Here is a 144,179-nt window from a genome sequence, read left to right on the forward strand (position 1 = left end):
CTATTCTATTGATACATTTGTTAACCTAAAATATTTGGATAGGGAGTCAACCGTTAGCACTGAGAAGCAAAAATTGTCACCAGTCACTGGGTTGTGACAACATTTTATTTGCTCTTTCTCGTTCTTTCCCTTTTGGTGATATCAGTTCTGTGATCACTCCTTTGCCCAATTCCCATGTGAAGCGTTACCATGGCATTTGTTTTCATTCTCCTGTGTTAATCATCAGCTTACTTGGCTGAGCTTAGAGACCAGTTTTTAATGGGATCACATGCGCTGCACACCCCAGGGAAGAGACGAGCGACTTCATTAGCAAGACTTCAGGTTTATTCGGTGCTGGTGTGGAGAGACTGTGACATCATCAACTCTAAATATTATTAGACACAATGTTGGGATAAAAATAATCTTTAACAACCAGTTTTATGGATTTGCTGCTGAATAAGATGACACAATAATTAGTGGAGTTGCGAAACATGAAGAAGGCTGTCAAAGAGTATAACAGATTATAGATCAGTTACAGATATATGCTGATAAATGGCAGACTGTCACACTAAATTCTCTTATAAGCCACACACACACACACAGACACACACAAGGATATGTATTATTGTTGAAGGGGTGTTTTTTGCACAGAGAATCTGGAATGTGCTGCTGAGAAGATGGTGGAGGTAAATACTCTCATAACCTTTAACAAGCATCTAAACTAGCACTGGACTCACAAACAGCGGAGAAGGCTAAGGACCAGATGTGGATAAATTGGATTAGTATTGGCAAATACAAAGGTTGCCAATGACTTGGAACATAAAAACATGGAACTAACAGTACAACACAGGAACAGGTCCTTTGGCCCACTATGTCTGTCGAACATGATGCCAAGTTATGCTCATTCCTTCTGCCTGTGCACAATCCATATCCCTCCCTTCCCTGCATATTCATCTGCCCATCTAAAAGCCTCTTAAATGTCACTATCATATCTGCTTCCACCACCACTCAGCACATTCCAGGCACCTACCATTCTTTGTGTAAAAAAGTTACCCACACATAATATTCCAAACTTGGCCTAACTAAAAGCCGGGATATAGCTTCCTGTCTCTTATCCTCAATTCCCCCACTGATGAAGGCAGGCATACCACATGCCTTCTTTATCACTTGATCTACTTGTCTTGCTACTTTCAGGGAGTTATAGACTTGGACCCCAAGATCACTCTGTACATAGAAACATAGAAAGTAGGTGCAGGAGTTGGCCATTCAGCCCTTCGAGCCAGCACCGCCATTCAATATGATCATGGCTGATCATTCAAAATCAGTACCCCGTTCCTACTTATTCCCTATATCCCTTGATTCCATTAGCCCTAAGAGCTAAATCTAACTCTCTCTTGAAAACATCCAGTGAATTGGCCTCCACTACCTTCTGTGGCAGAGAATTCTATGGATTCACAACTCTCTGGAGAAAAACGTTTTTCCTCATCTCAATCCTAAAAGGATTACCCCTTATTCTTAAATTGTGACCTCTGGTTCTAGGCTGCCCCAACATGGGGAACATTTTTTCCTGTGTCAGCACTGTCAGCACTGTCCTGGAATTAACTGTATGTTTTCCCATTTACCTTGGACCTCCCAATATGCAACACGTCATATTTGCCCAGATTAAACTCTATCTGCCATTTCTCTGCCCATATCTATAACTGATCTATATCCCGCTATATTCTTTGACAACCTTCTTCATTGTTTGTAACTCCACCAATTTGTTTGCAAGCTTTCTACATTTTAGTATAAATTATTTATATTTGTATCATAATCAACAGTGTTCCCAGTGTTTGAGATTGATGTTTTGTTAGAGCTATGGTTGTGCAAACTGACAACAGTACTCTCAATAATAAAAAGAGGAAATATTAGAAATACCCAGCAGGTCAGAGAGCACCTAAGAAGATATAAATTGATATTGCACTCCTAATTGAACTAAATGCAGCTGGGATGTAAAGCTGGCAATATATATTCATCATCATCGTTGAAAACATTAGCGACGCAGTGGTGCTGGTTTCCAATGGGAACGGTGACAGACGCACCACACATCTCTGTCCTCCAGTTCCTGCGGACTTCCGCCGTTGGAAGTATAAATGTGATCATCAAAAAAAAAAAAAAAAAAAGAGTAGAATTAGGCCATTCAGACCGTCCAATTCTGCCATTCAATCATGGCTGATCTCTGCCTCCTAATTCCATTTGCCTGCCTTCTCCCCATAATACTTGACACCCGTTCTAATGAAATAATTTGTCTCTCTATCTGCCTTAAAAATATCCACTGGCTAGGCCTCCACAGCTCTCTGTGGAAATGAGTTCCACAGATTAACTACCTGACTAAAGAAGTTCCTCCTCACCTCCTTTCTAAAAGAGTGCCCTTTAATTCTGGGGCTATGACCTCTGGTCCTAGACTCTCCATCCAGTGGAAACATCATTTCCACATCCACTCTATCTATTCCTTTCATTATTCTATAAGTTTCAATGAGGTGCCCCCTCAAACTTCTAAACTCCAGCGAGCACAGGCCCAGTGCGGTCAAATGCTATCAACGTTCATACCATTGGGTTGTAAGCTGCCTACGCTAAATATAAAAGCAGGAGGATGTCACTTGATCCTCAAACCTGTTTAATAAGATCGTGGCTGATTGTGCTACACTTTATATTCTGACGCTGGAAGAATTATGCTGCCTTGGGATTGACATTTCCCTAAGCTTCAGTTTATACCCATTCTGTTGAGATTGACAGGATACTTACAGTTTATTTTAATATGGTTAGAAAAACCTAGTTGCAATTTTGGGTCCAATGTTGCAATATTGCTTGGAGGACAACATTCGGGCACGCACACCTCAGGCAAAAAAACTGTTAGCAGCGATGATTGGAACACAGCACCTCTGGAGACGTGACGGGCCGTGGGAGGAGTCTGTGCGTGCATGGGAGTAGGAAGGGAAACAGCCAGGGAGAGAACGCAGGTGGAAGCCTCCCAGGTGAACGAACAGCAGCCTCGCAAATAGGTTCATCTCTGGACGTCAGCGTGAGCAGCCCAAGCAACGGGGAAAAGAAGCGCAAGAGGGTAGGGGCAAGGCAGCGTGACCCCACTCAACAACTTGGACAGCCTGAGAGAAGTGTGGAAAGTCTCACAATATTGCGGTCCATGTGATGGATAGGATATTAGCCGTGGCCTTGGCTCTGTTCGTCACTGCAGCTCTGGGGCAGGAGGCTGAATTTTACAGCTGTAAGTAGATCCAACCTCATTTCTATTAATTTATAACAATGCAAAATCTCACCGTTCAAATACTTTTGACCGAACGCTAATTTCTTTCTTTAACTTTAGTTGTCACACCATGTGCAATGCTCATGGTTAAAGGTAGAGTGTGTGGATGGAACTGAAGCACTGTAGGAGGTTAAAGATGCATGCGGTTTATTGCAGCTAATAGATCGTTTACAGCAAGTGGGGGGGGGGTTTAGAACGCCAACGTGATCGCTGGCATTAAGTTCGGAGGGGGTTCACACTGGCCAGCTGAGGATTGGAGTGTTTGGAGACATAAACCTCCCACTAGGTCTCGCTGAACTGTCGTTAGGTAATACAGAAGTGATCGCCAGCCATTTTGCACAGGTGTGTGTCGATGTTAGCCTTGGGCAGGGAAAGTACCAGCCCCACAGTGGAAGAATAACCTACAGCGTCTACTCCTAATTTCCCCAGTGGATTCGGAAAACCTATCTTACCTGAGAGCTTCAGAATATTATGGTTCGATTTCCAATTTGGTATTGGCAAGGATTTTCTGTTAATAAGCAGCAAACATTTGCTGACATCACATGGAAGTGCTTGTGCAGGAAGGAACTGCAGATGCCGGTTTAAACCAAAGATAGACACAAAATGCTGGAATAACTCAGCGGGACAGGCAGCATCTCTGGAGAGAAGGAATAGGTGACGTTTCGGGTCGAGACCCTTCTACAGACTGCCTGTCCAAAGACGCAGTCTGAAGAAGGGTCTCGACCTGTAAAGTCACCCATTCTTTTTCTCCAGAGATGCTGCCTGTTCCGCTGAGCTTCTCCAGCTTTTTGAAGTGGTTGTGATCTACCAATGCGCAATTCAAGTCACGGATTCATTTGGTATTTAATTTTGAGATGTTTATGTCCATGTATTCAGGACAAATAATGGCCTTCACATCCATTCAACTACAGCCCGGTCCCTGAAGATTCAGTTCACTGTATCAATTTCCTTTCTACACCTCTGAGAAGCAGCGGTGTTGGGGAATGAGACAACTGCAATCATTATATTGCCCTTTCGAAATTCTCAGAGACAATGAGTGGAATCTCAGGAGAATCCAACCCCATTTTCTGATATGGGACGGCTAATTCTTTTCTCTCAAAAAAGTTGGCGGTAAATTTAGGTTAGAATGAATCTGATCACCTCTTCTTGTAAAATATATAATGGCTCCATTTCACTTATTGGTTATAAGAAAACACAACTGCATTTCATGAAATGGTGTTGGTATGAAGCTGTGATTCTGACTTTAGACATTTAGAGATGCAGCGTGGAAACAGGCCCTTCGGCTCATCGAATCCACGCCATCCAGCGAAGATCCGATACACTAGCACTATCCTACACACTAGGTACAATTCACAATTTTATTGAAGCCAATTAACCTACAAACCTATACATCTTTGGAATGTGGGAGGAAACCAGAGCACCCGGAGAAAACCCATGCGGGTAGCACCCGTGGTCAGGTAGTACCCGTGGTCAGAATCGAACCAGGGTCTCTGACACTGTGATGCAGCAACTCGACCTCTGCGCCACTGTGATATAACTATATTTGTATGTATGCAATAAATATGATATCCATAAAGAGTTTTTTCACTTTATCTCAGTATATATGTGCGCATAAAGTAATATCAACACCATATATGTGTAATGTAGCAGCATCCATATATTTTGTATGTTCAAAGATATTTTGAAAGATGTTACAATAGCACAGCATACATCATATATGGTTATATATGGTTATATATGGTTATATATGGTTATATGGTTTATATGTGCAATTTATGAGAATGTATTTCCAGAGTTCAACAGCGTTATATGTTACTGCACTTTTAATCTGGAGGACTGAATGAGAACTATTGGTACAGAGAACTTCAAATCCCATCATGTCAACTGGAGAACTTAAATCTAGTCACTTATTAAAATAAACCAGTACATTATAAAGGCTGGTATGGTGTCCACAAGACTAACGGATTGCCATAGAAAGTCAACTGGTTCAATGTTTATACAAATCTACCGCCCACCCCCAGTATATCTGTTATGTGATTCCACACCCATTTAAAAAAAAGTTAGGCACAAAATGCTGGAGTACCTCAGGGGGACAGATGGCATCTCTAGCTAGAAGGAATGGGTGATGTTTCGGGTTGAGACTCTTCTTGACTTGTAATGGACTTCTGAAATGGCCTAGTCAGCAGTTTAGTTCAAAATGACCAGTGACAGACATGTTGCCAGTGAGCCCCACAAGGAACAATTGTATACAGCGTGGACGTTTTTCTTATCTAGAATACTGATCATTTTAAAAGTCAGTGGAAAGTTATATTGACATGCTTTCCAGGGTGTATTCCTCCAGGGAACAGTCCCTTTGAAGCACTTTGATCTATTGAATGTGAAGGTTCATGTAGAGGGGCATGGGGACATGGGGAACCACATCCTAGTACTTTTGCCACAATATACTTTTTTTTAGTTTTGTTTAGAAAATACAGGGCAGAAACAGGCCCTTTGGCCCGTCGAGTCCGTGCCGACCAGCGATCCCCGCACATTAACACTACCCTACACACGATAGGGACCATTTACATTTACACCAAGTATACAAACCTGTGCCAATTAACCTACAAACCTGTACATCTTTGGAGTGTGGGAGGAAACCAACGATCTCAGAGAAAACCCACACGGTCACGGGGAGAAGGTATAAACTCCATAAAGACAGCACCTGTAGTCGGGATCGAACCTCCGTCTCTGGCGCTGCAAGCGCTGTGAGGCAGCAACTTTACCGCTGCACCACCGTGCACTCAATGCCTATCGTGGGGTCGATTCTTCATTGGAGAAACCAAGAGCATTTTGCTTTTTTTTAGGTCAGGTGAGCACCAGCTTGATTTGTCTTAAAAGCAGTTTTATTAAAATAAAAACAGATAGAAATTCACCTTTATGCATTAATACATTCCGTTTCAAACTTGCCATTTCTAAAAGGTGGGCTCCATTCACCCAGATCGATCGAAAGGCTTCTGTCTTTTTTATTTCTCTTCTATTCTCTTCCAGACAATGGAGTTTCTCAATCCTCGTACAACGTGTGCCCGTACTCTGTAAAGCGCAATGTCACAAAGACTGTGACCTACATCAAATCATTCATCACGCGTGAATCATGCGGAGGTTGGAACCCAGGAAAAATGTGCCCAAAGCAGATCTTTAAAACACTCTATCGTAGCACCATCGTGGAATCAACTGAAACTCAGTTTGGCTGTTGCAAGGGATTTCAGCAACATGGTCATTACTGTGTACTACGTAAGTACAGAAGAACTAAACAAGGGCTTGCCTATCTATGCAACGTATAGTCTCGTTACATAATGTAAAATGGTGTTTCTCATGGACCTTGATGCCAGTTTACAGAGATAACGTAAGCTCCTAAATTCACAAGTTCTAGGAGCTGAATTAGGCCATTCGGCCCATCAAGTTTACTGCGCCATTCATTAATGGTTGATCTATCTTTCCCTCTCAACCCTCATCCTCCTGCCTCTGCCCCATAACCCCTGACACCCTTACTAATCAAGAATCTGTCAATTTCCACCTTAAAAATATCCATTGACTTGGCCTCCACAATGAATTCCACAGATTCACCACCCTATTTTTATGTGTGACATCTATAAGGATCCTATCCAATCTTCCAGACTAGCCTACCATGCAAAACTATCAGATGTGTGAGACATGATATCCCACGCACAAAGCCTATGCTGACAATCCCTAAATCAGTCCATTGACGTCAGGTTCACCAGGCTGTTGGTCCGTGGCTTGTCCATGTTGCCCTTCTTAAACCGCAGTGCAACATTAACCACCCTCCAGTCTTCTAGAACTTCATCCGTGGTTAAAGATGATGCAAATATCTCTGTCAAAGGCTCCACAATTTGCACTTCCTCCAACCTCATCTACTGTATCCGTTGTTCAAGATGTGTACATCGGCGAGACCAAACATAGACTGGGCGATTGTTTAGCTGAACACCTTCGCTCAGTCCCCCTGGACCTACCTGATCTCCCGGTTGCCAAACACTTTAATTCGCCTTCCCATTCCCACACTGACCTTTTTGTCCTAGGCCTCCTCCATTGTCAGAGTGAGGCTAAACGCAAATTGGAGGAACGGCATCTCATATTCCGCTTGGGCAGCTTACAATCCAGTGGTATGATTATTGATTTCTCTAACTTCAAGTGACCCTTGCATTCCCTCTCTCTCCATCCTTCCCCCACTCAAGTCATACCAGCTTCACATTCTCACCAAGCAAACAGCTAATAATGGCTTGTTTCCTTTAACAGCATTGCTTTTTTGCATATCTTTTATTCATATGTTCTATATCTCTCTACATCACCATCCATACCTCTCATTTCCCTTTCCTCCGACTCTAGTCTGACGAGGGGTCTCGACTCGAAACACCACCCATTCCTTCTCTCCAGGGATGCTGCCCCTCTTGATGAGTTACTCCAGCATTTTGTGTCTATCTACAATTTCCTCGTCAGCTTCTCACAAAGTCTGAAGATGCATTTGGTCAGGCACTGGGGATTTATCCACCCCAAGCACTTAAAAAAATGTTAACACCTTCTCTTTGGTAATTCATATTTCTGTCTAAGACATCACAGCACTTAAGATTCAGATTCAGATTCAGATTCAAATTCAACTTTATTGTCATTGTGCAGTGTACAGAGACAACGCTTGCTTTGGACAGGCTCAATGGAGGGGAGTGAGGAACCGGTGAAGCGTTGGGCAATTTTCACCACCCTCTGCAGTGCAATTTTCACCACCCTCTGCGGGACGTCCCGCAGCCCCGACGTCGGACTTACAACACCCCGGCGAGGCAACTGCGGAGGGCTTGGGGAGGCCCTGACCACGGGGAACAGTGGAGGAAGAGACTGACTTTGGTGCCTCCCCACACAGTGGGAAACTCTGATTCTGCTGTGTGGGGATGTTTTATGTTAAATTCTATCGTGTGTTGTGTCCTTTATTTTTATTGTATGGCTGTATGGGAATTTCATTTCACTGTGCCATCTGGCACATGTGATGAATAACTGTATCTTGTATCTTGAATCTGAGGAGACAGAAGCCTCAATTTCTTAGCTTGCAAGATCTTTTTGTCAGTAAAAAATAGATAAGAAATATTCAGTTAATAACTCTCAGATCACAGATTTGCTGCCTGGAGTCCTCTCACCTCTTGGAGTATGTTCTTCCTCACAGGACGCTCCTCAGGTGAGGAGGATCACTCACCTCCCTTGGTCCAATGAGGTCCAATGATCTCTTCTGCCGCAAAGTACTGATCTCTTTGGGCAGGGTGACAATGTGGGTGGCTTCACATTTCTACACTACATTCTGTTCTAATGCAACACCTGTTATTATATATCCAGTGTGACTTAGCTTTATATTACCTATTCAATACTTTTCCCAATTTGAAATCTACTCCCTACACATTTAAGAATGGTATTATTAGTTATTATTAGAATTGTATAAATCTATGTGTTAGATTCTTCAGTGCTATGATGTGACATAGAACCCTTTAAAATATAGCTGTACAGATGATTATCTTCTAATCTATTGCTATTAGATGGTAGAACCCCATGTATTTGAAATATATATATTTTGCTGAATATTATATTTAAGGCATTAATTTATTTGAAATAAATGGTTTTAATAGTCTTATGGCTGAGTGGATGTCAGAATTTTAAGAACAATTACTGACATGAGGGGTACAAGATGGTGCTTAAAATGGTGCCGATTCATGTGCATGGACTGAGTGTGGTCCACTACCTTATGCCCCTGTCCCACTTAGGAAACCTGAACGGAAACCGCTGGAGATTTTGCGCCCCATCCAAGGTTTCCGTGAGGTTCCCGGAGGTTTTTGTCAGTCTTCCTACCTGCTTCCACTACCTGCAACCTCTGGCAACCATCTGCAACCTCCGGGAACCGCACGGAAACCTTGGGTGGGGCGCAAAGTCTCCAGAGGTTTCCGTTCAGGTTTCCTAAGTGGGACAGGGGCATTACACTCTTATACCTAGTATTATTGTGCCTGATGTGTACCAGGATTGTCACTGAACTGTATGGCAGAAAAGAATTCCACTGTATTTTGAAGAAAGTATACTGTTTCATCTCAGTGTTAAGGACATTGGAGGTCAATGATTACTGCTTGTTTCATTTTCCAGCTCTGAATGAGACCGAGGTGTTTGCTTTACATCCGGGAACATGTCCCACCAAAGGGAATGCGATGGGGAGCCACACTTGTAGATGGGACACTGACTGTCCAGGACTGCAGAAGTGTTGTATAATCAACGGGGAATCAGTGTGCACCCCACCAGTTCCAGCAGGTACAATATAATACTGATTGATGCCTTCTCTCGCTCTTTCTGCTATCTCTCCATTTTATCCCATGTTGCCCAAGGGATATTTTCCCAAATTATCTTCATTAATTTCTCCCGAGTTGTCCTGGATTCCTGTGATAATTCAGGGGTGTCAATTAGCAGGCCATGTGAAACCAGTAAAAGTATTTAGTGCAATTAACAAATGGGCCATTGGAAAGATGAGAGGAAATTGGTCTACAGTAACTTGTGACTTGCAATTATTTTCAATGGTATCTGCCAAAGGGAATTGGGTAAAAGTTGTAAATTTAGTTTAGTTTAGATTAGAGATACAGTGTGGAAATGGGCCCTTCGGCCCATCGAGTTTGCGCCGACCAGCGATCCCCGTACACTAGCACTATACCTACACATTAGGAACAATATACAATTTTTACCAAAGTCAAATTAACCCTACAAACCTGTGTGTCTTTGGAGTGCGGGAGCACCCGGGGAAAACCCACGCGGTCACAGGGAGAACCTACAAATTCCGTACAGACAGCACCCATAGTCATGATCGAACCCGGGTCTCTGGCAGCAAACCTACTGCTGTGTCGCCGTGCCGCCCCTAAAGGAAAATAAAGGGTGTGTGGAACAGTGTTGACAAGAAGTCAATAAATGCCTGCTGGCCTGAATGTGTTACTTGTGTAGTCTAATATATCTTAGTTACTGCACCTTGAAGTAAAGTAGTGGTGGTGGAGGCAGCTATGATAGTGGCATTTGAGAAGCTTTAGGATAGGAAGGTGGAAGTGCAGGGAACAGGGGGATTATGGATTATATACAGGCAGATGAGATCCATTTAACCTGGCATTGTGTTTGGCACAAACATTGTGGGCTGAAGGGCCTGTTACTGTGCTGTACTTCTCTATGTTAAGTGGGGCTATACAGATTACCAGGGTTACGAAAATAAGATAATGAGCACGTCTTCAATTTGAATGAAATACCAAAGGCAATAATCTATTGGAATATATAATAACTACCCAATTATGCTGCCTGGATCTTGTTCTCTGAATAGAAAATGTTTGGGAGACAGAGGATTCATGAAAACACTCCCCTTTTAATTATTGTAGGAAGGAACTGCAGATGCTGGTTTAAACTGAAGATAGACACAAAATGCTGGAGTAACTCAGCGGGACAGGCAGCATCTCTGGATAGAAGGAATGGGTGACGTTTCGGGTCGAGACCCTTCCTCAGTCTAAAGAAGGGTCTCGACCTGAAACGTCAATAATTTCTTCCATCCAGAGATGTTGCCTGTCCTGCTGAGTTACTCAGCATTTTGTGTCTATGCGCTTTTAATTATATATGCTCAGCTCTGAGCCAATTGTTTCGACTTATGTTGGGTGCATCTCATCTGCAGCGTCTTCCTCCACTTTGCATCACAAGACTGTTCAACCAGACAACTGCACCAATTAATCACAAAGGTCAACAACTCTGCTAATTAACAGAAATCAGACACAGTCTCAGTGGAATCTGCCTTGTGACTTTGTCACTCAATCGTCAGTGGGGACCGAGAATGTGGTAAACACAACAAAGATGCATATTATACCCAAGGAGAAAGGCACCTACTATATTTAAATATATTTGGAATTTTTAAGGCAGAGATAGATAGGTTCTTGATTAGTTGGGGTGTCAGAGGTTATGGGGAGAAGGCAGGAGAATGGGATTTGGAGGGAGAGATAGATCAGCCATGATTGATTGGCAGAGTAGACTTGATGGGCCAAATGGTCTAATTCTGCTCCTATCACTTATGACCTTATATTTTCATTTTAAACTCTCTTGGTCCCATGGACTAATGATGCTTCTTCTTCTTCTTGCATATGGCGTGCACAGCCTAAAGTTGTAGGACAACTTGTTCTATTTGATCTTATTTGATTCTGAAATTCATGGCTGCTTTAACTGAGATTTTTCACTTGGTTTAGCTTAGTTTATTTTAGTTTAGAGATACAGCGTGGAAACGGGCCCTTTGGCCCACCGAGTCTGCACCGACCAGCGATCCCTGCACATTATATCTCCTACATTGCATCTCCTCCATTACCACCCCCGGCAGCACATTCAAAGCACTAACCACCCTCTGTGTAAAAAACATTTTCACACAAAGGGTGGTGGGTGTATGGAACGAGCTGCTAGAGGAGATAGTTGAGGCAAGTACTATCATAACATTTAAGAAACATTTAGACAGGTACATGGATAGGACAGGTTTAGAGGGATGTGTGCCAAATGCAGGCAAGTGGGACTAGTGTAGATGGGACATGTTGGCCGGTGTGGGCAAGTTTGGCTGAAGGACCTGTTGCCACGCTGTAATCGCTCTATGATTCTAAATGTAAAACTATTTCACAAACACAAAGGTCTTATTTTGCAGACTTCCACTGCTGAATTGATCCAATGGCAAATTGCACAGGACTAATCTACTCAATGAAACTGATGAGATGTTGTAACACGTGCAATAATACTGGGCACGTTCAGATTTATTTTCCCAGATGTTTTACTGAAACTTTGTTAGGGTTTGAATGAATTAACAGACACAATCAAAACATGCAAATTTGTGGAATAATATTCTACAGCATAATTCTTATAGAAAATACCATCATATGAAAGCAGAAAAGAAATCTAAGCAACATATAAACAAAGAATTAAACATCAGAATATTGGGTGGCACAGCAATAGAGTTGCTGCCTCACAGCGCCAGAGATCCAGGTTCGATCCTTACTATGGGTGCTGTCTGTGTGGAGTTTGTACGTTCTTCCTTTGACCGTATGGGTTTTCTCCGGGTGCTCTGGCTTCCGCCCACACTCCAAAGACGAACAGGTTTGTTGGTTAATTGGCTTCTGTAAATTGTCCCTTGCGTGCAGGGCAGAACTAGTGAATGGGCGATTGTTGGTTGGCGTGGACTCGGTAGGCCGAATGGGGCCTGTTTCCAAGCTGTATCACGTCAAAACTAAACTAAACTAATGTTTAAGAAGTAGTTTCATTCATGCAGCAAACATCCTTTATCAGAACATTACTGATTCGTTGACTGAGTGTGTGTGTGCGCAAGTTATGTTCATTAAAGATATTTTTTGGTTCGTCTTGTTACAGTGAATGAAGGGTACTTCAATTTGTTGATTGGAGTGAAGCATGAGCTTGAACAGACCGAATTGGATTTGATGAATCATCTGAGATTTTTGCATTCGGTGGTACGTTTATTAATTGCTATTTTACGTCTTTTAAATGGTCCTTCTTCATTCCTGATCTCAATTCTTTCCCTCACTTGCCGCAAAGACCAACACTTTAGTCCATGACACCTTGGTATTTGGATCATGCCTATCAAAAGAAAATTGAGCTATTGGCCCTGATTTTGTGGTGGTAATGATAGTAAAACTATCAACACTGAGACATTTCCAGAGTACAATCAACAATGAAAATCAAGAAACTCCTGTCAGCAATTACTTAATTTTCTACAGTGTTGAAGGCTTTGTTCACAGAAATCCTTTTAAGATCATTGAGATAATGTGATCTTCATCTTGATGTGCATACATTGTAAAATCCCTTGAAAATAAGTTGAATTCAATTACTTTAAACTTAGCACTGTTAGATATTAGCAGTGTATTGAGCTGTGATAACTGTTAAATAACCTTGCTAACCTTGGAAGTAATGTTATGTATGTATTTGACTTCCCTGATAGCAATTATCCTCATTACACCATCTTTAAATCATGAAAACATATTTTTAAATTTTGTTTTTGAAAAGTTATCCATTTCTGTTTCAATTTTTATCTTACCCAATGCTGTTTAAAATTGGAGCTTTCTACTTTCTAGTTTGAAATGTGTGATGCCTCCTCAAAGTGACTGGCTGCTTTCCCTGCTCAATGACATCATCAGGGAGTGCCCTGTGAGAGGTAGTGAGGCTTTATCAACAACTAGGCCTTAAGTGGAGTACCAATACACACCTGTCCCAAGAATACCCCATCAAGACCTGTGAAGCTATTTTTTCATTTTTTATAGAAATTTAAAAACTATTAAGATTGCTGGAATTATAAATTATGTATCAGTATGACATTTGAAAATTAAATAAATTCAAAGAAACTAAAAGTCATGAGAACACTAAGAAATAATTAAAATAGGTAAAAATAGGTAATATGTGAAAAAACTCCAAATCAAGGTCTCGGCAGTGGACCTGAACGGGAACACTATGGTTGTTACCAACTTCATAAGGAAATATGCGGAGAAATGCATTTCCACCAAGACCATCCTTGTGTTCCCTAACCAGAAGCCTTGGGTGAACCAGAAGGTTCAACATCTACTAAGGACCAGATTCCAGACATTCAGGTCAGGCAATACAGGATCAAATAGGAGGTCCAGGTATGACCTTAATAAGGTTATCAGAAAAGCAAAGAAGCACTTTCATTCCAAACTGGAGGATGAGAAGGATGTTCAGCAGTTGTGGCAGCGTTTTCACACCAAGTTCCAAGTCCAAGTTCACATCACTTCCAAGTCGCAGCTAGTGCATCAGTGTGGCATCACTCCTGGACCAGCTCGATCAGTTTGAAAGTGAAACATCAATGCACCTTCCAAGATGAACCCTCAGAAAGTGTCCATCCTCAATAGTGCATGAGCCGTTGTTCTTAAAACATGCGTGGACAAACAAGCAGGAATTTTGTGGACCTCGTCAATCTCTCAGCACTAAGATCCAGGATTCTCACCTGCTTAAAAGGACCCTGGTGCCCATGGATAGTAAGGTGACATGTCTGAATAAATACCGACAGGTGGCACTAATGTCCGTGGTGATGAAAGGCCTTGAGGGATTGTTTATGATGAATATCAACCCCTGCCTTAATGAGCCATGACAATACCACCATAATAGATCGACAGTAGATACAATCTTGCTGACTCTCCATTCTGCACTGGACCATTTGGACAGAAAAAACACATATTTCATGCTATTGACGACAGGCCACATTTCAGATCAGGACCCGTTTTCAGATTGAGTTGCTGCAGCATTTTGTTTTGCTCAAGATCCCAGCATCTGCAGTTTCTCGTGTTATTATCACTTGCCCAGATTTTCCGCACCCCACCACATTTCACCAGCTTTCTCTCTACCTTATCTATGTGGAAAGTGTTGCAAATTCTCTACTACTTCCTTCCAAATCCATATGTAGATCAGCCCATAAGGCCTGTAAGTAATTATCTTACATGTGTGGGTTTGAATGCTAAAGGCACCATTCAATCCATGTGATGCATTGCCTGAATTAATAATTTTTCATTCAAGATGACAGAGATAGTGCGTACATTGACTGCAAAGTGGTCACAATGCAGCTGTTCTAGTTTGTGGCTTGTTGCTGACACATCTGCCATTCATTACAGGTGATCGGAGCTCTGCATTCATTGAACTGCTCCATCTATCACCTCCATACCCAACGAGATGGAGAGAACAAAACTGTTTCAAAGCTTTTGCTTGGCACAAGACCACCAACGACACTGGGGACTATATCTACTGAGCTCCAGAAGGTTTTGATAAACATTGATGAAATTTGTCACTTGGAAACCAAAGGTAAATTTCAGCATATTTCACATTCATATACAAAGTAAACCCTTGTTTTAATGAACCTGTTTATAACAGATTTCAGTTCTAATGGACGGACCTAGCGAAGGTATAAAATTAGGTTATTTTCGTGTTTAAGAGCAAATTAAAATGTCTCAATTTGTTTTCTGCTATTTTTCCCCCCTCCATCTTGGGGATGCATTCAGTAGGAAAAGGCAATCTTCCATATGGATGATTTATGTGCAAGCAGATAAGAGTTGGTCTTGGCATAATGTTTGGCACAGACATTGTGGATCAAAGGGCCTGTTCTGATGCTGTACTGTTCTATTAAAAAAATACACAAGCCCATCTATTCCTCTCAAGATTGTATCTTCTTATCGAGTCCACACACAAAATTAGAAGTTGTTCAGCCGGAGCTGAACACACTTATCGGCCTCTGCACAATGGTGTCTGTCTTGCGCTTCTTGTGCTTCTTGTGCGTGGTGGTGGAAAGATTGGTGGAAACAGGGCCGCGACGTGAACGCTCTTTCCTTGACCCCATGCTTGCATAAAATCATGAGAGGAATAGATTGGGTAGATGCACAGAATCTCTTGCCCAGTCGGGGAATCGAGGACCAGAGGACATAGATTCAAGGTGAAGGGGAAAAGATTTAATCAGAATCTGAGGGGTAATGTTTTTCACACAAAGGGTGGTGGGTGTATGGAACAAGCTGCCAGAGGAGGTAATTGAGGCAGGGACTATCCCAACATTTAAGTAGCAGTTAGACAGGTACATGGATAGGACAAGTTTGGAGGGACATGGACCAAGCACGGGCAGGTGGAACTAGTGTAGCTGGGACATGTTGGCCCGTCTGGGCAAGTTGGGCCAAAGGGCCTGTTGCCACACTGTATCACTCTATGACCCAGCCTTTTTGTCCATGAAGTCACACATGCAAGAGACAACCCAGAGACCCCATTTGAAACCATGTGGTTGATTCAAATTGGAGGAAGGGTTGGGTAGCACTTCAGGGAGGCCACAATTGGCTAGGTTCTCATTCCGTGATTGCATAAGGAATGTTGCCAGAAGTAAGCCTTACTTCTTAAGTGATCTGTGTAAGATCATTAATTTAAGTCAGATCTACCTTATTCACTTCAGTCCCAAGTCTCCATAAATCCCCAAATTCTTAAATATTTATAAATCTCAACCTTGGATGACTGATCAGCCACAGTCCTCCAGGTAGGGGATTTTTTAAGATTCAGATCTCAATGAGTAAAAAAGTTTCCACCTCCCTGTGTTAAAGGGCCAACCCCTTATCGTAAAATTATTGGAAGGAAGGTGCCCACTCCGCCCTCTCCACAGCCATTGAAAGTTAATTGATTAGGTTCTGGGGTGATTCTTTGGACTTCCTTCTGCTCACTGAGACCTGGCAACAACCCAATGTCTTCTCCTCCCTCAATCAAACATCCCCACCTGGATTTAATTACATTTCCAAGCCCCGCCCCTCCCGCCATGGAGGTGGCCTTGCTGTTATTTTTAACCAGAATTTTCGTATCACTGAACTCACCTTCCCCCCAGTAGCATCATTTGAATTCCTCGCCTTCAAAGCCCTTTCCTCCATGACAGTCATCCTCATTTACCGGCCACCTAAACCAAACCCCTCCTTCCTATCTGACTTCACTGAACTCCTCACACTTGCCTCATCGCTCTCCTCACATCTGCTGCTACTTGGTGACTTAAATATTCACATGGACTCCCCCACCTGCAAGCTTGCATCTGAATTCGCCTTTTTACTGGACAACTTCTCTCTCACTCAGCACGTCACCTTTCCCACCCATGACAAAGGTCACATCCTTGACCTGGTCTGCTCCACAAATCAACCGGTACTCGACCTCCATCCTTGCCTCTTCCCCCTCTCTGATCATAAGCTTATACGGTTCACCATCCTTTCTCCGACACCTCGCCCCCGCTTCCTCCGAGAAATCACCTTCCGTAATCTAAAATCCATTGATCCCCAACATCTCTCTGACCTGCTCTCCACCACTCTCCCCCTGGACTCAACCCCCATCTCACCTGATGATCTCACAAACCATCTCAACTCCACCTTGTCTACCTCCCTCAACACTCTGGCCCCCCTCAAAACAAGAACCGTAACTTTCAACACATCTTCACCCTGGTACACACCTGCACTTCGTAAACTGAAACAGACTGGTCGCCAACTCGAACGACTTATAAAGAAATCATCTCTCACAGTCCACCTTGAAGCTTACAAACTCCACCTCACTGACTACAAAGATGCTCTTATTGCTGCAAAATCTGCCTACCTCTCCTCCATATTCACCGATCCCTGCCTAAACCACAGAACCCTCTTCTCCACAGTGGCCAACCTCCTCAAGCCTCGAGCCAACACTCTCCCTACCTCTACTCCGGATCTCTGCAACTCATTCCTCCACTTTTTCGCTGATAAAATCAGCACCATCTATCAATCTTTATCCCCTGTACCCGACTCCCCAGCATCTACTCCACCACCTACCAAGGCCCCTCCTTTCAACACCTCCACTGACCTCCTTACCCCTCCTCCACACTGCTTCCTCTCCCAGTTTGACCTGGTCACCCCTATTGAAATCTCCAAACTCATCAGCTCTTCCAAACCCACTACCTGCTCCCTCGACCCTCTCCCCACTCCCCTGTTGAAGTCCTGCCTCCCCGTTCTCTGCCCCTACCTCACTAATCTCTTCAACTCCTCATTGTCCCAAGGAATTGTCCCCTCCGCTTTCAAAACTGCTGCCGTTACACCAATCTTAAAGAAACCTGGTCTTGATCCCTCCTCTCTCATTAACTACCGCCCAACCTCAAACCTCCCCTTTCTTTCAAAAACCCTGGAGCGTATCGTTGCGTCGCAACTTCATTCCCACCTCCTTGCGTATAACCTACTTGAACCCCTCCAATCTGGCTTTCGCCCCCTCCATAGCACAGAAACTGCTCCCCTCAAAGTCCTCAACGACCTCCTCACCTCTGCTGACACTGGTTCCCTCAACATCCTCATCCTCCTCGACCTGAGCGCAGCCTTCGATACAGTGAACCATAACATCCTGCTCACCAGACTCAAAGACCTCGGCATTGAAGGCTCTGCACTCAGCTGGCTCCGTTCCTACCTTTCCAACAGATCCCACTTCATCTCCCTCCACAACCACACCTCTGCTACAGCCGCAGTCACTCAAGGCGTTCCCCAAGGCTCCGTACTCGGCCCCCTCCTCTTCATCATCTACATCCTCCCCCTTGGTCAGATACTCCGCCACTTCAATCTGGACTTCCACTGTTACGCTGATGACACCCAGATTCACCTTGGCACCAAATCCCCCCACAACCCCCCCCCCCTCTCCCATATCAACTCCTGTTTGTCAGCTATAAAAACCTGGATGCAATAAAATTTCCTCAAACTCAACAGCGATAAGACAGAATTCCTCCTCATAGTCTTCAAAGCCACACTCAGCAAAATCAATAACCCCACTCTCACCATCGACGGCACCACTGTCTCCCCATTCCCCAGGCCCGCAACCTTGGCGTGATCTTTGATTCCACCCTCTCCCTTGAGCCTCACATCCGCCATGTCATTAAAACCTCCTTCTTTCATCTCCGCAACATCGCCAAACTCAGACCCTCTCTCACACCGCCTGCTGCTGAAAGACTCATCCATGCCTTCATCTCCTCCCGACTGGACTATTGCAACTCACTTCTCCTTGGCATCAGCTCCACCTACATCAACCGACTCCAACTGGTCCAGAACGCAGCCGCCCGACTCATCACCCACACCAAATCCTGGCATCACATCACTCCAGTCCTCAAAAAACTTCACTGGCTTCCCATCTCCCACCGGATCACCTACAAAATCCTGGTCCTCACCTACAAAGCCCTCCACCATCTGGCCCCCCCATATCTCACTGACCTCCTCTCCCCCTACCAACCCTCACGGTCCCTCAGATCCACATCAGCCGGTCTCCTCTCCATCCACAAGTCCAACCTCCGCAGTTTTGGGGACAGAGCCTTCTCCAGGGCAGCTCCCAGGCTCTGGAACTCCCTCCCCCAACTGATCCGCAATTCCGTGTCCCTCACCATCTTCCAGTCCCGCCTCAAGACCCATCTCTTCACCTCTGCCTATCCTTAGCCCCACGTCCCCGTCCCTTTTCATCTGTGCATTAATTGCCTCATACTGTGTTTTGTATTGAATTCTGTCTTTACTTTCTGTACTAGTCATGTCTCTACTATTTATTTCATTCCCCTTACATGTTTTTCCTCTACATGCTCAATTTTTGTAAGGTGTCCTTGAGACGCCCATAAATAAATTTATTATTATTCTTCCACCTGCGGTCCAGATTCATCTGAATGGTTGTTATAAAGGCCAGTTAGCAGCTGAAGAATCTTATATCTTCACAGCTTCCGGGACAAAGGTTTGATCCTGTCGTTGGAGTCAGGATCGAATTCAAGTCTCTGGCGCTGTAAGGCAGCAACTCTTTTTGTGCCACTGCTGCCTGCAAGCAATCAATGCCCCTGAATGAGCAAGCTGACTGGCAGAGGAAATCTTGGTCTATTACAGTAGACATCTCCATGGTTAGGTTTTCACAATGGAATAAGTATTCCAGTTGGAATAATCTGAAGAAGGGTCTCAACCCAAAACATCACCCATTCCTTCTCTCCAGATATGCTGCCAACTAATGTTGTCGTGTTAGCGGCGGCACCTAACGGCAGCGGTTCGACTACAGTCGTCTGTCTTTTTTTATTTTTGTCTTGTTAAATGTATGTCTTGAGTTAGTTTTTATTTATTTTTTAGCTGTGTATATGTGGGGGGTGGTGGGGGGGCTGTGGGGGAAACCGTTTTAAATCTCTTCCCTGTGCGGGGACCCGACTATTCCCTGTCGGGTCTCGGATGTCGTTGGGCCTAACATCGTGGAGCCGGCGGCGACCTCCGGCCGGGGCTAACCTGAGGGCTCCAGTTGCAGAGCCTGCGGAACTGACATCGCGGAGCTGGCCAACTTCGGAGCGGGAAGAGCTGTGGTGGCGTGCGGCTGCGACCCGACTTTGGGAGTTCGGAGGCACCGGCCGCAGACCCGGTGGACGGGAACATCGGGAGCTCCAAGTCTCTGGTGGGAGACCGCTTTTCCACGCTCCGCAACGGCGACTTCTCCCGCTGGAATCGCGGGTTTAAGGACATGGAGCCGGGGCCTAACATCGCCCGGCGTGGCTTAAACAGCCTCAGGACTTACCATCGCCCGCCGGGGGCTTTAACATCGGAGCCCCAGTTCACCTCGACACTGCAGTTGGACTGCTGGACCACGGGAGAAGGAACAAAGGGAAGAGATAAAGACTTTGCCTTCCATCACAGTGAGGAGATGTTGGAGACTCACTGTGATGGATGTTTATGTAAACTGTGTTAAGTGTGGGTCTTGGATTGTTTTGTAATGTAAAAAAAAAAACTGTAGAAATGATATTTCGTTCAAACCTAGGTTTGAATGACAATAAATTGCATTCTATTCTATTCTTCTGTCCCGCTAAATTACTCCAGCTCTTTGTGTCTATCTTCGATTTAAACCAGCATCTGAAGTTGCTTCCTGCACATACTCAGTTGTAATTATGACATTAAACTATCTCTCTTAAATGTTGGTCTTCCATGCAGTAATTTCTTGCATTGGTTTGATGTAACCCCTCTGCAGACATCAATGAGTGTGAGCATGAGGAGCTAAACTCCTGTTCGCTGAGAGCGACCTGCTCCAACACGGACGGGTCTCACATGTGCAAATGTCAGAATGGCTTCACCGACAAAGATCCTTCTAGACGAGGCAGAGACTGTCGAGGTAATGGTAACCCCCCGGATAATTCTGGAGTGAAAATGTTCTTCATTTGTGTCTAACCAAGGACGGATTGTGTGTGCTGGGGATATAATTTTTATTTTTTTGAGTTATGAGTTGGCAAACCGGCAATGTGAGTGTTTACTGCACATCCCTTACTGACTGGAGAATGGAGGCATGGTGGCACAGTGGTAGAGTTGCCGCCTAACAGCACCAGAGACCCAGGTTCAATCCTGCTTATGGGTGCTGTCTGTATGTATGTCTGTCTGTTCTCCCTGTGACCGCATGCGTTTTCTCCCGGTGCTCCGGTTTCCCTCCCACACTCCAAATACGTGCAGGTTTGTAGGCTAATTGGCTTCTGTAAATTGTTCCCTGGTGCATAGGATAGTACCCTGGTGCGTAGGTCTGTTTCCACGCTGTATTTCTATACTAAACTAAACTAAAAAGGGGATGACAGGCTGCCTTTGTGAACCGCTACAATCTGTGAGGTGAAGGCACACCACTCTGCCACACTGACATTGAAGGAATGGGAATATATTTAAAAGTCAGTCTACTTTTAAATATAGAGGAGCTAGTGCTATTTTCATACACCTTCACCTCATGTTCTCCCAGACGGTACAAACCGTGGGTTTGAAGGTGTGCTGAAGAAACCTGAATGATTGCAGTGGATAATCATGATGGTCTGAATGGTCTTATTCTATGCTAAAGCTTAATTGGTTAGTTTTGTTCAAAGATACGGCACGGAAACAGGCTCACCGACCAGCGATCTCCGCACATTAACACTACCCTAAACACTAGGAACAATTTACAATCTTTACCGAAGCCAATTAACAAACCTGCACGTCATTGGAGTGTGGGAGGAAACGGAGCACCCGGGGAAATCCCACGCAGGTCACAGGGAGAACATGCAAACTCCGTACAGACATCGTCAATTGTCAGAATTGCACCCGGGTCTCTGCCGCTGTAAAACTGCAAGTCTACCGTTGCGCCACCGTGAGTTTTGTGGATGGTACATGCTTTAGCAATTTAATACTGATGAAGTCAGGAGGCATTTTTGCGCTTCCATCAAAGATGGCTTTGAGCTTCTTGAGTGGTGGTGGAGCTGTTCAAATCCATTGTTGGAGTTTCCCCTTGATGATGGTGGAAACGCTTGGGCCAGCCTAGAGATGAGTTGCTCATCCCTGGAAACCCAACTTCCAATCTGGCATTGTAGACATAATCTCTTGTGGCCGGTCCAATTATACGTCTGGTCAATGTTGATATTGGTAATTTGGTGGCGGCAATGCCATTGATGTCAACATAGTGCACTGTATGTTTCTGTGGTGAAGAGTCTTACATGCTGATTATCCAGATACATTATAAAGGATCCTTTACTATAATTTAAGAAAAGGATTTGAGGCTCCATGGATGGCAGAAGATAGAGAAATGAAATCAAATAGCAAACTTGAGGCTTGCTATCAAATATAAAGTTAATGGACATATATCCTGCATTAGGGTCTGAATGGTAGAGAATCTGCAAGATGAAAATATTGGGTCTTATCCTTGGAAGCTACATATTGATATTGGTCTTGTGTACCGATATGCAGTGGAAAACATTGTTTGCGTGCTATCCAATCAAAGCATTTTATACATGAGTACTATCAAGCCATGTGCAAATACAATAGGCAGTGCAATGCAAAAAATACCAGGTTGCAGAATATAGTGTTACAGCATTATAGTACTACAGTTACAGAGAAAGTACAGAATTAAAAAGTGCAAGGACCACAATGAGATAGGTTGGCAGATTGGGAATACACCCTAGTTTATGGGTGGACCATTCTGTAGTCTGATTAATGTGGGGAGGAAGCTGTCCTGAATCTGGTGGTGCATGCTTTCAAGCTTTTGTATCTTATGCCCAAAGGGTGAAGAGGAAATGACCCTTGAATGATGGTGAAAATGCCCTTGATTGCTCTAATTGAAGCAGCATTACTTGTAGATGAAGTCAATGGTGGGGAGGTTATTTTGTGTGATGGACTTGGCTCCATCCACAACTGCAATTTCTTACAGTCTTGGGCAGAGCCTATGTTGCATCTATGGATGTTGGTGAAAATCATTGGAGGCATTTTTGGAGTAGCTTTAACGTGGTTGGACCAAGTCAAATCGTTGATGATATTTGCAACTAGAAACTTGAAGTTCTCGACCTTCTCTACTTTGGCACCATTGACGCTGACTGGGTTTTGCAATCAGGAATGAAATTATACCAGAATGGAGAAGTGTTGAGATCTCAGAGGGAGATGTAAGGCTGGAGGAGTTTAGAGTGGTGAGAGTTTATTGTTTGATTAGGGAGTTGGGGTGGGGTGGCAATTGATAAGCAGAATGGGAATTATAAAATTAATTGGTTGCTGGATGTTCTTAGTGCACTTTAGGAAGTGGGTTTTAATCTATTTCAGATTCATGGAAGTTAGAAATGGTTGGTGAGCTGAGAAAACATTGAGGTAACAAAGCAAGACAAGACACAAAGTGTTGGAGTAACTCAGCTGCTCAGGCAGCATCCTTGAAGGACATGGATAGGTGATGTTTTTGGGACAGGACCCTTCTTCAGATTGTGCCAAGCCATTGATTCAGCAGCAGCAGATGAATGGAAGTGGCAGCAAGAATGAGTGAAGCATTGTCAATGGGATCAAGTGGGCTTTATTGGAGGAAAGGAAGTATGTTTGAAAGTTCATGTTCGTAAGGTTTAGGAGCAGGATCAGGCCATTCAGCTCATCAAGTCTACTCCACCATTCAATCATGGCTGATCTATCTTTCTCTCGCAACCCCATTCTCCTGCCTTCGCGCCATGTCCCCTGACCCCCTTACTAAACAGGAATCCATCAATCTGCGCCTTAAAAATATCCACTAACTTGGTCTCCACAGCCGTCTGTGGCAATGGATATAACAGATTCACCACCCTCTGACCAAAGAAATGCCTTCTCATCTCCTTTTTAAAGGCACATCCTATTATTCTGATGTTGGGCAAGTTCTTCACTGGCTTAAGTAACACTTCTCCCTGTTTTGCACTGGAACCTTGTCCTGGATGCTCTGAGGTTGCAAGCCACTGACGCAGAGCTGAGCTGAGTTAAACGGATCCTTGGTCTATACGTTTTCCATTCGGTTGTGGAGTTCCTGCTAAATTTCTAATGATTTGTCGGGTGCTTTGCTTTCACACTTCACCGACAAATTAAAAAAATCGAATTTATTGCAAAACCATGTTTATTTTACAGAAGTGGCCACGGCGATTGAGACCATGTCAAGCGCCCCAGTGCCGAGCGTCATGGATCCAGAAAGATCACCACCCAACACCCCATCAACTGAATCGCCCTTGTGTTGTATGTATCTCTGTTTCCAAGGCTTTTCCAACCAATGTTTAAAACAAAGCATGTTCTCAATTCTGAGGCTCTTTTGCCTGCTGGAAGTCTGGGTTGGTGTGTATACTGCATAGAAAGTCCATTGCTCCAGATTTTCTTGCAGTATTTTGCACCATAACCCACTAAGCCACACTTTATCAAGTAATTCTGTTTCTCTATTGCCGCTTATCTAGAATGTCACTCAGAGTTCAACTGGCCGACATGCTTTTGTTTCATTTAGATAAGAGATACACCATGGAAACAGGCCCTTCGGCCCACTGACTTCGTGCTGACCAGCGATCCCTGCACACTAATGCCCCTGTCCCACTCCACTTAGGAAACCTGAATGGAAACCTCTGGAGACTTTGCGCCCACCCAAGGTTTCCGTGCGGTTCCCGGAGGTTCCCAGAGGTTTTTGTCAGTCTCTCTACCTGCTTCCACTACCTGCAAACTCCGGCAACCACCTGCAACCTTGGGTGGGGTGCAAAGTCTCCAGAGGTTTCCGTTCAGGTTTCCTAAGTGGGACAGGGGCATAACACTATCCTACACACACCAGGAAAAATTTACAATTTTACTAAGCCGATCAGTCTACAACCCAGTACATCTTTGGAGTGTGGGAGGAATCCGGAGCACCCAGAGAAAAGCCACGCAGATCACAGGGAGAATGTACAAACTCCCTACAGACAGCACCCATAGTTAGGATCGAACCCGGGTCTCTGGCGCTGTAAGACAGCAACTTTTCTGCTGCGCCACCGTGCTGCCCTGGTTGATAAAACCAACCTACTTTATCTTTCCTGTAGTATCAGAAGTAGTTTCTGATTTGTAGATTGGTGATCTATAAGCAAATGTTACTGAATACGTTTCTCAGCTACCATTGCTATTGGCGTCTGGCTCATTGAATTCCCCATGGAGTCACAGCCATGAATACAGGTTCCTGAGCTCACTGAGTCCACACTGACCACCAAACATCCATTTTTACACCAATCCTTTAATTACCAAGGAAACCTATGTGATCACAGGGAGAACTTGCAATCTCCATCCAGACATTACAGATAGTGCCGGAGGTCTGGATTGAACCGGGGCCATTGGAGCTGTGAGGCTTGAGCTCTACTTGCTGGGCCCTTTGCTACCCGTTCCTGTTATAAAATTACTGACAGTTATTGATTCATGATTACCTCCGTGAACTGTTCCGCACAGTTCATACAACAACTTCCGCATTCTTGGGTGGCCCAGCGGTAGAGTTGCAGCCTTACAGCACCAGAGACCCGGGTTCGATCCTGACTACAGGTGCTGTCTGTACGGAGTTTGTACGTTCTCCCCGTGACCTGCATGGGTTTTCTCTGGCATCTCCAGTTTCCCCCCACCCTCCAAAGACGTACAGGTTTGTAGGCTAATTGGCTTAGTAAAATTGTAATTTGTCCCTAGTGTGTAGGATAGTGCTAGTGTGCGGGGATCGCTGGTCGGCGTGGACTCGGTGGCAGAATGGCCTGTTTCCGCGCTGTACCTCTAAACTAAACTAAACAAAAAATTGCTGACAGGTACTGATTTATTCAATGACTGTAGTCAATTGTCTGTAAGTAAGAATGCTACTCTTGAATCTGAAGAAGGATCTTGACCTGAAACGTCACCTATTCCTTCTCTCCATAGGTGCTACCTCACCCGCTGAGTTCCTCCAGCATTTTTGTCTACCACCAATGTAAATTCCTTTCCTGACAGTACTGATTTGCAGAAGTAGGATCTTTTCCTGGACGTGTCAGTACTGGCGAGCTTCTAGTTCTCAGACCTGGAGTAACTACCGGTGAAATACTGACCCAACTACTTCGGCTGGCCTGATGCCAGTTTATGTCCTGCCCCATATGATACAAAGCTGGTGCTGGGTGAACTACACACTACAATCAATACATTTGAAACAAAATACCCCGAGGTCTTGTTCAGACTTCCCGGAGTCTTCAACCAAACCAACATCAAGAATGTGCTACCCAAATACTATCAGCATGTTTCCTGTCCCAACAGAGGTTCAAGCACCCTTGATCTTTGCTACACAATCATCAAAGATGCCTGTCGCTCCAGCTCCCAGAGTGTATTTTAGGAAATTGTCCTAAAAATCTCGCCCCTTCTATAATCTATATAACCTACCTTTGTGGTCATTAAATGTCTCCTTGGTTGACCTGGCCAAACCATGTTAGGCTATAATCTTGGAAAAAATCTTATGACATTTTGCTAAACTAAAGTCACCACATAAGCAGTGTAGGAAGGAACTGCAGATGCTGGTTTACACCGAGGATAGACACAAAATGCTGGAGTAACTCAGTGGGTCAGGCAGCATCTCTAGAGAAAAGGAAAAGGTGACATTTCAGGTCGAGGCATATCTGAAGAAAGATCTTGACCCAAAATGTCACCTATTCCTTTTCTCCAGAGATGCTGCCTGACCCAATGAGTTACTCCAGCATTTTGTGTTTATCTCCACTACATAAACATAAACGCTGGAGCGATGAAAACCTACAAAGGTTAATACTTCTGTTAATTTTATAAAGTTTATAGAGGTTTGTGTTGACTGCTCCTGATTAACCCCTCTACATTTATGTGCTTAATAATTGTTCCATGTACTATTTACTCATATAGTTCAGCAGTTTTGAGATAGGGCAAAGTATTGTACTGATCAGCACTGTTATAATGCATGCTTAAGGTGAATGGTGACAGAGATGTCTTCTTGTTGTGCTAACCCAACATGTTTTTTCACAGCTCCTCTTCCAGTTACGAACGTGATGATTGTCAATGTCACCAGCATCAGTTTCCAGGTCTCTTGGACACGAGATATGAGCAAGGATCAAACAGTCACAGTGCAGGTGCTGAAAGGGGATATCATGGTGAATGAAATGAAGACTCAGGAGATGAACTGGACAGTCATGGGTTTGGAGCCCGCAGTCCTGTACACTGTGGAAGTCCATTGGCAATCTTGTGGAAACTACTTTACCAAAGAGCTAAAAGTAAAAACAGGTAAAAGCACTGCCTGAGGGAACACTGATAGGCTTAGTCGTCACAATACCATGCCCATTGTCACCTCTCTTAGTTGCAAAGGATGGACTCTTGACTCTGGTTCATGCATAGTTCCAGGGGTCATTTGGGCGACACGATGGCGCAGCGGCAGAGTTGCTGCCTTACAGCGCCGGAGACCCAAGTTCGATCCTGACTACGGGTGTTGTCTGGGCGGAGTTTGCACGTTCTCCCCATGACCTGCTTGGGTTTTCTCCGAGATCTTCGGTTTCCTCCCAAACTCCAAAGATGTACATGTTTGTAGGGTAATTGGCTTGGTATAATTGTAAATTGTCCCTAGTTTGTGTAGGATAGTGTTAATGTGTGGGCATCGCCTGTTGGTGTGGACTTGGTGGGCCAAGGGGCCTGTTTCTCTAAATGAAATAGTCGTCTGATGCTTCAACTAAAAAGTTAATGGTTAATAATGTAACAAGCAGTCCATTTCATTGTGGAGATTATCCGCAGTGGACCGTTCTTATCTTCATTGGATGCCTTCATACATGCTTTTTAAAAAAATGATTTGATTGAATTAACTGAGGGTACCACGGATGGATGATCAGAGCAGTGTTAAATATTCATACAGTATGGAACCAGGCCCTTCAACCCAACTTACCTATGCTGACCAAGATGCCTCATCTACACCAGTCCCACCTGTGTGCAATTGGTCCATGTCCCTCATGTGCCTGTCTAAATGCTCTTAACTTCTTAATAAAAACTTTCTAATCTTAACATTGCGACAGTACCTGCCTCAACTACCTCCTCCAGCAGCTCGTTCCTTACACCCACCACAAAAAAAGTTACCGTTTGATGGTCATGCTTACATCGTCGGCTGATGTAATGTAGAACGGTGGGTGACACAGTGTGGCTCATTGGCTGATGGAGCGGAACTAACGCACTGACACAATGCGGTCCATTGGTTAACAACTCATAAGGTCATAAGGTCAGAAGTGATAGGAGCAGAATTAGGCCATTCGGCCCATCAAGTCTACTCCGCCATTCAATCATGGCTGATCTATCTCTCCCTCCTAACCCCATTCTCCTGCCTTCTCCCCATAACCCCTAACACCAGTACTAATCAAGAATCTATCCATCTCTGCCTTAAAAATATCCATTGACTTGGCCTCCACTGAATTCCACAGATTCACCACCCTCTGACTAAAGAAATTCTTCCTCATCTCCTGCTTTCTCCCCATAACCCCTGACTCCGTGCATCACATTGGGTGACTAGAGGTGTCACTAAACACTCCAGTTAATATCAGGCACTTTTTAATCCAAGTACATCAACTGGAACTTTTCACAACTGTCTTAACTGAGGTAAACAGGCTCGACCGAGACAAGATGAAATGCAGAAAACCCAAGTGCCAAGGTGGTCGTGATGAACTGTATTCAACTATAGATGAGAAAATGCCAGTATTTGCACTGAATGGTTGTACACTTTCTCAATGCTTTGCAGCTGCTCTCTTGTTGAACGGGCGGGTGAGGATCCAGAACTACAATTTCACGGAAACTCTCGGCAACACCAGCAGCGGCCAATTTAGGCAATTCCTGCAACTCTGGCATCAAGAGGTGAGAAAGCTCGACAAATTGAGCAAGGAGCTGGTTCATTTCAACTTTCATCTCAGGGAAAATGTATTTGTAAACCACTCTAGTCTGAAGGGGATAAAAACCTTCCTATGGTAATGATACTTTGGAAATTGAATCTGAGCGCCTTTTGTATTTAGTGAGGTACGTACGAGAGTGAAACGGTTAGGTGGTATTGGAATTGTAACCTAGATATTCCATTACAAAATGGATGCAGAGGCTTTGGAGAGGATGCACAAGAGGCTTACCAGAATGTTGCCTAGATTAGGGGGTATTAGCTAAAATGAGAAGTTGGACAAACTAGGATTGTTGTCTCTGGAACGCTGGAGGTGGTAGGGAGACCTGATAAAAGCATATACAATTATGAGAAGCATAGATAGGGTAGATAGTCAGTACCTTTTTCCCCAGGGTGAAAATGTCAAAGAGTAGGGGACGTAGCTTTAAGGTAAGAGGGGCAAACTTTAAAGGAGATGTGCGGGGCAATTTTTTACACATAGCGTGGTAGGTACCTGCAACTTGCTACTAGGGATGTTGGTAGAGGCAGATTAGATGCTGGTGATAGACACAAAATGCTGGAGTAAGTCAGCGGGACAGGCAGCATCTCTAGAGAGAAGGAATGGGTGATGTTTCGGGCGAGACTCTTCTTCAGGCTGATGTCAGGGGAGATACATAAACAAGGAAATGTAAGGTGTGAAAACAAGACAAGGGGGATGTAGATCAAGGAAAATGTAGAATAGATAATTGTTAGCTGGGATAAGGTAATAACTAGAGCCAGGATTTTGCCGTAAATGCCATGTGCCTTTTCATGCCTTTTTTGATGATTTCAGGAAGATAATGCCTTTTTCATGATTGAGTTCCTAAATCAGCTTTTTTTTTTGCCATTTTATCGTAACTTACAAGAAAATTTACAGTACCAGGTGAAACCCGGCTGCAAGTGGGTGATAAGTGGTGATTGGAGAGGGGTGCGTGGGAAAGGGTCCAGTCTTTGCAGGCTGGAGTCATGCTGTGAGTAGGTGTGAAGTGTTGGTTGGGGATGGGATAGAGGGTTAGGTTTCTGTTTATCGAACCTGCAGCTCAGGTCATTGGTCAGCTGATGATTGCCCAAGGAGCGGGGGGGTTTTCCTCTTGTAGCTTGTGATTTCTTGCAAGCCCTTCCACACTGAAGAAGAGTCATTTGCTGAGAACTTGCTCCTCAACTTCTCAGAGTACCTTTCCTTGGCAGCTCTGATTCCTCTTCTCAGCTTGTACTTGGCCTGCCTGTATAGGTCTGCATCCCGCTCCTGTAGGATCTACCCCTGCAAGCATTAAAATGCCTAAAGTCAAGTCAACGCCTTGTAAAAACCTGAACGATTTTGTGAGAGTGTATGGGAGTGATATATTCTCTACAGACAACTGTGTGCAGTTTTGCAAAGCATGTGATAAAGCAGTGAAGCATGAGAAGACATATTTCATCTCCCAGCATGTACAGACAGTTAAACACAAGTCGGCGGCAGAGAAGCCGAAGGTAGGAAATACGCAAGCTTGTCTCCTCACAACATTTACTGCTGGCTCCAATCACAAATCTGTGTTTTCGATTGATCTGTGCAAAACATTCATTGATGCTGGAATTCCACTGTGGTAAAGCAAAAACAAATCTCTCAGAGGTTTTTTAGGGAAATACACAAAGGAACCTATACCAAGCGAGTCATCATTACAGAAAAATTATGTTGACAGCAACTTCAACATTGTTGTGCAGAAAATTAGAGATGAAGTTACATGTATCAAAATATGGATCTCAATAGACGAGACAACCAATGCTGAGGGGAGATATGGTGCCAATGTGGTCAGAAAACAGTTCATCCAGGGAAATAAAGTCACATCCACAACTGCCACAGTCACCCATGGTGTTCCTCAGGGATCGGTGCTGGGGCCACTGCTTTTTATCATCTATATTCAACCTCTTGGCAATATTCTCCGTCATTTTGGAATCAATTTTCACTGTTACGCCGATGATACACAACTTTACCTCTCCACAAAACCAAACACCTCCATTCCCCTAACTGCCCTCACCACCTGTCTTCAAGCTATCAGCAACTGGATGTCACTCAACCTTCTAAAACTTAATGGAAATAAAACAGAAATCATGCTAATTGGCTCAAAGTCCACACTCTCCAAAACCCACCCGTTCACCATTTCAGTTGATGGCTCACCCATACCCACCTCCTCCCATGTCAAAAGTCTCGCCGTCATTCTGGACAGTACACTTTCCTTTGGCCCCCACATCAGCAATATCACACGCTCTGCATACTTTCATCTCCGCAACATCTCCAGACTCCGCCAATTGTCCTTGGGTGTCCTTGGGTGTCCAGAAAGGCGCCAGCAAATAAAATGCATTATTATTATTATTATTATTATCGTAAACTGGAGGCAGGTCAACCATCAAAGGAGTATTTCTTGACATTGGAAGTATTGGAGAAGTCAAATAGCACAATTATTGCTCAGTTGTTTACATCTTCACTTGCTGTACTTTGTACTTAAAGTTCCTGGCGATGTAGGTGAAGACAGACAAGGAAAATGTGAGAGGGGGATTTTAGCTAACAAAGATCTTGAAGAAGTACAAAACATAGCTACATTTCTCAAAGGTAGTTGTAATGCACAAGATATCAACATGAATGTAGAATTTGTAGCTTGTTTCAGGAATGCACCAGTGACCTCAGCTGGGGTAGAAATAAGTTTTTCACAACTGAAGCATAGTCTATCTGACAGACGGCATAGTTTAACACCAGATAATTTGAAAAAAATGCTAGTAGTTATGTGCAACCAGGTAATAATGTAGTATACCTTTATAATTATCATTTTAACCATGTTTTGGTGGTGGAAATACATGCCTTTTTATGCCTTTTTTGTCAAAAAATCCTTTTTCATAATTTTATTATGCCTTTTTGCCTGCCTATTTCAGAGATTTTTAGCGCCTAAACATCCTGGCTCTAGTAATAACAAAGCAAACAGAGATAAAATGTGATAACAGAGATAACAGAGATAAACAGAGATAAACGGAGACAGTCGGACTGGTCGGAGAACTGGGAATGGGGAGGGATGGAGAGAGAGGGAAAGCAAGGGTTACTTCAAGTTAGAGGTCAATGATACTGATGTTTTTGGAGGTCTTTAGATGGGCACATGGATGAGGAGGAATATGGATCATGTGCAGGCAGATGAGAATGTACAGTATTATAATGACATCATGTTCGGCACTGGCATTGTGGGCCAAAGGATGTGTCCCTGTGCTGCACTTTTCTATGTTCTAGGTTTTTTTGAGTTAAACCCCACTAAAATGTTTCCTATTTTTCAGAATTTTCCCACGATCTTCAGGAATTGGAAGTAATTCTTCTGATACTTTCCTTTTGTCGTGGACGAATAATGCTGAGAGCATTAATACTGTCATGTACTCTGTTTCTTTTTATTAAACAATTCTATTTGGTTATTTAGGTAGACAAAAATGCTGGAGAAACTCAGGGGTTGAGGCAGCATCTATGGAGCGAAGGAAATGGCAACGTTTTGGGTCGAAACCCTTCTTCAGACATTGGTTATTTACCTGTGAAGTTAACAAAGGGTTTTTGATTATATGTGACTCTCGACCCATTAATGTGTGGTTGTGTGGGTATTTTTAAGGCTCAGATTGATAGATTCTTGATTAGTTCAAGTTCAAGTTCAAGTGAGTTTATTGTCATGTGTCCCTGTATAGGACAATGAAATTTTTGCTTTGCTTAAGCACACAGAAAATAGTAGGCATTTACTACAAAACAGATAAAAATGTGTCCATATACCATGATATAAATATATACACACACGAATAAATAAACTGATAGTGCAAATAACAGAAAGTGGTTGGTAATAATCAGAGTTTTGTCCGAGCCAGGTTTAATAGCCTGATGGCTGAGGGGAAGTAACTATTCCTGAACCTGGTTGTTGCAGTCTTCAGGCTCCTGTACCTTCTACCTGAAGGTAGCAGGGAGATGAGTGTGTGGCCAGGATGATGTGGGTCTTTGATGATACTGCCAGCCTTTTTGAGGCAGCGACTGCGATAAATCCCCTCGATGGAAGGAGTTATGGGGAGAAGGCAGGAGAATAGGGTTAGAAGGGAGAGATAGATCAGCCATGATTGATTGGCGGAGCAGACTTGATGGGCCAAATGGCCTAACTCTGCTCCCATAACTTATGAACTTACAAACCTATGACTTTTAACAGTCCACACAGTTTAGGGAGGTATTAGACATGAAAATCTACATCTTACGAATAAATATATAAAGACAAATATAATTTGGGTTTGTTTTAGGGATGTGGGTGACACTAAAAAAATAATTATTTATTTTCAATTTCTTGTAGTGATCAAAGTCCTGTGAAAATTCCCTCCCCTGAACTATAAAAGGGAACACATTGGAATTGCACAAAACTCTCTATGGCTTTATTTAAGAGGGAGTGCTATATTTAAGAGGGAGTTAGATGTGGCCCTTGTGGCTAAAGGGACCAGGGGGTATGGAGAGAAGGCAGGTACAGGATACTGAGTTGGATGATCAGCCATGATCATATTGAATGGCGGTGCAGGCTCGAAGGGCCGAATGGCCTACTCCTGCACCTATTTTCTATGTTTCTATGTTTCTATGTTTAATGATTCCTTTTGGTGGTGTTCTGCAAAGCACCTGATTGATCAAATCCACAGAACAGAAAATAGTACATTGAACACTACACCCCATTAGCAGGCCCTTCGGCCCGCTATGTCTGTGCTGAATATGATGTCAAGATAAACTAATCTCATCTGCCTGGACACGATCCATATTGCTCCATGCCCTCTATATCCATGTGCCTACCTAAAAACCTCTTAAATGCCATTATCATATCTGAGTCCATCACCATCCCTTGCAGTATTTGGAAGTTTGAGTTACCATGACTATTTTGTTTTCTTTTCCAAACTTTTCCACTGGACTTGAAATAACACACAGAAAAATCCTACAATTACACACAATGAACTGGTTATGACTAACCATAAGAGATTTTATAACTTTCTCTTTTCAGATTGAAAGATCTCTTCCACCAACAATTCACCGATGGCACCAAAATGGGAAAATCCTTGTCCGCATTAAATCTCTCAGTGCCGGGAGCATTTTGGTGGATTTAGAACTTGTTTTCCACCCAGAAATTGAGTTTGATATCTGGAATGCATCCTCTGCTTTGATCTCCTCCCTTTACAACAGCTCTGTGTTTGAATTCCACCACAACAGTACCTCAATTTCAGGTAAGTGAAGTCCTGAGATGATTGAACTTGGAGCCTATGTTCTCAGAGGGTAGAATGGCCTTTTGTTCATGTTCATAAGTTAAGCCCATTCTCCTGTCTTATCCCCATAACCCCTGCCACCCAGTAATCAAGAATCTGTCAATTATACAAAATAGGTGCAGGAGGAGGCCATTCGGCCCTTCGAACCTGCACCGCCATTCATTGTGATCATGGCTGATTGTCCCCAATCAATAACCTGTGCCTGCCTTCTTCCCATATCTCTTGACTCCACTAGCCCCTAGAGCTCTATCTAACTCTCTCTTAAATCCATTCAGTGATTTGGCCCCCACTGCCCTCTGTGGCAATGAAATTCCACAAATTTACAACTCTCTGGGTGAAATAGTTTTTTCTGAACTCAGTCTTAAATGGCCTCCCCTTTATTCTAAGACTGTGGCCCCTGGTTCTGGACTCGCCCAACATTGGGAACATTTTTCCTGCATCTAGCTTGTCCAGTCCTTTTATAATTTTATATGTTTCTATAAGATCCCCCCTCTTCTAAACTCCAGTGAATACAAGCTAGTCTTTTCAATCTTTCCTCATATGACAGTCCCGCCATCCCAGGGATCAATCTCGTGAACCTACGCTGCACTGCCTCAATCACAAGGATGTCCTTCCTCAAATTAGGAGACCAAAACTGTACGCAATACTCCAGATGTGGTTTTAGCAGAGCCCAGACAACTGCAGAAGAACCTCTCTACTCCTGTACAGAAATCCTCTTGTTATGAAGGCCAACATTCCATTAGCTTTCTCCACTGCCTGCTGTACCTGCACGCCAACTTACAATGACCGGTATACAAGGACACCAGTCAAGAAAGGAGATGAGAAGGAATTTCTTTAGAGGGTGCTGAATTTGTGGAATTCAATACCACAGACAGTTGTGGAGACCAAGTCAATGGATATTTTTAAGGCAGAGATATTGATTAGTATGGGTGTCAGGGGTTACGGGGGAATGGCAAGAGAATGGGGTGGAGAGAGAAAGATAGATCAGCCATGATTGAATGGTGTAGACTTGATGGAACGAATAGCCTAATTCTGCTCATGTAACTTCTGAACTTCTGAAATGTCTTCAGCTTGTTTGGAAATAACAAAGTAATAAGATTGAATAAACATTTAAGAGAAATTAAAAGTCGACTTTTCCTGAAATTTCTCGTGAAGATTTGGTTCCACAGGAAGAATTGCCTCGTCTTGGAAACCTTGAGTTCAGGCAGTCATTCCTTAACTATTAACATAATCAATTCATTTAGCATTAAAGCCTGTTACTTGCCCATTGCAGCTAACTATCTACCTACCACATATACCCAGTCAGGGTGAGAAAGTGGTTCTGAGTCTCACTTTATCTAATAGTAGTATTGCATTATTCTGTAAAAGAAAACCTGATCTGGAATTACCATTGCTGCTGGCATTAATCCTCTTACTCTACCCCGATGACAATGTTCTAGACTGTCATCCAACACTGAGGGCTGATTGTAATAAGTTAACTGTGTGTGAATGGTGTGTGAATGGTGTGTGTGTGCGTAATATGTGTGTGCTTGTACTCCATATTAACTGTAGCTTATACCGGTGGTTTTTAACGTGCTGGTGATAAATTTCCATCCTGTTTAAAACTGTTGCTTATAAACTGCTGTCCTTTCAGATGTTAATGAATGCACCTCTCCTATTTACCATGACTGTTCACCACACGCCATGTGCAAAAACACTGAGGGCTCCTACACGTGTACCTGCAGTGAAAGTTACCGAGACGTAAACCCAGCCTGGCCTGGTCGATTGTGTGAAGGTATGACTTGAATTTAAACCATGTCTTGAAGTGGATCTGGGCACAGAACACAACACATGAGAAAGAAGTGCTCAGGGCTTAACTCCGGGAAACCTCCTCAAGGCTAAATTAATCAGCCTCAGAAACCAAAGCAGTCTTGGTCCATTAAACCTTAGTTATGCTCCACTTTGGATTGGTGTTCTGTTATTATTGGGTTCAATAGACCTCATGAGGGAAGTCATGATGTCTATCTTTGGTTTGAGCATCATAGATCTGAATCTACTCTGACAGAGACATACAACTACACTTGCTCATGGTCATGGGCATTATCTTTATTCAACTATCAGTACACAGATTGAATAAGAAACACAGCCAGATTTTGGGCGACTAATCTGATAATCACATGGTCTGCAATTTAAGACTTCTTTATATTAGATATATCAGTTGTGGTTGTAGTGAAAAGATATAAATTCAATCTGCCTATATTTATTTATTCATATTTCTTTCACCTCTTGGTTTCTTGGTTTCCTGGTCCTCCAAAATATTCCAAATGGAATTTAAACTGGAGGTGGAATGTAATCAAATGCTACCACCTGCAGTTGGAAAAGAAAAATGCACTATTGTCATCCAAGAGAAATGATGGATGGGAAATAGGCATATCTAACCACAAAGGTTTACTCATCTGTATTTTATTTTGACAGAAAGTACTACCACTGTGCTAACTCCTACAAGTGCTCAGGGACAAACTTCTACTCGGTTTGCTTCTGCAATGATCACCTACGTGAATGGGCCTGAATTTCCAGCCAGCTTTCCATATTCAGAAACTCCGCGCCGTGGTATGTGATTCTCATTGTAACTACTCAGTCTGTGGTTTTACTGACACTTTGCATGCCAATCCTTATCAGCTGATTGTTGGCTCTTTGGCATAGACTTGAAGTTTGGAATTGTGTTTGAGTGCACGGTCAGGGAAATATCTCTCCTTTTTAATCTGTGTTAGCAAAGGTAAGGTGAGAACCATGGATGTTAATGTGTAGAAGCAAATAAGCGAATACAATTAAATTTGGGGACAGGTTGGGAAAATAAGGAGATTCATCACGCCTGTTAAATATGGACCAGGCTTGCGATGCTGAATGACTTGATATCCTTCTTCATGCTCATTTATTCAAGAATTCATAAGGAATGGCATTTATTTGTTATCTGAACATTCAAAGGGACTTGGGAGTGCTGGTGCAGGACTGCCAAAAAGTAAATTTGCAAGTCGACTCAGTAGTAATGAAGGCAAATTCAATGCTAGTACTTATATCAAGAGGACCAGAATACTAAAGCAGAGATGCAATGCTGAGGCTCTATAAGGCACTGGTCAGGCCGCGTTTGTGAGTACTGTGAGCAAATTTGGGCCCCGTATCTGAGGAAAGATGTGCTGGCTCTGGAGAGGGTCCAGAGGAGGGTTACACGAATAATTCCAGGAACGAGTGGGTTAGCATATGATGAGCGCTTGACAGCACTGGACTTCTACTCGCTGGAGTTTAGAAGGTTGAAGGGGGTCCTCATTGAAACTTACGGTATAATGAAAGGTATAGATCGAGTGGATGTGGAAAGGATGATTCCACTGGTGGGAGCGTCTAGGACCAGAATTAAAGGGCGCTCCTTTAGAAAGGAGGTGAGGAGGAACTTCTTTAGTCAGAGGGTAGTTAATCTGTGGAACTCATTGCCACAGAGGGCTGTGGAGGCCAAGTCAGTGGATATTTTTAAGGCAGAGATAGACAAATTCTTGATTAGAACAGGTGTCAAGGGTTATGGGGAGAAGGCGGGAAAATGGGATTAGGAGGCAGAGATCAGCCACGATTGAATGGTGGAGTAGACTCAATGGGCCGAATGGCCTGATTCTACTCCTATAACTTGTGAACATTCCTACCATAAGCTAGGGTACTGTTCAATTCACTGCTTCCCCATTGTGGACATTGAACTTTGTCTATGGAGATATTGTGCTTTGTGGAACAGGAATGCTACAATGCTGAGAACTATATCCCGCATTCTGTACCTTCCCTTTTGCTTTACCTATTGTACTTGGGTTTCAGTTGATTGCATTTATGTATAGTATTATGCGATCTGATTAGAGAACATGCAAAACAGAGCTTTTCACTGTACCTCAGTACACGCGACAATAATAAACCTAAACCTGGTTTGCAGGGAGAGAAATCTGGAAGAGAGGAGGGGCAGGACAAAGCCAGGCAAGTAATAGGTGGATACAAGTGAGGGAGGGTAGTCTGATAGGCAGATGGTTGGACAAAAACCAGAGATGAAAAGATAGTGGGGGTGAGACCAAATAATTGAAGAGTTGTGAATTGTTAAGCTCGAGGAAGGGATTCTCTTCTTGATCTATCAACTTGAGGGAATCTTACTGCCACAGATGCTTATTTATTTTCCTGGTATTAAAAGTGGGGTGTGTGGGGGAAGGGGGGGGGGGGGGGGGGGGGGGGGTGAAGTAACTTTGGCCTTGGTTAGATGACCATTTAGCTGGGTTGTACAGAGTGATCATCTCTTTAATTTGCCATTTTTTGACAGCTCCTTCTCCAGTTACTAACGTGACTGTCTCTGAGGTCACTGGCACCAGTTTCTTGGTGACTTGGACTACGGAGGTTGACTACAAGGAGGCCTTTATTTTGCAAGTCTTGAAGAATGATAGTGTTGTGAACGAAACGGAGACCACGGAGACGGAATGGAACGTGTCAGGATTGCAGCCAGGGACCGAGTACACTTTGACCATCGTCTGCAGAATCTGTGGAGAAGACGGAGCTGCCCAAAAGATGAGCGTGAAAACAGGTAAAAGTACCATGGGGTGGAAAATGTTCCTGGATTGTTGAATTGAATGGAATTGAATTGAATTGAATACTTTATTGTCACATGTGACAAGTCACAGTGAAATTATTTGCTTGCATACCTTGCCATAAAGGGCGCTTACAAAGTTACAAATCACCCCCCCCCCCCCATGGCCCTCCCCTCCCACGCCAGTTCCTCCCTTTGTTCTTCCCCCGTGTCCCGCCTCCCTCTTGGTGGTTCCCCCACGCTGGGTCCCCATTGTCCATTGATCCACCCCCAGTGGCGGACTGGCCAGGGTGTCAGCTTGCCCGATGGCAAGTGGGCCCCTGATGAAGTGATAGCAAGTGATGGGAAGTGGGCCCCTGTTAAATGATAGCATTGTAGTTGTGGGTGGGCCCCCTTTGTCTCCTGACAACCAATATGTTTAGACCCAGTCCGCCACTGTCAACCCCCCCAACCCACCCAACCCACCTCTCCCCCCCCCTCCCCCCCCCGCTCACGGCAGTCCCCCCCACGCCAGATCCTCCTTTGTTCCTTCCCTCAGCAGAGGCGTCCTCACTTCCACGTGGTCCGTCGTCGTCCGTCGGCCGACACCCCCATCGACCGCTGCACCGACCTCTCCACTGTTGCTGACAGGTCCTCTCCGGATTTTTAAGCAAGGAGCTCCAGAACTTGGAACTAGACAGTTGTCATGGCTGAAGCAATTAACTTTGAAGAGGGAGAGTTATGGGGCAGTTGATGACAAGGGATGGGGAGATGATGGACACAAAAATGCTGGAGTAACTCAGCGGGACAGGCAGCATCTCTGGAGAGAAGGAATGGCAACGTTTCAGGTCGAGACCCTTCTTCAGACTGACCTTCTTCACACAGGGATGGGGAGAGATGAGAGCACCAGGAACTTTGGTTTTGGGGTTTTTCTTAACTGGGAATTTATATCGGTTAGCAAGCACATGGTTAATGAATTGCAGTGTTTTTGATGACTTTTAGTTTACAGAGCATAATAGCACACTGGAGTAACTCAGCGGGTCAGGCAGCAACTCTGACGAAAAGGAATATGTGACGTTTAGGCTCGAGACCCTTCTTCAGACTTAGACTCAGGGAAAAGGGGATCGAGAGATATGAAAAGTTACAAAGAAACAAATGAATGAAAGGCATGCAAAAGGGCAAATGAAAGCCAGCAACGAACATCAAGGTAATGTGGAGTCCACAATGGTCCATACATAAAAGTACACTGGCCTGGAGTGTTTTAGAGTAGGTAAGTCGGTTGGTGAGCAAGCATTGATTACTTGTTGGCCTTATTACTATTTGGTTGCAGTGACTTGTTATTTGTTAACAGACACCATCTTCAATGGACCAGCTTCCACGCAGAGTTCAATTCAATCCAGCACCAGAGTTATTTCTACAGTCGCCATCTATCTGAACAATTCTACCTTCCAACCGGGGTTTCCCTATTCAGATGTTCCTCCATGCTGTATGTAACAGTTTGTATATTTACTCTGACTGCCACTGTACTTCTACATCTGTCCTGTGGGGTGCACTGCTGGAAAGAATATTAAAAGCAGATTTGTTAATAGGAAAATGGGGGAAAAGGACACAAAGTTAAAATAGAAATGCTGGGCTTTGGGGGAAAAAAAGGAGGGGACTTATTGGATTGTTAGTTCAATAGGCAGGGTAGGCCAAATGTCCTACTTAGTGCAGAAGAATTGGAACAGCAGCACGGTGGTAAAGTTGCTGCCTTACAGCGCCAGAGACCCAGGTTCGATCCTGACTACAGGTGCTGTCTGTACAGAGTTTGTACGTTCTCCCCGTGATCTGCATGGGGTTTCCCCGGGTGCTCCGGTTTCCCCCCATGCTCCAAAGACGTACAGTTTTGTAGTTTAATTGGCTTCGGTAAAAAAATTGTAAATTGTCCCTAATGTGTGCAAGGATCGCTGGTCGGTGCGGACTTGGTGGGCCAAAGGGCCCGTTTCCGCGCTGTATCTCTAAACTAAGAACAAGTTACATGTAAGCCAGTCGTTGCTCACAAAGCAAGTGGCTGAAATCTTCAATGGTTCAATTCCCACAGGGTTCTGATTTTCTACTGCACTTTCAAAACCCATTTCTCCAGCAATTTCACCAAAGTTGCGAGAATTGATCAAGAGAACTCTCTGTGAAAATCTAATACACATGAAACATAAAGCTCATTCAGGCCAGTGCATGGATATGAATCTGATGCTCATCTTAGAGTCCAGTTATGGAATGCATTTACATAAACAAAATGTACCGTCACTTGGTTGCCCTTTTAAACTTTGAACTTCATCGGTACATAACAATAATAATAATAATAATAATAATAATAATAATAATAATAATAATAATAATAATAATAATAATAATAATAATAATATATTTTATTGTCATTTGACTAGTGCAGATGGGGCATCTTGGTCAGCATGGGAAGATTGGGCCGAAGGGCCCGTTTCCTTGCTGTAGGACTTTATGACTGTATTTCTCGGCACTAGCAAAGGTGTGGGCTGGATGTCCATTAGAATCTGGGCATCTGGGGTGAAGAGGTGCAAGAGTAGGTGACTAAATGCTGCCTGAGCATTCAGTTTAGCAGAGATCTTGGTTAGTAAAATTCCCTGTGAATTTGATACTGGCAACTTGCAGAAACTCCGGCCAGAGAGCTACTGTTCACTTCCAATCCATGGTCCCTCTTTCCCGTTTGAATGATCTATTCAGCCATTTGTATGTATGAATCATGTCATGAGAGAATCAAACATCTAAAATATCTTCTGATTTAAGTATATAGCCTAGTGTGGCGCCATCTGGCGGCCAAACCACTTTGGTCTCGAACCTTCGTTTCTTGAGCTTGCGATCTTGTGCGAACTGGCATGACCTGTGCCGACCAATCAACGCCGATCTGGGTGATCAGGTGACGGGGTGCAACAGACGACAGAGAGACTTAACTTGGCAGCTATCGCTTTTGTACTAATACTAAACTGGGTGATTTAATATTAAACTAGACTAAGTGGGACCTGTTGGGTCCCATGTTCACATGGGAGTGCTGGTCCCCCAACACAATATTCCACCTCACCACCAATTCAAATATTGGTGGCCGGTGGGGGGGGGGGGGGACTTTCTGGAGTGCTAGTATGGGTATTTTGGGCTGAAGGGACTGGTTTCCAGAGGGACATATGGACATATATGGACATTGTGGGCCAAATAGATTCTTGGGCTGGCAGCTCAGTCACTCAAGCCTGGTGTGCTGGCAGCTCACTCACTCACGGCTGGTGGGCTGGCAGTTGACTCACGGCTATTCCTTGAAATTCCATTTCAAGCAGAGTGCAGGCCACCAATTTCAAATGAAGTTTCGTACCATTTCAAGCAGGGTGCAAGGCCACCAAATTCAAATGCAGTTTCCTATCATTTCAAGCAGGGTACAAGGCTACCAAATTCAAAAGCAGTTTCATACCATTTCAAGCAGGGTGCAAGGCCACCAAGGTGACCTCTCCCTCCCCCATCTTGCAGAGACTGAGCCACGCCCATACTTCCAGGATTTATAGTCCCTCCTCCCTCCCACCGGAAGGGGCGTGGCCTTCATGGCAGTGAGTGATAGGAGAGAGAATCTCAACATTTTTTAAACACTAATAACTCTTTTATTTTTGATCGATGGGAAAAACCCTCTTGTCCTGCGCAGCGGAGGGTGACTCTGAATAAGATGGCAAAAAATCACAGCCGTAAGTGGTAGTGTTTTTTCTAAAATCAATATGCAGTGCAAACAGGAAATGGTCAAGATGAAACTTTTAATTATATAGATGAGTGTTTGTACAACACGCGAACCATTTCACTAGTTCCTTTCCAGTGTGAAACTTGATTCCATATTATTGCAACCCGTTATGTAAATCATTTCTCTTCTCACCATTGCCCCTTGCCAAATTTCTTAAAACCTTTACCTTTCTTTAGTTTAGCTTAGTTTAGTTTAGAGACACAGTGCGGAAATAGGCCCTTCGGCCCACCGAGTCCGCGCTGCCCAATGGTCCCCGTACACTAACGCTATCCAACACACACTAGGGACAATTTACAATTAACGTACATACCTGTACGTCTTTGGAGATTGGGAGGTAACGAATTCCCGGGGAAAACCCATTCAGGTCACGGGGAGAACGTACAAACTCCATACAGATAAGCACCATATACAAGAGTCACTAGGTTTTGGCGCCATTTTCGAAGTCCAAATTGATTTGTGCAGCTGACCATAAAGGCCCATTGCCCTGGCAGCGTTGCAGGGTCGGCCTGGCCAGGCAATGTTGTAGGCATCTTCCACCGCTGCTCCACTGCTTTACTGCAGGCTGCGTCCAGTTCATGTGCTCAGTCTCAGCGGTGCCTGAACTAGTCGAGCCCCAGGCTGCTGTAAGTCATCCAGCTGCAGCTTCGAACCAGCTGGAGTCTTTTAGTTTAGTTTAGAGATACAGCGTGGAATCAGGCCCTTCGGCCCACCGAGTCCGCGCCGACCAGCAATCCCCTGCATATTAACTCTACCCGACACATAGTAGGGACAATTATACATTTATACAAATCCAATTAACCTACAAACCTGTAAGTCTTTGGAGCATGGGTGGAGACTGAAGATCTTGGAGAAAACCCACGCAGGTCACAGGGAGAATGTACAAATTCTGTGCAGACAAGCACCTGTAGTCAGGATCGACCCCGGGTCTCTGATGCTGTAAGGATGTAGCGCAACCGCTACGCCACCGTTTTGGCCTTTGCGTCTCTATGGTTTATAGTCATACAGCATGGAAACAGGCCCTTTGGCTCAACTTGCCTACATCGGCCAACACAGTCCCAGCTACACTCGTCCCCCCTGCCTGCATTTGGCCCATATCCCTCTAAACCTGTCCTATCCATGTACCTGTCTAATTGTTTAACTTTGCGATAATACCTGCCTCAACTGCCTCCTCTGGCAGCTCGTTCCGTACACCCAGCACTCTTTGTGTGAAAAAGTTACCCCTCAGATTCCTATTAAATCTTTTCCTCTTCACTTTAAACCTATGTCCTCTGGTCATTGATTCCCCTACTCTGGGTAAGAGAGGCTGCGAGTCTACGCGATCTATTCCTCTCATGAACAGCACAGCCGGTTATCATGTATTGACTTTTTTTAACAACATGTTTCCAACAGATCCTACCCCAGTGATAAACTTGACTGTCTCCAATGTGACGACTGCCGGCTTCCACCTGACTTGGACAACGGACACGTTTGAAGATCAGATGTTTAATGTGCAGGTGTTGAAGACCGACAGCATTGTGAAGGAAGTGGAGACAATGGAACTGGAATGGACGGTGTTGGGTTTGGAGCCTGAGACCGAGTACACTGTCAGTGTGGTCTCCAGAGCCTGTGAAGAGGAGAGTGCGGCCACAGAAATGAGTGTCAAGACAGGTAGAAGCATAAGAACTGGGCAACCTATCCACTGGAGTGCAGGGAGGGTGGAAGTTAAACAAACTCTGGCTTTAGGGTGGCACTGTGGCGCAGCTGGTATAGCTGCTGCTTCACAGCCCCAGAGACCCCGGTTCGATACTGACCTCGGGCGCTGTTTGTGTGGAAATCCCTGTGACTGTGTGGGTTTCCTTCGGGTGCTCCGTTTTCCTCCCACATCCCAAAGATGTGGTGGTTTGTAGGTTAATTGTCCTCTGTAAAATTGCTCCTGTGGTGTAGGGAGTGGCTGGGAAAGTGGGATAGCATTGAACCAGTGTGAATGGATGATCGATGGTTGGGGCGGACTCAGTGGGCCAAAGGGCCTCTTTCCATGCTGCATCTCAAAACTAAACTCTAAAAACTAAATGGTGTGCTTTTTTGGTTACTGCACTCATGGAAGAATACATTAGTCTGGGATGAAGATCAGCAAAGATTTATTCCAGTCATCACTGGACTCTAAGGATTAATGGGAATATGAAATGATGTAAAGTATTGAAGACAGACACAAAGTGTTCGAGTAACACAGCAGGTCGGGCAGCATCTTTGGAGAAAAGGAACGGGCAGCGTTCTGAAGAAGGGCTTCGACCTGAAATATCGCCTGTTCCTTTTCTCCAAAGATGCTGCCTGACCCACTGAATTATTCCAGCACTTTGTGTCTGTCTTCAGTATGAACCGGCATCTGCAGTTCCTTCTTACATAAAGTATGTTTGTATTCTATGAAATTTGCATGGTTAAGTGTTTGATTGTGTTTTACAAGATACTTTTGAACCATTCCAAGATATTGAGAAGAGTTGATGGAATGGATTTGAGAAATTGTTTTGCTGGTTGGGAGGATCTAGGACAAGATGTTATTATCTAAAAGTTAGAGCCATCCTTTGAAGGTACAAAATACCTCAGCATGGTCCAGGTCCTGCAAATGGAAATCAATGCTGGAACAACTGTTATCTCGGAACCTGAGATTGATAGATTTTTATTAACTGAACATATAAGGTATATAGGAAGAGGACATGGGGTTAGGTTTACACCATTTAATAATTGAACATGCTTGAGGAGAGAATAGCCCACTCATGCTTCTTGTATTGGGCAGGTCATACAGTACAGGTTTACCACCTATTTTCCAGCATCCTTGATTCCAGAGCCTTTCTGGATTATCCGTTTTGCCAGACTTAACATAGGTCACAGCCTCCGAGAGGATTCCAACGGTACCAGAACTATCCGTCTAGGAACCCCAGGAATCGAGATATCGGCCCGATATCGGAGGTAGTTGAGGCACATATTAGCCCAATATCAGGTTTAAACCGAGATATCGGCTCAATTCACAGGGAAGTGGGTTATGCGAATGGACCTGCCGACTCCAGCCAGGCTGGAGTTCCAGAGTCCCGACCGAAGGGGACAAATTTGACCCACAAATCGGTGCAGTAATCCCGTTGAGGTCGGGATCCGCTGCCTCACCCGGCCTAGGCGTCGCATTTTCAGGAGGACTTTCACGTGCGCTCTTGTAAATCTGTATTTTTAGGAGAATTGTAATCTTCATCTCAAAACTTTAATAAAATATCCCAATCTTCATGGGTTTAAGGTATGGCACAACTATCAAGTATTCTTGTGGCTTATATTTTCAAATGGACTTTGACATGTTGGAGAGAGTTCAGATAGGAATGAAAATTATGACCTTCATTTGAGATGGGAATCTTTTGGGAGCCAATGATTTACTCTTCATTGGCTAAAGGAAAATAAGGGAAAACTGCGGTACAAATATTTTTTAAAAAGCTAGATATGACGGTAGGCAGATGATTCGGAACTGGAAATTTTCATAGATTTGAGATTCGTGGATTGGATTGAAATGTCAATTGGAGATTGAAGTTAAAAGCAACCTTCCTTAAAGCCCTGTCCCACTGTACAAGTTCATTCAAAGAGTTCTCCCGAGTTTGCTCTGATTCGAACTCGGAAATTTATGGTAATAGTCGCTCGTCGGTACTCGGGGCTCTCGTGGACATTTTTCAACACGTTGAATTTTTTTTACGAGTCTTCCCTAGCTTACCGCGTTTCCCGAGCACCTGCCATTAGCGTTACAAGCCGCTAAGAGACGTCCCCGAGCTCCGACATACCCACTACGTACATTCAACATGCTTACCACGAGTTTGATTTTTTTTTAAACTCGGGAGAGCACTTGAATGAACTCGTACAGTGGGACAGGGACATTATGAACTCCATAAGACCAGGATACATCACTAGAGGAGGTGCTTCAGAGAAGGGGAGGCCAAGGAGGAATTTGGGTATAAGATGTGGTAAGATTGCTATCTCTGAATGCTTTCTCTGAACACCAAGTAGACTATGAATGTAGATCAAACAGACTGGCTAGAGGCCAATTTTAGTAATTTTGTTTGTCATGAATCAAAGGGTCTTCATTAAGTCTGTACCTACCTCTCAATACTTGTAACCCAAGTTGAATTTACCTATTTTTATTTTGACAGAGGCTATTATAGATGCTCTCAGTTATACATCCAGTTCTCAACAGACTACTACCGGAGTTGTCTCCACCATGACCATCTATCCAAACACTTCTGGATTCCCCCTTGGCTTTCCCTATACAGAAGTTCCCCCATGTTGTAAGTGCTAACCATTCATTCTTCTGAGAATATTTCGTTATTTTCCAGTATTGAATCTGTAGCTCAAGGTAATTTTTTGATTCTGATGGGAGGCTTGAAAGGGGAACAAGACTTTAGCATTAACATGTGCCACAGTGTGTTGCAATAGGTATTCTTAACAATGCAATTCATCCAAGAACAGTAGTGGAATACATGGTAATGAGACTGATGGAAAAAACTCAATGGGTCAAGCAGCATCTGAGGATGCAGCAAGGTGCTTGAAGTATTGCATTGAGACCCTGCATCAGGACAGACCCAAAATCTTTAACCACCCCTTGATCTCCACAGATTCTGTTTGACCCACTGAATTCTTCCAGCAATTTGTTTTTTTCCCCAGATTCCAGCATCTGCAGTCCCTTGTGAATCCAAATAGTTTTAACCTGCTGTACAAACTGTTGAAGGCCTAGTACTTCATCCAGTATCTAAGATCAGTTTCTTGACCACATTCTATGCCTTGTAAATTCTGTTATTAAATGTGATGGAAAAAGTCTGCTACAAACATTTGTGTAGGAAGGAACTGCAGATGCTGTTTTAAACTTCAGTCTGAAGAAGGGTCTCGACCCGAAATGTCACCTATTCCTTTTCTCCAGAGATGCTGTTTTTTGTGTCTCTCTTCTGCTACAAACATTTGCCAGTAGCACTGCATCTGCAAGCCACAAGGTGGAGCTGCGCTGAATGGTCCCAGTTTTGCACCAGATTCTTGAAGTGTTTTTATTTGCAACATTTTTACCTCTCATCTTGTCCACTTGATTCTCTGTCGATCCCTGGGCACTATTTAGTGGGCAGATCAATTTGCACTGGCCAGGAAAATAGCCTCTCAACCCGATTCTCCTGTCTTCTTTCCATAACCTTTGATGTCCTTATTAATCAAGGGCTGGTCATGGCAACCACCTCTAACTTTCTCACTGTTCTCCATTACATCTCCTCATCATTAACAACAGATGGTTTCTGTGCCTCCCGCCTCTGGTTTCACGTACTCCATCTCACACCTCCTCGCTGTCAACTTATGTCACCAGCCACTGCCCTAATATGTGGCTCTGGGTCACATTTAGTCCAATCCTATTTGTGCTGTTGGACACTTGTCTGAGTAATTTGCCTCAGTTCAGGACCGGTCTGTCATCTTATTAGAACATAGAACAGTGCAGCAAAGAAACAGGCCCTTTGTCTATGCCAAACATGATGTCATGTTAAAACTGGAGTGGCCATTTTGGTTTGGACACTATGCACAATGCTGGAGCAACCATTTTGGTTTGGACAATACGTAAACTAGTTTGGACGATCCTTTTTTTTTAATATCACTGTGCTGGAGGTCACTTGAAATAGCACTGGTTATGAACTTGTACTGGACAACTTCTATATTTTCCTATCAACAAAAGTCTAGGTTTTACATGGATGACTGAACATCTATATTCAAAAGAAATGTTTAGAATTAATTCTACAAATGCCTTTGAGATGTTTTTTATTTCAGAAATATTCAACAAAACTTTTATTTCTTAATTTTCTTTTATCTCTTGGGGTTGTGCAGTGATAGCATTTATAAAGGTCAGTGTATCTCAGGAATCTTTACTCAAGTAAATTGTGTTCATTTTACAATAGAAAAACATTCCAATGACTATCCTCATCAAATGCCATCAGATTAGCAGAAGCACACCCATTCCTAAACCTGCCCTCAATGTCAACAATTCATCCTCCACAAACCAAAAATAGAACATTACAATCTCATATAAATTAGTACATCATAAATCATACAATTAATGATTTGTAGTGATCTGTGGTGCTGTGACTTGCTTGTAAACCTAAAGCTGACAGCTTTCTCATCTGCTGCTGGAGAACTGAATTCTTAACTCGTTTTAAACAGAAAATAAGATTGTGTTCCATGAACAAGAAGATGTATTTATGCAGCACGTTTCATGAGTTTGGGAGGTTCTGCAAATCAGTACAGTCTATCGAGTCATGTTGAACTACAGGAAAATGGGAGAGTGTGGTGAATCTGTGAATTCAGGCCAAGTCATTGGGTATTTTTAAAGCAGGGATCGATAGGTTCCCAGCTAGTTTGTGTGTAGGATAGTGTGTAGGATGTCAAAGGTTACAGGACGAAGGCTGAAGAATGGGGTTAAGAGGAAAAAATAGATCAGCTGTGATCAAATTGCAGAGCAGACACAATGGGCCAAATGACCTAATTCTGCTCGTATGTGTACAAAATCATGAGAGGTATAGATCGGGTAGAGTTTTTTGCCCAGAGAAGGGGAATTGAGAACCAGAGGACGTAGGTTTAAGGTGAGAGGGGAAAGATTGAATAGGAACCTTGCGGCTCACTTTTTCACGCAAAGTGTGGTAGGTGTATGTAACAAGCTACCAGTTGAGATAGTTGAGGCAGGTACCATGGCAAAATTGGGACAGGTACATTGATAGTACAGGTTTAGAGGGATATGGGCCAAACGCAGTCAGGTGGGACTGGTGTAGATGCGACTTGTTGGTCGGTGTGGGCAAGTTGGGCTGAAGGGCCTGTTTCCACACTGTATGACTATGACTCTGACTATGCCTCATAATCTTATGGAGTAGAACCTGGTCATTGTGTTTGATGTAACTATAACACAGAACAAATATTGTATCATCTCAATGCTTCAGTGTCAGGCTGACATAGCTATTTGTATGCTCATGAATTCTGGTAAAATATCAGCTTTATTGATTCAAGGACATGACTTCAGAATTAAGGGACAGAAGTTTAGGGGTAACATGAGGGGGAACTTCTTTACTCAGAGAGTGGTAGCTGTGTGGAATGAGCTTCCAGTGGAAGTGGTGGAGGCAGGTTTTGATTTTATCATTTAAAAATAAATTGGATAGGTATATGGATGGGAAAGGAATGGAGGGTTATGGTCTGAGTGCAGGTAGATGGGACTAGGGGAAAATAATTGTTCAGCACGGACTTGTAGGGCCGAGATGGCCTGTTTCCGTGCTGTAATTGTTATATGGCTATATGGTTATACTTACTTTGATGTAGAGAAACTGGCACCTGGCCCACCGAGTCACTGCAGCACTCTGCATCTAGTTATATTACTTTATTGCATTGTATTTTGAGAATCATGTATGAACTTTACATTTTGCATTCATATATCATGTGGAAACTGCTCACAAAAACAACCTTTATTGCTGATACAGAATTTTACTTCGGAGTCACGTGAGTGACTACGTGAAGAACCCGCCAGGACGCATGCGTGTCATATCGCTACACGCATTGCGAAACGACAGGCGGGGTGGAACGACATTCCCCCGCAGCGGCAAGTTTAAAAGCCGGGACCGACATGTAAGTGGTTACTCTGCGGTCATTATTGTTCCCATACTGTTTCACAGGTGGGGAAATGATGGATAAATCGAAAAAGTCAACTAGAGCTGCGACAAAGCTGGCGGGGGAGGACCGCGGAGTTGCGGGCAGCCAGCAGCGGCCGGCAGCACAGGAATCACCCGTAATGGGATCAGCTGTGCCCGACTTAGCCCCCTCACCGGCCAGATCAACACCGCGGCCGGGCGGGAAGGCAAAACGAAAAACAAACAGAGCCGTTGACTCTGATGAGTCCGACTTTGAGGAGCCGCGAGCGGCTAGCGACCGTGTGCACTGGAGCCGGAAGGAGCAGCTTATGGAGCAAATGCTCCAACGTGACAGACTCCGGGAGATGGAGTCTAGTCACCGTGGGTCATACATAACACCCACAGCAGCACCTTACGTAGGGCTGTACAGTGCATCTCCCTCGTCAGAGGGGAGTACTGGGGGTCAATTCTGGGCTGACCCCGAAGAGGTGTTTGCCGAACAAACTACAAGTGTGCAGGGGGTGCAGGAAGGAGAAAATCTACTGGACATGGTGTCCAACTACATACAGCCGGATCAGACTGGACGAAACCTAGAACAGAAACTAGCTGCCAGCATTGATGTCCTGTCATTCAAGCAACTACAGGAACAGGCTGTGATGGACACCACTGCCAAATATCTGGCACCAGGAAATTGCATATCCCTGAATGTTCCAGTTGTGAATAATTGTATCTGGAAACACGTCGGAGCAGGAGTTAGAAGCATGGATGTCAAGCTCCAGAGAATACTAAAACTACTAACAGCAGGGATCACAGCATTCGCTCGCACAGTGGATGGGAAGGAAATGTCGCAAGAACAACAGGATGCACAGGCACTATTCTGCAATACGCAGTATGAAATCAATAGTATCAGAAAGAGTGCAATCCGACCTGCCTTAAATCCAAAATTTGCAGGCCTGTGCAAATCTGGAGACACAAAGCCACCAATATTATTATTGGGGGGAAACCTGTCCAAGCAGGTTAAGGAGCTCGATGAGGAGGCAAAAACCCTGGGGCTCATAAAGGCGACAACAGCAAGGATCTCCCACAGCCAAAGACAGCACCCTTACGCACCCACCAGCAGAACAAGAGAAGCTGGTGAAAGCTCAAAGGCCGGGCATACAGGACAGCTGTCTTTTTTAGGCCATGGCCCAGACCGGCCTTCGTGGAAAATGCGCAAACTCCAAACCCAAACCCAGACACCGGCGCCTCAACCTCCTCGAAGACTACACAGGAAGAAATAAACCTTCCACTGGTATCCATGGAGGTAGGTGGGTCTGGTCCCTTACAAATTATAGGAAGTGTGGATTATACACATATCGGTGGAAGATTACACTTCTTTTGGGATGCATGGAGTACATTAACTACAGACACTTATATCCTAAACAGTCTCCAGGGATATACCATTGAATTTGTGCACAAAAATAGCCCCCCAGTTCAGCATGTACCGAACCGAACGTTCGTACTTTCACGAAAAGAAAAATTAGAAGCACATGCTGAACTGGTGAGACTTCACGCAAAGGGGGTAATTGAAAAAACCCAACACGATTCTCTGGAATTTGTGTCTAATATCTTTACCAAAAACAAAAAAGATGGTGGTTGTCGCATCATCATAGATTTGACCAAATTGAATACATGTGTGCAATATATTCATTTTAAAATGGAAACCTTTGTTACTGCCAAACAATTGATTTCCAAAGGCTACTTCATGGCTAGCATCGACTTAAAAGATGCTTACTATTCAGTGCCTATACGGACTGACCACAGACGTTATTTAAAATTCAACTGGATGGGGCAGCACTGGCATTATAGAGCTCTACCAAATGGATTACAAAAATTTTGAAACCAGCCCTAGCGTATCTTCGGAAACAAAAACATATGATCATGGCCTATCTAGATGACATATTAATTGTGGGCAAAACTTTGGAATTAGCCAAACTAGCTGTATCAGCCACCAAACAATTGTTTGAGAAACTGGGGTTTATCATCCATCCAGTTAAATCTAAACTAACGCCTTCCACCTTAATGGATTATTTGGGGTTCACTATTGACTCAGTTCACATGTCGGTGACTTTACCAAAGGACAAGACTACAGTCTTAACTGAGGCCTGCAACAACCTCATTGACATCAGTGAACCATCTATCAGATTGGTAGCAAGGGTGATTGGCAAAATAGTGGCTGCTTATCCAGCCACACAATTTGGACCTTTGTATTATCAAAATTTACAAAGGGCAAAAATACAAGCACTCAAAATTAATGCTGGTCATTTCGACAGACCAGTGAAGCTACCAATCAAAGCAATTATGGAACTAAAATGGTGGAGGGATAACATTCGGCATTGTTCCAGCCCTATCATTATCAGCAACCCCTCAGTGGTGCTACAAACTGATGACAGTGCACTTGGTTGGGGTGCTACCAATTCCATCTCCAGCTGTGGAGGTAGATGGAATGCACAGGAGGCATCATTACTACAGACACTTGGCATAAACTACCCGGAAATGTTGGGTGCGTTCTATGGCCTAAAGTCAGACTGTTCTGGAATATATCACCAGCATGTTAGACTACAGATTGACAATGCCACCGTGGTGGCATATATTAACCATATGGGTGGAATCAAATCGACATCATGTGACAATCTGGCTAATACAATTTGGCAATGGTGTATCCAGAGAAATATTTGGATATCAGCTACTTACCTACCAGGTAACCTAAATTCAGTGGCAGACACCAGGTCACGCAAATTCAATGAAAACATCGAATGGATGTTGGATATAAAAGTATTTGCTGATATTGTAGCACGGTATGGAACACCAGATATCGATCTATTTGCATCTAGACTCAATCACCAGTTACCAAACTATGTTTCTTGGGAACCAGACCCTGGGGCATCAGCGATAGATGCTTTTTCGCTGCATTGGGGGAAATTGTTTTTCTATGCATTCCCTCCTTTCTGCCTCATCAGTCGGGTATTACGCAAAATACAACAAGACTCGGCGTCTGGTATTTTGGTAGTGCCCGATTGGCCTACTCAACCATGCTTCCCTGTGATACTCGACATGGTCTTAGAACCATGTATCACCATCCTGAAACGACCAGATTTGTTGGTTCATCCCGTAACTGGGGATAGCCATCCATGTCATAATACGACAAACTTATTAATTTGTAGAGTCTAAAGAAACCTCTACTGGAACTGGGACTGACGGACCGAACATTGAACATTATCTCAGCGGCTCACAGGCAGTCCACCAAAAAACAATATCTGGTATACATCAGGAAATGGGAGATATATTGTCACAGAAACAACATCACTTACAGCTCGATGAACATAACGTCTGTTCTGGAATTCCTGGCAGGCCTCCATTATGATGAGGGACTCAGTTACAGTGCCATTAACTGCGCCAGAAGTGCCCTTTCAGCATATCTATGGTGAGGATCCGAGCGTCATTCTGTTGGGACTCACCCCCTGGTAACCAAACTTATGAGGGGAATTTTTAATATCAATCCCCCAAGAACCAGGTACTCTCAAATATGGGATGTGAGTATTGTCCTAACGTTGCTAAGGAACTGGTCTCCAGCAACAGCTCTGTCCCTGCAAAAACTGACGCATAAAACAGTCATGCTGATGGCTTTGGTCACAGCACAAAGGGTACAGTCTTTACATAAGTTAAGGCTGGACAATATGACTTCTTCAACAAGAAATATAACTTTTCATATTCACGAATTAGTCAAACAGAACAGACCGGGATCATCAGGCCTCAAAATAGAATTTAGGGCTTACACTATAGATGATCGTCTCTGTATAATAAGACATTTATTGTTATATATGGAGAACACCAAAAACATCAGAGGCAATGAGATGGCACTACTAATCAGCCACAAGCAACCCCACAAAATGGTGTCGGTTCAAACTATTTCCAGATGGCTGAAACAGGTTTTAACAACAGCTGGGGTGGATACTAACATATTCAAATCTCATTCCACCAGGGCTGCAGCTACATCGGCAGCTATGGAGTTGGACGTACCGATGGACCAAATCCTGGAGACAGCAGGATGGTCAAGGGAAAAAACATCCCAACAATTCTACCATAAACCAGTGGTTAAACCTGGAACTTTTGCAGAATCAATTTTAAGTTCTCTAATATGATTTCACCCCATGAAATAGGGGCTATAATTTGTTGTTAATAAATTTATCATGGATTTTCAATGTCGGATTCATGTTTAAACATGTTAACACAATTCCTCCCTTAGTCAATTAAGGCAGATGTGATGCATGGACTCGTTTCCACGGCATGAAATCACAGAGCTTTGAAATCTTCACGTAGTCACTCACGTGACTCCGAAGTAAAATAGTAAGATTAAATGAGAACTTACCAGTTCGAAGTTTGATCGTTATTTTATGAGGAGTAACGTTGAGGGATTACGTGTCCTCCGCTCCCATCCTTGATCATAAAGTTCAACTGGTATCCTCTTCTCTAATCTTACTATGTTCAGTCATTACTGTTATCTGTGATTTCACACCGCTGCTTTGAAGAATGACACGCATGTGTCCTGGCGGGTTCTTCACGTAATCCCTCAACATTACTCCTCATAAAATAACGATCAAACTTCGAACTGGTAAGTTCTCGTTTAAACTTACTATTTCACTGTACCTTTATTGGTACCTGTGACAATTAAATTGAACCTTGAATCTTGAATCTTGAATCTTGTATCTTGAATCTAAGTCAATCAATCAATCAATCAACCTTTATTGTCATCTTGCAAAGCAACAATTGTACAGTGCAAAATGAGAAGACGTTTCCCAGGGAATACCGGAACATCGCACATAAAACTCAAACATTTCACACATAATAAAAACAATCCAGTCCCTGATAAAACAGTACGAATAGTTAAAAAGTGCAGGTAAAAACAGCAACATTAAAATACAGTAAAAACAGTCATAAAATGTCCAGGGCAGCTGATTTAAGTGGCCAGTGCCAGAGTTGTTAAATTGTCAGTGCAAAGCAGCAGAATCAGGTGGAGTGACTGTTTAGCAGCCTCACAGCCTGTGGAAGGAAGCTGTTTAACAGTCTGGTAGTCCGGGTTTTGATGCTACAGTATCTCTTGCCTGATGGCAGGAAATCCAGATGTGTATGGAGTCTGTCCTTAGCTATTCTCAGTGCTTTTTTCAGGCAGCGGTTCTGGAACAGTTCTTGTACCAAGGGTAGGGATTCGCCAATGATCCTCTCTGCTCCCCTCACTACCCTCTGCAGAGACTTCCTGTCTGAGCAGTTACAGTTGGAGTACCACGTGTACTAAGTGGCTGCTGAGGTCATTTGAGAGGACTGTTATGTGAATTTCCTCACTGTCAGAGTGAGACCCAACTCAAATTGGAGGAACAGCACCTCAAATTTAGCTTGGGCGACTTATAACCCAGCGGTATGAATATTGAGTTCTCTAACCCTTACTTTCCCTCTTGTTACCGTCCCTCCCCCATCCTAGTTCTCTGATTCTTTCTACTGTCCTATGATTAAATATTATTGATTGTATGCTGCGTTGTCACCTTCCCTTCAGCTATCAATGAACCATACGACACTTTGTAATTATCATCTGCTTTGATCAGTTGTTTTCACAACTTACCCTTCCATATCTCTAGACTCCCTCTCCCCTGACTCTCAGTCGGAAGAAGCGTCGCCCGTTCCTTCTCTCCAAAGATGCTGCTTGTCCCGCTGAGTTTCTCCAGCATTTTGTGTCTATCTTAAGTGAATTAGCTTGTTGTTAGGTAGAAACAAAGAGTTACAAGTGGACAGTCCAGATCAGAGCAGCAGATTTCCTTCACTGAACTTTAATAAATCCAATGCATTTTTACAACAATCCCATGGTTTGTTGATTGCAGTTGTTGTTGTTGTGATCTTCCATCCTTTTCTCAAATGTATTTAATGGATCAGATTGAAATTTATCAGCTGCCATGGTGGGATTTGTCTAGTCATTACTTTATCTAAAATGGACACAAAATGCTGTCGTGACTCAGCAGGGCGGGCAGGATCTCCGGATAGAAGGAATGGGTGTCGTTTCGGGTTGAGACCCTTCTTCAGTCACCCAATCCTTCTATCCAGAGATGCATTTTGTGTCTATCTTTGGTGTGAATCAGCATCTGCAGTTCCTTCCTACACATTACTTTATCTAGTTCTCCAGATTAGTGTCTCTGTAACATGATCACAATATCACTCTACTCCTTTCACCATAACCATCTACTCCAAAAACACTTGGCTTACTAAACAAAAAAATGATTTCTACTTGTTAATGTAATTTAATGATATAATTTATTACTGCAAGGTTATTTAAAAAAAATCCTCCTGTGTGATTTTTGACTGGCAGTCAATTAGTACTGTTAATATAACTGTTAATTGCTTTGGTCTTTAACGAAAAAGTGTAGTCATGGTTTCAAATACTTGTGTAATTGCATCTTGGGGAAGTTATCTTGTAAACGTATTATATTTCTGTGTATATTTGTGTAATTTCATGTAATGACTGTTCATTTACATTACCAGCCACTCCATCGCCAATTATAAACTTGACGGTTTTCAATATCACCACCAAGAGTTTTCACATAACCTGGACAACAGACAACTACGAAGAGCAAACGTTTAATGTCCAGTTGTTGAAGGATGGCAGTGTTGTGAAGGAAACCGAAACCCTGGAACTGGCTTTGACTGTGTCAGGATTGGAGTCAGGGACTGAATACACTGTGAGTGTCGCCTCAAGATCTTGTGAACAAGAGGGTGTTGCCACTGAGCTGAACATAAAAACAGGTAATGTCCTAAACGGGCCTTGGCTCGCCGTCATTTACCGCTCATCCCCAACAGGATGGCTGTCTCATTCTCAAAGTCCTCAGGAGGTGAGCGTGGGAACTGGAACATTCTACTTATGAGCATGTTGTGAAGTTGAGGCCTATTGCTTGGTTGAGTTAAGGCAAAAGGATGTTTCGGGGTGGCACGGTGGCGCAGCAGTAGAGTTGCTGCCTTACAGTGCCAGAGACCTGGGTTCGATCCTGCCCACGGGTGCTGTCTGTACAAAGTTTGTACATTCTCCCTATGGCCATGTGGGTTTTCTCCGGGTGCTCTGGCTCCCTCCCACATCCTAAAGAAGTGCAGGTTTGTAGGTTAATTGATGTCTGTAAATTGTCCCTAGTGTTTAGAATAGAACTAGTGTGAACGGGGGAGATTGTTGGTTGGCACAGACTCGGTGGGCCAAAGGGCCTGTTTCCGTGCTGTATCTCTAAACCAAACTAAACTAACCTGGGTCACAATTAATCACTTGTGGCTTTGATAACACAACAGAGGATACAGAGAAGTCTATATGAGGACTGGGGAATTATCTCAATGAGGAAAGCTTGCCTGAAAGGGGTGCTGATGGTAGAAACTATTTTAAAAGTGTGAAGAGTGAATATTTGAGGTGATGTAGCTAGTGTTATGGACTTAGGATGTGGAATTAACCTAAATTCAATGGTGTTTTCATCCACCATGGACACAATAAGATGACTGCCTTCTTCTATGCTAAGTGTTTACGATTCTATGGCACTGACCGGCTCACACAATGTGTTCCTATCTCCCAACCTTGGTATCGTGACAATAAACTAAACTAAACAGAAGAGCAAAACTATCACTAAATGCAACTTCCAACAGAATTGACCAAACCTGCGTGATGTTCTGGCAAGGATTATCCAACAGTTGAACTCTCGACTTGGGTGACGTGTAAAATGAATAGGAGTGGATTGCCAGCCCACTAAACACGCTGCTCAAATTTCTATGAAATAAATGAGAGGAAATTCAGGGACAGTCTGATCTCCACTGCCTGTTTCTTTTTCACTTCAGCTTTAGTTGAACATATCAAAAGCCTACAGGACACATAGTGCTGGTGTAACGCAGTAGGCCAGGCAGCATCTCTGAAGAGAGGAGAGTCTGAAGAAGGGTTTCGGCCCGAAACGTCGCCTATTTCCTTCGCTCCATAGATGCTGCTGCACCCGCTGAGTTTCTCCAGCAATTTTGTGTACCTAGCATCTCTGAAGAACCTGAATAGTTGGCAGTTCGGGATGAGACCCTTCTTCAGACTGTGTTTCTATGGTTCGAACATATCAAGGCATTGTGCTAAAATTGGTGCAGTTAGAACTGACAGTCACAAACAATAAGTGAAATGGTTAAATTCACAGATTAATTCTTCCATACAGATTTATGGCATGTGTGAACAGTATGTGCAACTCCCTTGAACTACTGCAGAAATTAAAAGTATCATTATAACATTGTGGATTGAAACTGTATGTAATCCCAATAAATATTGATGCGATAATTTCAAGTTTCTCGCCTACTCTCATTTGCCTTGGAACGAATGATAAAACGTTTTTTTTTGATCAGCAGAAACCACAAACATCAGAGCCAAACGGTCTGCCATGGACTTTGTCTCTACATTGACTGTCTACTTGAATAGACCAGGATTCACGACGGATTTTCCATTTGCAGACGTGCCTTTATGCTGTATGTATTTTATCCCATCATTTTCACTGACGCATAGAGTTTCTTCTGTTCTATATTGTTGTAGTTACATTTCCAAATGCAAGCAGAGTAACTGTTTTAAAAAGCATGGGATAGTTTTGCATAGAATGGAACTACATTTGCCGGTATGTACCGAAGATAGACACAAAGTGCTGGAGTAACTCAACGGGTCAGGCAACATATCTGGAGATAAAGGATGGATGATGTTTCAGGTCGGGTCTGAAGAAGGGTCCCAATCCTTCCTTTTTCTCCAGGGTTGCTGCCTGACCCACTGAGTTACAATGCACTGTGTGTCTGTGTGATGGTTTTTGTTAGTTTTGAAAATAATCACGGTTGAATATATCCTGGCTCACATTGTGGCAGTGGTAACGTAGGTCAAGTTGCCTGCGTTTGCTGCCATCACTTGATAGGCAAGGCAAGGCAAATTTATTTGTATAGCACCATTCGTGCAAACTGCAATTCAAGGTGCTTTACAGGAAAGAAAAAATAAAATAGTAAATAATTAAAAATTAAAAAAAATTGATAGCAATTTCGTCAATTCTGTGTATGTGTAATTCACAGATATCATAGATTTAAAAGTTACAGCATGCAAAGAGGCCACACAAGGACATAAAGTCCTGCAGTAATGCAGCGGGTCAGGCAGCATCTCTGGAGAACATGGATAGGTAATATTTCAGGTCAAGACACAGTGGGTGACACAGTAGCACAACGGTAGACTTGCTGCCTTTGCGGCACCAAAGAACAGGGTTCAATCGTGACTACGGGTGCTGTCTGTGCGGAGTTTGGATGTTTTCCCTGTGACTGCATGCGTAATCTCCGGATGCTCCGGTTTCCTCCCACACTAGAAAGACGTAAAGGTTTGCAGGATAATTGCTTTCTGTAATATTATCAATTGTCCCTAGTGTGTAGGATGGTGCCGGTATGTGGGGTGATCACTGGTCGGTGTGGACTCGGTGGGCCGAATCATACAGTTTCTGTAACTCTAAAGTAAAGTAAAGAGACCCTTCTTCAGACTCTGTTCTCATTCGATGCTGCTTGACCTGCTGAGTTACTCCAGCACTTTGGGTCCTTTTGCTTATTAACCAGCTTCTGCAGTTCCTTGGTTCTTAATGCAAAAAGACCATTTGGCTTATCCAATCTCTATTTGCTCTAAGCAAGGACAATTAATGTTGTTCACTCTTCTGTCCTCTACCCTTGAAGGCCTTGCAATATTTATTTCCCTTTCAAATATTTATCCAGTTTTCTTCTGCATACCGTAAATTAATCTGCTCCATTACTGCTACTAGCAGGGCATTCCAAACGTAACCACTTGCTGTGCCAAAACAAGTTGTTATGTAACTTTTGGTTCTTATGCTCTGGACCGTGACAATCTCAAACTTGCTGTCAGGCATTCAGCATACTTTGTCAACCAATTTTTTTTTCTGTCGCCTAAGAGCATTCAAGAAAAATCCCTTGATCTGAGATAAGCTGCTTATAAATTATATTAAAAGTAGACACAAAATGCTGGAGTAACTCAGCGGGACAGGCAGCATTTCTGGATAGAAGGAAATGGGTGACGTTTCCGGTCGAGACCCCTCTTCAGTCTGAGAGTCATGGGAGATGGAGGCACCGAGATAAGGAGTATAGAAGTTGAGTATAGAAGTTGGGATGTAATGTTAAATTGTACAAGGCATTGGTGAGGCCAATTCTGGAGTATAGTGTACAATTTTGGTCGCCTAATTATAGGAAGGATGTCAACAAAATAGAGAGAGTACAGAGGAGATTTACTAGAATGTTGCCTGGGTTTCAGCAACTAAGTTACAGCGAAAGGTTGAACAAATTAGGTCTTTATTCTTTGGAGCGCAGAAGGTTAAGGGGGGACTTGATAGAGGTCTTTAAAATGATGAGAGGGATAGACACAGTTGACGTGGATAAGCGTTTCCCATTGAGAGTAGGGAATATTCAAACAAGAGGACATGACGAGAATTAAGGGACAGAAGTTTAGGGGTAACATGAGGGGGAACTTCTTTACTCAGAGAGTGATAGCTGTGTGGAATGAGCTTCCAGTGGAAGTGGTGGAGGCAGGTTCGATTTTATCATTTAAAAATAAATTGGATAGGTATATGGACGGGAAAGGAATGGAGGGTTATGGTCTGAGTGCAGGTAGATGGGACTAGGGGAAAATAAGTGTTCGGCACGGGCTTGAAGGGCCGAGATGGCCTGTTTCCGTGCTGTAATTGTTATATGGTTATATATGTTATATGATGTGTGAAAACAAGACAGCAAAGGGGGCAAGGTTCGAGGAAAATATAGAATGGACCATTGTTAGCTAGGAGAAGGTGACAATGAAGCAAACAGAGATAACATTTAATCAGGGGGACAGTCGGACTGGTCGGAGAAACTGGGAAGGGGGAGGCATGGAGAGAGAGGAAAAGCAAGGGTTACTTGAAGTTAGAGAAGTCAATATTCATACCACTGGGGTGTAAGCTTTCCAAGCGAAATATGAGGTGCTGTTCCTACAATTTGCACTGGGCCTCTGACAGTGGAGGAGGCCCAGGACAGAAAGGTCAGTGTGGGAATGGGACGGGGGTGTTAAAGTGTTAAAGAAGGAACTGAAGATGATGGAAAATCGAAGGTAGACAAAAATGCTGGAGAAACTCAGTGGGTGAGGCAGCATCTATGGAGCGAAGGAAATAGGCAACGTTAAAGTGTTTAGCAACTGGGAGATCAGGTAGGCTTAGGCGGACTGAGCCTATTTACTGTATATTACCTTTGGATTAAAGTTATGCATATGTCAGCACCAATTGGCCAATAACTTGGAGCTGACTAAATTGTTTGATTGACAGTACAGCATGGAAACAGGCCCTTTGGGCCACTGAGTAGACAATCACCTGTTTACCCTAGTTCTATGTTATCCCACGTTTGCACCCACTCTCTACCTGCTGGGAGCAATTTACAGAGGCCATTTTACCTACAAACCCGCACATCTTTGGGATGTGTGAGGAAACCGGAGCACATGAAGGGAACTCATGTGGCCACAGGGAGAAGGTGCATACTCCACACGGACAGCACCCGTGGTCAGGATTGAGCCCGGGCCACCGGCGTTGTGAGGCAGCGGCTCTACCAGCTGCGCCACTGTGCAGAATGTGTCTCTATCTAAATCTAAAAGAGTGCTGTCAAATAACTCTTCAGAGGAAAAGTCTATCATCTTAACCTTGTGTTTAATAGGAATGAGCAATAAATCTTGCCTTCCCCACAATAAATTTATGCCCCTGTCCCACTTGGGAAACCTGAACGGAAACCGCTGGAGACTTAGCGCCCCACCCAAGGTTTCTGTGCAGTTCCCGGAGGCTTTTGTCAGTCTCCCTACCTGCTTCCACTACCTGCAACCTCCGGCAACCACCTGCAACCTCCAGGAACTGCACGGAAACCTTGCGTGGGACGCAAAGTCTCCAAAGGTTTCCGTTCAGGTTTCCTAAGTGGGACAGGGGCATAAGGATCTGGAACTTACTTTGCTTCCAGTTCTTGGCAACCATGTTGCTATGAGGTGCTAACTTATGTGACAAATAAACTTGACTTGACTTGAACTAACCAGTTCTTACATTTGATACCAGCTCCATCCTCAGTCACCAACTTGGCTGTATCCAGGATTACCAGCGAAGGCTTTCAATTAACTTGGACAATAGATACAAATGAAGAGCAGACCTATGTTGTGCAGGTGTGGAAGGATAATATTGTTGTGAGTGAGACAGCGACTCAGGAGATGGAGTGGATCGTGTCAGGACTGGAACCGGGAACTGCATACACTGTAACCATGGTGTCCAGGGCGTGCCAGCAAGAGAGCACCGCTGTGGATCTGAATGTGAGAACAGGTAATAACATGGGGATTATATTTATTTTAATCATTCACTCTCAGGGTACTTGTGGGAAGGCCGACATTAATCACAGTAGACAATAGACAATAGGTGCAGGAGTAGGCCATTCGACCCTTCGAGCCTTTGAATGACACTCTATGTAGACCCATCTCAGAACCCATCTCAGAAGCCAGAGTCAACCACATTAAAAACAAATGTAACCTCTGTATACAGTCAAGCTTTGAGTCCCAAGGCACTATCGCTGTTTGGGTACCTACAATCATCAGTCATCCTTCATTGCTCACTCAGACCTCCAGGCCTTTGTATACACTGCAGTCACAATGCACTGTTAGTGGAAGGGAAGTACATTTAGGCTTGTGGACAGGGTGGTAGATAGGATAGAGGGATTATCTCTGATCAGTTGAGTTGGGTTTGCTATGCAGTAACTTTTGAAGTAATCTGGTTGATAAATCAATGGGCCTGGTAAAGAGAAGCAACAAAGGCAAATATATTAAAGCGCAATGTGACGAGAGTGGCAGAATAGCGCAGCAGTCTTAACACTTCTCGGCATCAGTATACAATGGTGTCTGTCTTGTCACTTCTTGTGCTTCTTGTGCGTGGTGGTGAAAAGGTTGGTGGAAACAGGGCCGCGACGTGAATGCCCTTTCCTTGACCCCAGGATAGTGCTAGTGTACGGGGTGATCGCTGGTGATCTCATCAATGGTGATTTGCAGGATGTTGATAATGAGGAAATCATAATGGATAATGAGAAACTGTACGTTGGAGTTGACGGACTAATCATCTTTGTGGTTTTCTAGCTCTTAGCCCAATCATGTCTGCGACAGGAATATCCATATCTGATGCCCTAGATTTGTTCTCGCCCAACTCTGCACAAGCATTCACTTCATCTTCCGTAGAAATATCCATGGCTTGTGGTAAGTTAATCCGTTTCCCACACATTAGCTTTCAATATGTTTCACGTTGCAGTAACTTCGAAATTATCAAGAGATTTAAAAAAAAGATTCTTCTCTTTAAATTTTTACTTCAGTAAACACATGTTTATGCCCTAGTTCCTCCACTGATCCGAAGCCTCACAGCCTTTAATGTCACGAGCAACAGTCTGAAGGTGATTTGGGAAACTGACGATGCGATCAACCAAGAATTTCTTGTGCAACTTTGGAAGGATGATCGTATAGTGGCTGATGCAAAGACCAAGGAGCAAAACTGGACCATGTCAAACTTGGAGGCAGGAGTGTTGTACACCGTGAGAGTTGTCTCTTGGCTCTGTGGGACAGAGGGCAAAGCCAAACTCCAAGAAATAAAAACAGGTACAAAATGTCATGTTCCCATTAATTTCATGTTCATATGTTATAGGAGCGAAATTGGGCTATTTGGCCCATGAAGTTTACTCCACCATTCAATCATGGCAGATCTATCTTTCCCTCAACGCATTCTTCTGCATTCTCCCGATGATCCCTGACACCCATACTAATCAGGAATATATCAATCTCCGCCTTAAAAATATCTATTCACCCTCTGACTAAATAAATTTCTCCTCATCTCCTTTCTTAAGCTAATCTGAGGAAAGACATTCTTGCCTTAGAGGGAGTACAGAGAAGGTTCACCAGACTGATTCCTGGGATGTCAGGACTTTCATATGAAGAAGGACTGGATAGACTCGGCTTGTACTCGCTAGAATTTAGAAGATTGAGGGAGGATCTTATAGAAACTTACAAAATTCTTAAGGGGTTGGACAGGCTAGATGCAGGAAGATTGTTCCCGATGTTGGGGAAGTCCAGAACAAGGGGTCACAGTTTAAGGATAAGGGGGAAATCTTTTAGGATTGAGATGAGAAACACATTTTTAACACAGAGAGTGGTGAATCTCTGGAATTCTCTGCCACAGAAGGTAGTTGAGGCAAGTTCATTGGCTATATTTAAGAGGGAGTTAGATGTGGCCCTTGTGGCTAAAGGTATCAGGGGGTATGGAGTGAAGGCAGGTACAGGATACTGAGTTGGATGATCAGCCATGATCATATTGAATGGCGGTGCAGGCTCGAAGGGCCGAATGGCCTACTCCTGCACCTATTTTCTATGTTTCTATGTCCTTTAATTCTGAGGCAATGGCCTCTGGTCCTACACTCTCCCACTAGTGGGAACATCCTCTCCACATCCACTCTATCTAGGCCATTCTCCACTCACTGCACTAATTAAATGTTCCCACAATTATTGTTTCTCTGTCCTTCCAATTCATTAAAGACATTTGGTGATGTTTTCTGATTTGATTGGGATATTCATGATAATGGGCATTCGACTATCCAGCTGGTGAGGGCATAATGCCGGAATCCTTCCAGTTGCTTTGTATTCCCTTAACTCGTTTGCCTATGCCATATCAATTGCCTCGCTGTTTTCCAGACTGAATGCTGCTTGTCACCTTTTCTATCCTCCAACCCAGCCCATTGTAAGTCCTCACTGACTTTTTGCACCATTCCTCAGCTGCACGTATCATGGAGGGGAGAGCAAGGATAACAAACCTCATGTTCAACGAAGGGCTGAGAGACAGAAGCAGTGATCAGTTCAAGAACTTTACAGATCAATTCATTGCACAGGTACAATGATATTTCACAGCTTCATTTATAGAGCTTGAGCTCAGTATTGTTTATAATGGATTTGCTCTTTACTCTCTGTGTTTAGTTAGCATTTTCTCTCTCTGGAGGATATAATGGATTTCATAGCTCTTCTGAAATCACTACATCTACTGAAGGGTCTCGACCCGAAACATCACCTATTCCTTCGCTCCATAGATGCTGCCTCACCCGCTGAGTTTCTCCAGCATTTTTTATCTACCTTCGATTTTTCCAGCATCTGTAGTTCCTTCTTAAACACCACATCGACTGTGGTCATTTATGGTTTGCTATTTTATGGAAGCTTAATTAAATTACAATAATAACTTAATTGTTTGTATTTGCTTTGTGTTATCCTGAGACAATGAAGAACACTGCAGAGACATCACTGAAAGACATTTCTCTGTTAATATTCTATCTGCTCTGTTTTTACCTTAAAGCAAGGCTAATTAATGAGATGAATGATCAGCTATGTGTTGTTTGATATCCATTTGCACTCTCATTAGAAGGCTGAATGGAAAGATAGAGGACTGATCATAAGAGATAGGAGCAGAATTAGGCCATTCAGCTCATCAAGTCTACTCCGCCATTCAATCATGGCTGATCTATCTCTCCCTCCTAACCCAATTCTCCTGCCTTCTCCCCATAACCTCTGACAGGTTGCCTGAAGTTTGGAACTAAGAACCACCTCCAATGTCATGCTGAACCTCATTGGCAGAGCCAAATACCTTCAATGTCCCGTGGAAACTAATTGGCAGAACTGAATACCTTCAATGTCATGTAGAACCTCATTGGCAGACCCAAATGCTTCAAATGTCACACTGAATCTCATTGGCAGAGCTAAATACATTTTAATGCCATGTTGAACACGAACATCAGAGCCAGAGGTTCAGACAGAGACTGGTTCTGATCCCAATTGAAATGGAGGAAGAGAAATGGAATTGATAACCTTAGGACATCGCAATGAATTTTAGTCATGTAATAAATAGGAAGATTAGCAATTTGCACATAGCAGGCTCCCACAAGCTATGATGGTGACAATGATGACCTAATCGATTTTAGTGATATTGATTGAATGATAAATATTGGCCAGAAAGCAAAGATGGCAATTCTAACAGTTTAACACACTATCTGTATATTGGAACTGCAGATGCTGGTTTACATCGAAGATAGATACAAAATGCTGGAGTAACTCAGCGGGACAGGCAGCATCTCTGGAGAGAAGGAATGGGTAACGTTTCGGGTCAAGACCTTTCAGAAGAATTGGCTCGACCCGAAACATCGCCCATTCCTTCCCTCCAGAGACACGCCCTGTCCCACTGAGTTACTCCAGCAGATAGACAGAAAAAGCTGGAGTAACTCAGCGGGACAGACAGCATCTCTGGAGCGAAGGAATGGGTGACGTTTTGGGTTGAGACCCCTCTTAGTTTACTGGAGGCAGGTTGTATTTGTAGGGGTTCAAAAATCTTCGTTTTTGAAACTGATGTACTTCGTTTATGATTGCAGGTCTTTAAACATTTACCCAAGTACACCGCCAACCTTTTAGCTTCGGGGAAATTCAAGATTTTGGTTAAATCGCTCCGAGAAGGAAGTGTGAAGGTGGACTTTCAAGTGATCTTTAACGAAGAGCTGGCGGCCAATGTTTCCAAAATTATACGGGACATTGTGACTTCTTTAGGGGATGGCTCCGTTTTTACCTTTGATCCTGACAGCACAGGCATTTCAGGTAATGGGAGAACTGAAACCAGCGGATAACAAAAAATACTCAGCAGGTCAGTTAGCGTCTGTGTAGAGATACTATTCCAGCTTGAAGACCTTTTATTAAACAATGGGATTGGGGAGAGGTGCCAAGTTTCAGGTATTCAGATCAATGATGGAGAAAGAACACTTCCAGGTTAGAAAGAAAGTATGTTTATTAAAGTCTATTGAAATACTGGATAAGGATTAGTAAAGGATTAAATAAGCTTCTAGTCTCATTGTATCTTCTTCTGTCTGCAAAGGGCTCCACTGTAGCGGCTGATAGCAATGAGTCACACTCCTTTTTGTCCATCGGGGACCCCGACTTGCAGTGGCTCCAATGCAAGAACTCTTGGGTCCAGGCACTGCCCTTGATCCTGGTCTGAGGAGCAGTTCAAAGACTCTGATCATGAGTTCCCTTCTAAGCACCAAGAAGACATGAAGATAAACAATTCTAGTGAAGATTGCTTGGACCATATCAAAAGTTTTAGAAGAATATACAGCTTAAAAAAAACCCACTCTTCAAATAACAAAGTATCCTGTTTATTGCTGGGTACCGTCACAATTCATACACCCCATTCACACTAAGGCAGGACACCGAATGGAGTCAAATATCTGTGCCCAGCACGGTGTCACCATTTTTTCCACTATTTATACTACCATGCAATTCATCTTTCTGGATGGATTGTAGGAGAAGGCATTTGGATAAATCAAATCCGTGAGTCATTTGTATGATGGTCCAAACCAAATGTTGCATTTCTGGGGATTTAAACCATTTTTCCAGTGGGACACTAGATGGGCAAAGTGTCCGATTATCCTCACTGCCTCACTAGGGGCATTTTGAGCCAGTGATTTAGAACCCATGTTGCTTCCTCCACAGGAAGTATCCTCAGAAATTAATCTTGGCTTCAGAGGCAAAGTTAGGATCTGTCCACAGAGGTATCAATTGCTCAAGGATTAAGCCCGATTCTAGTGCAGTGTCCACCATAATTGCAACGTTTTCTATAATGTTATATAGATGGATGCAAGAGCTCCAATGGTTAAATAATGGTGGGTTGTACAGTCACTTTCCCTTCGCCTTCTTTATCACAGATTACAATGAGTGTGCCTCGCTTGAAGACAATGACTGCTCATTCAACGCCAAGTGTATCAACACAGAGGGCTCCTACACCTGTACTTGCTCCGACAGTTTTGTGGATGCCAACCCTGTTCAACCTGGTAGAAACTGCAGAGGTAAATCTTTTATCCTGAATCATATAGTTTAGATTTTTGTCATATGTACCGAGGTACAGTGAAAAGCTTCTGTTGCAGCCATGATCACATTGAATGGCGGTGCTGGCTCGGGGGGGCGAATGGCCTACTCCTGCACCTAATGTCTATTGTCTATCCAGTCAGCGGAAAGACAACACATGATTACAATCGAGCCATTCACAGTGTATAGATACATGGTAAGGGAATAATGTTTAGTGCAAGGTTAAACCAGCAAAGTCTGATGAAGGATAGTCTGAGGGTCACCAATGAGGCAGATAGTAGTTCAGGCATGCTCTCTGGTTGTCTCTTTAGAATCATATGGAATCATTACTGTTAATTCTAAATGACAATTTCATTACATTTGTTCTGGTCATTAATAATTGCTAGCAGTCTACAGTAGTGGTGTTCAAGAAGGAACTGCAGATGCTGGAAAATCGAAGATGCACAAAGATGCTGGAGAAACTCAGCGGGTGCAGCAGCATCTATGGAGCGAAGGAAATAGGCAACGTTTCGGGCCGAAACCCTTCTTCAGACAGTAGTGGTGATTGTTTTGGAGTAACACACAGAATACCATTGGTTTAGCGACATAAAGTTCAAATCCGACCACACCAATTGAAATATCTAATTCAAGTGATTAAATAAATTAACAATAAAAAGCTTGTATCAGAAATGGCCGCCATGAAGCTGTGAATAAGGACAAATGGAGCATGTCAGTTGTCTTAATGTTCATAAGTCTCAGGAGCAGAATTAGGCCATTCGGCCCATCAAGTCTACCCTGCCATTCAATCATGGCTGATCTATGTTTCCTTCTCAACCCCATTCTGCTGCCTTCACCCCATTACCCCTGACACCCTTCCTAATCAAGAATCTGTCAATCTCCGCCTTAATACCAAGCCAATTAAGCTACAAACCTGTACATCTTTGGAGTGTGTGAGGAACCCCATGCAGTCACAGAGATAGCACCTGTAGTCGGGATCAAACCTGGGTCTCCGGCACTTCAAGCGCTTTAAGGCGACAACTCTACCGCACCGCAGACCCGGGTGAAAATATCCTCCCACACGCCAAAGACCTACAGATTTGTAGGTTAATTGGGTTCTGTGAAAATTGTAAATTGTTCCTTGTGTGTAGGTTAGTGCTAGTATAGGGGGTGATCACTGGTCAGTGTGGAATTGATGGGCTGAAGGGCCTGTTTCTGCGCTGTATCTCTAAAGTTTAAAGTCTAAAGACAGAGATGAAAAGACAAAAGGTGTGAGATAAGGATTGAGGAGGTTTGAAATGTGAAGCCAGAGGAAAGTATACAGCTGGAAAGGTGACGGGGTGGGGAATACTTCAGATAACCTTCCTTAATTTTCCACTGTACAATACAGAACCCACGGTGGCCAGCCTGATCACAACTGCAGCAGTCTCTGAATCAATCCTCGTCAACTGTAAACTCCATGAGATCTCCGTCATAATGGAGCGATCGTTTCTGGAGGCGAGGCACATCCCAGCATCTTCGCTCTACCTGGGGAGCTCGCACTGCAATGGGAGCTTTGGAAACTCGACCCATGTTGCCTTGAAGGTCGGGTGGACAGAGTGCGGAACTCAAATTTCAAACGTAAGCGCCAAAGAGGCTTTCCTTCGGTATTTTGCTCAAAGTGTAAACATGAGACGAGAAAAATGACAAAAAATCCAAAGATTATTCGGGCAGCCCGGTGGTGCAGCAATAGAGTTGCAGTGCCTGAAACCCAGGTTCGAGCCCGATTACAGGTGCTGTCTGTACGGAGTTTGTACGTCCTCCCCATGACCGCGTGCGTTTTCTGCAAGATCTTATGTTTCCTCCCACACGCTAAAGATGTACAGATTTGTAGGTTAAATGGCTTAGTATGTGTACATTGTCCCTAGTGTTGATGTGGGGAGATTACTGGCCGGTGTGGACTCGATGGGCAGAATGGCCCATTTCTGTGCTGTACCTCTAAACGAAACTGAAAATGGTGGTGCTGCTTATGGGCCTATCCCACTTAGGCGACTTTTTAGGCAAAACTGCAGGAGACTATGCGGTCGCCTCATGCTCGCGGGTGGTTGCCGGGGAGTCGCCTTCGTGGTCTTGAGGAATTCCCACATTCTGGGAACTAGTCGCGGCCTCATAATGGTCACCGCAAAATTAGTTGAAAAATTAGTGGCGACCAGAATGAAGCCGCCATGGAGAGTAGCGAGGATTCTCGTGCCGTAGGTGCAGTGGTAGTGGGTCGCCAGGAGGTTGAAGGTTGTCGTAGGTTCTCGTAGGTTGTAGCAGGTGCTGACCGGTGAATTTCATTGGCTCATTGGGAAAAAAATGTAAGCAGAAGTTTTCAGAACAAGGATAACCGACCGGTAATGTTAATGTCTGCCGAGCTTCACAGCCGTGTATCTCTGGCTTCTTAAAAGTTGTCTCCACTCCTTCTCCTCCCTCTCCCCCCCCCCCCCCCCCCTTTCCACCCCCCCTCTCCCCCCCTGTTTTTAATGACCTACGTGACCTTTCCCGTACACTGTGCTTTCACCATCTTAATTACAGCGCCAATCTTCCTGATCATCGCGGTGTGTGTCTGTATCACATTGGCTTTGCACCGTGTGAATTTCACTCAGACAGCGCTCCCCCACTTGCCCTGTCCCCCACCTGCATAACGGGCTGGTGAAGGAAGTAATGTGTGTGTGTGTGTTCAATTCTGACAGTCGCTGGCAGTCACCTGAAAAATAGCCTAAGAGGGACGGCTCATTAGTTTTAGTTTTTAATTTTAAAGATGCACCGTGGAAACAGGTCCTTCGGCCCACCAAGTCCACACCGCCATCGATCACCCCGTACACACTAGTTCTATGTTATCCCACTTTCTCATCCAGTCCCTAGGGGAAATCCACCCACTAGGGGAAATTTTATGGAAGACAATTAACCAACAAATCCACATGTTTTTAGGATGTTGGGAGGAAAACGGAGCACCGGGAGGAGACCGACGTGTTCTCAGGGAGAAAGTGCAAATATACTGCTCAGGGACAATTGGAGATGATAAAATGACGCGTAGAATCAAATTGTTTCCACTATCTTGAAGAGCGTGGGGAACTCAATGGTTTCCTATCATTGTTCTGGCCCCAGATTCAACAGTCAAACCAATAGTCTCTTGTAGTCCCAAAACGCCCTGTAAATGTTGTAATTTCCCTTCTTCTGGTATGTGGCTTTTAGTTTTAGTTTTCGGGCAGCAGCATGGAAACAGCCTGTTCGGTCCACCATGTCTGTGCTTACCAACAATCAACTGTACGCTAATACTATCCTACACACTAGGGATAATTTACAGAGGCCAATTAACCTACAAACCTGCACATCCTGGAGAAAACCCACGCAGTCACAGGGAGAATGTACAAACTCCGTACCGAAAGCATCCGTAGTCAGGATCGAATCTGGGTCTCTGGCGCTGTAAGGCAGCAACTCTATCACTGCGACACTGTGCAATCCCTAGCATGTTTTCAGTTGTATCACTGGAGTTTTTGCTGTAGTCCATAGAATCTACACTCAGGAATTACTTTGCAAAAATTCCCTACCTCTATCTTACATAGACAACATGTTTTTGTTCAAGACGTTGATCACCTGTGTTGATATCAAACCATCTTTGATAATTCTCCTAAGGAAAGTAAGTAAGTAAGTTTACTGGCCAAGTATTCACATACAAGGAATTTGCCTTGGTGCTCCGTCCACAAGTAACAACATGACATGCAGTGACAGTTACGAATGACTCAGAAAACACTAAACATTAATAATAATTAAACATTAATGATAAAACACCATTGATCAAGCACGGGAACCAACAAAATACCAGATCAAAGGGAGGCTACAGATTTTTGGCTGTTGAGTAGAGCAACTATTCGTGGATTAAAAACCGTTTTTATGTCTGGCTGTGGCAGTTTTGACAGTCCGGAGTCGCCTTCCAGAGGGAAGTGATTCAAAGAGTTTGTGGCCAGGGTGAGAGGGGTCAGAGATGATCTTGCCCGCTCGCTTCCTGGTCCTTGCCGTGTACAGTTCATCAATGGAGGGAAGGTTGCAGCCAATAACCTTCTCAGCTGATCGGACGATTCGCTGCAGCCTCCAGGTGTCGTGCTTGGTGGCTGAGCCAAACCAGACCATGATTGAGAAGGTGGGAACAGACTCTACAGTGGCCGTGTAGAATTGGACCATCATTGCCTGTGGCAGATTCCTCAGCTGCCATAGGAAGTACATCCTCTGTTGTGCCTTTTTGACTGTGGAGTCGATGGTAGCCCCCCACTTAAGGTCCTTGGAGATGATGGTATCTAGGAACTTAAAAGACTCCACAGATGTGACTGTGGTGTTGTTGATGGTTAGTGGGGTGAGGGGAGGGGGAGCTCTCCTATAGTCTACAATCAATTCCACTGTCTTAAGAGCATTGAGCTCTAGGTTGTTGCGATGGCACCAGGACGCCAGCTGTGACGCATCCTGTCTGTAGGCAGATTCCTCCACATCCTGGATCAGTCCAATCAGGGTTGTGTCATCTGCAAACTTGAGAAACTTGACAGAGGTGTCTGTGGAGGTGCAGTCGTTTGTGTAGTGAGAGTAGAGCAGAGGAGAGAGTACGCAGCCTTGCGGTGCTCCTATGCAGAGCGTTTGCGGGTCTGAAATGTGCTTTCCCAGCCTCACATGCTGCTTCCAGTCTGTCAGGAAGCTGGTGATCCACCGACAGAGGGGTTCAGGCACAGTCAACTCGGAAAGTTTGGAATGTAGTGGCTCTGGCATAAAGCCTTGTGACATTCCAATGACAAAGGGGCATAATTAGGCCATTCGGCACATAGAGTCTGGTCTGCCATTCAATCATGGTTGATTTATGTTTTCCTCTCAACCCCATTCGCTTTCCTATCTTCCTGGAACCTATGACACCCGTACTAATCAAGAATTTTCATAAACGTGCTGAATTTAAAGTTATGTTCCTTTTAATGGTTGATGACTGTTTGATGGCTGTGCTTACTCATTGCAGAATGACACACACACAGTGGTGAAAACAACACTACGGAGCGTTGCTTCATCGAGCGCAGTCTCTGCTGATGGGAACCTTGAGGTCCCTGTAAATTGCACGTTTGACAACAGCCTCTTGCTCCCTGATGGCTACACTCCAAATGGGTAAGGTGTCTGGAGGAGGTTCTTGAGGCAGGTACTATCGCAACGCTTAAGAAACATTTAGACAGGTACATGGGTAGGATAGGTTTGGAGGGATATGGGCCAAATGCAGGCAGGTGGGACTAATGCAGATGGGACATGTTGGGTCAAAGGGCTTGTGTCCACATTGTATGACTCTATGACTCTATAAAGACAAAAGATGGTGGAACAGTTCAATTAAATCAGATTATTAGATCGTCACTGGCTCGTCACTTTCATCCATTCCATCTTCATGATGTATTACTTTAGGAAGGATGGAAATATCATCAAGGATGTCCGTCACCTTGTCCATTCCCTTTCCTCTCTTGTCCCTTCTGTGAGAGGATACAGGAACTTGAAAGCCCAGACATACAGACAGAAGAATTGTTTCTTCCCTTTATTCGATGCTTTTATACCCCATTCCCAGGAGTACATTCTGCATTTTCATAGCTCCCTACACCTTGTCCCAAATACCTTTAGTTCAGTTAGGTTTATTGTCATGTTTACCAAGGTACAGTGAAAAGCTTTTGTTGCCTGCTAACCAGTTAGCGGAATACCTGATTACAATTGAACCATTTACAATGTACAGATACATGATAAAGGAATAATGTTTAGTGCAAGGTAAAGCCAGTACAATCTGATCAAAGATAGTCCAGGGATCACCAATGGGGTAGATAGTAGTTCAGGACTGCTCCCTACTTGCGGTAGGATGATTCAGTTGCCTGATAACAGCTGGGAAGAAACTGTCCCTGAACCTGGAGGTGTGCATTTTCACACTGTTTCTTTCTAATGCCCTTCATCCCATAAAGCTGTTGTGGATTCAGATTCATTTACTACCATCCATACCACGGTAAAATGAAATTCTTTGTTCACATGAAGTAAACTGTATTAATACTATAGGCTGAAATACAGAGTAAATGGTATTAATACTACAGGCTGAAATGAAAGCAGGCAGTAACTTCTCATAAATAGCCGTTAGATTAATGCCAAGTCTTTTGGCTAACTTTGGAGCCAGAAGAATGAATTGGGGAACATAGAACATAGAGCAGTACACCTTGAGAACAAACCAGTGCAGGAATGAACTGCAGATGCTTAAACCGAAGATCGACACAAAAAGTTGGAGTAACTCAGCTGGACAGGCAGCATCTCTGGAGAGAAGGAATGGGTGACCTGCTGGGTTGAGATCATTCTTCAGACGAAATGCCACCCATTCCTTCTCTCCAGAGATGCTGCCTGTCCCGCTGAGTTACTCCAGCTTTTTGTGTCTATCTTGAGAACAAACCCTCTGACCCATGATGTCTATGCTGACCACGATACTGATTAAAACTGATCTTCTGCCTACCCATGGTCATTCTCTCTCAATTGGAAGCCCAGACACCCAATCACCCAATCATGGTGAATTTCTACTTTAAAATATAATTCCATCCATTTCCATCTGTCAATATGTCTCTCAAGGAATTTGAAGGAAGTGATCCTGAATTTTGCTTTTGTCCATTTGATCTCATATCTCCTTAACCTGGTTGCCTTAATGAATGTGGCTAACTTCATAAATTCACCTAGAACCAGATCGCTTGTTGATAAAACTCCAGTTCCTGTCGTAGGCTCCTAACAATTCAACTATTTTGCTTCAAGGAGGAATAGAATGAGCCTGGAAGGAATTGGAAACTACATGGCCAGCATTGAAACCTTCAACGGCAACCAAACACTATTGGAAGACCCACTTCTGGACCCTGAAGATGAAGTGTCCATACAAGTATCCATCGATACACTGGACCACAGAGTCAAGTTGATTCTTATGGAGTGCTGGGCAACACCAAGCAACAACACAACCAGGGACTCCTTGTACACTATCATCAAAACTGGGTAAGAGATGGATGACCAAAGCTGTGTGGAGGATGGGGAAGGTTGGAAATCAGAGCTTTATTTGATGATACTGGTTGGGCGTGCAGGGAGTGCTTGTATTATGTCAGGTAGCTTGGTTTTGTAGATTATGTGAGGATGTTCCATGATAAAACCACAGATTGCATTTTAATGGTCGATGGTACTTTATTTGTCACATGTACTGATATTCTTTTTGTATACAGTTCAGTACAAGTATCATTATACATAATGTAAGCACTTAGATACTTCAATAAGCAAGCACCACAGATACAGTACAAGGGTATAGTAGTAGTACACTGAGATAGTATATAGCGTCGACAGTTTTGGCACCATTTTCAAGTCCCAGTTGCATTGGTGTGCAGTTTTTAACCTGACCATGAAGGCAGTGTTGCAGGGTCAGGCTGGCCGAGCATGGCCGTTGTTGTCCTCCACCACTGGTCCGCCACTCGGTGCTGCTGCAGGCAGGTTCCCGGTTCCATGGCGGGCAAGCCAGGCCTGATGTCGGGTATGGTCACAGCACACCGGGGCGACCTTCCCCGCGGGGCAATGTTTGAATTAATCCTGTAATCTGGTAATTGTGTTTGAAGTTCAGATTTTCTCTCTTTTCTATGTCCAAGTCCTCCTCCTCTTCCAACCTGAAGGTAGTGACTCTTGCTAGGTGCCCTTGGAATATCTTCCTCCTTCCGACAATGGCTGTACTCTGACACATTGCCCAAATTATAACGTATCTGTGTGTTGCCAGTGTTGGTCGATGGAGGGAAGTCTATAACCAAGCCTGCTTCAGCTTTGGCCAAATTCTCCATTCATTTCCCCCCCCCCCCCCATTCAGAAAACACCATCAGTACAATGTTGAGGAGAGGAAATATCTCTGCTATTTATTTTCTGATCAATGAGAGCAAATATGGTCAATGCCTTGCTACAGGAATTAGTGCACTTGACATAAACCATGTTACTTTTCTCAACCATGTATCTTACTCTGTTGTTCTTTATTGAAAATAACAATACCCAACTATCTCCACTTCAACATCGCAGAGATTATGAATTGTTTGAGAAAATGAAGTTTGGGTCCAGCACCAATGAGTCTTATTTAAACAGTTAAAATTGATTAAGTCTTAACATATTGGAATGAACTGTAGATGGTGGTTTAATGAATGAATGATACTTTATTATCAGAAATATGCAAAGAGTGGCCACATAGAGGGCACCGAAGATGGCCACAAAATGCTGATGCAACTCAGCGGGTCAGGTAGCATTGCTGGAGAAAAGGAATAGGTGACGTTTTAGATCGGAACCTTTCTTCAGACTAAGTCTTAATGTGTTCTCTTACTGTTTGCCCATTACAGATGTCCAGTTCCTGGATCATCGATAAAAATGTCTGAAAACGGAAACTCCACAAGTGCAAATTTTACGCTGAAAGTGTTTTCGTTCATTAGCATGCCTTTTGTCTATATACACTGCCAAACCCGAGTCTGTTTGGAAGTCAATGGATCGTCGTGCCAGCCGGTAGGTCCAGTTCAATGAGTCTAGAGTGGAGATAAAGAATGTTTTTGTTTCCTTCGACCATTTCATTGTGTGACGTGATGTTCTGCATGGAAAGACAATACATCAATATGAATCATCATGGTTTAACTTGCCTTTGTGTTACACTCCAAATTAGTTGAAGATAAGAATCAGAATAAATTTATTGACCAAGTATGTATATATACAAAGAATTTGACTTGGTGGTCTGCTTGCACATGGTAAAAACCCAATATACAGCAGACAATTAAAAAATTATAATTAATAAATGTAAAATTAAAGTGCGAGAGTAAAAAGGGACAGCTTTGCTATATATTGCACATGTAGATATCTAAAGTGCACTTGGAGAGTGTTTGGCTTACAGATCAGAATGCAGTTGTGAAGTGTGGCAGTTAAGTAGAGCTACCGCTCATGGGATGAAGCTGTTTTTGTGTCAGGATGTGGAGGTTTTGATAGTCCCGAGTCACATCCCGTGAGAGGAGGACTTCAAAGAGTTTGTGGGCCAGGGTGAGAGGGGGTCAGAGATGTTCTTATCCACTCTCTTCTTGGCCCTTGCAACGTGCAGTTTGTCGACGGGGGGATAGTTGCCGCCAATAACCTTCCCAGCTGAGTGAATGATATGTTGCAGCCTCCGGGGGCCATGTTTGGTGGCTGAGCTCAACCAGACCATGATGGAGGTGGGGAGGACAGTTTGCTAAGTTGAAGTTTGCTGATCAGTGGCTTTCGTGGACTGGGTCTTGATCAATATTGACAGCCAGTATTTGAAACCACAGCTGTCATTTCAAACTACTTTGTCTCCCTTGGATATTGGATCCTACTGAATTGCTGTGGTGGGTGAATGACAAAATGGTTGCTCTCATGCACGGAATGACCCTGTCCTGGCTCATCCCTATGCAATTGCATTTCAAGACTAAAATATACTCAAAGGACTTTGTGTGATTTTGTGTACCGATTGTCAGTCTTATAATAGTGACAATACTTCAAAAGTATAAACAAATTTCATACCCAAAGGTCACCCATAACCAACAGTTTCCAAAGCTAAGTTATCTACATGTGGAAATCGTCATACTGGGGAGTGTTTCTATAGCAGTTAAATACAAAATCTGTTCATTTGGAGGACTGGACTAAAGATTAAGGTATAAATGTGACTATTGTGAAATTAAATTCAGGTTACTTAAATAGTCTGGAATTTAAAAAAAATTAAGATCGTGAGTCTTCCACTTGTAGAAAAGGCACCTCTTTCAGTATGAGGAAGGGTCCCAACCCAAAATGTAGATTGTCCATGCCTGCCAGAGATGCTGCCTGATGCTGAGTTACTCCAGCACTTTGCGTTTTACACTAGATTCCAACATCTGCAGTTCTCTATGTCTTCTGTTTCACTAACACTCTTGAAGGAAAGGGATGGGCAGTCCTTACTATGGGCAGTCTGACCAAATGTAACTCTGCATCCAAGAAATGTGCTTTATCTATATATGTGCCAGTTCAAGGCCATTTGGAGAAGGCAAATGAATCAAGATCAAAATAACACTTATGCCAGAAACCAGAGGAGGTCCAGAGGAATAATTGCAGGAATGAGTGGGTTAACTTATAAGCATTTGTCGGCACTAGGCACTGCACTCGCTAGAGTTTAGAAGAATGTGGGGGGACTTCATTGACAGAATAGCAAAAGGCTTGGATAGAGTGGATGTGGAGAGGATGTTCCCACTAGTGGGAGAGTCTAGGACTAGTGGTCATAGCCTCAGAATTAAAGGACGTTCTTTTAGAATGGAGATGAGAAATTTCTTTAGTCAGAGGGTGGTGAATCTGTGGAATTCTTTGCCACAGAAGGCAGTGAAGGCCAAGTCAGTGGATATATTTAAGGCTAGAGATAGATTCTTGATTAGTACAGGTGTCAGAGGTTATGGAGAGAAGGCAGGAGAATGGGGTTAGGAGGGAGAGATAGATCAGCCATGATTGAATGGCGGAGTAGACTTGATGGGCCGAATGGCCTAATTCTACTCCTATCACTTATGACCTTACGAAACCTGAAATAAAACAAAGGTTGGCAATGTTCAGCAGCTGAGACATCACTGGAAAGGTAGACCTAGATAATGTGTAGTAGACCTAGATAAAGGAAAGCGGGATGGTTGAAGGTCAGTCAGCTTTCATTGATGATGCCCGCAGGTCGTGGTCCACATTTTATGGTCGAGACCAAAATCCCCCTGTACCTGAATTAAGCAAAGAGGCACTGCAGTTTGGGTGTTGCTACAGAGCTTAAAGCTGGGGTGTGACGCATACACCATGTATGAAGGAATTCTGGATTTGGATTAATGTCATGAGTCTTTGGCAGTGGTACTTGCATTGTTGACTGCCACTTAGTCAGGTAGGGCAGGGAAGTTATAATTTTATCTGCCTATCACATTGAATGAGTTAATCCTTCCCAAAGATTTGAATACAAGCTCACATTCAGGAACAAAGCATACCTTACTGAATTTCAGAAGAAACCGAACAAGAATATTTTAAAGTTATTCACGCATGTCACGTGGGTGTCGATAACAAGGCCAATTAATGTTTTCATTGTTACGTGCCCTTGGAGGTGGTGCTGAACTGCCTTGAACTGCTGCAGTCTGGATGGTACTATTGATGCATGCAGGAAATGGTATTCTGATTGTCCTTCTAGATGGAGAGGTTGCATGTTTGGTGGGTTGTTGCAATGCCTTTTCGTGCTTCCTGCACATTACGAGAAAGGCGAAGTTTCAAGCTGGTGAATGGGGTGGCAGTCATGGTTATTTAATGGCATCCACGACTTGATCCAACAAGTCTGTACCGACCTGGTGAAAGAACACTGTAACCTCACTCCGCTATCCTTTTATTGATTGGCAAGGGGCATCGAAGGTTGCGGGGAGAAGGCAGGAGAATGGGGTTGAGAGCAAAAAATAGATCAGCCGCGATTTAATGGTGGGGCAGGCCTGATGGGCTGAATGGCCTAATTCTGCCCATCGTTTTATGATTTTATGATATTTACGGTCAGAATGAAGACAGAACAGAGCGTCATGGGTACAGGCCCTTTGGCCCAAAATGTCGGTGTTGATCATGATGCCAATTTCAACTCCACATCTGCCTGCAAATGGTCCGTATCCCTCCATCCCTGCCTGTTCATGTGTCTGGCCAACTGCCTCTTAGATGTTGCTACCGTATCTACCTCCACCACAGTACGTGACTTGGAGGGAACCCATATGTGGGTCTGCCTTAAGCACCAGCTGATGTACTGCTTGGTGGCTGGGACTGTGTAGGAAGGGCTACAGGTGCTGGTTTGCACCGAAGATAGATACAAAATGCTGGAGTAATTCATCGGGACAGGCAGCATCCCTGGAGAGAAGGAATGGGTAACATTTTGGATCTGAAGAAAGGTCTCGACCCAATACGTCACCCATTCTTTCTCTCCAGAGATGCTGCCTGTTCCGCTGAGCTACTCCAGCATTTTGTGTCTATCATTGGTCGATAGGATTGATAGTTTGGGAGAAGCTGCGACACATTTATGGGTGGAGCGCACTGCAGCCACGGTGGAAGAGACAATAAATGTATGAGGTGGTTGAAGGGTTTGGTTTCTTGTTCTGTTTGACCTTTGTGCGTGGAGCTGTATTTGATTTTCTTTATTTCATGTTTGTCTTCTCTAACCAGTCGTGCAGTGGCTCACATTTGACCAAGACCGCTGAAGTCATTGCAGAGAGGACTGTGTCACTTGGACCCCTGTATCGTAAATATAGCAATGGTGAGTGATTGATTCATTGAAAGGCCCAGCATGGAAACAAGCTCTTTGGCCCTTCGAGTCCACTCCGACCATCGATCACCCCTTCATACTAGTCATCGTGTCATACACCATGGAAACAAGCCGTTCGGACCAACTTGCCAATACCGACCAGCATGTCCCATCTACACTAGTACCACCTGCCTGCATTTGGCCCATATCCCTCTAAACCTTTCCTATCCATGTACCTTCCAAATGTTTCTTAAACATTGCGATAGTACCTGCCTCAACTACCTCCTCTGGCAGCTCGTTCCATACACCTACCCCCCTTTGCATGAAAAATATATCCCTCAGATTCCTATTAAATCTTTCCCCCCCGCACCTTAAGCCTAGTTCTATGTTATCACACTTTCACATCCACTCCCTACACGTTAAAGGGAATGTACAGAAGACAATCAGCCTACATACCAGCCCATCTTTGGTACAGTATGTGGGAGGAAATTGGAGCACCTGAAGGAAACCCCTGCGGTCACAGGGAGAATGTACAAACTCCACAAAGACAGCCCCCAAAGTCAGGATCAAGCCTGATCTCTGGTGCTGTGAGGTAGCAGCTGGAAGAGCGATGGAGGTTTCCTCATGGGTGGGGTGAAGTATTGGAACATTTCAATCAAAGGAAGCACAGAGTTTGGGAAAATTCGGGACATGTCTTTACTGACATAATCAATATGTCATTGTAGCCCTCGTAAATTCCTCACGACTGACTTTGTCCAGGGCAGTTTTCCAGCCAGTAATGATGCCAATGTCATTAAAGTGCTGAAGAAGAATATTTGTGCTTTTGTCTTCTAACAGAAGTTGAACTCGTGGTGGAGATGGATGAAAATATCTCGGCACTGAAGGCCGTGCTGGGCCTTGGTGTTCTCCTCTGCCTAACGCTCGTGGTGATATCTGCAGTAATGATGACCGTATACACACGGTGGGGCCGCAGCTTCACTGCCCAGCCCACTGGGCCCAACTACCAGGCCTTCGACAACTACTGACAATGCAGGAAGAGTAACCTGGAATGTTGGTGATGGCTGCCATAACCAGGGACTGCTGTAGATAACTCAATCACTTTTGCAATAATCTGTCTCTTTCAAAGTGGTTGTGGCAAAAGGGCTTGGACCATCCCTACCTCACTCCATCACTAGTGCTTTATCAGGTCCCTGTACTCCTGCAATCCCAACTCTGACTTCAGCCCCAATTTTGCTTTCCATGCTTCATGACTGATAGTCATTCCTTCACTTTTCCAAGTAGTTGAAGGTTCCTCGTCCACATAGAAGAATAGCAGGAGTAGGCTCTCTGGACCTTTGTAGTTGCTCTACCATTCAATACTATCATGGCCCATCCTTTACCTCAGTAAACATGTACAGCTCTTTCCTTTTTTTGCCTTGTTTTTAAAGCATTTGACCTAGCTTTCTGATTCCTGTCCTAAATATGCACCGTGACCAATATTTATAGAATGTTCCTCTCAAAACATTCCAGATCATTACTGCTTGCTTTGTAAGAATAAAATATTCTTTGAGGAAAAATCGTTGGATGTTTGCATAACCTGTGCAAGTTTTTGGTATCTGCCCACATTCCTTAGAGTATATGAACAGTCAATTAGTTTGGTTGGTCTGGAATCACATTTATTCACTGCAGGTAAGGCCGATAGATTCTTGCCCCAAATTAATATCTTGACCAATGTTTAATTCCCAATTTATGGCACAAAAAAACCAACCACCTGTCTTTGCCAATTGTGAGATCTTGCTATGTACAAGTTGACAGCGGGACTCCTTTCGCAAAGTTAGCATCTATTTCTCTTTTTCTCTCTCTTGGTTTGTTCCAGACGGCAGATAATGCTTATGTAGGAAGGAACAGCGGATGCTGGTTTGCACCAAAGATAGACACAAAATGCTGGGGTACCTCAGCGCATCAGGCAGCATCTCTGGAGAGAAGGGATGGGTGACGTTTTGGGTTGAGACCCTTCTCGGTCTGAAATGTCACCTAATCCTTTTCTCCAAAGATGACGCCTGACCCGCTGCGTTACTCCAGCATTTTGCGTCCATCTTCAACATGTAATGCTTCTTTGACAGGAAAAAGTGCCACTCCTAGCCTTACAAAGAAGTATTTGCCTACGAGCCATCATAGTCTCCAGCTCTGCTCTTTCTCTGAACCAGTCGGTACTGCGTCACACTGCTCCTATTAGTCAAAGGTATCAAAGGTATCAAAGGTATTTTATTAGTCACATTCACATACACCCAGGTGTAGTGAAGTGAAATGCTTTTTGCCATTTTGCAGCACACAAAAAAAGAATACAGACATAACACCAATGAGAGTCTTAACACATAGAACATCCCCCCACAATGGCTCCCACCATGAGGGAAGGCACAAAGTCCAGTCCCCAACCCCAGTTCACCCATAGTCGGGCCCATTGAGGCCTCCACAGTTGCCTCTACGGAGGCCCGATGTTCCAGGCCGTTCTCGCCGGGTGATGTTGCTCCGGCGTCGGGAGAGTTCTCCCAGTGGCCTGGGAACCCTGGAACGGCCGCTTCCGCACTGGAGGCCGCGGCTTCCGAAGCCAACAAGGCCGCGCCGGTTGGAGCTCCACAACTGGCGATCTCATCTAGAGATCCCAGGCTCCCGGTGTAAAGTCAGCGCCGCCGCCCGCAGCTGGTCGCTCCACAGTCCCGCAGCTCCGCGATGTTTTACCCGGCGGTCTCAGCTCACCGGAGCTCCAGAGCGGCGACCCAGGCAAGGCATCGCCCGCTCCGCGATAGCGCTCCAGCGCTGTGCCCCCGTCGAAAGCCGTGGTTCTGGGCGGTCCCCGACAGGAAACGCCGCTCCAGGCCCGCTGGTAGGCCGCGAGGACCGGTTGAAGCTGCAGCCCGGAGAAAAGTCACCTCTCCGACCAGGTAGGGACCCTGAAAGGTAGTTTCCCCCCCCCCCCCCCCCCCCCCACCCCACACATAAAAAAGTCAGGTTGGTCTTTCACTGCATCAGCTGCACCTTTAAAGCGCTTTTTCACGGGGCAACTTGACGCAAGATGTAACCAGAGCGAAGTGGTCATGGTCTAGCACGACATCACATGATATAACGGGGTGTAGATAAAGAGTTCCCACGGTACTCGGCATTTCCGTTATTTGTGCGAGTGACTTGTCCGTCTCCCGAGCTTTCCCGTTAAATCTTGAATGAACATTGTGAACTACACGTGGCACAAATGATGTCACTTTTTTTTTCACACACTATAAATATCCTCCCTTGGTTGAATTGGCTCATTTGGAGACATGCCTATACTAAGTAGTTTCGAGTACAGGATGGTGGTTTTTTTCATTGACGCGCTGTATGCAGCAGCCCACTATGTGCATCGAGGACGCTTGCGTGAAGGCAGAAGGGAGAGATGAATTAAAAAGAGAATTAAGAGGAAGTCTCACTGGGTGAAGCCCATCTTTCAACGGAGACCTCAATTTGGACAATATGATCAATTGCTTAATGTGCTGTGCGAAGAGGATAAAAGCGCATTCACAAACTTTGTCAGAATTTCACCCGAGCTCTTTAATGAGCTGAAGAATAATTTGGGACCTCTGCTGAAGAAGACTGACACTGTAATGAGAAAGGCACTGGAACCAGGGTTGCGCATAGCAATCACCCTCCGCTACTTGGCCTCAGGCGATTCTTATCAAAGTCTATCTTACAACTTTCTGGTCGCCACCAACACCATCTGTGTTATTATCCGAGAAACCTGTGAGGCGATCATCAAATTTTATTCAGCTGAAGTGATGGAATGCCCCAGTACACCAGATGCGTGGAAGAGAGTGGCGCTGGGGTTTGAAAACAGGTGGAATTTTGTTCACACATGTGGGGCTTTGGATGGCAAGCATGTGGCAATTCGTTGTCCACCCAGAGGTGGGTCAAATTATTTCAATTGCAAGAAATTCCACTCAATTGTACTCTTGGCGGTGGTTGATCATAACTACAACTTCCTGTATGTGGATGTGGGCACACCTGGAAATGTTGGTGATGGCCAGATTTGGAAAGAAACCTGGCTTGGAAAGAAAATGGAAGGTGGAACAGCAGGCATGCCTGATCCAGAACCTCTGCCAGGAGAAGACAGCCCGGACATCCCATATGCGATGGTTGCTGACGAAGCCTTTGAACTACGGCCCTGGATTATGAAGCCATATCCACAGCGGAATCTAACTAGGGAACAGAGGATCTTCAATTACAGGCTGTCAAGGGCCAGGAGGGTTGTAGAAAATTATTTTGGCATCTTGGCAAACAGATTTAGATGCTTGCTCAAGAAAATGGAGCAGAAGCCCAAGAATGTGGAGAGTATAGTATATGCAGCATGTGTTCTGCACAACCTGATCCGAATGAGAGGTGCAGCTGCAGGATCAGCAACATCCATCCAGGACGGTGACCTAGTGGACAGTGACACAGGGGGAATAACACTAGGTACATGGAGAAGTGGTGCGACCAAGTCGGAAATGGTCCCACTGCAGCGTTTCAAAGGTAACTCGGGCACATACAGTGTGAAAGAGCAAAGAGGCCATCTCTGCGCTTACTACAATTCACAATTGGGGAGTGTGCCGTGGCAGGACAGCTATATTGATGGGTAGCCGACCACAGGAACACTACTGCATGTTAGCAGAAATGCATAGCAAATAAGCTGACTTTCTAGTGTTGTCCTCTGAAAAGTGCTTCCTATAAGATGTTCGTCCGCAAAACCTGCCATTTAGCACATTGCATTGTCCCTTTTAATGCCTGAGTTTAGGCTTGTTGCGGAGGTTAATGAATATAATGTGTTTAAAATAATCTAGCGTGCCTCATTTGTTGATTTTCGTGTTTGCGAGGCCCTTTTATAGACTAATGTTTGGTGTGATGCACCTTCTCTCAATATGTGCAAGAAGTCGTCTTTTTATATTGTCAAATAGGAATAAAGACTTTGTCTCACATTTACCGTGCTGATTGGCTTATTTTATTTTCTACCGAGAGGTGAAACTTTCAAACGTTTAAATAGCTCAACAATTGATGGACCTGAACACTCAAAAATGAAAATTAATGAAAATGTGATTATATCACCTCCCTTCAACTATTTTGTGTTTCAGCATGAGAGGGATTATAACATTAGGGACATTCATCTTGTAGTGATGTGTTAATGAAGAATTGCAGACATCAAGCTGATAGTAAAAAATATATTTATTTAACAATGAGGTAAACAAGCACTGACAATCAAACTGCTGAGGTAAAAGCTTTATCACACTTCAGGCTATCATAAAATGTGAGCCTCCAACAGAAACAAAGTAATGCTCAAGAGTAAAAGACACACATATTAACATACAGACATTTATAAAGGACTCTAGATGTCACACCAAATGTTGAGTGGCCAACAACTAAAATAAACTAAAACTCAAACGGTTAATTAAACACCACATAAATAATTCTCAACGTCGGAGGGTTATACTGGACTAATTGACGTCAGCGAAACCATCTGCCCCTTCTTGAAATGGTGTTTGTGCACGGCCCTCACCGTAAACAAAAGGCAAAGGTGGATTTCTAGCAGGCTGCTGCTCTGTAAACATCAGTGGTGATGGTGAGTGTCTCTAGAAGGAAATTAAGAAGTACATGTTAAAAGTTTCTCACGGACCATAAAATTGCGGGACCTTTCATTAAAGTCCCTTTTAAAGATTAGAGTTCTTTTCTTGAATCTCATTAACATAACTCATGAATAAGTTGTTGTCCATATGCGGATGCAAATCTTTATTTTTTTAATTCAATCCCACAAAACACAATTGTTTACCTGCTCAGCACGGAATGGTGGGTGTGCTCCCATTGCACGCAGCAATCCATATGTTGTATCTGTATACTTTCGAATCACAGAGTGATGTATTAGTCAATGCATAAAAAGAAGACATATTATGAATTAAGTTAGGGAAGCGCACATATATTTGTTAATACCTGGTCATAGAAGTGAGGCTGGCGAGGCTGAGGAACCAGTGGACGCTGCGCCTCAGGTGCACGTGCTTCCATTAACTGCACAGACAACACCAGACATTAAAACTATGTTGCTTTATGATGTGAGAAATAAAGAGTTTTAACAGAAACGCTGAATGAAGAGAAGAAGATTAAGAATAGATCTATACCATTTTATTTCGCCTAGTGATTGCCCCATTGATCATATTCCATACAAAATTCCAATCTCCATCATTGATTCTTTCTTCCATCATAGCTTGACAGAAGTCGAATGCCCTCTGCGTAAAGCTGTTTGGTCTCAGGCGTCCTTCCTCCAACAATTTTATACCGTCTCGAACAGTATTATTGAGCTGAAAATTCACAGCGCAAATATAAAAAACAGAAGAATGCTGGGTGGGTGCATTGTCCAATAAGCATCAAGTTTATATACTCACACTTTTAATGCTGTTTCCATCTGTCCCTTCTTCAGCACCTCCGGGTGTGGTGAGGTCGATGCTGGAAATGTGCCTACTGCGGTGCTGTTGGCTGGTGGATGGGCTCGGCGTGGAAGTCCCTTCCAGAGGATCATCCAACGCATGGTCAATGATGTGTTCTTCCTGTAGGAATCACATAAAACCATTTAGACATAGTGTCCAGAGCCTCATGACCTCAAATATTTGTTGTCATCAAAGTACCTTGGGTGCGCTAGTCCTGGTCACTACACGCACAATATGCCCTGATAGGAACCGCCACCTCTCCTCGATCCACCTATTCCTCTCTGTCAGTGTGCTGCCAGCTGACCCTGTTTTGGTCCCAAGTGCGGTGACCTTTCCATAGATGGTCCTCTGATTAGTGAACCATTGCATGAGTTGGTCATCTGCATTACAGTAGAGTGGTGGAATTAAATAGAACTTCAAGCATTGGATGTATTCCGTTATATTAAAAGTTCTGGACAGTAAATAGAGGCCTGTTTAAGAGACTGCCCTCCGCATTTAATGTGCTATTTCTTGTGCTTCTTGGATACCTGAGCACAAGTTTGTAAATACAGATGGCCTTTTTTAAGACAAGCATTACAAGTGAGAATTGCCTGCCATCATGCATAATTCTTTTTATGGCTCTTAGAGACATAATTCTAACTTCAAACACAGAGGGTGTAAAAGCTGTCTGCGACTTTTTTACTTTGCAGCTGCAGGGCACAGACAGACTTATAAGAGAAGTTTAAGTTAACTGCAAAAACAGCACTTTTACATCTATAGCATTGTATGTTTTTAAATCTTGGATAACATTAAATGGTTCTCCTGTTGATGAACTAATATATCGTTATATATACTCACATGAGCACCCGGGATACTCGGCAGCCTTCGTCTCCAGCAGGTTCCTTTTTCTCTCCCTGTTTCTATAATCCTCTCTGGATTTACCGTAGAGAATCTCGTTAAATTGGTACCATTCTACAAGTTCCCCCTCTTGTTCCCTGGTGAAGTTATATGGCCTTACCTTCTGCCATCTTCCCTTTACATAAGCGTCTGTAGAGGCTATTCCTACAACGGCTACTGGGGAGGCAATCTGAAATCCACCTTGCTCACCCTCTTCCTGCTCCAAGGAGCCCACAGGCAGTGTTGTCTGTGGCATCTCCTGTTGCCTCTCCACCTGTCTCTCTTGCTGCGTCTCCTCCTCATTCTCCTGCAGGGCAAAAAAATTTCTGACACGCTTTACCCCCTTTCTTTGAGCTTTTCTGGGAGCCATCTCTGCAAGTGTTCCTGTTAAAAAGATTCTCCAACAATGACAATTAGGTGGGACGTCCTCGATGGACACATGTTCCCTTGCCGATATTGAGAACACCTTTTTTACTCACCTTCTGTCCCCTCTGTCCAGCTTCCGGGTTTACCGTTCGCAGGAGTTCCCACGGTAACCGCAGTTATTACGGATATCGCACGGATATCGCACTGGCCACTACGTCCATATAATGTTGCAATGCTCACCCACAAGTGTACAAGTCACTCTTGGAGAAATTCAAGCTTGCTTGAATTTTCTCCCGAGTCACCAAGTTACACGATTACCTGCCGTTAGCGCCACGGTGGTCCACGGTGGTCCACGAATGCCGTACTGTTATCGCACGAGGTTCCCACGATGTTAAACTCTGGTTAACTCTTGCGTCAAGTCGTCCCGTGAAAAAGGCCTATTATGGATGAGGCATGCAATCTTTCCGCACTGAAGTAAGGCACTAGCCCCACACCCCTTTTTATACATTTATCCAAATCTCTTTTGTAAATTACTGTTGTACCTTCTACCATGTCCCTCTCAAAGCATTTCGGATCATTGCAGCTTGCTTTGTAAAAATAAAATATTATTTGGGAAAACAAAGTTATGCTGAATGCTTGCATAAACTGTGTAGACTATGCTTTGGTGTCTGCTTGCATTCTCTTAAGCATCATAAGAGCCAAGGACTTTGGTAGGTATGGAGTCATGGTTAGCCCATTACAGGTAAGGTTGGCTGAATTAATTCCCTTAGAAATGGAAGTGTTTATGCAACAGAAAAAAACCCTTTATGGATGATTATAGAATTATTTCTAATAACTTCCCTGTGTGCATGATGAGTACATGGCTCTTCTATATTATGAAGGGTAAGGAGGTGAAAGGTTGGGGTGGCCAATGCTGTGGGGAAGTGAAACACACGCTACGATAAACATACGGGTCTGCACATGGGGAAATTACCGGAAGAACATACTGTGTTCATCCCATCCACCTGATCAACACCTGCAGCAACAGTAACAGCTGTATGTGTGTGTGCTTCTCCAAACTGAGTGGTGCAAGGGTCAGCTCAATGCTGGCATTCTCAAGAATGAGATTTAGTTGTGAATGTAAACACGTCATAGGCTGTTATAAACCTTCTGAGGCATTCGCACTCAGCAAACCCTGATCTTGTTCATTTGGACAGCATTCAGAATGCAAAAGTTGGGGAGAAGGCAGGAGAATTAAGTTAGGATGAAAGATAAAGAGATAGATCAGCCATGGTTGAATGGTGGAGTAGACTTGATGGGGCGAATGGCCTAATTCTGCTCCTATCACTTATGACCTTATCACCTTATGACCTCAAACTGTACAATGGCTTAGAAATTGGATCCATTTGGACCTGCTAATTTTACACACAAAATCATGCCTGAACGTTGTTTAATCTGAAGTAGATAAAGGCAACAAGTGCTTCTAGGTAAAGCTACACCCTTTTGCAAAATTGATTTCGTTTTGGTTTGGTTTGTTATTGTCATGGGAACTAAGATACACAAAGAAAATTACTTTGCACTTCTGTGCACCCTAAGTCACTGAAGTTTAATTTAGTTTAGAGATACAGCGCGTAAACAAGTCCTTTGGCCCATTGAGTCCGCACTGAGCAGCGATCCCCGCACATCAACACTATCCTACTCTAGGGACAATTTTTACATTACCAAGCCAATTAACCTACAAACCTGTACATCTTTGGTGTGTGGGAGGAAACCGAAGTTCTTAGAGAAAACCCACGCAGGTCGCGGGGAGAACGTGCAAACTCTGTACAGACAAACGCTCATATCCAGGATCGAACCCGGATCGCTGTGCTGTAAGCGCTGTAAGGCTTAAGGTTAAAGATAGCTGAAACAAGGGATATGGGGCGAAGTCAGGAACGGGGTACTGATTGTGGATGATCAGCCATGATCACAGTGAATGGCGGTGCTGGCTCGAAGGGCCGAATGGTCTACTCCTGCAGCTATTGCCTAATTCTACTGCTGCTTCACCATGCTGCCTTGGAGTGACAATGCTTTGAGAGATTTCAACTGTGGGTTTCTTATCCAAGTTTCATGACCAGTGTTCCACCCAAATCCAGCAAGGAAATTAGGGATAGACAAGTAATGGTTGCATTCAAAGTCACATGAATTTGCTCAGAGAAGGTCAGGATGACTTTCCCTGTCATGATAAGTGCATGCTGAAAGATGTTTGGACAGGTACATAGATATGAAAGATTTAGAGGGGTATTGGGCAAATGGGGATAGGTGTACTAGTGGGGCATCTTTATGACTCTTTGACTATGATTCTATGTTTAAATAACCTGATTGACTGTATTGAGGTAGCAACACGGAATGAGGGTGCAACGTTTAATGGGGCCTATGTAGGATTTCAGCTTATAGTTGAGTTTATTGTCACATGTACAGGTACAGTGAAAAGCTCTTGTTGGGTGCTATTCAGTCTGCGGAAAGACAATACATGATTACAATCAAGCCACTTACAGTGTATAGATACATGATAAAGGGCCTGCCCCACTTGGACGACCTAATCCACGAGTTTAGAAGACCCTAGAGGAGTTGAAAAAAATGTCAAGGTCGTGTTGACTCGCCGAAGTAAAAGACCTCCCTACGACCTCCTACGACTACGTCTACGACCTCCTACGAATATGTCTACGGCCTCCTAGGACCCCCCTCGACCTCAGTCTTCCACACCCAAGACCAACTACGACTAGCTACGAGTGGAAAATGATCACATAATAAAATTATGTCATGTTTACATTTTTTTTCTCGGACCAGTTACCGACCTACGACTATCTACGACTACCATCACGACATACTACGACCTACCTACGAGTAAAAAGCATCAATGTTTTCTATGCTGACCTTTTTTTTCCACAAGTGGCCATTTTTTTTATCAGGCTAGAAAAAACGCCGCGACCTACTTGAGGCCACGAGTACGCAGAGACCACTCACAAGCATGAGGAAGAGTTATGAAGTCCTCCTACGACCTCGTGGCGACCATGCTGCGAGTATGAATCAAGAGTAAACTCGGCAGAGGTCGACAATTAGGTCGTGAAAGTGGGACAGGGGCTTAAGGGGATAACTTTTTGCGCAAGGTAAAGCCAGAAAAGTCCGATCAAAGATAGTCAGCATCACCAACGAGGTAGATAATTTATGTGAAGATATGGAATAATTATATCCAGGAAGATGTGGGTAGCTCAATGAATAAACAAAAAGTTACCAGGCAGGTATAGCAAGTAATTAAAATGAATGAAATGAATAATAAAGTGAAAATTTATTCCGGTGGGCGGAATAAAACAATAGAGATGCCTTACCACTTCTGTACAGCACTTATATGAAACGAACAAAAAAAACAAACTGCTGGAAGAACTCAATGGGTCAGGCAGCCTCTGTGGTAGGTAATAGATCCATTGACATTTTGAGTCTGGGCCCTTCTTCAAGGTAGAGTAATAGCTGGTAGAAATAAGTCAGGGAAAGGGGTAAGGAGAGAGCTGGCAAGTGATAGGTAAGGAGGGAAAACAAACTGCTGGAGGAATTCAATGGTTCAGACTGCATCCGTGAAGGGGAAATGGTGGGGCTACTTTTTGGGGTTGAATCCATCTCGTTGTGCTCCATAGATGTTGACCCTCTGAATTCCTCCATCAGCTCAGTTGTTGCTCAAGATTCCAGCATCGAAGTTCTCTTGTGGCAGATGTCAAGTGGGGGAGGTGATTAGTGGAGAACATGAAACCTGATAATGAAGGAAGGTAAGGCGTGAACTGCAGAACTGGAGGGAGAGCAGCTGGGTAGATTGAAACAGGCAAAAGTGTAGGGGGGGGTGATATGTAGAAATTGGAGGAGATAGAGGAGGAGAGAAGAACTAGATGACAGGAGAGCGGGAAAAAAAGACGTATGTAGGATGACCTGGATATATCTCAGAAGGAGAAAGGAGCGGAGGCATGGTTTGCCTGTAAATGGAGAATTCTATGTTCATGCCATTGGGTTGTAGATTAGCTAAATGGGATATAAGGTGCCGTTCTTCCAGTTTGCATCTGGGCTCCCTGGAAAAGGCACAGAACAGACAGGTCTGTATCAAAATGGGTCATGGAAATGAAGTGGATGGCAACTGAAGGCTCCAGCTGGCCCTGGTCTTTAGAGCCCAATTATAGGGCTAAGCAATTGTCTAGACTAATTTGATTCTGCACTACACTTTCACTCTCAAGTTTCCGCACTACACCTTCACTCCCAATCCTGATGTCAAAACCTTTAAGCATTCAGTTAAGCTTTGGTTGTAGGCCATCAACATTTATCCTATTAATGGCTAGGGGTACTTGGTTCCTCAACTGGAATCCACAAGGCTGCTTTGCCTGCAAAACACTGAACGTGGTTCATTCAAGACATTATATTTGCTCTTGTATTGCAGTCCTTGAGGTTACACAACTAGTTAACTTTTGATTGTCAGAGCCACATCCTGATTTTCCTTATTTTATTCCATTTTCATAAGTTGATAAGTCATAGGAGCAGAGGTAGGCATTGGGCCGATTGAGTCTACTCCATACAGTCATGGCTGATCTATCTTTCCCTCCCAACCCCATTCTCCTGCATTCTCCCTGTAACCTACGACACCATTACTAATCAAGTACCTGTCAATCTCTGCTTTAAAAAAACCCAAAGCCTTGGTCTCTATAGCTGTCTGTGAAAATTAATTCATGTTCATAAGTTCATAAGTGACAGAAACAGAACATATAAAATTCTTAAGGGTATAGAAACATATAAAATTCTTAAGGGATTGGACAGGCTTGATGCAAGAAAAATGTTCCCAATGTTGGGGGAGTCCAGAACCAGGGGTGTAGGAAGCAACTGCAGATGCTGGTTTAAACCGAAGATAGACACAAAAAAACTGGAGTAACTTAGCAGGACAGGCAGCATCTCTGGAGAGAAGTAATTGGTGACGTTTCGGATCAAGTCTGAAGAAGGGTATGGACCCGAAACGTCACCCATTCCTTCTCTCCAGAGATGCTGCCTGTCCCGCTGAGTTTCTCCAGCTTTTTGTGTCTATCTCCAGAACCAGGGATCATAGTTTAAGAATAAGGGGTAAGCCATTTAGGACTGAGATGAGGAAACACTTTTTCACCCAGTTATGAATCTGTGGAATTCTCTGCCACAGAAGGCAGTGGAGGCCAATTCACTGGATGTTTACAAGAGAGAGTTAGATTTAGCTCTTAGGGCTAATGGAATCAAGGGATTTAGGGAAAAAGCAGGAATGGGGTACTGATTTTGGATGATCAGCCATGATCATATTGAATGGCGGTGCTGACTCGAAGGGCCGAATGACCTACTCCTGCATCTATTTTCTATGTTTCTAATTATGCCATTCGGCCCATCGGCTACCGCACCATTCAATCCTGGCTGATCTATCTTCCCCTCTTAACCCCATTCTCCTGCCTTCTCCCCATAACCCCTGGCACCCGTATTAATCTAGAATCTATCTACCTCGGCCTTAAAAATATCCATTGACTTGGCCTCCACAGACTTCTGTGGCAATGAATTCTGCAGATTCATCACTGTCTGGCCAAAGTAATTTCTTCTCATCTCCTTTCTAAAGGTACGTTCTTTTATTCTAAGGTTTAAACTCAAAGCCAGTAAAGCAATTTGAGTAATCTTGGAGTGAATGTCATCTGTACCAGCAGTGCTCCTCGTATACATTTAGATGTAACCACTGTTAATGGGGCCTTTTCACGGGGCGAGTTGACGCAAGATGTCACCAGAGTGAAGAGGTCGTGGTCCAGCACGAGTCTCGCACGATATAACGGGGGTAGATAAAGAGTTCCCACGGTACTCGGCATTTCTGTTATTTGTGCGAGTGACTTGTCCGTTTCCCGAGCTTTCGCGTTAAATCTTGAATGAACATCGTGAACTACAAGTGACACAAATGATGTAACTTTTTTTTTCACACACTATATATATCCTCCCTTGGTTGAATTGGCTCATTTGGAGACATATTTTACTGTGTATGTGGGAGACACAGATGGACTGAGCACAGTACCTCGGTCTTACTGTGTGTGGGAGAGGGGGAGAAAGAGACGTACACTCACAGAGGCAGAGTCTCTCAGCCTGTGTAAGAGGGAGGGAGAGAGAAAGAGAGGCACACACAAGGTGGATGTGAAATCTCACCTGCCTGTTTCAGTGACAGACACCCGCCGCCAGTAAATGAAGACACCCCCATCTGTCTGCCCCTCCTCTCCCTCGACTCCCCCACCTATCCCTCCCAACTCCAGTCCCGTCCCGACCCCCTGGGAAACTGAATAGAGCAACAATATAGATATAGAAACTGAAACAATATAGAAACTGAATAGCGCAACATGGCAAAAACATCTCTGACACGCTTTACCCCCTTTCTTTGAGATTTTCTGGGAGCCACCTCTGCAAGTGTTCCTGTTAAAAAGATATCCAACAATGACAATTAGGTGGGACGTCCTCGAAGGACACATGTTCCCTTGTCGATATTTTTACTCACCTTTTGTCCCTCTGTCCAGCTTCCGGGTTTACCGTTCGCAGGAGTTCCCACGCGCTATATCTCTAAAATCTGAAGTTAGGTAATGTCTAAAGGAACTGCAGACGCTGGTTAATGCTGGTTAATACGCACAGAAGGACACAAAATGTTGGTGTAACTCAGCATGTAAGTCAGATCTGGGAAGAAAAACATAAAAAGCTGGAGTAAGTCAGCGGGTCAGGCAGCATCTCTGGAGAAAAAGAATAGGTGGCGATTCGAATCGGAGCCCTTCTTCTGACAGCCTAATCGGAATTGAGTCTGAAGATGTGTCTCGTCCCGAAACATCAGCTTTTTTTCTCCAGAGATGCTGCTTGACTCGCTGAGTTACTCCAGCTTTTTGTGTCTGTCTTCGGTTTAAACCAGCATGTGCAGTTCACTCCTTACACGGGTCTCTGTCCAACATTGATTGGTAGCGTTCCGGACCCCTGGACCCGAGGACTCCAACCTGTATCTCTCAAAGAAGTACATGTGAAAAATTTCTCACGGACCATAAAAATGCATAACCTTTCAGTAAAGTCCCTTTTAAAGTCCCTTTTAAATATTATAGTTATTTTCTTGAATCTCATTAACATAACTCATGAATAAGTTGATGTCCATATGCGGATGCAAATCTTTATTTTTATTTATTTTTTAAATTCAATCCCACAGAAGATAATTTTTACTCACCTTCTGTCCCCTCTGTCCAGCTTCCGGGTTCACCGTTCGCAGGAGTTCCCACGGTGCCCGCAAGAGTTATTACGGATATCGCACTGGCCACTACGTTCATATAATGTTGCAATACTCAACCACAAGTGTACAAGTCAATCTTGGAGAAATTCAAACTTTCTTGAATTTTCTCCCGAGTGACCAAGTTACATGACTACCTGCCGTTAGTGCTACGGTGGTCCACGGTGGTCCACGAATGCCGTACTGTTATCGCACGAGGTTCCCACGATGTTAAACTCCGGTTAACTCTTGCGTCAAGTCGCCCCGTTAATCATGTTGTTTCTATTCCTGGCTGCTCATTAGCATTTTCGAAGGCAAAAGCACAGCAACTAAATCAAAACAAATTATTTTTGAAAGATCTTCAGAATCTCAAAATCAATATGTATTTTCACAGTGAACTTATGTTTTGAAACTTAGACTCAACTTAAACTTAAAATGAACCTGTATTCACATATTCACCAGCTCAGAAAATAAAACCAGTTTACGTGGATCTGCCAAACCATATTAGCAATTCAGGCATTTACAGCATTTGCATTTGATTCTCTGGCACATCCGACTGCTTAAGTCACATCTCCTGTCTGTTACCCAGCCTGCTGGTGACTGTGTTGTCATTGTATGATCCTCCATGCTCAGAGCATGTTTCATGGTTGGAAGCAGAGAGTGGTGGTGGAAGATTGTTTATCAGACTGGAGGCCTGTGAGTGCTTCTGGCTTCAGTGATGAACCCATTCCATTAGGGGGGGAGAGCAGGGGGGGGGAGGAGGGGGGTGGAGGGGGGAGAGGAGGGGGAGGAGGAGGAGGAGAGAGGTGGGGGGGAGGGGGGGAGAGGAGGGGGAGGAGAGAGAGGTGGGGGGGACGTCACTCGCAGTGCACAGATCCAAAACGGCAGCATGCAGACCCATTGTGACATCATCAGCCAAAGCCAGACTTTTTATCCAAAGTTTTTTCAGATTTTTGAACATTTTCATTAATAACTCGAGAAATAAAGCATGAATTTTTCAGATAAGGCGATTTGGGACTCCACGGGATAAATCTCTACTGGAATATGTAAACATTTTACCGTTAGCGCGTCGTTTTTTCGAGAAGATGTGATCACACACGCGCACACATGCACACAAACACACACAAAAGGTCAGAGTTTTAATAGTTAATAGATTACTGGACACTGCCAATCCTCACTTATCTCCATCAGCCTGGTCCTAAAACAATGGTTGCAACATAATCATAGCTGCAAGAAAACTAATGATAATGGTCTCAAGGACCCCATGAAGGCTGCTCTTGACAACAACAACTCATAGGTAATATGATGACTCCCAACAACTCAGAGCCACAATGTCCACTGTGTTTGAACTCCTCTGATGTCAACTATAATGGCACCTTGAGGAGGCTCATTTTGGTTGATTATTGTCATGTGTACCGAGATATAGTGAAAAAGTGTGTTTGCATGTTATCATCAGGTCATGCTGCATATGACTACAATCAAGTCAGATGCTAGTACCAGAGGGAGTGTAAAGAGAAAAATGTAGTGTTGCATTTCAGGGCTTCTTTACCAGAAAACTGAGAATAGCTGAGCGATATAGAAATTAATTAACCACAAATGCAAGGCATTTCTGGATTGGAAATCCACCAGGCCATGCAAGTGAAGCAGTGGCTTTATTGGCAACGTTCAACAGTTATGGTGGCAGTCAGGGCAGCACTGTGGTGCAGCGGTAGAGTTGCTGCCTTACAGCGCCAGAGACCTGGGTTCGATCCTGACTACGGGTGCTTGTCTGTATGGAGTTTGTACGTTCTCCCCGTGTTCTGCATGTGTGTTCTCCGAGATCTTCGATTTCCTCCCACACTCCAAAAATATACAGGTTTGTAGGTTAATTGGCTTGGCGTAAATGTAACATTTACACCAAGGGTAGTGTTAACATGCGGGGATCGCTGGTCAGTGGGCCGAAGGGCCTGTTTCTACACTGTATCTTTAAAGTAATCTAAACTAAGTTACCCTGTGACATAATCTGGAAGAATTGAGGCCAAATGCTGTAGTGAAGGGATAGTGTGATTTATACAAAGATTTTATAAAAGTCCAAATTAAGAAAGGGTACATGATTAATAAATATAGCTGCTTGGTTGAAACAGTAGCAAGAAAATACTCAAAACATGTTCATATATAACTCAAAGCTAAATTAAAGGCCTTAGGCCAGGAATGTCAATGCTTCAGGAAGAAGTGGGTGGTGAGACAGAATGAAAGCAAGAATTTTAGACAGGAGAAAGAAACATGGATGAGAATGTGTGCTATTCCAGCTAATTTGAGACAAGTGATAGAATTACAGTACAACATTGACATGGCAAATTGTAAGCACTAGATGGTGAAATTGAAGAAAGTGTTCAGCTGCCTACAAACTGCAGTGTTTAAAGATAGGCTTCAGGCATGAAGTCTGAATGACTTAAAGGGCTTTCTCACGGTGCGACTTGAAGCAAGACTTAACAAGAGTTTAACATCGTGGGAACCTTCTGCGATAGCAGTACGGCATTCGTGGACCACCGAGGACCTCCGTGGCGCTAACGGCAGGTAGTCGTGTAACTTTGTAAGGTCGGGAGAAAATTCAAACATTTTTGAATTTCTCCAAGAGTGACTTGAGCAGCATTGCAACATTGTATGAACGCAGATGCCAGTGCGATATCCGTGCGATACCCGTAATGACTCTTGCGGGTACCGTGGGAACTCCTGCGAACGGTAAACCCGGAAGCTTGACAGAAGGGACATAAGGTGAGTAAAAAAGGTGGTCTCAATATCGCCAATGGACCATATGTCCATCGAGGACGTCCCACCTAATTGTCATTGTTTGAGAATCTTTTTCACAGTAAGACTTGCAGAGATGCCTCTCAGAAAAGCGCAAAGAAAGGGGTCAAAGAAAGTCAGAAAGTTTTTAGCCATGCAGGTAAATGAGGAGGAGACTCAGCAAGAGAGACAGGTGGAGAGGCAAGAGGAGATGCCAGAGATACCACTGCCTGTGGGCTCCTTGGAGCAGGGAGAGGGTGATCAAGGTGGATTTGAGATTGCCTCCCCAGTAGCTGTTGCCTCCCCAATATCCTCAGCAGACGATAACATGAAGGTAAGATGGCAGAAGGTAAGGCCATATAACTTCAACAGGGAACAAGAGGGGGAACTGGTGGAGTGGTACCAATGCAATGAGATTCTCTATGACAAATCCAGAGAGGATTATAGAAATAGGGAGAGAAAGCGCAACCTGCTGGAGACGAAGGCTGCGGAGTATCCCCGGTGCTCATGTGAGTATCTATAACAATATATTAGTTTATGTACAGGAGAACAATTTAATGTTATCCATGATTTAAAAACATACAATGCTACAGATGTAAAAGTGCTGTTTTTGCAGTTACCTTTAATTTATCTTATAAGTCTGTCTGTTCCCTGCAGCTGCAATGTAAAAGTAGTGGCAGACTGCTTTTACACCCTCTTTGTTTGAAGTGGGAATCATGTCTCTAAGAGCCATAAAATAAATTATGCATGAGGGCAGGCAATTTTCACTTGTAATGCTTGTCTTCAAAAAGGCCATCTGTATTTACCAACTTGTGCTCTGTTATCCAAGAAGAACAAGAAATAGCACATTAAATGCGGAGGGCATGCTCTTAAACAAGCCTCTCTTTACTGACTAAAACTTTAATTTAACGGAATAGATCCAATGCTTGAAGTTCTATTTAATTCCAGCACACTACTTTAATGCAGATGACCAACTTTTGCAATGGTTCGCTAACCAGAGGACCATTTACGGAAAAATCACCGCACTTGGGACCAGATCCAGTCTTCTTCAGCAGAGGTCCCAAATTATTCTTTAACTCATTAAAGAGCTCGGGTGAAATTCTGACAAAGTTTTTGAATGCACTTTTATCCTCTTCGCACAGCACATTAAGCAGTTGCTCATATTGTCCAAATTGAGGTCTCCGTTGAAACATGGGCTTAACCCAGTGAGGCTTCCTTTTAATTCTCTTTTTAATTAATCTCACCCTTCTGCCTTCACGCAAGTGTTTTCGATGCACATGTTGCGCTAATGCATACAGCGCGTCAATGAAAATAACAACCAGCCTGTACTCGAACCAACTTTGTATAGGCATGTCTGCAAATGAGCCAATTCTACGAACGGAGGATATTTATATAGTGTGTGAAAAAAAGTGACATCATTTGTGCCACGTGATTAACTACACTACAGTCCACGATGTTCATTCACGATTAACGGGAAAGATCGGGAGACGGACAAGTCACTCGCACAAATTACAGAATTGCCGAGTACCGTGGGAACTCTTTATCTACCCCCCGTTATATCATGCGGAACTTGTGCTGGACCACGACCACTTCACTCTTGTGACATCTTGGGTCAGGTCGCACCGTGAGAACCGGCCATTAGGAACTTAGGAACTGGATGACTTGGGAACTTAGGAACTGAGAGCCACATGCTTTTTGCTGTGTAATGCCTCATAAAGGTAAAATAAATTCACAATGATCAGGTAAATCTGCCCAAACTGCAAGAGAGGGAACACAAGGAGCTGTTATAAAACCATATACAAATACGTTAACATTTCAGGCTGAAAAACCATCAGAATTGGAAAACAAAAAAAACTTGCATGTTCTAAATTGCAGAGGGGTGGAGAAAATTTCTGTAATCGGATATTTGAAGAGGTCACTAGGGAAATTGACGAGGGTAAAGCAGTGGATGTTGTCTATATGGACTTTAGTAAGGCCTTTGACAAGGTTCCTCATGGAAGGTTGGTTAAGAAGGTTCAACTGTTGGGTATAAATGCAGGAGTAGCAAGATGGATTCAACAGTGGCTGAATGGGAGACGCCAGAGGGTAATGGTGGATGGCTGTTTGTCGGGTTGGAGGCAGGTGACTAGTGAGGTGCCTCAGGGATCTGTGTTGGGTCCTTTGTTGTTTGTCATGTACATCAATGATCTGGATGAAGGTGTGGTAAATTGGATTAGTAAGTCTGCAGATGATACCAAGATAGGGGGTGTTGTGGATAATGAAGAGGATTTCCAAAGTCTACAGAGTGATTTAGGCCATTTGGAAGAATGGGCTGAAAGATGGCAGATGGAGTTTAATGCTGATAAATGTGAGGTGCTACACCTTGGCAGGACAAATCAAAATAGGACGTACATGGTAAATGGTAGGGAATTGAAGAATGCAGTTGAACAGAGGGATCTGGGAATAACCGTGCATAGTTCCTTGAAGGTGGAATCTCATATAGACAGGGTGGTAAAGAAAGCTTTTGGTATGCTAGCCTTTATAAATCAGAGCATTGAGTATAGAAGCTGGGATGTAATGTTAAAATTGTACAAGGCATTGGTGAGACCAAATCTGGAGTATGGTGTACAATTTTGGTCGCCCAATTATAGGAAGGATGTCAACAAAATAGAGAGAGTACAGAGGAGATTTACTAGAATGTTGCCTGGGTTTCAACAACTAAGTTACAGAGAAAGGTTGAATAAGTTAGGTCTTTATTCTATGGAGCACAGAAGGTTAAGGGGGGACTTGATAGAGGTCTTTAAAATGATGAGAGGGATAGACAGAGTTGATGTGGACAAGCTTTTCCCTTTGAGAATAGGGAAGATTCAAACAAGAGGACATGACTTCAGAATTAAGGGACAGAAGTTTAGGGGTAACATGAGGGGGAACTTCTTTACTCAGAGAGTGGTAGCTGTGTGGAATGAGCTTCCAGTGGAAGTGGTGGAGGCAGGTTCGTTGGTATCATTTAAAACAAATTGGATAGGCATATGGATCAGAAGGGAATGGAGGGTTATGGTATGAGTGCAGGCAGGTGGGACTAAGGGAAAATAATTGTTCGGCACGGACTTGTAGGGCCGAGATGGCCTGTTTCCGTGCTGTAATTGTTATATGGTTATATGGATATGTGTCAAAGATTGTCTACATGACATAAGCACTAAATACCTTTGCCGATTTATAGATTTATTCCCATTTATTTAATCATTAAAAATCCACGTTTGATCAAGGTTTTGTTCACCTGCCTTAAAATTCCTTACACAGCTGGTGATCAACTTTCATTTGATTACACTCCTACGAAGTTCCTTGGAATCATTTCAATGCAGAAGATTAAAGAGGCGATAGAAATGCAAGTTGTTTGATGGTTGTAGAGATCATAAAACCATAAGGCATTGGAGCAGAATTAGCTGATATTACCCATCAAGACTACTTCGCCATGCAAACATGGCTGAACTTGGTGCATGTGACAATAAACAAAACTAACTTAGTATCTCTGGAGATGCTAGAGTTACTTCAGCATTTTGTGTCCTTTTTTCTATTGACTGGCATCTGCAGTTCTTTGTTTCTACATCAAGATGAATAGATGCTATCGGTGTTCAAATAAACTGGGAATTCAACGATGCTCAGAAAATCAAGATAAAAGCCTGAAATTCTATTTTCAGTGTCTAGGAGTAACTGGTAATGCAGGTTTTAATACCTATTAACAGTCCATCATATTGGTGAGTCTGGGATCAACCACGAGCCAAACAAAGCATGGATGACTATCCTCCCCTGAAAGCTGTGTTTTAAGAACTAATCCAGTGTGCCCTTGTGGCCGTCATTGTTATTGACTTTCCATATTTTTAAATTTAACTTTCATTGCTGCCAGAGTGGGATTCGGATCACTAATCTAGTAATTTAACTGCAGCGTTGCCACCACCATACTGCACCCTCAGGAATGCAAGGTAGCATCAGATATGATTGTAGGTCAGGTCCCTGGAGTAGTGTTGACTCTGAGGCAGGCGTACTGACATCTAAATTACTGCTGCTACAAAGAAGAAACTGACATGCCTTAAAACAGTGCATGTCCTTCGGACCAAACCTGGTCCCTCTTTGCAGCTAGAATAACACAGTCTTCTCTTTCCACAGGCTTGAGAGTTGTCCTTCCTCTACATTGCTCTACATTCCCAGTACAACGTTCACAGTGGTGCTGGACAAACCTGTATCCACTTATCTCTGAAACAAGATCTTTGAGAAGTCATTGTGATTTGTAACTTAGAAACCATTTCAGAAACAATGCATGTGTACTCCATTTAATTGAACATTTTGGTAACTGTATAAGAAGGAACTGCAGATGCTGGAAAATCGAAGGTAGACAAAAGTGCTGGAGAAACTCAGCGGGTGCAGCAGCATCTATGGAGTCGAGCTGAAACCCTTCTTCAGACTGATGTAGGGTGGGGAGAAGAAAGGAAAAAGAGGAGGAGCCCGAGGGCTGAGGGAGAGCTGAGAGGGGGAGGAGACAGCAAGGGCTACCGGAAATTGGAGAATTCAATATTTATGCCGTTAGGGTGCAGACTGCCCAAGCGGAATATGAGGTGCTGCTCACCGGGAGATCAGGTTGGTTAATGCAGACCGAGCGGAGGTGTTCGACAAAACGATTGCCAAGCCTACGCTTGGTCTCACCGATGTAGATCAGCTGACATCTAGAGCAGCGGATGCAATAGATGAGGTTGGATGAGATGCAGGTGAACCTCTGTCGCACCTGGAACGACTGCTTGGGTCCTTGCATGGAGTCGAGAGAGGAGGTAAAACGACAAGTGTAGCATCTCTTGTCATGGGATGATCAGCCATGATCGCATCGAATGGCGGTGCTGGCTTGAAGGGACAAATGGCCTGCTCCTGCACCTATTGGCTATTGAAACATTAACTGTTTTTCCTTTCTGCAGATGCTGCTTAACTGGCTGTTCTTCCAATATTTCTCTTTTTGGTTCAGATTCCAGCAACAGCAATTTTATTTGTTTTCCAATATTATAATGGCAGATTTACCCCAGAATTCAACTCCTCCTCTGCGCCAGATTACCATAGCCCACAACGCTCTGACCTTTCAAAAATATATCCAACTCCATTTGAAATATCATTAATGAGCTGGCCTTTGCAACTCTCTAGGGGAGAGAATTCCAGAGATTGAACATGAAAGGAGATTTCTACCTACCCTGGTTTTAAATTACTGGCTTCTTATCTTGAAACAATGTTCCCTTGTCTGGGACTCTGCCACTTGTGCATCCACCCATCTCAACATCTACCGACATGTCTCCTGACGTATACTTCAATTACATTATCCTTCACTGACTCCAAAGAATACAGACTCAACCTGTTTAATCTCTCATTCAAGGAATCAGCCTGGCAAATCTCCTTTGGACTGCCACCAATGCCACTATCGCTTCATAGATAAGTAGATTAAAACTGTGTTCAGTGCTCCCATTGTGACCTCAGCAAAACGGTGCCAAATGTTATCGAACCATTGCCATTTCCAAAATCCAACTCCCTTTAACAAAGGCCAATCACTTAGTCTGACTTAACTACCTGCTGTACCTTCCTGCTAACCTTTTATGATTCCTATGTAAGAATGCCCAGATCCTCTGCACTTCCCTTTTTCTCTATATAAACCTAATTTGCCAGGTTTTCACCTGCCCCTTTTCAATCTGTCTACCTCCCCTTGCAGAGTCAATGTTCTGTCTACCTTTCAATGTAGGTTCGATAATTTTTGCACCAACGGAAGTACAAAAAAAATATTATAAAGACAACCTAATAATATATAATAATAGACGTATTTGGAAACAAATAGTTAAGACTCTACACTTGGATAATCTCTCATTTAGATTACCAATTATGAATAATCCATCGTTTAAACCTGCTATATTAGATGGGGGGTTTAAACAATGGGATGATTTAGGAATTACAAGGATAGAACACCTGTATAGAAAAGGAAAATTTCTTTTATTCCAGGAGTTACAAGATATTTATGGATTGTCTCCACAACATTTATTTAGGTATTTACAAATTAGAGATTATATTAAATCCAATACACAAGATTATAAAAATAAAGAAGCAGGATTGTTAGATGAACTGTTTAATTTATATCCAAATACAGAAAAATTAATAGCTTATATATATAACATCATTTTGGATAAGGAGAATCCAATAACGGAAGTATATCGTCAAGCATGGGAAAATGAAATGGGATTGGCTATAACAAAAGAAAACTGGGAAGAAAGTCTACAACGAATACACCGGTGTTCATTAAACGCCAGACATATACTGATACAATTTAAAGTATTATATAGGTTACATTATTCGAAAACTAAATTAAATAGTATTTTTCCGAATCTCTCCGCTATTTGTGATAAGTGCAAGAAAGCAGAGGCAAATTTAATACATAGTTTCGTTACATGTCCTAAATTGAATTATTACTGGAAAGAAATCTTTAAAGTTATTTCTGAAGTTATCAAAGTTAAATTGGACCCTAACCCAAAGCTAATAATATTTGGAATTCCGGATTTACATCTATCACTTACAGTAAATCAAAGAAATTTCTTTGATTACTGTTTAATAATTGGAAAAAAAATCATATTGAAATTTTGGAAGGGAACATTATCCCCCACAACCAAAATGTGGGCAACAGAGATGATGGAGACGTTACATCTGGAAAGAATTAGATTTGTCCTATTGGACAAGTATAATTCTTTTGAACAGATATGGTCTCCATATATACAGTATTTAGAGAAGTAGCTGTTCTTGGCAACACAGCTCGACGTGCACCCTGCGGGATTTGGTGAGAATAATTCATTTTTATATTGGAATTACATATATGTCTTTATTGATACTATCACTTGTAGTAATGTTATTAATAATACATATTGTGGTTACTAAAAATTTTTTTTTTTTTTCGTTTCTCTTTTCTTTCTTATATATAATCAAATTATTATTTAATCACTCTCTTAATGATTTATAACTGTTCTATTCTTTCTCTATCATTATTTCTAAAAAAATAGTAGATAAGTATTACTAGTGTTTTACTTAATGCAAATTGAATTAATTTGATATAAAGTTGTTTGAAGCATTGTAATTGATTACCTTTAATAAAAAAATATATTATAAACCTAATTTGCCAGGTTTTCACCTGCCCCTTTTCAATCTGTCTACCTCCCCTTGCAGAGTCAATGTTCTTATCATCTCATTATGGCCATCCACCTATTTTGGAATCATCCATCTTTAGTTTAGTTTAGTTTAGTTTAGAGATGCAGCGTGGAACAGCCCCTTCAGCCCACCAAGTCCCTGCCGACCAGTGATCTCTGCACACTAACAATATCCTACACACACGAGGGATAATTTACAATTTCACCAAGCCAATTAGCCTACAAACATGTGCGTCTTTTGAGTCTGGGAGGAAACCGGAGCATCCGGAGTAAATCCACACAGGACATGGGGAGAACGTACAAACTCAATACAGACAGCACCCATAGTCAGGATCAAATCCAGGTCAGGCACTGTAAGGCAGCAACTCTACCGCTGCGCCATCGTGCTGCCCCTATGTCCGTGGTATTGCCTCCGTTTTTCTCTCTCCCAATATACTGGGCATTGTGACAGTCTTGCCATTTGCAAAACCTTTGCCCTCATTTGTTTTTATCATTGCTCTCAAATGCTGCCATTGGGAGGACTAAGCCCATCAACCACAATTAAACTCCTCAGCCAACCACCGGCCACACCCTTTCAGAAGTATCCCTTTACCCATCCATCCCTTCCCCATCTTCTCCGCACCTTCAGCCCAACTTGCTTATTGTCTTTCCCTAATACTGATGAAGAATCTTTGCACTGAAATGTTAGGTCTCTATCATTCCACAAAAGTGACATGACCCGCTGAGGATTTTCACATATTTTGCTTTTATTTTATTTTCGGGTAGTACAGTGATTCAGCTGGTAGAGTTGCTGCGTCACAGTGCCTGAGAGCTGGGTTCGCGCCCGATCTCAGATGCAATTTGTGTGGAGTTTGCACCTTCACCCTAGGAATGAGTGGGTTTCCTGCAGGTTTTCTCTGGTTTGCTCCCAAAGATGTATGTTTGTAGGTTAATTGGCCTCTCTGTAATTGCCTCTTGTAGATTGTCCCTAGTGGGCAGGATAGTATGGGGTGATCGCTGGTCAGTGCATACTTTGTGGGCCGAAGGGCCTGTTTCAGCCCTGGATTTCTAAACTAAAATCTTTAAACTAATTAAGCATGGATAGGTGACATTTCGGGTTGTGATCCTTCTTCAGACATATATATCGATAGATGTACACACATGAATATGGAATCCCTAGTCTCTTTGGACTTTCACAATGATTATGTATCATATCACCATTTAAAAAACTAATATACTTACTCCTGTGAAATGAGAATGAACAAATATTGCTCACCCTAAATGTTATTATGAGGGGGTGCTGAATAGGCTTTTTAAACTAGTGCTGTTTAAACAATAAAGATTTGAATCTCTCACATAAATAACTACTCACTTTAATTTGTTCCAAAGAAAACACAACCGAAAGATGATCTGGTCCATCAGCCATGACCTGACCCTTCTGAGTACAGGATGTTACCATTGGAGCAATGGGCAGCAGAATTGCAGGTAGTTTCTCACGTTATTGTGCAGGCATCAGGAACCTGACACGGTGTCGCTGCAGCAGACTGAAACGTCTGGACATTTTCCTGACTCAATGGAAAATAATCCACTAAAGGTTTTCATATTAGGGTGGTGGATGTATGGAACAAGCTGCCAGAGGAGATAGTTGAGGCAGGGACTATCCCAACATTTAAAAGCAGTTAGACAGGTACGTGGATAGGACAGGTTTGGAGGGATATGGGCCAAATGCTGGCGGGTGGGACTAGTGTAGCTGGGACCTGGAGACCGGTGTGAGCAAGTTTGGCCAAAGGGCCTGTTTCTAGACTGTATCACTATATGACTCTATGACATTAGCAGCAGCAGATTTTATTGGAGTGAAGTGGGGTGAGCTGATCGCTGGCCATGAGTACTGAATGGTATGGTATGGTACCTTATTTGTCACACGTACCGAGGTACAATAAAATTCATTTTTGTATACAGCTCAGTATAAGTATCACTATACATAAGCACTTAGATACCTATTAGATTAGCATCTCAGCTACAGCACAGTTGTACAGTAGCAATACACTGAGACAGTATACAGAGTCGCCAGTTTAGTGCAATTTTGAAGTTCCAGTTGTTGTAATTGCAGGGTTCTTGACCTGTCCATGAAGGTCTGTTGTCCTGGCAGCGTTGCAGTGTCGGCCTGGCTAAGTGTAGCCGTTGGTGTCCTCCGCCTCTGCTCCACCGCTATTGGCTACGTCCAGTCCATGTGCTCGACTTCTTGGAGCGGTGCCCGGTCCAGCTGCTGCAAGGCCTCCAGCGGCCCACTCCACCATCGATGCAAATGAAAGGGATATAGGGGACTCTAGAGGCATGGAAGCTTAGTTGATTGTGCTACTTGCCACATCTTACAGAAACATTTAAAATTCTCAAGGGATTGGACAGGCTAGATGCAGGAATTTTTTTCCCCAATGTTGGGGGAGTCCAGAACCGGGGGTCACGGTTTAAGAATAAGGGGTAGGCCATTTAGGACTGAGATGAGAAAAAACTTATTCACCCAGAGAGTTGTAAATCTGTGGAATTCTCTGCCACAGAAGACTGTGGAAGACAATTCACTGGATGTTTTCAAGAGTTAGATTTTGCTCTTAGGGCTAAAGGAATCAAGGGATATGGGGAAAAAGCAGGAACGGGGTACGGATTTTGGATGATCAGCCATGATCATATTGAATGGCGGTACTGGCTCGAAGGGCCCAATGGCCTACTCCTGCACTTATTTTCTATGTTTCTATGTTTCTATCAAACATAAATAAAAACCTTCAAAGGAATAATTTAAACACACTGAATTTGCATTTTCCAACACGGACAGTGGCCTCATTAATAGTCATATTGTCGTAGAATCATATAGCACGGAAACAGGTCCATCGGCCAAACTTGTCCATGCATCCAGGAGGCTCATCTAAGCAAGTCCCATTTGCTCATGTTTGGTCCATCTTTATACGACGAAAACTCTCATCTTGTTTATTTGTCGTTTTTTTTGCCCAGTTTGTATTTGCGCAAAATCTAAATTAAACCAGTTTCGTTCAGATTGATGGTATATTTTACAAGTTATTGACATTTTAAACAAAAAAATATAACAGCGCCCCCACTTGCCGTCTTTACTTGACTGGCATCACAAAGGACACCCCACGGGTCCTCAGCACTGCCTTTCCACAAATTTCAGACCACCATCTTTATTTCCTTTCGCCTCGCAATGGGGACGGGTAAGTTTTCCTTCCATTTTATTGCTGCTCCGGTCCCGAGGTGGGGGGGGGGGGGGAGAGGAGCGGCACCCGGGGCTGCTACGCCGGGCCCGCGGGGAGGGAGAGTACGTGGAGGGAGAGGAGTGGGACCCAAGCCCACGGGGAGGGAAAGGAGTGTTGGAAGACCAGGCCTCCCATGTGACAAGGACCCAACGGGTCTAGTAGTCCTCTAAATCTTTCCTATCCATGTATCTGTTTAGTTTATTGTCACGTGTACCAAGGTACAGTGAAAGGCTTGTGTTGCATGCCAACCAATCAGCAGAAGGACAATACATGATTACAATCGATCCATTTACAGTGTATAGATACATAATAAGGGAATAACGTTTAGATGGGAATAACATTCAGGATAAGGGAATAACGTTCTTGCCTCAGCGTATTTAAAAATGCTATTATAGTATCTGCCTTAACTGCCTCATCTGGCAGCTCATTCCATATACCCACCAACTTCAGAGTGAACAAGTTGGCCCTCAGGTTCATATTAAATCTTTCCCCTCCCACTGTAAACATACGACCTCTGGTTTTGATTCCCCTACCTTGAGTAAAAGTCTCTGTGCATTCACCTTATCTGTTCCCTTTCTTGACTTTATACACCTCTATAAGGTCACCCTTCAGCCTCTTGTGCTTGCCATTGGTTAGAAGGTATAGGAGCCTGAAAACTGTAATGTCCAGGTTCATGAACAGCTTCTTCCCTATAACCATCAGGCTATTAAACACAGCAACCTCCAAATAGGCTCTGAACTGTATAGCCTTGTGGACATTATTTTTACACTATTATTGTCTGTTTTTCTATATTGATGTTTATTATGGGTTTTACAGAATAGTATGTTTACATATCTGATTAGGAAGGAACTGCAGATGCTGGTTTAAACCGAAGATAGACACAAAAAGCTGCGGGACAGGCAGCATCTCGGGAGAGAAGGAATCGGTGATGTTTCGGATCGAGACCCTTCTTCATATCTGTTGTGCTGCCGCAAGTAAATATTTCATTATTCTGTATCGGGACCTATGACAGTAAAACACTCTTGGCTGTTGATTCTTGACTCCGATGAAGAAAGTCCTAGCCTGCCCAACCTCCCCCTATAGCGAAGGCCCTCAAGTCCTGGCAACATCCTCGTAAATTTTCTTTGCGTTTTTCCCAGCTTCATGACATGCTTCCTTTTCAAAAGGAAGTATATCCAGCTCTATCTCGAGCATGAGGTGGTATCTGACTGCTGGATTGCTTTGGATTTCCATGTGTGGCCCAGTAAGTGTGGAGGTGCATGGTAAGCTAGGCCGAGAATGGCAGGCTACCTCACACGATTTCTATCCGTACATCAGCTAGATTTATTTCAATATATTGCACTGATAACTCGGTGCACTTCGACTGATGCAGCTGTACTTTGATTTTTGCCAATGGATATTTAAAAGAAAACTTAAAAATATATTTTAGAGATTTTTGGGGGGTAGCACGTTGGCGCAGCGGTAGAATTGCTGCCCTACAGCGGCAGAGACCCGATTTCGATCCTGAGTACCGGTACTGTATGTTCGGAGTTTTGTACGTTTTCCCGTGAACTGCATGGGTTTTCTCCAGGATCTCCGGTTACCTTCCACACTCCAAAGATGTTCAGGTTTGTAGGTTAATTGGCTTCTGTGAATCGTCCCTAGTGTTATTTGGCCCATTATGATTGTAAATTGTCCCTAGTCTGTGTAAGATAGTGTTAGTGTGCAAGGATCGCTGGTCGGTGCGGACCCGGTTGGCCGAAGGGCCTGTTTCCGCGTTGTATCTCTAAACTAAATTAAAAACTAGACTAAGAAACAGCATGAAAACAGGCCCTTCGGCCCACCAAGTCCATGCAGACCATCGATCACCTGTTCACACTAGTTCTATGCTTTCCTACTTTCCCACTTCCCACACACTAGGGACAATTTCCAGAAGCCAATTTTATTGACGCCAAGATTTACAGAGGCCAAGATATGTTTTGCGATGAATATTCAGTTCCCCACCTGTGCATTAACAGTCTCAGGGAAAAAAAAACTGAAAGCAAATTTTATTGAGCAGAGCACGTAACCACATATTTAAATGAGGAAACTATTTCCAGTTAATCCTTTACCTTGACAAAGCTGAAAACTGGTTGAGCTCCTTTGCCCAAAGATTACATTTCCGTCACCTCCTTCCCAACATAAGTAATTAAAGAACATCAACAAAACGTTTCTGAAGACTTTTCAAATAGAGCGCAATGCACTGGACATTCAGATAGTGAAAGGATTCAGAGTCTGACGTATCTCTGTCTCATCATGAGGTCCAGGACACCACAATGGATTATTTTAATGGCTTCAGTTTTCTGTAAGTTTACTGTTGTCTGATGTATTTTAACTATATGAATGTTCTATTCTGAAGTTTCTCTGGGGACATTTTAATGCAAGGGAGAGTCATATTTGTTGAATACATATGCTTGAATTAATAAGTATTATTAATGGATCAAATGTTTGCCACATAAATCATAATAGGATTGAGCAGAATTAACATGGGTTAAGAAAAAGAAAATCATTTTGACTAATCTGCTGAAGTTTTTTGAGGATATGGGCTGTAGAACAGTTAAGGGATGACCAGTCAATGTGATGTATTTGGATTCTTCTAAAGCGTTTGCTATGGCTCCACACTGGTATTTGGTGAACAGATTAGACAACATGGAGGTAGACACAAAAACCTGGAGTAACTTAGTGTGATGTCTGGGCACGAAATGTGATATATGTAATATAAATATATGTGCAATCTAAAGTAGAAGCTTGTGAAACTCGTGCCTGAGCCTCGTGATGGAGGCCAAGTAATTAGATTGTGTAATCTAAAGTGGAAACTCATGCCTGTGCCTCAAGACTGAGGCCAGGTGACCTTTAATTATAAAAAGCAGTGATTGCTGAATAAAAATGCTCTTTAACTCGGTGGTGGACGTGTCTTCTTGTGCTAGTCACAACAGAACCTTGCCTCCGACAGAAACCTTTACAGGCAGCATCTCTGGAGAGAAGGAATGGATGACGTTTTGGGTCGAGACCCTTCTTCAGACAAACATGGGATTGGAGGAACTTACTGATATGGATATTGAAACGAGGAACTGCAGATGCAGGTTTACAAAGAAGGACACAAGGTGGGAGGCAGGCAGCATCCCTGGAGGACATGGACAGGTGACAATTTGGGTCTGGATTCAATCGGTTTGAAGAAGGGTCCCGACCTGAAGCGTCGCCTATCCATGTTCTCTAGGGATGTTGACTGACCACCTGAGTCATTCCAGCACTTTGTGTCTTTTACTGATATGGATGTTATTGGGCAGAAAGCATTGTGTGAGAATAAACAGATTCTCTTCAGATTCTTTGTCAGCGATTAGACTTAAATGGCCAAATGTCAAAAGATTAATTTTTGAATGGATACTAAATTAGGTGGGATTGTGAGTGCAGGGGTAGAGTAAAGTAACTTCAAGGCATTACGTGCAAGTTGAATGAGCTGATGTAATTTAACGTGGGGAATGTGAATTAATATTGTTAATGCACAAAACAGAAATGCAGAATATTTTTTTATATTGTGAGAGATTGAGGTGAAAGTAATATTCAAAGGGCTCTGGGTGTCACTGTACACAAATCACAACAAGTCAACATACGATTGCAATAGGAGATCAGGAAGGTAAATGATATATTTGTCTTTATTACGAGAGGATTGAAATAGAGTGAGGAATTCTTGCTGCAAATGGATTGGGTTTTGATAAGAATATCCATGAAGTAATGTGCACAGCTTTGGTGTCATAGCTACAGAGAAGAACCATATAACCATATAACAATTACAGCACGGAAACAGGCCATCTCGGCCCTACAAGTCCGTGCCGAACAACTTTTTCCCCTTAGTCCCACCTGCCTGCACTCATACCATAACCCTCCATTCCCTTCTCATCCATATGCCTATCCAATTTATTTTTAAATGATACCAACGAACCTGCCGCCACCACTTCCGCTGGAAGCTCATTCCACACCGCTACCACTCAAGAAGAGCTTGCAAGCAGATCCTTTGTCCCAATGAGTCCATGCAGACCGTCAATCACCCATTTACACCAATCCTACATTTGTACAATCCTACCAATGGTGTACCTCTGGCGCAGCGGTAGAGTTGCTGCCTTACAGCGCCAGAGACACAGATTTGATCCTGACTACGGCTGTGGTCTGTACGGAGTTTGGTCTGTACGGAGTTTGTACGTTCTCCATGTAACTATGTGGGTTTTTTCCCAGTTTATTCCCACACTCCAAAGACGTACAGGTTTGTAGGATAATTGGCTTCGGTGTAATTGTAAATTGTCCCTAGTGCGTAGGATAGTGCTAGTGTGTGGGGATCGCTGGTCGGCGCGGACTCGGTTGGCCAAAGGGACTGTACCACTAAAACTGAAAAACACTGTCTTGTAAATTGTACCTTCCTCGGAGAGATACAACACAGAAACAGGTCGCGAGCATGCAGAGTATCAGGAACCCTTTTAGACTTTAGAGAGGTTCAGCGTGGAAACAGGCCCTTTGGCCCACCGTGTCCGTGCCGGCCAGCGATCAGCCCATACACCAGCACTATCCTACACACTAGGGACAATTTATAATTTACAGACACCATTTAACCTACAAAGTTCTACGTCTTTAGAGAGTGGGAGGAAAATGGAGCAGCTGGAGAAAACCCACGTGGTCACAGGGAGAACATACAAGCTCCATACATACATCATACAGGGTTGAACCCGGGTCTCTGGCGTTGTAAGGCAGCAACTTTACCGCTGTACCACTGTGACGCCCCTTTTTAAAGAGGGTGGGGGGGGGGGGGGGAGGTAGTGAAGAGGGACCCATTTGCACAAATCTTACATTAATCCCATTGTTTTTATTCTCCCCACATTCTCTGTATTTAAGAAAAGTGAATGTAGCAGAGACTCACGCCACATGTTCTAGAGATGGCAGGTTTGCTGTTTGAGCAGAGAGTGAGAAGAAAGGGTGTGTATTCTCTTGAGTTCCTTGGACTATGTGGAGCCAAAATTGCAGGCCCCCAGGGAGGTTAGAGTTAACTATGTTTCTATGTTTAACTGAGGTGAGCCGGTACCGCTTTGTAAAAGGCACATTGTCTTTCACTGACCTGATTTGAATTTTTCATCCAGTAACAGAGAATATTATTGAAGGGAAGGATTTAGGTGCTGTCAATATGGATTTTGAGAAAGCATTTGACAAGTTTGAGGTTGCTGCAATAGAATTGTCAGCCTAAATTAAAGAAAACATTGGCCTCAGGATAGGAAGTGCTGAATATGGGTAAATGCTTTATAGGGTGTGGACAGTGAATCTCCCCACAGGTGAGAACTTGGATCATTCTATTTTTGTCGTGATGTTATAGACTAGATAGATCAGCCGTGATTGAATGGCCTTGATGGGCCGAATGGCATAACTCTGTAAAGTAGTAGGGAAATCATTGGGAAAAATTCTGACGGACAGGATTAACTAGGGGAAGAATAGGTCTCACCCATGCTCTCGCAAGAGAGAGCAGTCCTGAACTACTATCTACCTCATCGGGGAACCTTGGACTATCTTTGATCGGACTTTACTGGCTTTACGTTGCACTAAACGTTATTCCCTTATCATGAATCTGTGCACTGTGAATGGCTCGATTGTAATCATGTATTGTCTTTCCACTGGCTGGTTAGCACGAGACAAAAGATTTTCACTGTACCTCGGTACACGTGACCATAAACAAAACTGAACTGTAATCTACATATGGAATGGCAAGGATTGATCAAGGATTGTCCGCAAGGCTTTGTTGGTGAAAGACGCTGTCAGACAAATCTGATTGAGTTTTTTTTAAGAAATGAAGAACTATATTGATGAGGGCAGTGCTGTTGATGTCACACATGGATGCTCGTTGACCTTTGACAAAGCCTAACATGGAAGACTGATCGAAAAGATTGGAGCACATGGGATTCATGTCAACTCCAACTGGTCCAGAACGCAGCCGCCCGACTCATCACCCACACCAAATCCTGGCATCACATCACTCCAGTCCTCAAAAAACTTCACTGGCTTCCCATCTCCCACCGGATCACCTACAAAATCCTGGTCCTCACCTACAAAGCCCTCCACCATCTGGCCCCCACATATCTCATTGACCTCCTCTCCCCCTACCAACCCTCACGGTCCCTCAGATCCACATCAGCCGGTCTCCTCTCCATCCACAAGTCCAACCTCCGCAGTTTTGGGGACAGAGCCTTCTCCAGGGCAGCTCCCAGGCTCTGGAACTCCCTCCCCCAACTGATCCGCAATTCCGTGTCCCTCCCCATCTTCCAGTCCCGCCTCAAGACCCATCTCTTCACCTCTGCCTATCCTTAGCCCCACGTCCCCGTCCCTTTTCATCTGTGCATTAATTGCCTCATGCTGTGTTTTGTATTGAATTCTGTCTTTACTTTGTGTACTAGTCATGTCTCTACTATTTATTTCATTCCCCTTACATGTTTTTCCTATACATGCTCAATTTTTGTAAGGTATCCTTGAGACTCTTGAAAGGCGCCCATAAATAAAATGTATTATTATTATTATTAAGTTGCCAAATTGGATCCAAAGTTGCTCAGAATCACCTCAGTAGTATAAGGCATGTTGGAGTGAAATTAAGGAGCTCAGGCAAAAAAAGGGACTGGAGATATCGCTGTACAGCACAGGAACAGGCTCTTTGGTTCACAATGTCTGTGCCAAACATGATGCCAATTTAACTAAGTTACTCTGCCTGCACGGGTCCATGTCTCTCCATTCCCTGCATATCCATACGCCTTTCCAAAAGCCTCTTAAATGCCTATATCATACCTGCCTCCACCACCACCCATGGCAGCACATTCCCTGTGTAAGAAAACCTGGAGAAAACTCATGCGGTAACGAGGAGAACGTACAAACTCCGTACAGAAATTAGCACCCATCGTCAGGATAGAACCCAGGTCTCTGACGCTGTGAGGCAGCAGCTCTGCCACTGTGCCACTGTGCCGCCCTATTTATTATGAGGATTGGTATACAGGAATAAGGAATTCTTGTTGTAAATGTATCAATGCTTGGTGAGACCATTGTTGAACTAATATGGACTGTTTTGGTGTCACAGAGAGAAAGAGCACGCAAACAGGTCTTTGGCTCACCAGGTCTGTGCCCACCATTAACCACCCATCTACACTAATCCTACATTAATCCTGTTTTTCATTCTCTCCACTGTCGCATCAACTGCCCCAGATTCCAGCACTTATCTACACCCCAGTGGACAATTTGCAAGAGGCCAATAAACCCATATGTCTTTGGATGTGGGAGGAAATCCATGCGGTCAATGAAAGAATATGCTAACTCCACATGGACAACACACTAGTTCGAATTGAGCCTGAGACTGTGCCACTGTGACACAGTGGTTATACTAGCTGCATTATTGAGATACAGCATGGAAACAGGCCCTTCAGCCTGTTCATGCTGAGCATCAAACATCCATTTAAACAAATCTTACATTTATCCCCTTGTTTTTATTCTCCCCACAGTCTCTTTATCTAAGAAACACCAATGCAGCAAAGTTTCAATATATGTGTTTTAGCGTTGGCAGGCCTGCTCTTTGAGAAGAGATTGAGCAGAAAGGGAGTGTATATTCTCTTGAGTTTATTCGACTGTGAGGAAGCAGCTCTGAAAATTAGTAGTCACTCAGGGAGGTTTGAGTTTACTAAGGTGCGCCAGAACGGATTTGTAAAAGGCATTTCGTGTTTCACTGACCTAATTCAATTTTTTGATGAGTCTGTTGGGAAAACTAATGAAGGGAAGATGTTAGGTGATGTGTATATGTATTTCAAGAAAGCTTTGAACAAGTTTGAAGTTCTTGGAATAAAAGTGCCAGATTCATTTACAAACAAAGTGGCTTTTGTACTTTGGGTAAATGTTTTACAGCCAAACATGTGGGCGGCACAATGGTGCAGCCAACTGCTGCCTCACAGCACCAGAGACCCAGGTTCAATCCTGACTACAGGTGCTGTCTATCCGGAGATTTTATGTTCTCCATGTGACCACGTGGGCTTTCTCTGGGAGCTCCAGATTCCTTCCACATTCCAAAGATGTGCAGGTTAATTGGCTTCTGTAATGCATGTTGTACACAGTACCACTAAGCAGCAGTCAGGAGGTTGGGGATAGCATCAAGCAGGAAATTGGGGATGCGTGTAGCAAAGGTACAGCGGTTATCATGGGTGACTTTAATCTACATATAGATTGAGCCAACCAAATTGGTAGCAGCGCTGAGGAGAAGTATTTCCTGGAATGTATACGGGGATGGTTTTGTAAACCAATATGTAGAAGAACCGACTAGAGGACAGGCCATCCCAGACTGGGTATTGGGTAATGAGAAAGGATTAGTTAGCGATATTGTTGTGCAAAGCACCCTTGGGCAACAGTGACCATGATAGGGTGGAATTCTGCATTAGGATGGAGAGTGACACGGTTAATTCAGAGACTAGGGTCCTGAATTTAAAGAAAGGAGACTTTGAAGGTATGAGACGGGAATTGGCTAGGATAGACTGGAAAATTATACTTCAAGGGTTGACGGTGGAGATGTAATGGCAAAGATTTAAAGACTGCATGGATGAACTCCAAAAATTGTCCATCCCTGTCTGGCGAAAAAATAAAACAGGGAAGGCGACTCAAGGAAAACTATATTTTCTGGCAAGTTGTTCCATATACACACCACCCTATGTGTGAAAAAGTTGCCCTTCAGGTTCCTACTAAAACTTTCTCCTCTTACGTTAAACCCATGTCCTCTGCTACTTGATTCCACTACTCTAGATGAAAGACTGTTTGCATTCACCTTATCTATTCCCCTCAATGATTTTATACACATCTGTAAGATAACCCTTCAGCCTTCAAGATTTGATTACAGAGCTTAAAGTAAAGGAACCCCTAGGAGGCAGTGATCATTATATGATAGAATTCAACCCGTAGTTTGAGAAAGAGAAGCTGAAATCTGATGTATCTGTATTACTGTTGAGTAAAGGTAACGACAGATGTGTGAGGGAGGAGGTGGCTAAAGTTGATCGGAAATGGATCCCAGGGCTAACGAAGGAAATCAAGGACTGTTAAATCCAAGGAAAAGGCATATAAATTGGCAGCAAACTGGAGGATTGGAAGAAATTTAGAACTCAACAGAGGAGGACGAAGGGGTTAATTAAGAGGGGTGAAAAAAGAGCATGAAAGAAAGCTTGCGCGAATATAAAAACTGATTCTGAAAGCCTCATGTAAAAAGAAATGGGGCGTCGACAGCGGCAAGGCCTCGGCGTCGGTGAAGCCTCACGCCGATGGGGCCTCGGCGATGGTGAAGCCTCCCAGATGTGGCGATGTCCACTAGCAGTTGACGAGAGCGTGAAGGATCACCATGAGGGGGGAGGGGAAGAACAATGGAGTGGGGCGACCGCCGTGAGGGAGGTGGGGGGAGAAGAATGGACAATTGGGACCCAGCGTGGGGGAACCGCTGGGGGGGGGAGAACAAAAGGAGGAGCCTGCATACTTTATAACTTTGTCAGTGCCGTAGGTGGCCACTACTTGTATACATTGGGTATGCAAACAAAGAATCTCACTGTGCCGAGTCACATGTGACAATAAAGTATTCCATTCCGTCCATTTCATCCATTCTCACATTAAACCTATTGGCCTTTAGTTTAGGATAGGCAAAAATTACTGGCATTTCAGAGTTTACTATATCTCATGAATGATTAAAAAATATAGATGAAACAAAGCTGAAAGATCTAAATATTATATCTAGCCCTTTTATCTCTTCTTGGCCACTCAATGGCAATTGGATATGAGTGAGTGGGTGAAAACGTGGGAAAAGAAGTTTAAAGTGGGAAAGTGTAAGGTTGTGCGCTTCAGTAAGAGCAATCTAAAGGCAAACTATTATCTCAGGACTGCAGATGTGAAATACAAAAGATCTAAGTGTTCTTGTGCACTGCTGATCAGTGTTAATCATAAACTGATAACAAGCAGGTGAGGCAAGAAGTTAGGAGGGAAAATAGCATATTGGCCTTTATTGCCAGAGGGTTCGAATTCAGGAAAAGGAAAGTATTGTTACGGTTGTACACGATAATGAGGGGGTCACACCTGGAGCACCGTGTGCTATTTTGCTAACCTTGTGTAAAAAAGGGTAAGTTGGCATTGGAAGCGATCCAAAGGCGATTCAGTCAGCTAATTCATGGGATTAAATGGTTTGTTCTTTCATGGCAACTAAGGACATTTGACGTATATCCTTTGCAATTAGAAAAAGAGGGAGGAAGATTGTGAGGGGTGTATGACGGAGTAGGTGTTGAGAAATTTCCGCGTGGGATAATCTCAAACTAAGGAATACAGTTGAAAGATTAGAGGGCTGTAGATTAACTGAGGTACACAGAAAGTTCCTGCAGATGGTCGGGAATCTTTGTGATTCCTTGCCTGAGAGGGTTTAGACCTTACTTTGAAGTTACAGAATGGAAACAGGCCCTTCGGCCCACCGGGTCCATGCCGACCAGTGATCACCCTTTACACTAGCACCATGCTCCACACCAGGGACAATTTTCAGAAGCTAGTTAACCAAAAACCCTGTGTGCCTTTGGAGTGTGGGAGGAACTGGAGCACCCGGAGAAAACCCACGCAGTCACAGGGAGACTGTACAAACTCCACCCAGACAGCGCCCCTAGACAGGATCAAACCCGGGTCTCTGACGCTGCGCCACTGTGCCGCACCAATTGTGGAGCTTAGATCATTGGAGTAATTTAACATAGAAACATAGAAATTAGGTGCAGGAGTAGGCCATTCGGCCCTTCGAGCCTGCACCGCCATTCAATATGATCATGGCTGATCATCCAACTCAGTATCCTGTACCTGCCTTCTCTCCATAACCCCTGATCCCTTTAGCCACAAGGGCCACATCTAACTCCCTCTTAAATATAGCCAATGAACTGGCCTCAACTACCTTCTGTGGCAGAGAATTCCAGAGATTCACCACTCTCTGTGTGAAATTTTTTTTTCCTTCCTTTAGAAGGAAGTAGATAGTTTTTTGAAAGATCGGTAATTGAGGGCAACGGGGATTAGACACAGAAGAAGAATTGAGGCCAGTGTAAATTATCCCGGCTCGTAGTGAGTGGTGGGGGTTCCTGAGTTGGACAGGCCTTCTTTCTTTAAGATGGTCATTATTACAGCATCTCCAAAGTTCCTTGCCACTTGTTGTTTAATTTCATGTATCAAGTATTTTGTGTTTTTATGACTGTTGGCAGATTAATTTGTCGCACGGGATAAATAAAGTTCTATCGTATCATATGGTATAGTAAATCCTTCTCTTCCTAGCTGTAGGCTATGGGACTGTGGATATGTGCCTGAAGATCTTTTCTGCTGAGTTTTAGGATTTTAGCAGAAAAACCATCTGTTCCTGAGATCTTGTGCTTTATTTGTTTTGGGTGAAGCTTTCTCAACTTCTTGTCAGTCAGAAATGGCAACAAGGCTGAAATAAATAGATCACCTTAGGGTGGGATAAACAACAGGAAAATGGTTGTAAAGGTCATAGAGTCATATACCCTTAGAACACGGATACAGGCCTTTTGGCCCATCTTGTTCATGCCAACCAAATGCCCCATCTACGCTAATCCTATTTGCCCGCGTTTGGTCCTTATACCTTTAAACTTTTTCGATCAATGAACCAGTCCAAATCCTCTTAAATGTTGCTATAGCATCTGCCTCAACTATATTTTCTGGCAAGTCGTTCCATATACACACCACCCTATGTGTGAAAAAGTTGCCCTTCAGGTTCCTACTAAAACTTTCTCCTCTTACTTTAAACCCATGTCCTCTGCTACTTGATTCCACTACTCTAGATGAAAGACTGTGTGCATTCACCTTATCTATTCCCCTCAATGATTTTATACACATCTGTAAGATAACCCTTCAGCCTTCAAGATTTGATTACAGAGCTTAAAGTAAAGGAACCCCTAGGAGGCAGTGATCATTATATGATAGAATTCAACCCGTAGTTTGAGAAAGAGAAGCTGAAATCTGATGTATCTGTATTACTGTTGAGTAAAGGTAACGACACATGTGTGAGGGAGGAGGTGGCTAAAGTTGATCGGAAATAGATCCCAGTAGGAATGATGGTGGAGCAGCAAGGGCAGGAGTTTCTGGGAGTAATTTGGAAGAGACAGTATCTTTTCATTCCAAATTTAAAAAAATTACTAAGGGGAGAATGAGATGACTGCAGCCAACAAAGGAAGTCAAAGACAGTATACAGTATAAGCAAAAATGAAGGCATATAATATTAAGTGAATTTGAGATGTTAACAAACTTCTGCACATGGGAGTCAATGTGTTCTAAGCAAAGATTATAGGTTCTAAGGTTGTTGGATGCTGCATTTGGGAACTTGGAAAGGGACTCATTGAAGGGATGTTGATAGTTGTCAAGGACTCAGAGACCCTGTTAAAACACTTCAAAGTCAGTGGGGTCAGAAGCTAATGATGTCCAACCCTAATGACCTGTATGCAGTTGCATTGCGTAAGTTCAATGAATTCAGACGAGTGGTCAAGTCAATTAATTATCCTCAGCCAGCAGTTTGTTTTCAATTCAGTATCATTTATATGCAAGGAACTGCAGATGTTGGGTGGAAAGAAGAAAAAATAATAAACAGAGAATAAGAGGTGGCGGGGTTCTTAAATGTATGAGCAGAGAGACAGAGGGGTGTAAAATGAGGGTAGAAGCAATAGGTAGCAAGGTGAAAGTAAAAGTGGCAGGCAGACAAATCCAGGGCAAAAATCAAAAAGGGCAACTTTTCAACATAATTGTATAAGGGGTAAGAGCGTTGTAAAAACATGCCTGAAGGCTTTGTGTCTCAATGCAAGGAGCATTCGTAATAAGGTGGATGAGTTGAATGTGCAGATAGTTATTAATGCTTATGATATAGTTGGGATCACGGAGACATGGCTCCAGGGTGACTAAGGCTGGGAGCTGAACATCCAGGGATATTCAATATTCAGGAGGGATAGACAGAAAGGAAAAGGAGGTGGGGTAGCGTTGCTAGTTAGAGAGGAGATTAACGCAATGGAAAGGAAGGACATTAGCTTGGAGGATGTGGAATCGATATGGGTAGAGCTGCGAAAGACTAAGGGGCAGAAAACGATAGTGGGTGTTGTGTACAGGCCACCTAACAGTAGTAGCGGAGTTGGGGATGGCATCAAACAGGAAAATAGAAATGCGTGCAACAAAGGTAAAACAGTTATAATGGGTGACTTCAATCTACATATAGATTGGGTGAATCAAATTGGCAGGGGTGCTGAGGAAGAGGATTTCTTGGAATGTATGCGGGATAGTTTTCTAAACCAACATGTAGAGGAATCAATGAGAGAGCAGGCTATTCTAGACTGGGTATTGAGTAATGAGGAAGGGTTATTAGTTATTGAGTAATGTATTGAGTAATGAGGAAGGGTTATTAGTCAGTTATTAAAGATGGGATAGCAGCACATTTGGAAAGTGGTGAAATCATTGGACAAAGTCAGCATGAATTTACGAAAGGTAAATCATGTCTGACGAATCTTATAGAATTTTTCGAGGATGTAACTAGTAGAGTGGATAAGGGAGAACCAGTGGATGTGTTATATCTGGACTTTCGACAAGGTCCCACATAAGAGATTAGTATACAAACTTAAAGCACACGGTATTGGGGGTTCAGTATTGATGTGGATAGAGAACTGGCTAGCAAACAGGAAGTAAAGAGTAGGAGTAAACGGGTCCTTTTCAGAATGGCAGGCAGTGACTAGTGGGGTACCGCAAGGCTCAGTGCTGGGACCCCAGCTATTTACAATATATATTAACGATTTGGACGAGGGAATTGAATGCAACATCTCCAAGTTTGCGGATGACACGAAGCTGGGGGGCAGTGTTAGCTGTGAGGAGGATGCTAGGAGGCTGCAAGGTGACTTGGATAGGCTGGGTGAGTGGGCAAATGCATGGCAGATGCAGTATAATGTGGATAAATGTGAGGTTATCCACTTTGGTGGCAAAAACAGGAAAGTAGACTATTATCTAAATGGTGGCCGATTAGGAAAAGGGGAGATGCAACGAGACCTGGGTGTCATGGTCCACCAGTCATTAAAAGTAGGCATGCAGGTGCAGCAGGCAGTGAAAAAAGCGAATGGTATGTTAGCATTCATAGCAAAAGGATTTGAGTATAGGTGCAGGGAGGTTCTACTGCAGTTGTACAGGGTATTAGTGAGACCACACCTGGAGTATTGCGTACAGTTTTGGTCTCCAAATCTGAGGAAAGACATTCTTGCCTTAGAGGGAGTACAGAGAAGGTTCACCAGACTGATTCCTGAGATGTCAGGACTTTCATATGAAGAAAGACTGGATAGACTCGGCTTGTACTCGCTAGAATTTAGAAGATTGAGGGGGGATCTTATAGAAACTTACAAAATTCTTAAGGGGTTGGACAGGCTAGATGCAGGAAGATTGTTCCCGATGTTGGGGAAGTCCAGGACAAGGGGTCACAGTTTAAGGATAAAGGGGAAATCCTTTAGGACCGAGATGAGAAAAACATTTTCTCACACAGAGAGTGGTGAGTCTCTGGAACTCTCTGCCACAGAAGGTAGTTGAGGCCAGTTCATTGGCTATATTTAAGAGGGAGTTAGATGTGGCCCTTGTGGCTAAAGGGATCAGGGGGTATGGAGAGAAGGCAGGTACAGGATACTGAGTTGGATGATCAGTCATGATCATATTGAATGGCGGTGCAGGCTCGAAGGGCCGAATGGCGTACTCCTGCACCTATTTTCTATGTTTCTATGTTTCTATGTTGGTTTACAAAAAAATGACACAGCATGCTGTAGTAACTGATCAGGTCAGGTCTCTTTGGGAAACATGGATAAGTAACTTCTTCAGAATTCTTCAGTTCTGCAGTTCCTTTTATCTACATTTACTGCTCCACTACGAAATCTCTTCAAAGTAGACATAGTTCAAGTATGTCTACTTTGATGAAGTTCTCCTCCAGGCTGAAGAAATGTCCCGACCCAAAACGTCACCTATCCGTGTTCTCCGGAGATGCTGCTGGATCTGCTGAATCCAGCACTTTATGTATTTTTCTTTCCTTATTTGTATTCACTGTACCTCAGTAGACATGACAATAATAAACCTAAACCTAAACTTCCTTCTCCGGCAGCTCGTTCCAAAGAGGTGTGGAGTTACGCAAGTATTTTGCAATCCCCCAACTTCAGACTTAAAACGATACCCTACTCTTTGCATTCCAACTAGTTGGCCATGCCTTCCAGCTCTGGAAATTCCTGTGCAAGTATTTATATTTCTCCATGGGACACACCTTGAAATTAACCTCTCTATTCTGGGTGCCTTGGGTACCTTTCCGTGTAATGTTTGTAGACAGTGCTATGCTCGATGAAAAGGAGGATAAAATTAACAACTGTGGGAGCTTAATTTCAAAGGAAAGCACCACAGCAAAATGTGGGCAACTACTGGCCTTGATATTGGCAGCAACATTAAGCTTTGGTGTTATTTTAATCAGATAATAAGGAACTGATTACATCCTGGAGGAACTGGCTGACAATCTTGGCAGCCTCAATTGTTTACGAGAGACAACATTATGTTAGTTCATGATGTGGTGACACGTTTCACAGGGCTCTCGGCCATTACTGAAGCTTTCCTGAACAATGGTTAGGGTTCTCTGCCAAATACTAAAATTGAAGAGTAAGACTGGATTGATATGTGGCAGCTAAAAGTTGATTGATACTTTATTTTTGATTGATTAAATTGATTGATACTTTATCATCACTTGAGACACGTCACAGTGAAATTCTTTGTTTTGCATACTATGCACAAGGTATGCCAAAATTTGCCACCTCTAGTAATTATTAAATTCATTAAATTGGCATCATGTCTCTGTGGACTGAAGGGTCTGTTCTCGTTCCATGTTCTAAGACTGCTACAACTCAATCCTTCATCAAATTTTTATTTTACAACAATACTTTTATTTGATAAAGTAGTGATTTTAATGTATAAAATCATGAGAGGAATAGATCGGGTGGATGCACGGAGTCTCTTGCCCAGAGTAGGTGAATCGAGGACCAGAGGACATAGGTTTAAGGTGAAGGGGAAAAAATGTAATAGGAATCTGAGGGGGTAACCTTTTCACGCAAAAGGTGGTGGGTGTATGGAACAAGCTGCCAGAGGAGGTAGTTGAGGCAGGGACTATCCCAACATTTAGGAAACAGTTTGACAGGTATATGGATAGGACAGGTTTGGAGGGATATAGACCAAACACAGGCAGGTGGGACTAGTGTAGCTGGGACATGTTGGTCGGTGTGGGCAAGTTGGGCCGAAGGGCCTCTTTCCACACTGTATCACTCTATGACTCCATGACTATGATTCTATGATGGAAACAAATCCTATGAAATAAACTACATGGTCACAGGGAGAATGTACAAATTCCATACAGACAGCACCTGTAGTCAGGATTTGACCTGGGTCTCTAGAGCCGTAAGGCAGCAACTCCACTGCTGCATCACTGTGCCGCCCTCTTAAGTCAGGCAGAATCTATGGAGAACATGGATGCTTTGGGTCAGGACCCTTCTTCAGACTCTTCTGAAGAAGGATTCCAACCCAAAACATCACTTATCCTAGTTCTTCAGAGATGCTGCATGTCCTGCTGAATTACTCTAGCACTTTGTGTCATTGTTTGTAAACCAACATCTGCAGTTCCTTGTTTCTACATCTTCAGGGCAGTTAAGTTTCAACATTTGGTTGGCCTGCAGTCACATATAGTTCAGACCGTCTTGAAATGGTAGATTTCCTTCCTAAAGGAAACGAGTGAATGTGATTAAGTTGCATTTCTGACAACCTGGTAGTTTCACAGTGACCACTACTTTTTATATCTCTAGCTTTATTCGCCTGCTTGATCTTGAGTTTATTATGTGCAGCCTTATAGTGTGCAGTTCTGGCCGCCCCATTAGTGGAAGTAAGTGCAAGCTTTGTAGTGGGTGCAGTGAAGCTTTACCAGCATGTTGCATGGATTAGAAGGTATTTACTATAAGGTCGGGCAAAATTGGATTATTTTCTTTGGTGCGCCGGAGGCTAGGGAGAGACCTGATAGAAGTTTATAAAATTATGAAAGGCATAGATGGAATAAAACATCTGACTGTTTTTTCCCAGAGTGGCAATGTCCAGTACTAGGGGGCATAGCTTTAAAATGAGAGAGGGATAATTTAAAGGCGATGCATGGTGCAAATTTTTTTACACTGAGATGGTTAGTGCCTAGAATGTGTTGCTAGGTTGGTGTGTGGAAGCAGATACGATAGTGGCATTTAAGTGCCTTTTAGATAGACACATGGGTATGCAGCGATAGAGTGACGTGGAGAACGTGCAGGTTGAAATAATTAGTTTGGTACAGATACTGTGGGTCAAAGTGTTTGTTCCTGTGTTGTGCTGTTCTAATTTCCCCGACTGCCTTGTGGTAGAATTTAACCTCATAAATAAATCTACATTAATATTCTTGACCTCTGGACGCAACTCCAACAACTTAATCAAAATCACAAAGTGCTGGAGGGGTTCGGGGTCAGGCAGCATCTGTTGTGGGAATGGACAGATGATGTTTCGGGCCGGGTGTCTGAAGAAGAGTCTGAAGTAGAGTCCCAACCTGAAACGTCGCCTGTTCACTCCTACTACAGATGTTGCCTGACCCGCTGAGTTCCTCCAGCACTTTGTACTTTGTCCAAAATTCCAACATCTGCAGCTCCCTGTGCCTCCACCCACTTAATCATAATGCTACCATTCGAAGAATCGCAGCAGGAAATATCTGGGATATCCACGTGCTGGATTTCCGTATGCAATGAGTATATTTTCATTCTGTGTGCCAGGTATTGCCGTACGTCACAGAGGTACAGCAGTGAACTGCTAGCCACAAGAATGAACCATGATCAGTACACATTAGGGAAGTGGTGGAAAGCAGCAGACAGGAGCAAATAGGGTCCAAATAGATATGGGGACCGGCAATAAAAACATAAAATGGTGGAAGTACTCAGATGCTATCTGTGGAGAGGGAGAAAGTGAGTTAACACTTTTAAGATCGGAGAATATGTGCAAATGCCATGGGTCTGAATTATTTACTCGTCTCTCTCTGTAGATGCTGTCTGATCTACTGGAAATGTTCCTGTATTTTGGTGTTAATTCAGAGATCACATTTCATCACAAAGCAAAATTTACACAGAAATTATTGAAATGATAGCTTTGCAGTAGCTCTTGAAATAAAATGTTATAACTGGAAGAATAGAGGTTATGTGCAGGCAGATAAGTTTAACTTGGCATTATGTTCAGCACAACCACTGTTCGATGTTCTATTATAACTGCCTACTTTAATCTACTGAAAGGTAAGCTGATGAGCTGTCTTTACAGCCATTTAAAAACAGTAATGTTACCGCAACAATGCACAATTTAAACAAAGGTTAGATTAAGTACCAGATGAAGCCACAGACAAAATCACAACGTTCAAACTAAAAAAATATTCTATCATAACGACAAGAAGGTGGGCAACATTATGCAAAGAGATTGTGCTAAAGACATAAAAGTAATTCCAAAATTATTCAGATAAATATGATATATTTCTTCTTGCAATTTAGATGCAGACACAAGAGCAAATTATACGTCAACTTATGTCACGGCGAGTTTTTCCAGCACAGACAGTCAAGCAACAACCGAAAAAGTAACCACACATATGAAAAAACAAACGATCACTGCAGAAAACACATCACAAATAAAAACTACAGCTAGAAATTCAACAACTAGACCGGCGGAGAACACCTCGCCAAATGCATCGTCTGAGATCTTGTCATCAACAACACTAGCTGAGACAACCTCAAAGGCTATACCAGGTGAGTCCAGCACAACAACAAAACTAGCTAAGACAGATACACAGCCTGTGACCGCCTCAAAAGTTACTCCAGCAGAGATGACTACACCAAATGAGACCACAAAGACAACAATACTAGATAACACAATAACTACGCCAACTGGGAGAAGGTTAACAGATACATTGGCAGAGACAACCTCAGCAACTACGCCATCTGAAACCGCATTAACAAGTACATCGGCTAAGATGATCCGAACCACAAAGCCTGACACTACCTTAACAGGTACACAGGCTATAACCACCTCAACAACTACACCAGTTGAGACCAACTCAACAATGAGACCAGTTGAGAGAATGTCAACAACTACATCATCTGAAACAACCATCACTACGCCAGCTGAGACAATCTCAACACATACACATATTGAGATAACCTCAACAATTACATCAGCTGTGAACACCTCAGGAACCTCACTACTTCCGGCCATATCAACAATTACACCAGGTACGACTATATCAATACCTATACCAGATGAAACAACCTCAACGCCTACAGCACCTGAAACCTTACCTACTCCAGGCAGGACCAGCGCAACAAATACGCAAGATCAGATAACCTTAGCAATCGCTGAGACCACATCAATAACTGAACCACATGTCGCCACCTCAACAGGTATACCAGCTGAGACTACCTTAACAGGTACATCAGCTGTGACCATCCTGACAACTACACCAGCTCAGACCACCTCAACAACAGCACAAGCTGAGACCACCTCAATAGCTACGTCAGCTGAGACCATCTCAGCAAAATTGCCATCAGAGACCATCTCACCAGCTTCACAAGCAGAGACCACCACAAGGGCTGTACCAGCTGAGACCATCTCAATAACTTTACAAAATGAAACCACTGCAACAGTGAGAGGAGCTGAGACAACATCAACAGTGACATCAGCTGAGACCACCTTGACAACAGAAGCTGAGACTACCTCAACCATTACACAAAAAGAGACCAGCTCAACTATTACACCAGGTGTGAGAAGATCAACAACCACACCAGGTGAGACCACCACAACAATGACACCAGCTGAAACCATCTTCGCAACAACATCCTCTGAGACCACAAAAGCAACTACACCAGCAGAGCACACCTCAATGTCTAAACCAGCTGTGACCATCTCAACAGTGACAATGGCTGTGGCCTCCTCAACGTTTGCACCAGCTGAGACCACCTCAGCAGGTACACCTCTTGAGACCACATCAACGCCGACACCAGTTGAGATGATATCAACATTCGTAACATCTGCACCAGGTGAGACCACCTCAATTCCTCCAGCAGGTGAGACTACATCGACAACTACACCATTTGAATCCTCCTCAATAACTACACTGGCTGTGCCCACTACAATGCATAAACCAGCAGAGGTCACCTCAGTAACTACACCAAATCAGACAATAGCAATAACTACACCAGCAAAGACCATGCCAACTTTAACAACAGGTAAGACAAATTTGGCAGGTACATCAGTTGAGATAACATCAACAACTACAACAAGCGAGACCAGCACGAAAATAACAGCCGCTGAGACCACCTCAACCATCATGTCACCTCTAGTACCTATGTCCACCTCAACTGCTAAACAAGGCGAGATCACTTCAATAGGGACACAGACTGAGACCACCTCAGCAGGAAATTCTGCTCAGACGACCTCACCAGTGACATTAGGTAAGACCACTACAACAACCAAACCAGCTGAGACCACTTCATCAACTGCACAAGCTGAGATGACAACAACTATGCTAGCTGAGACCATACCAACAGGAACCTCTACTAAAAGTACCACTACTTCTTCACCAGTTGTGACAACCCCTGCAACTCCAATAACTGAGATCACAGTTACACGAGTTCAGACGGCCTCAACAGCTGTACCAGTTAAGAGCACCTCAACAGCAGCAACAACTACTGAGGCCACCTCAACGACAACCGCTGGCACATCATCAACAACAACAACAGCTGAGACCACCTCTGCAATATTGGCATCTGAGAACACATTAACCACTACAACAGTTGAGACCACTGCAACAACTATACTAGACGTGACAGCCTCAACAGAGACAGCAGCTGAGACCACCTCACTGTTTTTGCTGGCTGAGACCACGTCAACATCTATACCAGCTAAGACCATGTTAACAATTACACCAGGTGTGACAGTCTCAACAGTAACACCAGCTCTGACCACATTAACAATGGCAGCAGGTGAGACAACCCCAACAACAATACCAGCTGAGACAACTCCTACAGCAACACCAGCACAGACCACCTCAACAATTACACCACATGAGACCACCCCAACAGCAATGCTAGCCGTTGCCACCTCAATAACGACACCAGCTGAGACCAACCTAGCAACGACACCAATGGAAACCACCTCAAATACAATAACACCAGCTGAGACCTTCTCAACTGTAACACGAGCTGAGACAGCCCAAACAGCGATATCAGCTGAGATCACTTCCAGAGCGACACCAGGTGAGACCACATCTAAGACTACACCAGCTGAGACAACATCTACATTGATATCTGCTGAGACCATCAAAACAGTAACACCACTTGAGTCCTCCTCAACAGTGGCACCAGGGGAGATCATCACAACAACTACACCAGATCAGACCACTTCAGCAGTGATGCCTGCGGAGACCACATCGACAGCAGCATTAACAGAATACACCACAACAGCAGCACAAGCAGAGATCAGTTCAACCGTGACACCAGAGACAATCTCAACAACTACACCAGCTGAGTCCAATTCAACAGCAATACAAGATGATACCAAATCCAACACTACACAAGCTGAGACCACATCAACAGCTGATACCACCTCAACATTAATATCAGCTGAGACCAGCTCAATGGAAACACCAGCCGAGAACATCTCAACAGCAACACCAGTTGAAACGACCTCAACAGTGACAGCTTTACCATCTGAAACCATTGCAACAGTAACACTTGCTGAGACCACTACAACTGCTGCACCAGCTGAGACCACCTTAATGGCATCACCAGCTAAGACCATCTCAACAGTGACACCAGATGAGACCACCTTCAACACTATAGCAGCTGAGACCACATCAACAATGACACCAGCTAAGACCATCTCAACAGCAACTCCATTTAACAGCTGGTCAACAACAACGCTAGTTGAGGTCAGCTCAGCTACTACACCAGTTGAGACCATATCAACAGCCACACAAGCTGAGACAACTTCAAGAACCACAACGAGTGAGTCCACCTTAACAAATAATCCAGATCAGACCTCCTTAAAAGCGACATCAGCTGAGCCCACCTCAACCGTAACACAGGCAGACATCATCTCAACAGCCACACTATCAGAGACCACTTCAACAACCACACCCGCAGAGACTATCTCAACAGCGACATCGTTTGAGACCACATCAATGCTGACACCAGCTGAGAGAACATTAACAGTAACCAAAGACACAACATCAACAGTAACACCAGCTGAGACCAGCTCAACTACGACACTAGCTGAGAGCATCTCAACATCTACGCAAGCTGAGACAACCTCAGGAACTACGCCAGGTGTGACTACCTCAGCATGTGCGCCAGCTGATATCACCACAACAGCAACACCAGTAGAGACCACCTCAACAGCTGCACTAGCTGAGGCAACTTCAGCAATAACAACAGCTGAGACCACCTCAGCAGCGATACAGGCTGAGACCACCTTAACTACCACAGCAATTGAAACCATCTCAACAACTACGCAGGTTGAAAACAACTCAAAACCAGCTGAAACCACCTCAAAAATGACACCGGCTGAGACCACCTCAACATTGACACTGGCTGAGAGTGGCACAACAGCAACACCAGCTGAGACCACTTCAATAGAGGCACTAGTTGACAGCACCCCAATAGCAACACCAGATGAAACCAATTTAACAATAACACCCACTGGGACCAGCTCAACTGCGACATCTGATGAGACCAACCCAACAGTGACTCAAGGGGAGACTATCTCAACAACTATACCAAGTGAGACCACCCCAACAGCTACATCTGATAAAATCACTCCAACTGCGACACCAGCTGTGACCACCTCAGCAGCAACACAAGCAGAGACCACTGTAACGGCAACACCAGCTGATACCAGCTCAGCAGCAAAACGAGCTGAGCCCATCTCAACTATTACATCAGTGGAGTACACATCCACAGCTTCACCAGTTAAAACCATTGCAACAGTGACACTGGATGAGACTACCTCAACAGCAGCAGCCACTGAGACCACCACAACTGCTGCATCAGCTGAGACCACCTTAATAGCATCGCCAGCTGAGAACATCACAACAGCAACACCAGCTGAGACAACCTCAAGAGCGACATCAGATGAGACCACTGTAACTGCTGCCTCAGCTGACACCATCTCAACAGAAACTCCATTTAACAGCAGGCCAACATCAACGCTAGTTGAGGCCAGCTCAGACAACACACCATTGGAGACCACATCAACAAATACACGAGCTGAGAAAATTTCAAGAACTACAGCCGGTAAGACCACCTCAACAGTGTTACCAAATGCGACCGACTCAACACCAATAGAGCTCACCTCAGCATCCACACCTGCTGAGACCAACACAACAATGACATTTGTTGACACCACTTCCACATCAACAGCTTTACCATCTGAAACCATTGCAACAGTAACACTTGCTGAGACCACTACAACTGTTGCACCTGCTGAGACCACCTTAATGGCATTACCAGTTAAGATCATCTCAACAGTCACACCAGATGAGACCACCTTCAACACTATAGCAGCTGAGACCACATCAACAATGGCACCAACTAAGACCATCTCAACAGCAACTCCATTTAACAGCTGGTCAACAACAATGCTAGTTGAGGTCAGCTCAGCTACTACACCAGTTGGGACCACATCAACCACACAAGCTGAGACTACTTCAAGAACTACACCAGGCGAGACCACCTCATCAATCACACTAGCTGAGGCCACCTCAACTAATCCAGATCTGACCACCTTAGAAGCAACACCAGCTGAGACCAGCTCAACCATAACCCAAGCAGACATCACCTCCACAGCGACATTATCAGAGACCACTTCAACAAATGCACCTGCAGAGACTATCTCAACAGCAACATCATTTGAGACCACATCAATGCTGACACCATCTGAGAGAAGCTCAACAGTAACCCAAAATACTACACCAGTTGAGACCAAATCAACAACAACACAAGCTGAAACAATTTCGAGAACTACAGCCAGTGAGACCTCATCAACAGTGTTACCAGATGTGACCGACACAACAGTAACGCCAACAGAGTCCACCTCAGCATCTACACCTGCTGAGACCACCTCAACAGTGATATCTGTTGAGGCCACCTCAACAACTACACCAAGTGAGACCATCCCAACAGCTACAACTGATAAGATCACTCCAACAGTGACACTAGCTGTGACCACCTCAGCAGCAACACAAACTGAGACCACTGTAACGGCAACACCAGCTGAGACCAGCTCAGCAGCTAAACGAGCTGAGCCCATCTCAACTATTACACCGGCTGACTCCACATCAACAGCTTTACCAGTTGAAACCATTGCAACATTGACTACCTCAACAGCAGCAGCTGCTGAGACCACTGCAACTGCTGCACCAGTTGAGACCACCTTAATAGCATCACCAGATGAGACCATCTCAACAGTGACACCAGATGAGACCACCATCAACCCTATAGCAGCTGAGACCACATCAACAATGACACCAGCTAAGACCATCTCAACAGCAACTCCATTTAACAGCAGGTCAACGACGCTAGTTGAGGCCAGCTCAGCTACTACACCAGTTGAGACCACATCAACAACCACACAAGCTGAGTCTACTTCAAGAACTACACCAGGTGAGACCACCTCATCAATCACACTAGCTGAGGCCACCTCATCTAATCCAGATCTGACCACCTTAAAAGCAACACCAGCTGAGACCACCTCAACCCTAACCCAAGCAGACATCACCTCAACAGCGACACTATCAGAGACCACTTCAACAAATGCACCTGCAGAGACTATCTCAACAGCAACATCATTTGAGACCACATCAATGCTGACACTATCTGAGATAGCCTCAACAGTAACCCAAGACATAACATCGACAGTAACACCAGCTGAGAGCACCTTAACGACTACACAAGCTGAGACCATCTCAACAACTATGCCTGGTGTGACCTCCTCAGCAAATACGCCAGCTGATATCACCACAACAGCAACACCAGTAGAGACCACTTTAACAGCTGTGCTAGCTGAGGCTACTTCAGCAGTAACAACAGCTGAGACCACCTCAGCAGCAATACAGGCTGCGACCACCTCAACAGATGAGACCTTCTCAACAGTGATCCCAGCTGAGACCACCTCTACAGTGACACCAGCAGAGACTAGCTCAACAATGACACCAGCTAAGACCATCTCAACAACAACTCCGTTTAACAGCAGGACAACAACAATGCTAGTTGAGGCCACCTCAACAACCGCATCTGCAGAGACTATCTTAACAGCAACATCATTTGAGACCACCTCAATGCTGACACCAGTTGAGAGAACCTCAAAAGTATCCCAAGACACATCGACAAAAACACCAGCTGAAACCACCTCAACAGCTACACTAGGTGAAACTATTACAACAACTGCACAAACTGAGACCATCTCAAAAGTAACACCAGCTGAGACTACCTCAACTACTACACTAACAGAGACTATCTCAAAAGTAACACCAGATGAGATCACCTCAACAGTAACATCAGCTGAGACCACTTCAATAGTATCATCAGCTGAGGCCTCCTCAGCAAATGCACCAGCTGAGACCACCACAAGAGCATCGCAAGTGGAGTCCAGCACAACAGCAATGCCGGCTGTGACCACTCCTACAGTGACACGATCTGAGACCATCTCAAAAGCAACACCAACACAGGCCCCTTCAATAACTACTTCGGCAAAGACCATCTTCACATCTATAGTTGAGACCACTCCAACAGCGGCACCAGCTGAGACCACTGTGACAACCAGGCCCCCAGAGACTACCTCCACAACTACACCAGTTGAAACCAATCCAACAGCAACACCAGCTGAGGCATCTACACCCACAACACCAGTTGAGACCATCTCAATAGAGAGACCAGCGCAGATCACCGCGACAACGACAGAGGCTGAGAACACCTCAACAGTTACACCAGGTGAGTCCACTTCAACAAGTACAGCAGGTGAGACCAGGTCAACAGCGACAGTGGCTAAGGTATTCTCAACAGCTATGTCAGCTGAGATCACCTCATCAATTTCTCCAGGCGAGGGGACCTCAATATCTACACCTGGTGGGACGAGCTCAACAACTACCCCAAGTGTGACCATCTCCACAATGACTCCACCTGTAACCACCCCAAGAGAGATAACAGCAGAGACAGCTTCAACTGTGAGTCCGGCTGAGACCACCTCACCAGTGGCACCTGCTGAGACCACCTCAGCAGCGACATCAGCTGAGACCATCCCAACAACTACTCCAGATGGCATGAACCCAACAGCTACACCAGCAACAATGTCACCAGCTAAGACTATCTCAACAGCAACTCCATTTGACAGCAGGTCACCAACACCAACTGAGGCCAGCTCAAGCACTACACCAGTTGAGACCACGTCAACAACTGCAGAGACAACCTCAAGAATGACACAAGGTGAGACCACCTCAATAATTACATTAGCTGAGGCCACCTCAACAACTAAGCCAGATCACACCAACTTAACAGCGAAAACCTTCTTAACAGCGATACAAGATGAGACCAGTGAAACTACACCAGCTGTGACCACTCTTACAGTGAAGCCATCTGAGATCACCTCAAAAACGTCACTGACAAAAGTCAATTCAACAACCTCACTGGCTGAGACCACTCCTATAGCCGCACCAGTTGAGGCATCTTCATCCATAACACCAGGTGAGACCAACTCAAGAGAGAGAACAAGTGAGACCACATCAACAGTGAGACCATCTGAGACCATCTCAACAACAACACCAGATACACCCATCCCAACAGTGACACTACTCAAGACCAGCACAACTACACCAGCTGTGACCACTCCTACAGCCACAACATCTGGGACCACTTCATCAACTACACGCACGGAGACAACTTCCACAGCTACACACGTTGAGACCAATCCAACAGCAGCACCAGATGAGACCAGCTCAAGAACGATTCCAGCTGAGATCGGTTCAACAGCGACATCAGCTGAGACTACATCAACAATTACACCAGCTGAGACCACCATAACAATGACCTCAGAAGAGACCACCTCTTCAGTAACACGAGTTGAGACTACCTCAACAGCGACAGAAGCTGAGACCACCTCAACAGTTACACCAGGTGAGACCACTTCAACAAGTACACCAGGTGAGAGCAGGTCAACAGCGACAGCAGTTGAGGTATTCACAACAGCTAAATCATCTGAGACCACTTCATCAATTACCCCAGGTGAGACAAATGCAACATCCATACCTGGTGGGAAGAGTCGAATAACTACACCGAGTTCGACCATCTCAATGACAGTAGCTGAGACCACCCCAACAGCGATACCAGCAGAGACAGTGACATCAGCTGAGGCCACCACACCTGCTGAGACTACCTCAGCAGCAACACCAGTTGAGACCATCTCAATTGCTGCACCAGCAGAGACCATCCCAAAACTAGCTGAGACCAGAACAACAACTGCACCAGCAGTGACCACTCCTACACTGACACCATCTGACACTACCTCAGAAGCAACACCAGCACAGGCCACTTCAACAACTACATTGGCAAAGACCATCTCCACAACTATACTAGTTGAGACCACTCCAACAGCAGCACCAGCTGAGACAAGCTCAACAGAACCACCAGCTGAGATCACTTCAACAACCACTCTCACAGACACCACCTACACAACTCTACCAGTTAAGACCAGCTCAACATCGATACCAGTGGAGATCACCTCAACAGCAACAAAGACTTTCTCAACAGTTACACCAGGTGAGACCACTTCAACAAGTGCATCAGGTGAGACCAGGCCAACAGCGACAGCAGCTGAGAGCACCTTATCAACAACCTCAACATCTACACCAAGTGCGAACACCACATCAATGACAGTAGCTGAAACCACCCCAATGGAGATACCAGCAGAGACTGCCTCAAGAGTTACACCAGCAGAAATCACCCCAACAACTACTTCAGGTGAGACCAACCCAAAAGCTACACCAAGTGGGACCAGCTCAAGAGTGCCACAAACTGAGACCACCTCGACAATGACATTATCTGAGAGTTCAACAACCACGGCAGCTGAGACAGCTACAACAAACACACCCACAGGGATAACAGCCCAAAGTACAACAGGACAGACATCTTCCCAAATTACTGCAGGAGAGATCATGTCCCCATCTACTGGAGGAGAGACCATGGCACAAACTACTGCAGGAGAGACCACAACACAAACTACTTCAGGAAATACCATGCCCAAAACTGCTGCAGAAGAGACAATGTCCCAAACTACAACAGGAGAGAGATTGTCCCAATCTACTACAGGAGAGGTCACGTCCCAAACAACTGCAGGAGATACCATGGCCCAAACAACTACAGGAAAGATCATGTCCCCAATTACAATGGGAGAGAAGATGTCCCTGTCTACTGCAGGGGAGATGATGTCCCGAATGACAACAGGAGAGAGTATGTCCCAAAGTACAACAGGAGAGACCACGGCCCAAACTACTGCAGAAGAGATAACATCAAAAACTACCATAGGAGAGATCAATTCCCCATCTACTGTGGGGGAGACTACATCCCTAAATATTGAAGGAGAGACTATGTCTCAATCAACAACAGGAAAAATCAAATCTCAAAGTACTGAAGGAGAATCCACAACTCAAACTACTGCAGGAGAGACTCTGTCCCAAAGTAGAATAGGAGAGACAACAATACAACCTACCACAGAAGAGATCATGTCCCAAACTGCAACAGGGGAGACGATGTCCGAATCTACTGCAGAAACCAAGGCAAAAACTACTGCAGGAGAGACCATATCCCTAACTACTGAAGGATCATTCATGTCCCAATCCACAGCAGGAGAGACCATGGTCCAAACTATCTTTGGAGAGATCATGTCTGAAATTACAACAGGAGAGACCATATCACAATCTACTGCAGGACAAAACATGGCACAAACTACTTCAGGAGAGACTATGTCCCAAACTATTGAAGAAGCGACCACATTTGAAACTTCTGCAGGAGAGACCATGTTGCAAACTACAACCAGAGGGAATACATCCCAAACTACAAAAGGAGAGATGATATCCCAGTCTACAACAGGAGGGAACACATCCCAAGCTACTGCAGGAGAGACAATAGCCCAAACGTCTGCAGGAACGATTGTGTCTCCGACTACAACAGGAGAGACAACGACCCAGTTTACTGCAGGGGAGATGAAGTCTCAAACGACAGTAGGAGAGAGTATATCCCAAACTATTGCAGGGGAGACCACAGCCCAAACTATTGCAGGGGAGACCACAGCCCAAACTATTGCAGGGGAGACCACAGCCCAAAGTACTGCAGGGGAGACCACAGCCCAAACTATTGCAGGGGAGACCACAGCCCAAACTACTGCAGGGGAGACCACAGCCCAAAGTACTGCAGGGGAGACCACATCCGAAAATACTAGAGGAGTGACAATGTCTCAATCTACAACAGGAAAAATCATGTCTCAAACTATTGAAGGTGAAACCACGTCCCAAACTGCTGCAGGAGAGTCCATGTATGAAACTACAGCAGGAGAGACAATAGCCCAGGCTACTACAGGAGAGACAAAGTTCAAAACTACCACAGGAGAGATCATGTCCCAAACTGCATACGAACAGACCATATCCCAAATTATTGCAGGAGAGACCACATACCAAAGTACAACAGGACAGATGTTCCAAACTACAGCAGGAGAGACCATGTCTCAAACTATTACAGGAGGGACCACATCCCAAACTACAACAGGAGAGACTACAGCCCAAACGACTGCAGGAGAGATGATGTCCCAGAGTACAACTGGAGATACAATGTCTCAATCTACTACAATAGAGACCATGTCTCAAACTATTGCAGGAGAGACTACGGCCCAAGCTACTGCAGTAGAGACAACATCTCAAACTACTGCAGGAGAGGCGATGTCCCAATATATATCCCAACCTACAACTCGAAAAATTATATCCTTAAGTACTCAAGGAGATTTCACGTTCAAAACTACCACAGGAGATACCATGTCCCAAACTACAACAGGAGAGACGATATCCCAAAGTACAACAGGTGAGACCACAGCCCAAACAAATGCAGGAGTGATCACATCCCAAACTACTGCAGAACAGGACATGTCCCAATCAACTGTAGGAGAGACTATATCCCAAGCTAGGGCAGGAGAGACAACATCCCAAACTACTTCAGGAGAAACCATATCCCTAACTACTGAAGGAGAGATCATGTCCCAATCTACAACAGGACAAGTCATGTCTCTAACTAGTGAAGGTGAAACTACGTCCCAATCTACTGCAGGAGAGGCCATCACCCACGCAACTGAAGGAGAGACAACATCCCAATCTACCACAGATGAAGTCATGTCCCAAACTGCAACAGAAGAAACCACATCCCAAACTATTGCTGGAGAGATGATGCTTCAATCTACTATAGGAAAGATCAGGTCACAAACTACTACAGAAGAAGGCATGACCCAAACTATTGAAGGAGAGACCATATCCCGATCTATAACTGGAAAGATCATATCCCAAAGTACTGATGGGGTATTAATGTCCCAAACTACCACAGGGAAGATTACGTCCCAAACTACAACAGAGGAGACCACTTCCCAAACGACTGCAAGAGAGACCAGGCCCCAACGTACAACAGGACAGACATCGTCCCAAACTACCATAGAAGAGATCATCGCCCAAAATACTGCTGAAGAGATCACGTCCCAAACTAGAACAGATGAGACCACTTCCCTAACTACTGCAAGAGAGACCAGACCCCAAAGTACAATAGTACAGACAACATCGCAAATTACCACAGGAGTGATCATGTCTGAAACTGAGACTACCACAGGAAGGACCATATCCCAAACTACTGCAGGAGAGCTCATGTCCCAATCCACTGCAGGTGACGCCACAGCCCAAACTACCAAAGGAGAGATCATGTCCGAAACTACAACAAACAAGACAACATCAAAACCTCCCACAGGAGAGATCATGACACAAACTACTGCAGGAGAGACCATGTCCCATTCTCCTGCCAGAGAGATTACATCCAAAACTACAATAGGACAGACATTGTCTCAAATTACTGCAGGAGAGATCATGTCCCAAACTACTGTAAGAGAGTTCACGGCCCAAACTACTGAAGGAGAGACAACGTCCCAAAGTACAACAGGAGAGTCCACGGCCCAAACTATTGCAGAGGAAACCACATCTGAAACTTCTGCCGAAGTGACCATTTCCCAAACTACAACAGGTGAGATCATGTCCCAAATTACAACAGGAGAAACAATGTCCCAATCTACCACAAGAGGGACCGCATTCCAAACTACTGTGGGAGAGACCACGGCCCATACTAGTGAAGGAAAGATCATGTCCCCAACTACAACAGGAGAGACAATGTCCCAGTCTACTGCAGGCGAGTTGATGCCCCAAACTACAGCAGGAGAGAGCATGTCACAAAGTACAACAGGAGGGATTATATCGCAAACTATTACAGCAAGGATCACATCTGAAACCACTACAGGAGAGACAACATCACAAACTCCATCAGGTGAGACCACGATCTCAACTACTGAAGGAGAGACCATGTCCCTATCTACATCAGGAAAAATGTCTCAAACTACTGAAGGTGAAATCACGTCCCAAACTACTGCAGGAGAAACCACATCCCAATCTTCTGCAGGTGAGACCATGGACCAAACTACTGCAGCAGAGAGGACATCAAAAACGACCTCAGGAGAGATCTCGTCCCAACATACAACAGGACAGACATCATCCCAAATTACTGCAGGAGAGATCATGTCCCAATCTCCAACAGGAGAGATAATGTCACAGTCTACTGCAGGACAGACCATGTCCCCAGCGACTGCAGTAGAGGCCACATCCCAAAGTACAAGAGAGACAATATCACAAACTCCTACAGGAGAGACCACATCTCAAACAATTGTTGGCGAGACTATGGCCCAAACTACTGCAGGAGAGACTGTATCGCAAACTACGGCAGGAGTCACCACGACACAAAGTACCGCAGGAAACGCAACATCCCAAACTATTGCAGGAGAGATGATGTCCCAAGCTACATCAAGAGAGACAACATCCCAAATTACAACAGGAGAGACCACACCCCAAACTACTGCAGAGATGACAATGTCCCAAACTACAGCTGGAGAGACTACATCTCGAAGTACAACAGGGGAGACGACAGCCCAAACAACTGTAGGAGAGATCATGTCCAAAACTACATCAGAAGTGAACATATCCCAAACTATTGCAGAAGAGATCAAGTCCCAAACTACAACAGGAGGGACCACAGCCCAAACTCCTGCAGGAAAGACAATGTCAAAAACTACCACAGGAAAGATCACCTCACAAACTATTGTTGGAGAAACCATGTCCCAAACTACTCCAGGAAAAACCACATCCCTAACTACTGAAGGAGAGCCCATGTCCCAATCCACATCAGGAAAAATCATATCCCAAAGTACTGAAGGAGAATCCACATCCAAAACTACCACAGGAGAGATCATTACACAAACTACTGCAGGCATGATGATGCCTCAAACTACAAGAGAGACCATGTCTCAGTCTACTGCAGGTGAGATAATGTCCCAAATTACAGTGCGAGAGACGACATCCCAGAGTACAACAGAAGAGACAATGTCTCAATCTACTACAGGAGAGATCATGTCTCAAACTACATCAGAAGAGACCACATCCCAAACTACTGTAGAACAGACCATGTCCCAAACATCAACAGGTGTGACCATGTCCCAATCTACTACAGGAGAAACAACACCCCAACTTACTGCAGGGGTTATGATGTCCCAAACTACAGAAGAAGATACAATATCTCAAAGTGCAATGGGAGAAACCAGATCCCTATCTACTGAAGGAGAGACCATGTCCCAATCAACAATAGAGAAAATCATATCCGAAAGTACTGAAGAATCCACAGGATTATCCAAAACTACCACAGGAGAGACCACGACCCAAACTACTGCAATAGAGCCAACATCCCAAACTACTGCTGGAGTGATCACATCCCATCATACAACAGGACAGACATTATCCCAAATTACAGGAGAGATCATGTCCCAAACTACAACAGGAGAGACAATGTCACAGCCCACATCCACAGAAAAGACCACATCCCAAACAACTACAGTAGAGACCACGTCCCAAAGTACAACAGGAAAGACAACAACCCAAACTATTGCAGGAGAGACTACGGCCCAAAGAACTGCAGGAGAGACAACACTTCAAATAACAGCAGGAGAGATCACATCCAAAACCACTACAGGAGAGACAATGTCCCAAACTCGAACAGGGGAGACCACAGCCCAAAGTACAACAGGAGAGATCACGGCCCAAAATACTGCAGGAGAGACAGTGTCAAAAACTAACACAGGAGAATCCATGTCCCAAACTACTGCAGGAGAAACAACATCTGTAACTACTGAAGGAGAGATCATGTCCCAATCTACAATAGGAATAATCATATTGCAAAGTACTGACGGAGAATCCACATCCACCACTTCCATAGGAAAGAACACATCCCAAATTACTACAGGAGAAACCATGTCCCATAGTATAACAGGAGAGACGGTGTCCCAGACTACTGCAGGAGTGACCACATTCCAAACTTCAGCAGAACAGACCACGTCTCAAACTACAAATGGTGAGACCATGTCCCAATCTAAAACAGTAGAGGCCACATCCCAAAGTACTGCAGGAGAGATGACGCCCCAAACTACAGCAGGAGAGTCTATGTCCCAAAGTACAACAGGAGAGACTACAGCCCAAACCTCTGAAGGGGGGACCACATCCCAACTTACAACAGGACAGTCACCCCTCCAAACTACAGCAGGAGGGCTAATGTCACAAACTACAGAAGGAGAGACAATGCCCCAAGCTATCACAGAAGAGACCATGTCTCAAACTGTAACAGGACAGACAATGTCCCAAATCACTGCTGGAGAGACACAAGCTGAAACTACTGCAGGAGAAACAATGGCCCAAACTACTGTAGGAGAGACCACATCCCAACGTACAACACGACAGACATCATTCCAAACTACTACAGGAGAGATCACATCCAAAACTAATGCAGGCAAGACGATGTCCCAAACTACTACAGAATTGACCTCATTTCAAACTTCTGCGGAACAGACCATGTCCCAATCTACTACAGTAGAGACCACATCCCAAACTACTGCAGGAGAGATGACATCCCAGACTACAGCAGGAAAGTCAATGTCCCAAAGTACAACAGGAGAGGCCACGGCCCACATCTCAGAAGGGGAGACCACATCCCAGCTTACAACAGGACAGTCATCGTCGCAAACTAATGCAGGAGAGATAGTGTCACAAACTATTGAAGGAAAAACAACGTTCCAAATTATTACAGAAGAGACCATGTCTCAAACTGTAACAGGACGGATGATGTCCCAAATCACTGCAGGAGAGACAACAGCTGAAACTACTGCAGGAGAGACAACGTCCCAAATTACTGCAGGAGAGACCACGTTAAAAACTACAATAGGAGAGCCCATGTCCCAGACTACAACAGGAGAGACGATGTCACAATCTAAAGTAGCAGAAACCACATCCCAAAGTACAACAGGAGGGACAATGGCCCAAACTACTGCAGGAGAGACGATGTCCCAATCTACTACAGGAGAGACCACATTCCAAACTACTGCAGGAGAGACCACGACTCAAACTACATTAGGAGGGATCTTGTCCCAAACACCAACAGTCGAGAACACAGCACAAACTACTGCAGGCGAGACCACGTTAAAAACTACCATAGGAGAGATCACGTCCCAAACTGCAGCAGAACAGACTATGTCCCAAACTACTGGAGGAGAGATGATGTCCCAAAGTACAGCAAAGTACACTACCACCGAAGAGACAATGTCTCAATCTACTACTGATGAGACCACGTCCCAAATTATTGCAGGAGAGACCACAGCCAATGCTACTACTATTGAGACAACATCCCAAACTACTGCAGGAGAGACCACATCTCAAACTACTGCAGAACAGACCATGTCCCAAACTATGACAGGAGAGACCATGTCCCAAACTGCACCAGGTGAGATCAAGGCCCAAACTACAGTAGTACAGACCTCGTCCCAAACTATTGGAGGAGAGACTATGGCCAAAGCTACAGCAATAGAGACAACATTCCAAAATGCTGCAGGTGTATCCATGACCCAAAGTACTGCTGTAAAGAAAACATTCCAAACTATTGCAGGAAAGATGACATCCGTAAGTACTAC

General features: G+C 43.9%; 1 protein-coding gene across 1 annotated transcript; it reads left to right on the forward strand.

Annotated features, from left to right (window-relative positions):
* The first annotated feature begins 13,798 nt into the window (after window positions 1-13,798).
* On the forward strand, window positions 13,799-81,986 carry umodl1 (uromodulin like 1). Its single transcript, XM_033033495.1, has 24 exons — window positions 13,799-14,149; window positions 14,971-15,157; window positions 20,834-20,974; window positions 24,211-24,315; window positions 27,076-27,330; window positions 28,820-28,932; window positions 33,997-34,216; window positions 35,889-36,029; window positions 38,574-38,831; window positions 43,987-44,244; window positions 56,796-57,056; window positions 58,656-58,775; window positions 62,387-62,644; window positions 63,445-63,561; window positions 63,697-63,954; window positions 65,122-65,234; window positions 66,756-66,975; window positions 68,079-68,219; window positions 69,605-69,834; window positions 73,229-73,371; window positions 75,019-75,249; window positions 76,611-76,770; window positions 80,446-80,536; window positions 81,362-81,986. The coding sequence occupies exons 1-24, from the start codon at window positions 13,799-13,801 to the stop codon at window positions 81,547-81,549; spliced, it is 4,560 nt and encodes a 1,519-aa protein (XP_032889386.1). The 3' UTR covers window positions 81,550-81,986.
* Window positions 81,987-144,179: the final 62,193 nt, after the last annotated feature.

Source organism: Amblyraja radiata, chromosome 14 (genome assembly GCF_010909765.2).
Source record: "Amblyraja radiata isolate CabotCenter1 chromosome 14, sAmbRad1.1.pri, whole genome shotgun sequence".
NCBI classification, from domain to species: domain Eukaryota; kingdom Metazoa; phylum Chordata; class Chondrichthyes; order Rajiformes; family Rajidae; genus Amblyraja; species Amblyraja radiata.

Bases quoted from the DNA above. Each gene is read 5' to 3' on its own strand.
- umodl1 (XM_033033495.1), top strand. From the start codon at position 13,799: ATGGTTGTTACCAACTTCATAAGGAAATATGCGGAGAAATGCATTTCC. The intron at 66,976-68,078 runs GTAATGGGAGAA...TCTTTATCACAG, and splicing joins TGACAGCACAGGCATTTCAG to ATTACAATGAGTGTGCCTCG. The intron at 75,250-76,610 runs GTAAGAGATGGA...TGCCCATTACAG, and splicing joins TACACTATCATCAAAACTGG to ATGTCCAGTTCCTGGATCAT.